The sequence below is a fragment of the Caretta caretta genome, chromosome 27 (assembly GCF_965140235.1).
Source record: "Caretta caretta isolate rCarCar2 chromosome 27, rCarCar1.hap1, whole genome shotgun sequence".
NCBI lineage: Eukaryota > Metazoa > Chordata > Testudines > Cheloniidae > Caretta > Caretta caretta.
In genome coordinates, this window is record NC_134232.1 from 11,262,500 (window position 1) to 11,404,445 (window position 141,946).

At 50.1% G+C, this 141,946-nt stretch overlaps 2 protein-coding genes across 4 annotated transcripts; both read right to left on the reverse strand.

Annotated features, from left to right (window-relative positions):
* Positions 1–15,535: 15,535 nt before the first annotated feature.
* Positions 15,536–76,260, reverse strand: TBKBP1 (TBK1 binding protein 1). 3 transcript variants are annotated; one of them, XM_048830359.2, is made up of 10 exons: positions 76,128–76,260; positions 63,989–64,265; positions 63,255–63,377; positions 62,366–62,470; positions 58,845–58,998; positions 56,240–56,436; positions 55,268–55,329; positions 21,687–21,805; positions 20,501–21,216; positions 15,536–19,555 (listed from the first exon to the last, which is right to left on the reverse strand). In XM_048830359.2, exons 2-10 carry the CDS (start codon positions 64,208–64,210, stop codon positions 19,427–19,429), a joined length of 1,827 nt encoding a protein of 608 aa, XP_048686316.1. In that variant the 5' UTR covers positions 64,211–64,265; positions 76,128–76,260; the 3' UTR covers positions 15,536–19,426. The 3 variants fall into 3 exon arrangements, with proteins under 3 accessions (XP_048686316.1, XP_074979692.1, XP_048686317.1); XM_075123591.1 differs by lacking the exon at positions 76,128–76,260 and adding an exon at positions 75,852–76,037 and having other exon boundaries at positions 63,989–64,261; XM_048830360.2 differs by lacking the exon at positions 76,128–76,260 and adding an exon at positions 75,852–76,036.
* Positions 76,261–90,770: 14,510 nt separating this feature from the next.
* Positions 90,771–126,635, reverse strand: KPNB1 (karyopherin subunit beta 1). Its single transcript, XM_048830123.2, has 22 exons — positions 126,429–126,635; positions 125,987–126,045; positions 122,742–122,924; positions 117,048–117,248; positions 114,593–114,745; positions 113,062–113,121; positions 112,634–112,723; positions 110,469–110,579; positions 108,581–108,682; positions 105,925–106,149; positions 105,121–105,312; positions 103,310–103,440; positions 101,979–102,126; positions 101,619–101,690; positions 99,082–99,226; positions 96,990–97,072; positions 96,226–96,333; positions 95,842–95,985; positions 95,627–95,732; positions 95,408–95,522; positions 94,498–94,659; positions 90,771–93,923 (listed from the first exon to the last, which is right to left on the reverse strand). Coding segments are annotated over exons 1-22 (2,631 nt in total). The 5' UTR covers positions 126,469–126,635; the 3' UTR covers positions 90,771–93,922.
* Between the last annotated feature and the right edge of the window lie 15,311 nt (positions 126,636–141,946).

Genomic DNA, 141,946 nt, shown 5'->3' on the forward strand with positions numbered 1-141,946 from the left:
TCGCTCCCAACTTGAGCCACCTGGAAAGAGGCCTGTTTTTTTTAGGACGCGCTGAGCATCCGCCCTCGGGAAAAAAACTCTAGCAACCTTAAAGGGGCCAAAGTCGGGCCTCCGGCATCACCTGTGACTTGAGAAAGTCCCACCTCTTGGGCTGTAGATGTATATTCAGTGCAGCCCTCGGGCAATTTTGCAGCGCACATGAGAACTGCCCGGGCGGGATGTGCCCGGATCCAGATCACAGGTGTCACACACCTCCAGCCCTCTCACCTTTGCCCACAGGGCACGCCGATTGCTTCCGCACAGCCTGGCATCACCCTTCCACTTGTACGTTTCCCTGCAGGCGAGGGACAAACCCTGATATCTTTCCCATTCCTTATCTCTGACAGACAAGCGCCGGGCTCCCCCCTACCCTCCCACGCATCCCATTCTCCTACCCCAGCAGACAGTCTGCTATTCTCCTAGCAGACAGTCGCAAGCCCTGCTCAGCCCTGTGGGTTCTGGGTTGGCTTTTTTTTTTGGTGGCTCTCTCAAGATAGAAAGATTAGTTTCTGGTAAATGGTGTTTCTTCAAAGATGGAGCCTTTATCCTTCACACCATCTCCCTGGCCCTTTTCTCCCACCCTGCTTGGCAGCCTCCCCAGAGAATCTCACATGCAGGCATTGCGCAATGGGTGGTGGGGGCAGGGAGGTCGATCGAGCAAATGAGCAAAGCAGGGACATTTCCTAGCATGGAAACCAGCTCAGTGTGTGGGGAGGAAGGAGCCCAGCGCTCCCCTGTACCGGCCCTTATTTCTTATGGGCCTGGGTCTCCACATCTGCTTTGGTCTCCTTGGCTGGGATTCGAGAGAGCCTCTACCAGAGCATGAGGCATGGGAGGGATTTCCTGGGGGTGACAGAGGTGGGTAGTCCAGCTGCATTAGGGACAGAGACACACCCAAGATGCAACTGGCCACACACAGGGTTTGATGCCCCTTCCTCTATAGTAGCTGGTACCACCCACTGTTGGAGATGGGATATGGAGCACAGGTGGCCCACCTGCCTTACCTGGGCCAGGTTGATCTGTCCCACTGGATCAGATATGCCTAAGATAGGAAGCCAGCAGCTTGTTTTGGGTGGGGAGGCATGGATCCTGGGATTCTGGGTTCTATCTAGCCTGCTGGATGACATAGCCAGAGTTGCTCCTAAGTCCCATCTGTTGAGTCATGTTGGTACCCATGCCAGCAGACACACACAACAAGCTTTGTACGAGATGCAGATGAGTTGATGGAAGCAGCAGAGATGTAGGAAGTCAACACCGTCCTGGTGCCCCCAAACTCCGCCGTGGGGCATGGGCTCGGGCCTGGGGGGAGCGGGCAAAGGGGACTGGCACAGTCCCCAGCTAGCTTGGAAGAAGTGATCTGGTCAAATCAGAACAAATGGGGACGTTTCAGTTTTGGAGGAATAAGTCGCTTAAACTTGTTTCCACTTGCTGGGGTTCCACTGATGGGGGGGGAGGGTGGGGGCTAGCATGGAAAGCAACACCAGCAAAGCTGAGCGTGGGGATCCCGATGCAGATACACAAAGCCACGCAGCTTAGTTCGACCAGGGACCAGATTGGGTAGGTTACTTCCGACCATCTCAGTACTGATCTGTATTATAGTACTGCCTAGAGCCTCAGTCAAGGATCAGGGCTCTGTTGTGCAAGGCGCTGTATGCTTCCAAAGACGGTCCCCGCCCAGAAGAGCTTCCGAACGCTCAAAATGATAGTATCCGAGTGCCTCACCATCACTGGTGGATTTCATCCTGGCAGAACACTCCTTGAGGTAGGGAGGCGTTATCTCCTTTTTACAGATGAGGGGCAACAACAGAGCTAGAGACAGACAGAGAACCAGCTTCCTGCTCTGTGAAAACTTGAGATTTTTGGAATTCGGGTGCATCCTGAATGGGGACAAAGTCAACCACGGCAAACGTTTTTGATGCCAGTCAAAACGTCGCGTGGCAATGCATGCCCATGTTGTTGTTGTTTTTAAATGTTGTACTAGAATGGGCTCCAGTTTCACCCTGAAACGTCATCTCAAACCAGAACATGGAAACGTCTGCTTCAAAAATGGGATATTTCAACAATTTTGCCACTTCAGCCCCCTCCCCGCCCCCTTCCAGCTCCCACCCGCCCTCCTCCAAAAAAAAGTTTTCTCCAGTCAACAAACTCAGCTAAACTGACCCTTTCTGAGAAAAAGAGTTTTGGTTTCAACTAATCAGTGGTTTTTGATGGAAAAAAAGACGTGTTTCATCAAAAAAAAAAAAAAAATCCCGGTCATCTTTACAGAGAGCTCGGCTCCTGTCTGATTTAGGCCAACAAAGGAAGGAGTCAGTATCTTCATTTTCACATGGGGTGGATGACCAGTCCCTCGACCAGCGAGTGTACGTGATGTGGCTAGCATCACACAGCAATTGAAGCCACACACAACCCACAGCTCCATCCTCCAATTGCTAGAGCATGCTCTACCCCACAGGACATGCTGTACTTTGATTAAGCAGGCAGCAGACAATGGGCCTGATCCTGAGACCTAATGCCCCCCTGTCCCATCCGTACTTGGCAGAGTCATTGCTCCAGGAGCCAACCTAGCCGGAGTCACTGTTCCTAAAGCAAAGGCGCCTACCACGGGTCTGTCACCCTCTTTCCTGTCCTGTTCCTCTAGTGTTAGCCTCTATCTGGACTGCATTTGCTCAGTCTTGCTCTACACAAATAGCATCAGGTCCCAACAGAATCAAAGCACCACAAAGCCGTCTCCTCTGGGAGAACCCTCATGTGCTAAAGAGACTGGATTGAGCCTAGAGAGAACCAGGTGCAAAAAGAAAAAGAAGAACAAGGAAGAGCTGAAGAGGCCCTTTTATTGAACATCTGTCTCCTGCACCTCAGCCTCCCCGCAGCTGAAGGAAGTGAGAATTCTTTATGAAGTGGAGATGGTCTATTTAAAAGTCACTTTCATTTTGTTCTTAGTTCCATTCAGAAACCGCAGTGGCTCGTTTGCTGGAAGGGCCATCATTGGTTTGTTTGTTTTTTGCTCCCTTGATGACAGTGCATAACTGACGTGCTCGTGACATGCCGCCGTGCCCCGGACTGCTGCATCCGTTCAGGCAGTGGATTGATCAACCGCTGTCCATGGTCCCGCTACCACTAGAGGGAGCATAGCACTGAGCGGGTCACAGGTCTACTGGCGTTTCATTGGCCGCTAGAGGTCGGGGTGGGCGGGGCACACAAGGGGAGGAGCCAGAGCTTTCCTCTGCGGCTCATACGGGTCAGCTGAGCTCTTCGTTAAACTCCGTTGTTATCGTTCCCCCCCACCCAGTCTGCAAACGGCCACCTGAGATCCAAAGGCCGCCAGCGCCAAGCACAACTTCCCTTCGTTTCCCTATGGCCCCTCTAACGACATAGCCGGTCTTACCTTTCTGGCCCCAGCCGCTGCTCCTCATTGCCCGCCCGGTCTGCCATTTCTCGGGGTGGGGGAATCCTGCCGCCCTTCCCGTCCGGGGCAAACGAAAAGAGCCCAAGACATAAAACAAACCTTCTGCCTTCCCAGTGCGCTATAGTCTTTCAGCCCCTTCAGTGCAGGGCGCAGGAACAGTCCTGCAGCACCACAGCCAGCTACAGCTTCCCCCCGCTGGGGATGCGATCATTCCCCCGCCCCGGGCTGATCAGCTGCATAGACCTCTACCCCAGGGTCTGCCCTGCCTGCTCACGCAGGGATTCCTCTCTGCCAGGGCCAGCCAGGAGCCCTCGCCAAGAAGCCCACACTCACTTCCCTCCCAAGCCCCGTCTAGGGTCCCTTTGCCCACAACCTCTTCCTTTGGTCACCTCACCCCTATACAAGGTCTGCTAGACCAGTGGCTCTCAACCAGAGGCCTGGGGCCACAAGCTGGATTCAGGGGGGTCCGCCAAGCAGGGCCAGCATTAGACTTGCTGGGGCCCAGGGAAGAAAACCAAAGGTCCACTGCATGGGGCTGAAGTCCGGGGCCCTGAGCATGGGGCTCCAGGTAAATGCCCGGCTTGCTACCCCCTCACGCCGGCCCTGCCTTTTATAGGCAGGGCAAGTTGTTGTGGCACACAAGGGTGTGGAGTTTTATTAGCATGTTGGGTGGAGGTTGAGAAGCCCTGTTCCAGATCCTGCCTGCTTTTAGGAAAAGTCCAATCCAGAATTCCAGCTCTGAGGCCATTCTCTTACCCCCGCAAACCGTCCAGCCCAAGGCAGAGTTCGCATTAAATAGTCCTGCAATCACCTGATCGCAGTCACATGTTCGCTGGACTACACCTCCCATCAGCCCCTCCAGACTACGGCCCCCAGAATGCCCTTGCTCTGGGCTGCACAGGGGACCAGAGCCCGGTCTTGCCTTAAAGGGCTAGCGTGCAGCTTGTTCCAAGTGAGAGGCATCAGCTATATACCAGGGTGGTGGGTTGCCCGGCTCTTGCATTTGTTCCGCAGGCCATTGCTGGGGTCCCGCCCGGGAAGGGGGAAAACTGGAGCCACGTTAAGGGGGATGGATAGAGTTGGCCAAGGCCACCCTGCTCTCACAGAACCTCCTCTCTCCAAAGGGTTCAGAGTAACAGCCGTGTCAGTCTGTATTCGCAAAAAGAAAAGGAGGACTTGTGGCACCTTAGAGACTAACCAATTTATTTGAGCATAAGCTACAAAAGCTTATGCTCAAATAAATTGGTGAGTCTCTAAGGTGCCACAAGTACTCCTTTTCTTTTCTTCAAAGGGTGCGGTCCCAGCCATCCATGGGGGCCAATAGTTCATTTCTAATGGCCAGTCACACCCAAGGGCAATATGACACCAGCGACCCTCTTCTCCAGGGGCTGGAGACAAGTCAATGCCTTCCCCCTGGGCAGAGCAAAACACCCCATGTTCCTCCAAAGGTGCAGCTCAGCAGATGGCACCTCCCCGCCCCACCTTTATAGCAGGTCAATCACAACCCCACCCTGGGCTTGCTTTGGAGGGAGCTCATAGTTAGCTGCATTGCTCAGTGGGTAACACACTGAGCAGCTCAGGAACCCTGGGTGCTCTCCCCAGCTCTGCTGGGTGACCCACAGCAAGTCACGTCCCTGCTCCGTGCCTCAGTTTCCCTGCCCATCTTTTGTCTGTCACAAGCTCTTCATGGCAGGGGGCTCTAGGCCCTACTGTCTTAGAAATAATAGCAGGGTCTGAACCCCACTGGGACTCACCAACCAGTCCTAGCTTTCAGCTGCTACCCCTCTTAGGCTGGGTTTGAACTGGCGCACTAGCTATAAGAAAGTTACTTAGTCCTGACAGCTCTGAGCCAGCCAACCCCCTCCTCAAGGGCTTAGAAAAGGTTCATTTCTGGTGTCAGGCCTTAGTCTAGCCAAACTGAGTCCCAGATCCCCCTTGGCTAACCAGGAACTCAATCAGAGAGAGCGATCAGGGAGGCGGGGAGGGGGGGGAGCAGCACCCTCTTCCTCCAAAGAAGGAATAAACTGATTAACACCTCCCCTCTCCCTCCCAATGCAATCAGCCTCGTGATCTGTGGGGCTGGGCTCTTTTTTTTCTCTCCTCGGAGCATGTACCAGCCACTAATGAAGTTCTAATTATCCCGGCGAAGTGATTTCCATTAGCACCTCTGATTCACAAGGCCTGGGCCCTAAAGAAAAACTTCATTAACGCAGCTCTCACCTGCCTCCGGAGGCTGCAAGGTGTTGGCTGGTGGGAGGAAAAAATCCTGCCGTCAATCTGCCTTGATGCCACATGAGGCTCAGCTGATGGTTCAGCCGGGACCGACTATAGCATACTATGAACAGTAACGTGGGGGGGGGGGGTCTTTGAGTTCAGTGGGAGGCAAGAGGTCAGCCAAGCTGATCAGGACGGGGCCTTCTGGCGTTAAAATCTCTGAGTCAGGCCCCTACAATCTCTTGAGGCTCTGTGTTGCAAGGGTATTTGGAGGCCAGATGTGTTAAAGAGAGGGCGGTGCTCAGACAATGGGTGTATGGAGAGTGTTCACAGCCAAGGGGGTGCTAGTGGGGAAAGGGAGGGGGATCCCCTGGACTGGAGGATAGACCGACGTCCGATCGACCACAGGAGCGAGCTGCTTTGTAAATTCCCCCCACGCGCGCACACACAGTTCATAGAATCATAGACTATCAGGGTTGGAAGGGACCTCAGGAGGTCATCTAGTCCAACCCCCTGCTCAAAGCAGGACCGATCCCCAATTTTTGCCCCAGATCCCTAAATGGCCTCCTCAAGGATTGAACTCGCAACCCTGGGTTTAGCAGGCCAATGCTCCAACCACTGAGCTCTCCCTCCCCCCCAATTCACACAGTTGCTGATAGCAGGGATCTGATGCCTTTCTCCCTCTGGGGGGGGGGACTATTACAAGCTCTGTGTGGCAGTAAACTGTGCTATGGACTCCCCTAGGGCAGGGGTCGGGGCACGGGCGGCCAGCCATAGCCCTGGTGCTCAACCCTGACCACACCGCGAGCCCATGGTACAACAGAGAGCAGCCCCTCCCTCCACCAACCACAGAAAGGATGTGGAGCGGGGGCGGGGGGTCAGGCCCCCCACCAAAACCTGTTTGTGACCCGCAGGCTGAGAAGCCGTTACTGTGGCGAGCTGGGATCGCAGGCGCCAGGCTCCCCCCGCCTGGCCGGCCACACTGATCAGCTAAGGACAAGGGCACCACGAACAGCCTGCTTAGGGGTGGGGCGATTCTAGGCTCAGAGCCGCTCCCAGGGGCCGCTTGGGGCACACGGGTGCCGCAGGATTGAGAGAGGGCGTGCCCACGGTGAGATTCTCCTGCTGGGGGGCGCTGCCAGCCATGCAGCCCGTGATAACCACCCCCCCCACCGCCCACCGCTGCCACACGCTCTGGCCTCCGCAAAACTCTTTCTCATCTTGCCTGGCCTGGAGCTGGGGCTCTGTAAAACCCTCCAGGCTGCAACTGCTTGAGCTGAAGAGTCTCTCTGCGATGCTCGGCAGGGAGCAGACCCCTTAGGTAGCGGGCCAGCCACCAGAATCAGAGAATCTCAGGGTTGGAAGGGACCTCAGGAGGCCATCTAGTCCACCCCCCTGCTCAATGCAGGACCGATCCCCAATATTTGCCCCAGATCCCTAAATGGCCCCCTCAAGGATTGAACTCACAACCCTGGGTTTAGCAGGCCAATGCTCCAGCCACTGAGCTCTCCCTCCCCCAAAGGAGACAGCGTCCCACGCAAGGGCAGGCAGGTTGTGCTCGCACCGTGCTTAGACCAGCACTGAGAACGAGTCCAGCCTGGGATCCTGCGCGGCCTGGCAGAGGCCTCTACATCCTTTCTCGCAGCACCTTTTCCCTCTCACAGCAGGAGGCGCTAGCGGAGAACCAGCTGGGCTTCCCTCTTAAAGGGACAGTACACCCCATCCCTGGTCCTCCTGGGGTGGAGGGTGGGGGGGTCTCCTTGTTGCAGAGTCACACAGAGAGATGGGCGATGGAGCGATCGGCTTTTTGTGGTCGTTCAGGGGAGAGGTGCAGGCGGCAAGAGGCCGAGGACTCGCCAAGCCTCCAGCTGGCGGCAGGGCAAGGGCAGGCCAGCCACACCAGTGGGAGAGTAAAGAAGCTGTCATGGCTGCCCCGAGCAGGCTGCAGACCCGTGCACCAGGGAGCAGCATCCGAGGAGCCAAGCAGCCTTACGTTTGGAGAAGGCCACGTGGCCACACGTGTAGCCGGGGGTGAGCGCAGACAGGCCCGCAAGCTGCAGGTTTCCCGGCAGAGGGGCCAGGTCCGAAGGGGCCTCTCCCGGCTGCGGGAGGAACGATGCTGGCTGGCCGGCCTCGAGAATCGGCAGCGTTAAGTGGAGCTATCCCATGGAGCTGTCCTGCAGGACTTGTCCGGTGGGGCACCAGGACTCTCCCCAGTTAACCAACCCAAACAGACGGGGAGCTTGTCTGTTTCGGCCCTGCCTGGGGCAGCCCGATGGGGTGCATGCTGCCAGCCGCACCCTGCACTTTAATAGTGCACCGCCGGTCCGTAGCACCGGCCAGATGGGGATCTCAAAGCTCTTCCTCAACTTTAAGGAGCTCACCCAACACCCCTCAGAGGCAGCTCCACTACTAAACCATTGGACAGAGGGAGGCACGGGGCAGTGGAGTGATCTGACTGAGGTCATAAGCGAGCGAGTGACAGAGCCAGGAATCATAGAATCATAGAATATAAGGGTTGGAAGGGACCCCAGAAGGTCATCTAGTCCAACCCCCTGCTCGAAGCAGGACCAAATCCCAGTTAAATCATCACCAACAGAACCCAGGCGTCCTGACTCCCCGGGGGGTGGGGGGGGAGGTCCAGCCCTGCTGTGGTGCATGCATTTGTGCCTCCCCTATTCAGAAACTGCCGGGGGCCAGTTCAACCCCGACATGCAACTAATTTTGCTTCCGAGCCTCGGAGGAGGCGTTGCAGAGATACAGGATGCTAGGGTGCAGACCGGTCCCGGCCACGCCCCTCCCTCCTCTAGCCCACCCATGCCCCCGAACCGCTCCGCCCCCTGCACTCTGGGGCCGCTGTGCATCCTGACCAGGCTGTCACAGGGCGGGTCACCAGACAGCTGGGCGGGGGAATCCAGCCTGTGGATCCCCTGGTGATTTTCAGCAGGGGCCCCCTTTGCACCGACTCTGCCTCCCCCTCTGTAAAGGGACCTTAGCGGGATGAAAAAATGGCTCCCCAATACCCCCACCCCCCTGCCCACCACCTAACCACCAGACCACGCAGGCTACGGTGATCTCTGCGGCACACATCAGCGCCCCCACCTGGGGAGCTTGCTGATTGATCCTGCGAGCGCAGGCAGGGCGCCGGAAGTACCGACCCTCCTCGGGAGCTGGCTGAGGAGGCAGGTGCCTGGGTGGCTCGCTGCACGCTCCCCGCTTTCAGCTAGCTCCCCAGCCACGGAGGCGCATTACTTCCAGTGGTTACACCACAAGCCCCGAGGCCAGCTGGCTTCATGAGCTCGCAGGTGCGGGGGACCCAGCGGCTTTGGGTTTTTTTTTTCCAAGAGGCGAGCGATCCGAGGCCCGGCTGACCTGCCCCTCCGCTGAGGTAGCTGGTTGCGGCTGTGCAGAGAAGGTTAATGGTGGCACCTTTCGCTCTGGCTGTGATCAAAGCAGGCATGCTGCAGAGCACAGGGGAAGGAACTGCAGACTGTAATTAGCACAGTGTGATTAGCACATCTGTTGGCTGCCCTCTTGGCCGAGGCATCGGGGCTGACCCAGGGATCACCAGACCTAGGAGCATGAGCTGCTGTGGCTTGAGCTAGAAGGCAGGATGATGGGGGAAGCTATAACAGATTCCTATCCTCAGTGGGTCGGCACCGAGCGGGGAAATAAAGCAACGCAGCCAGAGGAAACATCTGCCTTTTCAATCCCACCTCCTAACCATAGCCTCTGTGGTCTTCCCATTGTGCGGCCAACCTCTAGGGGACGAGCTTCCTTACCAGAGGCCGGGCTTTTCAACAGAGCCCTAGCAAGCCGGGATACCTCCTTCTCCCAGCCACGGCGGCTGCGGCCATGCTCAGGCCTGACCTGCTGTGCTCGCCGTCACCACGGGGCGCTGGGGCATCACCATGGCTGTGTGTTGTATAGCTAATGAGAGGGGGGTTTGGTAGAATACGTTGGTGCTTTTTTTTTATAAGTGTCCTTTCAAGCGGGGGGAAATACGTCATGTATAGAATTGGGTAGTGTCCCTTTAAATGGTGTGGGAGCCCTCCCTCGCTCTAGCTAGCTATTTGGGCCCCTTTCCCACAGTGTCTGAGCACCTCGCAATCTTTCCCGTACTGACCTCATAGCCCACTATGAGGCAGGGAAGTGCTATTATCCCCATTGTACAGGGAGGGGAACTGAGGCACAGAGAGGCTAAATGATGTCCCCAAGGTCACACAGGACCTTGCGGTTGGGCCTCCCTGTGTTCTACTGCAGAAGCCACCAGCCCCAAACAGAGAAGCAGGGTGGATATGCAGCCAGGCCCTGCATGTCCGTGAATAGTTTTAGTAGAGTTATTTTGAACCCAGATGCGTCCATGTGGTTTCCTTGTAGCCTCAGGGCTGTGTTGAGAGCAATGGCCCAGCTCTGAGAAAATGCTTGGAAGTGATTTCAGGGTGCCCCCGCCTAACGTTTTCTCAAGGCGTCTGGAGGGTGCCTTGTTACCCTTCTCCCTCAGCAAGAGATTTGCTGATGCTAAACAGGGAAAGCGTTGCAGGGGCGTAGTCGGCAGGGCTGACACCCAGCTTGCTGGATGGCTCAGGTTCACGCTACAGGCACTGGAAAATTGGATTGTGGCGAGATTCTCCAGTGAGAAGGTGGGAAACAAACCAACAAAGCAAAGGTTCCAAGGTTTTTTCTTGTTTATTTTGGGTGAAGGGAATAGAACAAAGGAAAGCACAGGGTAAACAGAACATCATGAAGGACAGAATTTTGAGAAGTTGATTGGGGGTGGCTAACAGATCAGGGTGACAGGGAGTTGTCACCCCCACTTTGGCACTGGCAAATCTCTCTCTCACTGAGGCAGGGTGACTACACAACAAGCTAAGGTTTGGGTGCCACCAAGAAAGTGTCACAGCCTATTTCGGATGTCGCCATTAGGGAGTGTTAACCTAGATTGCTTCAGGTTTAGTTGCCTGTTTGCAAAGTTTCTCTCACCAAAGAATAACTAAGCACAGCAGAAGCCTTCTCATGTGGGGTTTGAAAAAAAGACAGAACAAACTGCTGGGGGGAAAGAGTGGAAAGTAGGAGAGTGAGTTTGGGGGGGGGGGCGGAGGGTGAGAAAACCTGGATTTGTGCTGGAAATGGCCCAACTTGATGATCACTTTAGATAAGCTATTACCAGCAGGACAGTGGGGTGGGAGGAGGTATTGTTTCATGATCTCTGTGTGTATATAAAGTCTGCTGCAGTTTCCACGGTATGCATCCAATGAAGTGAGCTGTAGCTCACGAAAGCTCATGCTCAACTAAATTGGTTAGTCTCTAAGGTGCCACAAGTACTCCTTTTCTTTTATCCACATGATGCTCTGTTTTGCAAAGGGCTCAAGGCCGGACTTACAACTGCTCAGCATCCAGAATCGGGGCCAGTGTTTCAGAAGAACTCAGCTCCCCTTCAAGCACTGAGGGGGCAGTTTTCTAATGCACCAAAGGCTCTGTTAACGCTACACTGAGGGGTGCGATTGCAGCTTTTGTAGTCAGACCCGGGCTAGCTGCCCGAGCACTGCCTACCCAGGAGCCTGGGCAGGAACTTGGGTGGCTAGCCCAGGCTGCCATGACTTCACTGCTCTTGGTATTTGAGCTAGCTGGAGTAAAGCTAGCTCCTGTATCTACCTTTCCACTGCCATGTAGACAGACCCTACGCCAGTTAGGAGCATAAGTCCCATTGACTTTCCATCTGACCAAACCGGAGTAAGAGCCAGATTTTCAATTTTCAAGTCACGACTCGAGCTGGTCAAAATGCAGAACTCACATTCTGTGGGAAATTCTAACTTTTCCTTTCGTCCCGAATCAGAATGAAAAGTGGAAATTTCCAAATGCCCTGCAACCCAAAATTCACCATTTTGTTCAGACCGCATCCAGGAGTTCGCTTCTGTTTGTAATTACTGCTCAGGCATTGTTCCTACAGAAGAAACATTTATTAACCCATTAGGTATTTCCATCTTCCTGTGGTTCCTTCGGACTTACTTGGATGCTACCAACCTGCTCACTCCAAAGCCCACTGAAGTCAATGGAGTCTCTAAATTGGCTGCAGTAGACTTTGGCTAAGCTTGATATTATTATGGACCAGGGTTGAAAGCCTCAAGAGTTTTCCCATTGAATTCAACAGCACAAGGCTTCCGCCCAGATCCCCAGCTGGTGTAAATCAGTGTCTTTCCATTGATGTCAAGGCAGCAACACCGATTTATACTAGCTGGGGATGTAGTCCATTGACTTAAATAGGGCTACGTTGGTTCACACCAGCTGTGGATCTGGCTTTCTCTCTCCATGCTCTTTCGTCAGGCATATTCTCTCCTCCATTGCCTCTATTTCACTTGGTATTTTGCTTACCAAACATCTTGTTTGCTACACGCTTCCTCTGTGGTTTCAACCACTATGTGCTTTGTAGCCTCATATCTCTCCTGGTCTTGGGGCTTGTGTTTTATGCTTATCTCCTCTTCAGTTGCAGACCAGAGTGCTTTCTTCTCCCCAGAAGAGTTCAGGAATTCATTTGCACCAGACATAGCCCTGTGGGTTCAGATTCTGAAGGCTGGAACCCTTCCTGCCCCCCCCCCCCGGTCTAGGTTTTCAACACTCTTTCCAAAAAATATGCCCGCCCAATTGGCAATCCATTTTGAACTGCTGCATCCCTGCAGGTACCACAGCTATTTGTTTCCTGAAACCAGGTAGCTGGGGCCGGACTTACCTGATTAGTGGTCAGCCTCTCCTCTTTGCACCTTAAAAGGCCAAAGCATGGGGCTGTCAATAGGGCACTGGCGAAGAGTCAAGGCACCTGGGTGCTATCTACTGTGGGATTTTAGGCAAGTCCTTCTCCAGCCTGGGCCTCTGTCCACCTCCCACCCTTTGTCAGTCTTGTCTATTTAGACTGTAAGCATTTGGGGGCCAGAGACTCGCTCTTACTGTGTGTTGTACCCACACCTGGTATCCTGAGGCCCTGATCTCCACCCCCGCCTTTAGCTGCTACTGTGATACAAATAATAATAATATCCCTGCTTGGAAGTGGATAAACTCATAGGTAACTACCCCGATGACCACGCTTCAGTCTTGAAAAGCAGCAGCGATTTACGATGGATCTAGCTGCATTTCTTAAAGCATCCTGAATTTCCAGCATCCTGAATTAACCCCGAGCACCAAAAACGTGACATGTTGCAGTTCTCCCAATAAACTCCAGGGGGCAATGCCGTGCCCTGATTCAGCCCCATTCTCCCCCGCACCGCCATGGGGAGTGGGGTTCCATTGAAGGGGCTGGAAAAGCCGGGCTGTGTAACGTGGGAGGGGGAACTCTACCGCCCGGCAGCTTTTCCCGTCATTGACTTCAGTGGGCTTTGGATCAATGCCTCACACTCGTATAGAAGTGAGATCAGGAGGAGCGGGGGGGAGCGTGGGGAGTAGTCAGCATGTTTCCCATGGATTTTATTTACCGTGTCACTTCCCCCCTCCCCCCCCGGCCAGGGATGCGAAAGGTATCAATCCAGCGGTGGGGGCGCATGGCAGGGTCGGGGCTGGAGGAGGTAACGCAGGGAACATTCTCACACAGGCTTCCCACCTAACTGCCTGGGGACTTGCATAGCTTTTGCTTTTGATTGTCCTATTTCCCTCCCACCCCCTGTGGTTCTAATCTTACTGTTGTGAAAACACCACAGTAAATCTGAAACAATCCAGCTATGATATGAATCAGGCTCTGTAGAGCCCGGTTACGAGGTCACTTCAACTCATTCACCTTCCCTGGCCAGCGATACTAACATCAGGTCTTTGTAGTGGTGAAAGCACAAGCTGGTCCATTCCCCAGCACTGGGTGAAAGGAAAGTGGTGCGGATTCAATCCCCACCTCTGCCACTCACCTGCTGTGTGAGCTTGAGCCTCATTTCTGTGCCTCTGGTTCCCACACCCACACCAAGACTGGTCTGCCAGGTTCTTTCATAGATACTAAGGTCAGACGGGACCATTATGATCATCTAGTCTGACCTCCTGCACAACGCAGGCCACAGAATTTCACCCACCCACTCCTGCGAAAAGCCTCTCACCTATGTCTGAGCTATTGAAGTCCTCAAATCGTGGTTTAAAGACTTCAAGGTGCAGAGAATCCTCCAGCAAGTGACCCGTGCCCCATGCTACAGAGGAAGGCAAAAATTCCTTCCCGACCCCAAATATGGCAATCAGCTAAACCCTGAGCATATGGGCAAGGTTCACCAGCCAGATACTACAGAAAATTCTTTCCTGGGTAACTCAGATCCCTCCCCATCTAACATCCCATCACAGGCCATTAGGCTTATTTACCATGAATATTTAATTACCAAAATCATGTTATCCCATCATACCATCTCCTCCATAAACTTATCAAGTTTAATCTTAAAGCCAGATAGATCTTTTACCCCCACTGCTTCCCTTGGAAGGCTATTCCAAAACTTCACTCCTCTGATGGTTAGAAACCTTCGTCTAATTTCAAGTCTAAACTTCCTGGTGGCCAGTTTATATCCATTTGTTCTTGTGTCCACATTGGTACTGCGCTTAAATAATTCCTCTCCCGCTCCGGTATTTATCCCTCTGATATGTTTATAGAGAGCAATCCTATCTTTCCCATGATCCACGACACTTCCAAGCAGGGAGGTTATTAGGCTACATCTACATTTAAACTGCCACATCGGCGCCGCTGTTGCGTGTCAATGTAGACGCCATTACAGCACTGGGAGAAGCTAGCGCTGTCTGCATCGGGGTTTAGGTCACATCCCGCAGCGACATAGCTGCGTCTAGCTCCGTGTAGACCCGGCCTTATTGTCTGCATGAGGGTGGTACCCGAGATCAGGGTTCTGGTGTTGTGCTAAGGCGGAAAATTTCAATGTTGCTGAACATTTTTTGATTTTCTCTGGTGGAAAACTGCAAAGAGGGAGCCCCTGGAAGACTCTTGTCAGTTTCACTTTCCCCCAGCAGGCAGCCTGTGAAATCGACAACAGCCTTCCCAGCAAGCCTCTGGGATGCCAAAAGATTCCATTGTGGTTCTCCCCATACAGATTTTAATCTGGAAATCCCTCCCTTCCTGCAAAAAAAATTTCACATTTTTGACTTTTCATTAGGGACAGAAAATTAAAAAAAAAAAAAAAGTCAACTTTTTCTCAGGAAGGGATTTCCATTTTCTAGCCCGCTCTTGCTCAGTCCCGGAGACCATCAGAGTCACCCCACTCTAACATAGCCGAGACAGCCCCTCACGGACCAGCTGTTCTCACACGGTGAATCAGGTTCCAGCCCACCCAGCTGAAGCCTGATCCAGCGCTCACAGACATCTGTGGAGTTAGTAGTTTGACACCAGTGTAAGCCGGGAGCGAATCAGACCCATTCCCTACCCCTCTCCCTGGGAGACGTGCTGTCGGGGATCTAATTTCACTGCCAGCTAGAGATGAGCTTAAGCTGTGATCGTGAAAAGGAGAGGCGGGGAGGGAGGGGGATGGAACAAACAATTTATCTGTTAAGGGGTGGTTCACTCTTATCAGAAGTTTGGGAAGCACTTCACTCCTTGCCAGAGCTGAAAGTAGTACCCAGGAGTCCTGTGCCCAGCTCTGTCCATTAGACCACATGCCCTCGCCCCCACAAGTTAGAAATAGAACCCAGGAGTCCTGGCACCCATTCTTCTGTTCTAACCACTAGACCACACTCCCTCCAAAAGCCAGGAATAGAACCCAGGAGTCCTGACTCCCAATCCTCTACTCCAAGTACTAGACCAACGTTTTGTCCCTGGCCAAGCAGATTATGTTATCCTGGGGAATTTAACTGCAAAAGCGAACGAGCCAGCCCTGACCCACAGAGCCCAAAAGAGAAGAGATTTTGGCTGCCACTTGACGCTTCAGTCTATAGGTAACTTTTATTTGACTTATTCTGTTTCACAGAGCACAGGATCTCTTCAAAGAGAACATACACAAAAGGAAGATACGTACAGACCAATGTCTCTCCACGTTCTCCTGAGCTGGGGATCTCAGGGGCCCGTGTTCGTTGGCGGGCCGTATCGAGAGGGGTCAGTCAAGAGCATGCAGCACAGAACGATGACTGACAGGCCGCTTGGATCTCCCGATTGGGTGCTCGGTTGGGAGAGGGGCGGAGATTATACCACATCACGTATTTCTGCTTTGGATCGTGGGACTAGAACGGGGGGATTGAAGTAACAGGCCCGGAGCAGCCTACAAAAAACGACACACTGAGAGCTCTCTGCAGGCCACGCATGGGGAAGGGGTAGCTCTGGGCTCTTCAGACAGAGCCGTGCATTGTCGCATCAGGCTTTGCGCCACAATGCAGAATGCATCAGACCCCTACAGACGGACCTGGGCAGCTCAGCCCCATCTTGCCTCTCCATCCTTTCCGCTTCTCGTTGGCTCTGAGGTAGATTTCATGTGGATGTGGGACAAGTGGTGTCAGTAGTGGGGAAATTAAATTGCTCACGGGCACTTCTCTAGCCCTTGACTCCTCCCCCCTGTGCTGGCCCCTCCCCCAACCTTAAAGTGACATGACTTCAATATGGCTGGAATCCTCCGCCTGCTGAAAATGCTTGTCTTGTCTGTTTCAGAGTAACAGCCGTGTTAGTCTGTATTCGCAAAAAGAAAAGGAGGACTTGTGGCACCTTAGAGACTAACCAATTTATTTGAGCATAAGCGTTCGTGAGCTACAGCTCACTTCATCGGATGCACTTTCCACAGTATGCATCCGATGAAGTGAGCTGTAGCTCACGAAAGCTCATGCTCAAATAAATTGGTTAGTCTCTAAGGTGCCACAAGTACTCCTTTTCTTTTTGTCTTGTCTGTGACATCCACAGCTTGTGGGCGAGCGTGTGTTACCAGAGTATGGAAAGGAGTGATGCATCAGCCAAGGAGGATGGGGCCAGCTCCTCTGTCAGTGTAAATCGGTGCAGAGGGGCTACATCGATTTATGCCAGCTGGCCTTCCAAGGAGACTCAAGCCCTTTCAGCCCCCGCCGACTTCAGTGGGACTTGAGGGTGCTCAGAGCCTGCTTGGAATTTTTCTGCAATCTCGCAGGATTGGGCCCTTTTTTGCCCAATGCCACGACTTCCAGCCCCAGATGCAGCGTGACATGAGATATGGGGGGGAGAGCCATGAGTGGCGGGGTGTCATCCCCACCTCCCCAGAATGCACAAAACTGGTTTGAATGCATTTTCCCAAAGGCCCGCGTCCCTGCTAGACTCAGGCACCTTACCCAGGGGCACCGGCGTCAGCCCTGCTTGGAAGCGTCTGGAATTGCTCTCTGATTCATAGGCTTTGGGTACGTCTACGCTGTGATTAAACACCCGGGGCTCAGGTGACTCGGGCTCGCGGGGATCAGGCTGCAGGGCTATGAGACTGCACTGTAAATGTCTGGGGTTAGGCTGGAGCCTGGGACCCCACAAGGGTCCCTACAGTTTTATAGCCCAAGCCTGAGTCAGATGACACGGGCCAGCCACTGGAGTTTAACTGCAGTGGAGACATGCCCATTAAGGCCAGAAGGGACCAATATGATCCAAGCTCCTGCATGGATCCACCCCTGGGTGGCTTGTGCGTCAGGTACACATAACGCAGGCCAGAGCGCCGCACCCCGTGATGTCCACATCAAGCCCATCAGTCAATTCATGGTCCTATAATTTTGGCATCCATCCACCCTGGATGGCCAGCACCATCAGTCGGTAACGCACCACTCGGCCACCCAGCATGTGGGGCCAGAGGCTAGTCATCACTTTGGCCAGCCCCTAGGGTCACCCGAGCTGCAGGTTGGCCCTGCTCTGATCCCTGTTAAACCACAAGCCCTTCTTATGGCAGTTTGGAACCCTCTAACTTCTTGGGGTCTCGCAGTTCCATGGATGAACCCCACAATCCAGGGCTCAACTACCCGTGGAGTTGTTCCATTTGTGGATCCTCGTATTCCAGCCTTGTCCCCGGTCAATGGTGAAACTAAACAGGAACGGGGCACGCTTGTTGTGGAATAAAAGGGTCCATACATGGGGGTTAATCAGGAACAGCTAATGCACTTTCCATTTACACTGTGCTTTAGTCCGCATTAACTTTCAAGTGTGGACAAGCCCTCCCCATCTGAGAGTTTCCTCAGACAAGGAGCTCAGGATTCCCCTTGGGCCCAGAGAATCCAATTTCACACCACAGCCACTCCCCAGAACAATTTGAGAGTGGGGCCCAAACCCTGCATCTGAATACCCCTTGAAATGCCAGCGATCTAGTTGCTCCAGATTAACTGTTAATGGTTTGGGCCCATCTCTAGGCAGAGCATTGGGGTGGAAAGGGCCGGAGGGCAAACGCCACCTCCCAGCCCACAGTGCTGCCAACAGCGAGCAAGAGTCTCTTCCTTCCCTTCCCCGCCCCAGAGTTTGGACGAATGACACCAGCCGAGGATCTGGCCCAGAGGAACAGCCGATGCCTACCCAGAGACGCACTGCTACGGCTGCTAGTTTCATCAGCGCCCTGGTGAATGATGAAGGAGTGGGGGTTTGCCCAGCACAAAAAATATCTCTGGGTCCCGCTAGGAAATGTGGGATACTCCCAAAGGATCTTCGCTGTACGGGTACTTCTGATGAATGAATGACTCCATGAAGTTCCACTGAGACAGTCCCCGGGGTACGGGCAGGGGGAAATGAGGGCAGCTGGCCAGTCTGAATGGGCTTGTCGCAGATCAGTACAATGCAAAGATGCTTGGTAAGGCCGGAGAGAGACAGTGGGTCTTGGACCCACGCAGGTGACCGCTGTGGAATTAACATGATGCCATCACGACAGTGTCACATGCCATCACGAGACTGCGGGCAAGGTGAGGGCGTGACCACTATGTGGGACACAGAGGGTATTCTTGATACATGGTAACTAGCTACTCAAAGCAACGTGTCAGGATGAAGGAGGAGTAAACGGTACATCAAAGAGAATATAAATACACCAGGGACATAGCTGGGCTCCACCAGAGTCAAAGTCAAAAGCAGCCTTTGACTTTGCAGAGACCAGGATACCGCCCCTAGCCGACATTAAGTTCAGTGCAATATTATAGGATGTCCATGCTACACCTCTAGAAAGTGGGTTTTGTTTCTCAACAGTGTCACTGAGAGAAAGGGGGGGGGGATGGATTTTAATGGAAAGATGCTTGAACTAGCAGCCAAAGGCCAAGGCAGGTTGGTTTGAAAGCTCTCAGGGGCCAACAGTGACCAAAGCTGAAGAGAACCAACCGCCCTGTAACAATTAAACCCCTGGGGAGAGGGGAGAGACTCAAACTGCACTGAGATTCCTGCAGACAGGTGCATGGAAACTCTGTGCCTCTCACCGCAGCAGCTTTCAGAGTGTGGGGGTGGAATCCATCCTCCATCAATCCTCCCTGAGATCATCCAGAGAAACCAAATGGCACAGCAAGAGCTGTAAAGGAAGAAGCAGTAAAAGGCAAGCGACACCCTCTGTAAGAAGCCACTACTAACTGTTCTGCCCCTCCCCAGTACCTGGACCGGAGCATTCCCCCGGCTGACACAAGGAGTACTGCAGATCCTGCCATTCCCGGGGGCAGGGAGGGGAGGGGAGGGAAAAAGAAACCCACTTAAAACCAAGGTGAGGGGAAGAGGGAGAGGTGAGTCTCTTACAGTTCAGTCTTTCCTGCAGGTACTGAAGACTTGGAGGTATTTAGGGAGGCGTGTTGCTCCCCGTGTTTTCATGCAGCATCCAAAGGGGGCCAGGGCTGTAAGGAAGTCGTGATGAGGAGGAAGGAGGAGGAGCCTCAGATCTTACTGTTCTCCAGGTGCGAATCAATGTGCTTTATCAAAGCATCGTCCGGGTAGCCGATAGGGAACGCCAGCTGGCAGAGGGGGCAGCTTCGGATGTCAGAATCCACCGTCTCCATCAGCAGCTGCGGGGTGAGAGGGGGCAAAAAATGACTTTTCTGCTTAAAGGAGAGTCCCAGGTACCTCCCCAGAGAGCTGAGGGGCCAGAAGCCCAGCTGATGTCAATGGAGCAGCCCCAATTCACACCAGCTGGGGATCCACCCTGCTGGGTCTAAGTGCGCTGCCCAGGTCTTCCCTTTGAACTGCCTTCTGCCCCCAGGAGACTGTTCTGCAGCCCCCAGGTCTCCCCCTCAGCAGGCTTTGCTGGGATCTTCAGCCTGAATTCCCCCCTCATTAATTTCAGGCCACTCCTTGGGGGGTTACACCCCACCCTTCCCCTCCTGGCAGCCTTCAAGGACGCAGAGACATAGGTGTCAGCTCCCCTCAGCCACCACTCAGCCAAACTAGTTATGCTGGGCTGGCGGAGGAAAATCCCCCTTGTAACAGGAGCTACCTAGTGGGATTCACTAGAGGGTGCCTCTCCCAGCACTTGCTGTCCACAGCTGGGGTCCACCAGGCAGAGCTCAGATTAAGGTTGGGAGCCAAAGTTCCCCACATTTCTTATCTGGTTACAGGCTTTCGTGGGGCCTCCAGCACCACAGTAACCAACTGCCTCAGCCACGGACTGGATTGATCCTCACAGCCCCCCCCGCCCCGGTTTACTGATGGGGAAACTGAGGCACACAGTGGTTAAGTGACTTTCCCAAGTTCACGCAGCTCGGCGGCAGCAGAGCCAGGAATGGAACGCAGCTCTCCCCGTCCTTAGCCACAGGACCACCACTCCTCTTCCTCCCTGCGTCCTACATTCTGGTTCAGACCCATTGCTGAGAAACGGGGACACACGTCCCCGAGTCCAGGGGTGAGGGCCGGGGGTTCGGCAAGGCCGGCCCAGACCAGGCTGGAGATGGCGCTGCTGCGAAGAAGCTCGCAGCGGGACAACGGGTTAGGCAGTAACCAGGGCTAGCGCTTACGTTGATCGACGGCCAGGACTGCGCGTGCTCGGCCCTGGAGTAGGAGGCAGCTGTCCGGTGCGCGGCGGGGTCGGGGATGGGGAAGCCGGCGCAAAAAGAGGCACAGCGGGTGGCTCCCGCCTCGGGACTGGGGGGGCTGGGGACGGTCCACTCGTCTTCGTCGGAGGACTGCTTCTCGAAGCGCAGGTGCTCCTCGAAGGCGTCTCTGGCGCCCCCGGCCCCGCCGATGTAAACCTCGCCGTAGGGACGGTGCTTTGGCAGCGTGGAGGCTTCGGGCTGCAGCCACAGGGAGTGGCCCTGCCGGTACACGGCAGCGTCGCTCACCTCCGAGTAGCTGCGGCGCCCCTGGAAGCTGGCTTTGATGTGGTGGCTTGGGGGCTTCGAGTACCCCAGATCCATCACGTTCCTCTCGCTGGCGGGGGGCGCCCGGTGCTGGGAGGCGGGGGACGGGCAGGAGGGGGCCGGGGAGCGGCGCTGCTGGGCGGGGGACTGGCTCGGGGGGGGCGCCGGGGAGCGGCGCTGCTGGGCAGGGGACTGGCTCGGGGGGGGCGCCGGGGAGCGGCGCTGCTGGGCAGGGGACTGGCTCGGGGGGACGGGAGACCGCCGCTGCAGCGCGGGAGACTGGCACGGGGGGACCGGGGGCCGGCCTTGCTGAGCCGGGGACGGGCAGGGCGGCGCCGGGGAGCGGCGCTGCGAGAGCGGGGAGTGCCTCTGGCCTGCAAAGCAATGGGACAAAAGACAAGCAAGTCAGCAAGGGGACGCACCCCCCCCCCCACCCGCCAGTGTGCAGCACAGACAGCAGTGCCCTGGGGGCGGTATGCCGGGCAGGGACCAGCTCAGCCTACGTGGGGCACAGGGACCATCTCAATCAGGGAAAGAGGCCAAGGGTGGAATCCAGGCCCCTGAGAGCCATCTCCCCTTCTGCCCCTAGAGGGCGACCCTCTGGGCCTGAGGCGCACAGGAGGGGTAGCAGGGACGTCCCAGGGAGGGGCTCGTCCCCCCAGGGGTGACAGCCTGACCTCGGGGCTCTCCATCCTTCCCCAGCCCCTCTCCCCTTTCGGATCCCAAACTCTGGGCCCCTCTGGTCAAGGGGGATGGTGCCGATCTCCCTTTGGAGACCTCCCCCGCCGGGAACCGAACCCGCTGCCCCGGCGTGCAAACCCCTCGCCCCCGGGAACGTGCTCACCGCCGTTGATGGGCTGCTCCTGCAGCAGCGTTCGGAGGATCTGGCTCTGCAGGGAGCTGAGGGTCCTCAGCTGGTACAGCTCCTCGGTCAGCTCGGTGTAGGCCAGTGCCAGGTTGACTCTAACACAGGGCAGACAGCAGGGCAAGGCGTAAAGCAACCCCGTAGGAGACGGCCCGGCTCGGGAACAGGGAGAGGCCCCCCACCCCCGGCTCTGCTGAGCCGCTGCACCCCCACGACTGCGAGGGGCAACTGCAGGGGCAGATCATAGCCAACTGCCCTGGGAAAAGGGGACAGCTGCTGGACCCTGCTAGCAGAGGGGCTCCTGGGAGTCTAGGGAAGGCCCCGTGAGAGCTCTGGGGGTCTGTCTGATCTCCCCCCAGGACCTGCGACCCTATAGGCTGAGTGAAGCACGTTAACACAGATCATCAGAACAAGGTGAGAACAAAACGAGCGGAGGCCGCGGCTCATCACACCAACCAGCCGTCGCTAACCTGTCTGTACCCAGCTGATCTCTCTTGCCCTATACGTGGATTGTATGCTTTTTGGGGCGGAGATTGACTTTTTGTTCTGTGTTTGACCAGCCCCTAGCTCAGCGGGGTCCTGGTCCACTCCCAGGCAGTACCATAACCCACATTATATATCATAGTACAGGATAGGGCCGGACAAAAGGAGACAGCAGTTTTTTCAGCCCCGGAACTCAGCTCCCTTTACAAACTGAGACCGGGGCTCTAAGGAAGTCGAGCGACTTGCCCAAGGTCACATAGCGAGCCAAGGATGGAACCCAGGCATCCTGGCTTTCCAAACAAAACAAACAAACAAACAAGGCAACAGATAAATGACGACTTTTTCCTCCCGCCGGGCTGCCGGCTCCATCAATGCCTTTCCCGCGGCCCTGCCAAAGTCGTCAACACGTGGAAGTCTCCCCAACAACTTCCGCGTCGCCTTTAAAAAAAAAAAAAACAGATTTGCTATGTTGATGTGAAGGGAGAACCTGTCTCATGAGGTTACCGAGGGGCTGTCACGCCGAGCATGAGAGAGCAGCCGCGTTGAGCTGAGTGACTGTGACACCGAGGGGACCTGGGAGATGCCTCACGTAACAGCAGCGGACAGGTCCCCCCCTCTCGCCGTTCCCTTTCCCCCGCCCACCACCCCTAAAGAATCGGGGGTTGTATTCACTCCGTTGTTCACAGGACACATCCCCCTGGAAGCGGGCCATTGCTTGTTCTGACGTGCGGCCGGCGGGAGTGACGGGTGACAAAACGAAGGGCCCCGAAGGATCCGACTCGAAGGATTTTGTGAACAATGGGCACGACGCTCACCCAGAGGAGCCCCTTGTGAGCCCGAGAAGGCAGCAGAGCAGAGCCCTGGCCAGCAGCGCCGGGGTTCCTCCGTCTATAGCTCTCCTCCGTCAGCCACCGCAGCAGCTACACCTCCTGGAGCTCCCCGGTGTCCGGAAACTCACATGCTCCCCTGTTCTTCTAGGAACTCGCCATCGATCCCAGCTGGTGCCCAGTCCCTAGCCAGTCTCGCGGAGAGAGCCCTGAGCACGGGCCTTGCCGTGGGCACGGATCGCTCGGGACAAAAAGCCAGCCCTGATGTTTCCTAAAGGAGGCCGGTCACACACGCTCCTGCCCAGAGGTGGACGCCTTTGGGATCCATAAAAAGCCTGCGGCCCCTCAGTCTGGGGGAGGGATCGCTTTGTGGCTGTGCTGTCAGAGCTATGGCTGGTGCGCTAGGTGTTACGAGGCCCCTCCCAGCAGCGGAGCCCGCTCCTCTGGCCCCACCAGGGTCAGCTCACGAGAGCAGCAGCAGCCCCCTCCTCCCCCAGCCAAGCCTCCCATTGATTTCAACAGGCGCTGGAGTCAGGCCCTTAATAACCTCATTAAGGGACCACTGATCCCACCGCTGGCAGCAGCAGTCTCTGGGGCCTTGGTCATGTCACTTAACCTTTCCACCTTCCCTTCCCTTCTGCAAAATGAGGAAACTAACCCCCTGCCTGCAGCAGGACAAGGCAACATCATTGTCCCCATTCGGCAGAGGGGGGCTCCGAGATTCGCTGCTGTGGAGACGTACCCCTTGTCAACTTGCCCCATGTCACAGAGCGAACCAGTGGCAGAGCTGGGAATCCATCCCCCTAAAGCCATCCCTACTCTCTAAGCAAGGGGGTGACCACGGTGCGTCGGAGCCTGTGACATACAGCAGGACAGAGACGGGCTCAATAACTCTTTTGCAGGCTCACTCTGAAGAGGCAGCGGGCTGGATGTGAATGAAAGAGACCCGCGAATAATAAATAATCGTCACCCCTAGCTCTTCTCATCCCTACATCTCCAAGCACTTCACAGAGGAGGTCAGGTTCATTCTCCCCATTGTACAGCCTGGGAAACTGAGTCTCGGAGTGCCCAAAGGCACCCAACAGCCAAGCCAAGAAGAGAACCCGGGTCTCCAGGATCCCCACTCCACAGCTTCACAACTTCTAAAGTCAGCAGGGACCACCGTGATCATCTGGCTTGACGTCCTCTCCAACATCAGCCACAGGACTTCTCCGAAGTCCCAGTCACTCCAACCACTAGGCCACGCTGCAGTGGAAGGCAAGGTGAGGTGGAGAGGGGATTTCTAGGCTGGCTGATCTCACACAGGCAAGGCAGTCGCCAGCACCTTGTTCTCACTCCCTGAGGCCCGAACAGCCGCCAGGATGCCCGACTTTCGCCCGCCGCCCCATGAATATTTCAGACCTGAAATACTGTGGCCGTTTGGAGCCCGTGTTTTAGCACAGGGGAACCTGCCATTCCCTCAGTCTTCTGCTGCCTTCCAAAACAAAACCCCCCAACCCAGCCCACCAGGCCCTGCTGGGGGGGTCCCACATTGGCAAGGGCAGGGGAGCTGGTTAGAAAAAGCACTGCCCTGAGTATAACCTCCCTTCCTCCAAAATAACCTTCTGCCCCTCAGAGATCAAAAAGAGTGGAAACTTCCTTCTCCAGTTCAATCACTAGCAATGCAAATCAACCAAAAGGCAGGCCAGGCATGGCAAAGCAGGACTCTCCCCTGCCGTCCCCCACCGCTGCCTGGCACGCTGTGGCAGACATAACAGACTGGCGCCGTTCCAAGCCGTGGCACCGGGATTTTGGCCTCGCAAACGTGAACCGTTTCCTGTAAGGGGAGGCGAAGGCCGGGGCTGAGCGTGGGGACACATGTCGGTGGCGGCCGAGGAGAGTTGTGTGAGGTTTGTGCTTCTGAAGACAGGAAAAGTGAGTGTTTCAAATAAAGGCTGGTTAAGAAGAAAAGCCCCCCCCCAGGGTGTGTGGCTGCAAGCGGGTTAGGCAACATGCTCACAAAGCGGAGGTTTATTTTAGAAGCAAGAGCGAAAAGAAAAAAAAAATCCCCCACCGCCTAACCAGGGTGACCAACCTTTCGGGGGGCCCATTCGGTGCAGGCGGCTCAGGAAAGGCGTGTGGTTCTTGAGCCTGCGAGATGGGTGCCACACCTCCAGCGACTCGCAGGGCGATGCCCAGAAGTTGTGCAGGGAGGGAGTTGCCGCACCTCCTTCCCGTCTTCCCCCCTCGCCGGCTTTCTGCAGGAGCGTTCAGCTGCCGATTGAGGGCGGGGATAGGTGAGCCCCGCCTGGGCGAGGGGTCCCCAGAGCCCCTGGGCCTGGATCTGGGGGACACAGCCCCCAGTATTCAGCTTATTGCAGTGGCCCAAGAAACATCACCCCCGCTTCCTTCCAGCGCCCCAGGCTCCCCGCTGGGCCTCTCTCCAAGTGGACTCTTCCTGCCGGTTCCCACCCCGAGGCACGCACTTCCTCCCCGAACACCCCATCCTACATGGACGCTGTTCTTCCTCCACCCAGTCCCCGGATAGACCTCGGGAGCCAATCTGGCTTTCAGCGACCCCCATACAAACTCAGCGCTTTCTCTGGATTTGCACTGGGGTAGTTCAGCCCTGGACGTCTCGCTGACTGGCCGCTACAATGGGCCTGCGTCATCACTGGGCCCTGATCCATCCCCAATTCTCCTCTGCATCCTTGCCCCTGTGACTGATCCTCCCGCTCTCAGCTGGGTGCCTACATTTGCCCTCTTTTGAAACAGCCCCCCTCCCCCCCGCCGGCAACACCCAGCCCTATGGCCGACCCCAAGCCCGCCCTGCAGTGACCTTCATGCCCTGTCTCCCCTTGTGCTTGAACCATCTTCCCATCCTACCTTGGTGCCCTACAGGTCCACCTGGGCCCCGTGCAGCCCACTCCCGAAAGCCGCGGTGCACTGCTGGGCTGGTTGAAGACACAGGGGCTCAGACCTCCTGCCAAATCAAATCCTGTGCGGTTCTGAGCACCTACTGCAAGCTGCAGAACGCACTCAGCACCTCGCAAGGTCAGCGTCGGGTGCCCTTAACAACGCTCCGTAAATCATCCTCCTCAAGGACAGCACGGCCTGCAAAGACCCCCCAACCGCCCAGACGAGCGCTAGGGGCAAGTTTCTGAGCCCGAGCTCCCAGCACAGACAAACTCGCATGGAAGGGGGGAGATGGGGATTCAGTTTTCTGGATGACACCTTCCGAGCATCTGCAACCTCTGGATGCGACTGGGAAGGGGGAAAGGTTTCTCCTTTTGAAGGCAGCTAAAGTGGAGCAATCATGCATGAGGTTTCTGCAAGCCATCCAGTGAAGGATTAGTTCTAGCACCGATCAGCGTCAGGCATCTGGATCAAGCTTGGAATGGTTTTAAACCACTGGAAACAAGCGAAAGCCTGGTGCGCCTTAAAAAGATAGCGGGTTAGTGCTGAAACCCTGGCCGGGGGTGTCTAGGTGCTGTGTAGACACACCCTAAATTGGGACTCGGGAGGCTTTGGTTCAAATTCTGGCCGTGCCACTGGCTCCTTGATCAAGTTACATGCCACTGGCTCCTTGATCAAGGAAGGGCCCGATTCTCAAGAGACGAGTGCCCTTAATCCATGTCAGCTCCCCCTCTGGATAATGATACCTTGCTCTGTCTTGTCCATTTAGCTCTTACTAGGAGTATGTACAGCACCTGGCACTGTGCGGCCTCTCTGCACCACTGTAACACATATAATAATGATGAGGCCCTGCAGGATTTATGCCTATTGCATGTTGATTCCTTGTATATTCCATACCAAGGGTCAGGCAGTGGGGGTGAATTACTGGCCTGTGTTGGGATAGAGAGAACCTGGATTTCTGCCTCAGGAGACAATGGGTTTTGAGCCACTTGTAGAAGGCCAGACTCTGTCCTGAAGATGCTCAGATTCAAAGGTACTGCAGCTCCCACCAGGACACCTGTGGCTGGATTTTCCACAGCTCAGCTCCCCGAGCTCCTTCCGGAGCGGTCCCCACCTTGCACTCCTGTTCCTTTCCCCCAGCAAACCAGACGTGGAGCTGAAATTAACAAAGGAACTGCCCAAACCACAGAGCCTGCGAGTGCTCTGGCAGGGAGGAGATCTGTGCACCGAAGGCAACTGGTGGACAGGCTGCTGCATTTTCAGCACCCGCTCGCCAAACTGCCCCACTGGGCTCTGCCCGCCACAGTGGAAGGGAACTTTTCTGTGCACAAGGCGCCATGATTTCTCCACCTCGCCCCAATTTCACAAGGCGCCGTCTATTGATGGCATCACCCCCGGCCACAGCTAATTGCGGCGATGGGGCAGGAGGGGGAATAACATGTTCGCTCACTCCCAGAACAGATGTTAATGGCAGAAAGAAACAGCCCCAAGATCTACTTTTCCACCCCAGACACTTCACAGCCTTTCAGGAAGCCTGACGCAGCAGAAAAGCTGTTTGCAATTAATCTCCTCCCCAACAGGAGTCTTGCATGGAAAACGGAAAATTTCGACAGTTTCTGAACGTGAGCCCCTGCTTCCAAAAATATATTCATTTAAAAATAAAACGGGTGGGTTTTGGTAAGTCACTGAAGACAAGAGATCTCAGACCAAACCCGCCCCGAAAGACCAGCCACCTCCAATCTCTGGATTCATGTCCGGTGACCCGTAGAGGGCGAGGACCATTTGTACTGAGGTAGCGCCTAACTGGAGCCCCACTGCGCCAGGTGCTGTACAGACACATAGTAAGAGAAGTCCCTGCCTCAAAGAGCTGACATTCTAAATAGGCAATCATCCCATTTTAAAGATGGAGGAACCGAGAGAGATCCAGGGACAGATTTGCCAAAGAGGGCAGCCTATTGTGACCCGTCTGTGTCACAACGGCAGCTCTCAGGCGTTGTTAATTCTCTAGCCCCAAAGGGAAGAGCGGAGGACTTGAAAATCCAGCCCTAAATAACTTAGGTCACAGAGGCAGTCAGGAGCAGAGTTCAGCATTGAACCTCAGTCTTCTGAGTATGAGACTGCTGCCTTAACCACAAGACCATCCCCTTCCAATTGTTTGCTGCTTACAAAAGTACTTGGTGCTTCGCAACAGAATGAAATAGGACATCTTGTTTCCTAGGGCGAGCAGCCAGCAGCACTGTACAACTATAGGAACAGCAGAATGGGGACTAGCAGTTCGCTGAGAAGTGGGAGCCAGGGGTCCTGGTTTCTAGTCCCAGCTCCGCTGCTCATTTGTCATGTCAACTTTGGGTGCGTTGTTTAACATCTCTCAACTTCAGCTTCTCCCGGGGTCAAATAGGGATGATAATAAATAAGTGATTGGTTTCAGAGGAGCAGCCGGGTTAGTCTGCATTCGCAAAAAGAACAGGAGGACTTGTGGCACCTTAGAGACGAACCATTTTATTTGAGCATAAGCTTTCGTGAGCTGTATGCATTTCGTGAATGCATCCGATGACGTGAGATGTAGCTCCCGAAAGCTTATGTTCAAATAAATTGGGTTAGTCTCTAAGGTGCCACAAGTCCCCATTTTCTTTTTGCAAATAAGTAATTGTTACTCATCTCACCGGGGGGTGGGGGGTGGGTGAATGAATCCTCATGCAAATTCCCACTGATTGCAGCAAAAGTTCTCAGCCCATTCTGAGTCAGAGCAATGGGCCACTATCTCCTGCCCCTCAGCACTAGCTGCCTATAAACCCCCATACTGAAAAATCACGCAGTAATTTCCCATAAGAGAGATGGTCTTCCTGACCCCAGACAGTTTATGATTCACTCATGCCCTGAAGCATGCGGATTTATTACCCCTATGAAGCATTTACCCTGTGTAACGGAACTGCGGCTATGCTCATTCTCCACGTAAATGGCCAAACTTTTTTTGAATCCTTCTAAGCTCTTGGCTATGATAAATATCCAGAAACAGGAAGTTCCCTGGGTATAAAAACCAAAAAGTTGCATTTCACTGTCCCTGGACATCCCTTGTCCACATATTATAGGAAAGGATAAATAGGAGCGCCTGATCTACCTTCCCTCTTCCATTCTTCATTTTCTCTCTCTCCCTCATGCCTCTTGTTTGTCCTCTCTCTAAATCAAAAAGTCCAAAGCTTTTCATTCTCTTTCCCAGCCTCCGAACCACTGCCATGGACCTTTATACCACTTGTACGTCTGTCCCATTATGGCAGCACCTCAAGGGCTAGCCAAGTTCAGGGACCCATTGTGGTAGGCACCATCTGTATATCTAGCAAGAAAAAGTCCCTGCCCCCAAAGAATTTACCGTGTAAACAGACAAATGGTGAGAGGGCAAACTGAGGCATTGAGCAGGAAAGTGATTTGCCTAAAGTCACACAACTCATTAGTTGCAGAGGTGGGAACAGAACAGAGGTCTCCTAAATCCTAGCCCTATGCACTAGACCACATTGTCTTACTTGAAAAGTGATTTATCCTGGTGTCAAAGTATCATAGAATATAAGGGTTGGAAGGGACCCCAGAAGGTCATCTAGTCCAACCCCCTGCTCGAAGCAGGACCAAATCCCAGTTAAATCATCCCAGCCAGGGCTTTGTCAAGCCTGACCTTAAAAACCTCTAAGGAAGGAGATTCTACCACCTCCCTAGGTAACGCATTCCAGTGTTTCACCACCCTCTTAGTGAAAAAGTTTTTCCTAATATCCAATCTAAACCTCCCCCACTGCAACTTGAGACCATTACTCCTCGTTCTGTCATCTGCTACCATTGAGAACAGTCTAGAGCCATCCTCTTTGGAACCCCCTTTCAGGTAGTTGAAAGCAGCTATCAAATCCCCCCTCATTCTTCTCTTCTGCAGGCTAAACAATCCCAGCTCCCTCAGCCTCTCCTCATAACTCACAGGGTGAAGTACCTTCACAGGGTGAAAATGCTAGGTGCTAAAGGACTCTAATCTAGGGGAGAAAGACATAAATGGGAACCCTGGCTGGAAGCTGATGCTGGACAAATTCAAATTAGAAATATGGCACCAATGCTTAACAACGAAGGTGATTAACCCTTAGAACAAATTCCCAAGGAGAGTGGTGGATGCTCCATTTCTTGATGTTGTTAGATCAAGACCACATGCTTTCCCAGCAGGTATTTTCCATTGGTGTTTGCAGTGTTGTTGTAGCCGTGTGTGTCCCAGGGTATTAGAGAGACAAGGTGGGGGAGGTGATCCCTACTTTTCAAGATCTAGGGGTCCCAAACATGCCTCTCACAATGTATGGTGTACCTCATCTACTGCACTAAACGCCCGAATAACTATGTGGGTGAAACCAGACAATCACTACACTCTCAAATGAACTCACCCAGAAAAAGGACCAAAGACAAAAAACACCCCCATCCCCTGTGGGTGAACCCAAAGTGATCACTCCATAGCTGACCTCTCAGTGCTCATCCTCAAAGGAAACCTGCACAAACACTCTCAAAAGATGAGCCTGGGAACATAAATTCATAATTTTGCTAGACACTCAATACCATGGCCTGAATAAAGACACTGGATATATGGTTTATTACAATAAACAATCTGTAACTAACTCACTCCTCCCCTTTTTTTGTCCTACGTCTGCAGAGGTGTTAACTTAGCCACTTCCCCTTGAATGGTCCCTTAGAATATGTGCTAACTACTTGTGCTAAACAATCTGTTCTGTCTTGTATTTAGCTGTGACACTGAGTACCTTTCCCTTTCTGAAGAAGAGCTCTGTGTAAGCTGGAAAGCTGGTCTCTTGGTCCAATAAACGATATCACCTCACCCGCCTTGTCCTCCTGAAAGGTTTGCTTCAGGCTACGTCAACACTATGCACCTTTTAGCGACACAGCTACAGATGAAAGGTGCGCAGTGTAGCCGCTGTATGTTGGCAGGAGAGAGCTCTCCCGCCAACAAGAAACTTCCACCTCCAAGGAGCAGCGGTAGCTTGGTCGGCAGGAGAGAACGCTGCTCACACAGCCGTTTTTCGTCGGCAAAATTTTTGTCGTTCGGGGGAGTGGTTTTTTTCACACCTCTGAACAACCGAAAATTTGTCGTTCCAGTTCCAGTGTAGACAAAGCCTTAGAGTCCAGCGATACTCAGACCTCAGGGTTTCAGGAGACAAATTAGTGGTCAACATTACCCAAAAGAGTCACAGTCGTGTGAATTCATTGTTTCATTTGCTATATATATATATATATATATACACACACACACACACACTCTCTCTCTCTCGGCAAAATGACTGCCCAAGTATTAGTATTTTATCAACTACAATTGGTTAATAACAGAGGAAAAGCCTCCTGACTGGTTAATAACTTAGATCAGTTAATCATTAAATCACAGGGTGTTTTAATATTATGTACTGCAGAGAGCCGCAGGAGATGCATTAAAGAGCTATTTGCAGCTCTGGAAACTCTGTCTGAGTATCTCTGCGTTAGTCAAAAGCCTGGTCGACGCTAGGAAATTTGGCTGGTGTAACATGTCGCTCACACCTCTGAGTGGTGCAGTTAAACTGACCCAAGCCCTGGTGTAGACAGCACTAGGTGGACGAGAGAATTCTCCCGTCGACCGCCTCTTGGGGAGGCGGATCACTTCCACCGACGGGGGCATCTCCTTTCAGCGTAGGCAGCGTCTTCACTGACGCGTTCTGGCCGCATCGCTGCAGTGTTTTAAGTGTAGACAAGCCCAAAGAAGTTACTGGACTCAACAAAGGGGAATCTGGGTGAAACATGAGGGCCCGACCCGCCTAGATGACCTCACCATCCCCTCTGCCCCTGAAATCTACGAACTCAGAGGCCACGTCCTCTCAGAAACAATCCCCCACAATCTAGGACACCCGGGCCTCCTGAATACCACAATTCAAGTCACCGGGAGTTCAAGTCAAATTATTTTTTCTCGGATCGCAAGATACAAAGCAGCGCACTGCCGCTAAGCTGTGGCAAGTTTCTCAATACAATGATTTCCCCCCCACCACCACCACCGTTCTCTCTTTTGCGCACACGGGCAGCATCTCACGGGGTTTGCACGCGGCCGGGCTGAGATGGGAAATCAGGTAGAGGCTGCAGCTGGGCTGGCTCCTACGCGCTTCTTTTTACTCTTTTGTTCTTTTGCTTCTGCTTCCTCCCCCAGTCCCACAAGCCTCAACTCTTTTAATAAAATGCTGTGGTCAGCCCTTCCCCGGCCCCCACTCCCACACATCCCCCGGCCCCACGCCTCACGCTCTCCGTCAGCAGAGAGCGCAGCGGGGGCCCGTGGGTGTGGGTGGCGGAGGCGGGGGAGGAGGGGACAAGATGTTTCGCAAGGAGGTGTGGTCTCATGGGAGCATCTGGGATCCTGGGGGGGGGGGGGGGGGGGCAGAACGGGTCTGCCCGTGCCATTTACACCCTCCTCCAGCTGCGAAATAAAGAGGCGAGATGAAGGGGATCCGGCCCGCCCGCTCCGTGCTTAGGCTGGGCTTGCCAGCAGGGGGTGCCGCAGAGCCTGGCTACTGATCAGCCGCCAACTGGCTACCACAGTGCTAGGGCCCATGGTTATAGCAGATTGAAAAAGAGGAGGGGGGCGCTCTCAGGGTGTCGGAGAAGGAGGAGCTCTGCTCACCCAACCCAGGGAGTCATGAAGCTTAAGGCCAGAAGTGATTCCCCAGACCACCTAGTCTGATCTGTGCATCGCAGGCCACCAACACCGGCCAGCCCCCACCCACCAATTCCAACAACCGCCAGGAGACCAAAGCATTACTCAGGAGACAAGACTGTTTTGTGCCACAATTTAGTTGGGGATTGGCAGGGGGTTGGACTAGATGACCTCCTGAGGTTCCTTCCAACCCTGATATTCTATGATTCTATGGGCAGAGACTAGGAGGGGCCGAAGCCCCCGCGCTGGTAGAGAAATGATTACGTGAGACATGCCACAGAGCTTTTTAGTTTTAAGTCAAGTGACCCACACGCTGGAGAGGAAGGTGAAAAAAAACCCCAAGGTCGCTGCCAATCTGATCTGGGGGAAAACTCCTTCCCGACCCCACATGTGGCGAACAGGGAGACCCTCAGCATGGGAGCAAGACCCAGCCAGGCAAGCCCCCGAGAGAGAAAATGCTCTGTGCTATCTCAGAGCCCTGGCCCACTCCGCCCCGTGTCCCATCTCCAGCCGTGGCCATCGCTGATGCTTCAGAGGAAGGAGCTTAAAAAAACCCCGCCCAGAATACACTGGGAGGAGAGAGGGATCCCTTCCTGACCTCTGCCGCTGGAACCCTGAAGCATGAGCTTTAGATAAGCAAGACATCAACTAGAAGTGAGCCCTGGCCCCCAGCATCACAAGCAACTTCATCAGACAATCTGTCCAGCTTTCTCTTAAAACGAATGAAGTGGTTTGTCCCCACAACTCCCAGTGGGAGGCTGTTCCGGACCCTCCCTCTGATGGTTAAAAAGGGGGGCGTCCCTCGGCTGCTGGCAGAGGTGGGGGGGCTGTGCGCCTTACTTTTAGTGCCATCCTCGGACAGGAGTAGTTCAAGAAGACCCTACTGTTTTAACAGGGAATGGGGAAGGAAGATCCGTGAGTTTGGTCGGCAGGTTTGCAAAGTTTAGTCCAGGGTTTGGGTTTTAACCCCTTCCCTCCCACATACAGAGCCAAGGATTCGCCAGGCCTGTCTCCAACCCAAACCACCTTGGGAAGCGCCCGTTTAAAAAGAAAGGTCCGTCAGGGCAAGAGCAACTGACGCGTGAACGAGCAACCGATGCTCCCAGCTGCCTTTGCCACTCTGCTGCGTACGCTTTTAAGATGCACAGTTACAATCGCCAACCCCCAAGCGCTGTGGGGAGGGAAACAGGAGCCGAGAGGCAAACGCATGAGGTCATTTGAATGGGCTTCCCTATTTACACCCCGAGCGAGCGCACAGAGTGGGATGGAAGGACTTCATGAGAGAAGAAAAATGCCGAGCGATCATTTAAGAGACACTTTTTGGAGCAGGTGGTGGAGTTGCATGAGTGTCCTGGATAAAAAAAATGACCTCAAAGCCCCAGCTTCTGGAGTCATGTTAATATGCAAGAATCTCAGCCTTCGTTTATTTTGCTTGGAGTTGGCACTCTGGCTGTCTTCTACCCCAGAGGTGGCTGCATTTCAGTGGTGCAAGTCTACACAACAGAGACACTGTCTAACGTGTAGCGCACTGAACAGGGATTCAAGAAGCCTGGGTTCTAGCCCCATCTCTGCCACCGACTTGCTGTTGGGCAAGAGACTTCACTTACGCTTCCCCTCCCAGTCTCCACCTGCCTCGTCTATTTAGACTGCCAGTGCTTTGGGGCAGGGACGGTCTCTCACACTCTGTTATGTACAGAGCCTAGCATAACATGGCCCTAATATCAGTCGAGTGAAACTGCAATTGGTGTACAGTCTGTGAAGTGCTTTGGGTTGGAAGGTGCTGGGTGTATAGAAAACATGTGCAATGAAGTTACTTATTTTGGGGGGTTTTTAACTGCTGTGATTGTGATGAATATCTGCAGTGCAATATTGCAGTGTCAGAGGTTCCTGAAGCTCTGCCTATGAGACTGAAATGAGGAAACCACCGAATTAAATGCTGGTTGCCTCTAAGGCTTGCAAAAGAAAAAACCCCGAATTTAAAAAAAGACTCTCTCTTATTAAAAACAAAACTGCTGGCTATTTCGAGGGCTAATGCTTCCTTCTGCAAAACACGGATCACCTTCCGAGGAAATTAGAGGAGGTTGCTAACCAAGACCAGCAAGAGGTTTATGTGCTAATTTTGAAACTCATCTCTCATCAATAAACATGCCCCTTTTAGGGGCCAAATTAACAGCTGGGGTCAATGGAGTTCCACTGATTTATATCAGTGGAAGACCTGGCCCAGTCCTCTGAATGCATATGTCAAAAGAAACAGCCACTGAAACAGAAATGCCAGCTCCAAAGATCCTTCATGCTTTGAGCCCCAGATCTGCCTCCAGGGCTAGTAGATAGGCCAAGGATTTAGGTGACCTAGATTCTAGTCCTGGCTCTGCCACTGGTTTTCTAGGCGAATCTGGGCAAGTCACTTCGCCTCTCTATGCCTCAGTTTCCCCTTCTGTAAAATGGAGCTCATGCTACTGACCTCCTTTGTAAAGACCTGTGAGATCTGTTGATTAAAAGAGGGTAGTTAGGGATTATCATTTGATGGATGTTGTTGGCCAAACCCATGGCATCTCTAATGAGAGATGGGCCCAAACACACAATTCCTGAGCTTGGTTCTCCCTTTTTACATCAGTGCAACCCCATTGGCTTCTGCGGAGTTACTCCCAATTTACTGGTGCAAGTGAGGGGGGAAATCAGGCCCCACATCTGGATCCTAATCGGGAAGGGTCAGATCCTAGATATGACAACGATTGATGCTACACATCCTATTAGAGAGAAGTCAACAGAGCGCTCGATTGATCAGTCCGGGATTATGGTCGGAGCTCAGTCCTGCTGCAGCATCACCAACCCCAAACATTCAAAACCCATGACCCCCCGACCCCCCAAAATCAAGAGACTGGCTTAAAAATCATGAGATCTAAAAAAAAAAAAAGTGGAGTTCTTTTTCTTTGCCTGCTGGTTTGAGCTTTCAGCTTGTCTCCTTGGATCAGGTACTTCAGATTCTTTCACAACCATAAGTGCTAGAAACTTGCTGGGGCGGGAGGGGGCGATTGCTGGCGTGTATTAGGATTCACACTCCACTGATGCACACTGCTGCACCGTGTGGACAAGCCCCTGGGTTCTATTTGTGACTCTGCCACTGGCCTGCGGGGTGAGTCACTTCCCCTCCCCGTGCCTCAGTTTCCCCATCTGTAAAACGATGTTAACCTCTTTTGTAAAGTGCTTTGAGAGCCACCGATGAAAAGCGTTATAATACGAGGGAGGTGTTATTATTTTATTGGCATAGCAACACCGGCAAAATGGTCACACCTTTTACCAAAGTAGTTACGCGGGTCAAACTTCTTCAGTGCAGATCAGGCCCAATAAACTGAAGCAGAGGAGGGGCAACAACTTGCCCCACACACCGCAAACCAGCGGGGGAGCCGCAGGTAGAACTCAGGAGTCCTGGAGCGAAGCCCTGGCTCCCACTAAATCAGTGGGAGTTTTGCCGTTTTCTGCTGGGACCAGGATTTCACCCGCTCCACTGAGCAACGCAGCCTCTGCTATTGTACCCTGCTCCCTCTCTCGCAATCGAAACAAGGGGGAGGGGGGGGAACGGGAAGGGATCAAAAGGACGTGCAGGGATTGGAGAGGAGTTTCTGCCTCCCTGGAGAGGGTGACTGGAATTAGATCAAAAGTATTACAAGCCCTGACCAGACGGAACTATTGTCAGTTTGGCAGTGCATGCCGGGGGGATTCTCTATCCCTAGCTTCCGGAAGGACAGTGGAGCCCGCGTGTTGCCTGGGGCTGGGAGAGCCAGGCAGCTGGCCCCTGTGGACACGGACCCAGGTTCGTCACACTAAGGGCAGGTGACAACGTGGCTTCTCACAGCCCCGGGTATGCCGGCAGCGGCCCAGTGACACCAGCAATGGCTAGTCTTCTAAGCGCTGTAACACTTTAGTCTCATTCCAGTTGTTCATCTTGGGGCGGGGGGCAGCTGGGTGGGATTTAGGGGCCTGTCCTATACACAGGCGAGATCCCATCTGACCTTAAGCTCTCCGACCTTGACCGCTTGACCTCAGGGCAGCATGCAACACTAAAACCCACCCTGCTTTTGCTGGGCGAGGTGATGCCTCGGCCAGACCAGGGCAGGTCGGGGAGACATTTCCACTCTCTCCTGCATGCCGGCCTGTAGCAAGGCCTGTCCCCAGGTCCCCATCCCAAGCAGCATTATCGTGGGGGGTGGGCAGAGAGGAAGACGACCTACTCAAGAACGGCCAAAAAGCCGAGATGGCGTGAGTGAATAGCACTCCTGCTAAACAGCACAAACCCGAGCAAAAATAAAAGCACAAACCACAGGCTTATCTACCATCTCCACATGGGGGGTGGGAAAAGCAGCAGCGTTAAGCCAGAGACACTGGGGTAGGGGGGGGGGGGGGAAATGGCCAAGAACAGTTAACCCCACCCCGATGGGATCGGGAAGCAGAAGGTGCCATGGGGCTCTGTGTGCCTGCCAGATGGAATAATGATGAGGATTTTTCATTATGCCAGGTGCTGTACAAGCACAGGGTAGCCATAACAGCAGCTCTGCTGCAACCCACGCTCGGGTTTCAAAGTGCTCAAGAGACGTTTGTGAAAGCAGGCTTGGCGGGTTCAGAGATTTTAAAGCCTGAAGGGACTGTCTGATCATCGCTTCTGACCTCCCGTACAACGCAGGCCGGACAATCTCACCCAGCGATTCCTGCGTCCAGCCTATTGCACTTGGAGAGTCAGTATCAATTCTCCCCATTTCACCAAGGACCAGAGCAGTTTAAGTGATTTGCCCATGATCACACAGTCAGGACTCCTGGGTTCTCCTCCCAGCTTTGAACTCATTTAGTGACTCCAGGAGAGTTGCCTCTCCCGGCCCCAGACTTCCCCACCTGTAAAAAGGGGATGATGCTAATGAGCTACCCTTGTGGGTGCTGGGAGGGTTAATTCGCTAATTAGGGACTTGTGAAATGCACAGAGATCCCTGCAGTGTGAAATATAGCGTTCTGCCCGTCATCGGCATCCATGGGAGTTTCCCGTGAACAGCGGCAGGAGAACGGAACCATCTGCAGAGAGAGCTTCCGGTTCTGTGGAGGACACTAACTGGCGTCTATACTGCAGCTTTCATCTAAAGCACTTTGCAATCAGTTCCTAGCCCACCGCTGAATGGCAGCTAGCCCTGGAGCGAAACACAGTGACCCTGCCCAAGAGTTTAGGACAGGAAGTGCAGAATACTGTATCCAACATAGGAATTCAGGGAGGCAGGTCGCTATTCCGCAAGGCAGGACATCCATGTTTAACATCCCACCACCCGTCCAAGGTCCTTGGGGATTTGGAAGAACCACAAGCAGTTGGGATGTTGGTGTAACCTCACGTCTGAAAGACAGGCACCCTCCTTAACCCCAGACCGGGGCCCTGCCTCGATGCCCATTCACAGTGAAGAGTTCCCCATGATGAACTGCAATGATCCAGAGGTCTCCTATCTCAGTTCTGTCTCCATCTCTACCTGCTTAACTTGGGAGATATAACAGACTCCCAACACATGATGGTTCAGATGCAGCATGTACTCTGGGTCTCTCTTCCATTGGGGGGGGGGAATTGTATTATTCAAATCCTCTTCTATCTCCCCAATCCAGCCCAGTTCCCCTTCCCATGCAAATGAACCTGGTTACATTAATTTACCTAATGATTATTTTATGCCCCCTCATGTTTGTTTTTGAAAATGGATTTCCTTTGCAGCACGTACAGCAACAAAACCATCGACAAAATGCAAACGTACAAGAAATTAAAAAGGCAGCAAGCACATAGCATTTCCCAGCAAGAGAGTCTGAAATCAAACTGACGTCTGCAGACTGCCAGTCAGGCAGAACCAAAGAGTGCGGTTCAGGGGAGCTGGGGCAGGTCTTATTTTAAACATAATCATACTAAGGTACAGGGTCTGATTTAGCTCCCATTGAAGTCAATGAGATAAAACCAAACCATCATGGACTTCAATGGAGCAATGTCGATTTATACCAGCTGAGGATCAGGCCCATTGATGCTGCAGTTAAACTCCGGTGCACATGAGTAGCTTTACTCACATGAGAAGCCCCATTGACGTCAGCGTTTTTCACCAGTGTGATGTCTGCAGGAGCCTGTAATTGTAAAATTTACTTCTGAAGGCTCATTTTTTCCCCGTCAGTAACTTTTCTATAACCTGTAAAAAGCCTGTTTTGATATTCACAACATGCCTTACCTTTTGAGGGGCCATGTTCTGCACTCAGTGAAATTCACCTCTGTGCACCAGGGTAACTGACAACAGATCTAGAACTGAGCCCACACAAGCAAATCCATTTAAGCACATACTTAGCCATAACACGACTCGTCCTATGGAAATAAATGGGGATACTTAAGCATGTGCTTAAAGGCTTTTTTGGATCAGAGCCTTACGTCTTTCCCCCATGAAGGAAAAGTTACAATTTAAGCACTGCTACCATTTTCCATCTCTGCTACTTTTTAACCATGTGGTTCAGAGCCCCTCAACCTGGGTTCTACATTTGGAACAAGTTACCAAACAAAACCGCCATTACGTTTTCGAATAAACCCGACTGCCTGTCCAAACTCTGAACCACCCTTTGGCCAAACTAGAAAAGAAATGACAAACCCAAACAAAACACGGCGGCTTTCGGGAGCGTTAAAATTTTAGGCGGAAATAGAACATTCTGTTTGTAGTTTAAGTGACATTAGAAAATCTGTTTATATTTACATCAGATGTAGCTCGTAACACTGGGGGTCTGATTCTCCATTTCTTGTGCCTTTACGTGAGTGCAAAGGAAGGGTAAGCTTTACACTGATAAAATGACAACACAAGGTACAGAGGAATAGACAGGAATAAAGATTTTCTCAGAGTAGATCTGCAATCTTGTCAATTTCTTTGATTAGCATGTATTGCTGCCGGGTTATATTTGTTGTGGTTTTACTAAGATCCTTAGACTCTCAGCAAACAAATTAATAAAGAAAAGACTGGATTTTTAGCTGGAATAAACTGATGAAGCTCTGTTGACTTCAACATCCGTTGAGGATCTGGCCCATTCATTTCAATGCAGCTATGTCAATTTACAGGATTTGAAGATTGGACTCAAAAGATCATGTTTTTACACAGGTATTCTGTTTGGGGCAGACTTCAGAAAGTCAATGGAAGTTGTGTTCCTATATCCTGTAAGGGTTTTGGAAATCTTCTCAATCTTCCATTCAAAAGAAAAATGTTGAAACAAGAGAATCTGATGCAAATCTAAAACTCTCTCTTCCCCTACACTAGAGAGGCAGAATGACTAAGTCGGCTAAAAGAAAGAAAGAAAGAAAAGGCAGCCAAAGATTAAAAATACAGATACTGTACAGTTCACACCCAAAAGAGGTGGAAAAGAACAGGTTACAAAAACGAGCCTTATTTACAAGAAAAGAGAACTCTGAGGAGGTAAATTTTGTTCCAAAATTAAAACCGAATCTGATTTTTCTTTACGGGGGAGGGCGAGTGGGCGTGTGTGGCTTCTAAAAATAATGTTGATTTCTTTCTCTTAAAGAAAAAAAATAGTTGAATTTTGGTTGCTTGCCCTCAACAGGCGGGGGGGGGGGGGGGCTCACTACATTTCCAGAATTTTTGACTGTGCAGTAAGTGACCTGACACAAAGGGGCGGGGGAGAGGGAAGAAATACTGCATTGCAAAATGTAGGGCATCTTTCTCAAGCACATTGCCAGGGAGGAAGGAAGGCGCAGGGGGTTAAAACCCCGCTCTGGGAGTCCCAAAATGTGGATTCTATTTTCGGCTCGCTGATTGGCCTTGTGGCACCTATCCCTGCCTCAGTTTTCCCATCTGCTAAGCAGAGAGGATACACTGATCTACCTCCCAAGGGAGTCGGGGGTGGGGGTTGTGAGGGTTAATCAGTATTGACAACCCCGGCCGTTCCAACAAACAGGAGTCAGGCCTCAAAATTCATGACCGGCCTAAAAATCATGAGGTTTAAAAAATATTAATAAACAGGGGGCTCATTTTTAATTTGCCTTCTGGCTTTTGAGCCTTTAAGATACACCGCGGCCACAGTTTCAAGCTTTGCCCTGCAACCCACAAGGGCTCGAAGCTTACTTTTATTTAAATGAATGTCAAGAGTCTCACCAAATCACAGGACTCGGGGAGCTGGGACTTTAAGAAAAACACCAAGTGGGGCTGGCTACTCTGCTTAATGTATTAATATTTATTACATAATTTACATCCTTGCATGGAAAGGAATGGGGAAGCTTAGACGTACTTTTCTCTCTTAGGCCTTGAAGAGCCATCAGTCGGAACTGACCGGGCTGCTGCTAACCACGGAAGATCTGAATTGATGACTTAAAACTAAAAAGCTCTGTGGCTTGTGCTCCATCCTCTGAGCCATCTGTACACAATCACACGTGGACAAATGCACTCCATGGATCTAAACCCCCTTACAACTGGGGTTCCAGGTTAGCGGCAGAAGTGGATGATGCCCAGTTACTACTCATTTGGATGCAACTGAAATCTCCCAAACCCAGCCAGTCTCACGAGATTTGGGCCCAGAATGGCACGAATTGCACCAGAGCAGGTGATCCAGCAAAATGTATGCGCCAAACAGGAGAAAGAGCTGACATCACAAGAACAGACTGCACAATCTCAAGCATTGTCAAATTGAATCCAACCCTCAGCCATTGTTTCGGCCTCCCACACTAAACCACAGACCTAAAGTTTAATCCATGTCCAGAGGACACCAACTATGCAGCCTCATCCTATTGCTATATATACCAGAGGGCCAAAATCTGCCGTGAAGAGAGAGACGCTGGTGGAGGAGGAAGGATGGCTCAAGCACTGCCCTGGCCATCAGAAGACCGGCCTCTGCCACAGACTTCCTGGGTGACCTTGGGCAACTCCCTTCACCTCCCTGTGCCTCAGCTCCCCATCTGTAAAACGCGGATAATACATTTAGATGTGGACGTACAGCAGCGGGCACAACAGGGCCCTGATCTCAGTTGTGGCCTCTAGGGGCTACCACCACCAACGGGCCTTATCCTCAGCTGGTGTACGTGAGCATACTTCACTGAAGCCCGCGGTGGAGCTGGATAATGGGATTGCCTGCGATACCAGGTGGGGGGGCAGGACAGGAAGAGGACTTGACCACCCAGGAGGTCCCTTCCAGTCCTGTGTCCCTAGCAGCTAATCTGATTTATACCAGATGAAGATCTCATCCAATAATAAGCGAGGAAGGAATCAGGCCCTTTTCTTTCATGTTTTATTGGGCCAGATTCTCAGCTGGCGTAAACTTGCCTAGCTCTACTGAAGACAGCGGAGTGACGCAGCTTTACAGCAGCTGAGGATCCGAGCGAAGGGAGAAGCGGGCCCTTCGCTCCAGAAGAAGAATGTTCGCTCGGACGCCCGTGACCTACATTGACTTTAGTTTGGCTGCCGCGTGGAACTCCGTCGCTTACTCTTCTGCCTCTGCTCACAACCTCGCTTTTCGATCGCATTCTTTTATTGGCCGTGAAACCAAACCGAACCAAACAGACCCTGGAGCCCAGCTAGCACCTTTCCCATCTACACTCCGCCACATTAGAATTAGCCCCTGTGCTCCATGTCATCCTTTATCTGTCCACAAAGCAGAGCCGGCTTGCTTGCTAATCTTAGCAGCGCAGAGTTAATCTGGTCTGTGAAAACTCACTCTGTTCTGTTTAATAATACATCACTGTCAGGCCCCCTCGCCGGCACTGTCCTGTCCCTCTGGACGAGGTTCGATTTGACATGCCAGGAATAGACAACTTGACTTTCCTTGTGCTTTTCTGTGTAGGATTCCATTCTTTTTCTGATTAATGTTACCTAGGGGGTGGGGGAAGATTGCTGGCTACCTTCTCCTAGCTATGCAAGGCTCCCTCAAACCCATGTGGGGCTAACCCCCTCCAGATGCAGATCCAGCAGTGGGAAATCAACATGAATGTAGAAACCACAGGATGGATGATATGAGCCATCGGTGTCACTGCAAAGCTTAAAGGATGACTGATGAGTGATCATGGAGAAAGAAACCAATAGCCTCAAACACATGAAGAGATTCTTTTTCTCAACCTCACGAGAAAGCACTCAGCTGCATCTGGGGCAGAAATTTGCTCTCGGTTAGACCAGCATCAATACGGAGTCACTCCATTTGCACTGGTGTGTGGAATGACTTTGGCTTGATCCTGGTGGAACCAAGATCATAATTTGACTCTAAATCCTTCAAGCAAAGTCCAGGATCTGATCTGCAATCAGAGGGGAAAAGAGGAAGGGCTCATATCTTCAGAGATGCTGAGTAGCAAGAGCTCCTATTGACCATGGTGGGAATCCACAGCACGTATTTGTCTTTAGGCAGAACTCTTCGTTGGTTTCAATGGGAATTATGGCGTAAAATCGAGCATGGCAAAGGATCTGACCCGCTGAAACTGTCCAAAGCAGCATTGTCAACTCTTGCAATTTTACCATGAGTCTTGTGATATTTTGAGATATTAAAGACCCAGTTCCTGGAGACATGTGACTATGGGGAAAAACTCAGCTTTCATTCAAAACAAACAAAACGTGTCTAGCCCTTATGGCTGCAGATAAAAGCCAGAAAATGTGGCCTGAGCATAGAGGAAAGGCTCAGAAATCAGAAAGCAAAAAAAACAAATCCAAATTTGTTATATTGTTTTTCAAAATCTTACAATTTTAAAGCCAATCTCACAATTTTCTGGGGCCAGGACTCACAAGTCTGGGACGGTTCGGGTAGGCAACACTGAAGAAATTCTAGTAAATCAACAATCTTCCTGATATTTGGGGGTTACTTAATAAGCAAGAAAAAGTGAAAGAGAGGGGTTCCCGGCTAAAATGCTTTCACCCGTCCATCCCCTCCCACAGTGACCTCACATTACACTTCACTGCCTTCAGGGGTGCTTCTCTGGCCGAGGATCAGAATGAGGCCCATAGTTTTTTTAGAAAACAAAGCATTACTTGGAAAAGCGGGTCAGCCTCTGAGATTTTTACCCTGTAAACTCCTCAGCTGAGTCAGTTTCTGTATCAGAGACTTACCCTCTCAAACCGAGAGAGGAGCAGGGGCAGGACAGGAAGTCTTACAAACCCGCTCAGAGGGCATGCTCCCCTGCCCCATTTGCAAGAATCCCCAAGGACATGCAGCCACTAGCTATTCATTCCTTCTCCAGGCATCAGTTTCAGGGCTTGATGTTCAGAGGCAGTGCCCACCCGCAGCTCCCACTGACTTCAACATGGCGTGGCGGATTACACAGCGTCTCTGAACATGAGGCTCTGAGTCAGCTCTCACTTGTGCCAGAGCAAATCGGCATAAAGGTGGCATGAGACCAGAATCGGGCCCCACCGGGGGCTCAGAATCAGACCATCCAGGAGTGACAGAGGGCTCAAAATGCCTTGCCCCCCTTGGGAGACAATTCCACACCAGCAGAGCTCCCTGTCTACCAGCCTTTCCTGCTATTCAGGTCCTCCTTAGAATCAGTTCCTGAATCCTAATCCTAGTTCTATGGACTATCCCAAATCATCTCTGCTCCATCCCCTCCCTGAACAGAGCCAGGATTCCTCCCTTTGGTAGAGCAGCGTAACTCCACACAACTGTTTCCCAGCAGCACGCCGGAGCAGAGACTTGGCCCTTGGGGAAATCAGTGAGCGTCTTGCAGCGTTACACAGAAGAACTGACCTTAACTACACGGCTGTTACTCTGAAACCTGCTCTTTGTTTGTTTGTCTAAACTACGGCCATTTTTCTCAGCACCGTTATTTCTTTCAAAACTCTGGAGGGCTTTTGTGGATTCCTTTTTAATTTTCCAAGGCGATTTTTGAAGCCAGGGCAAGTAGCAAGGAATGTGTAGCGGAATTACACATAAGAGTTTCACAAACTAAAGGCCTGGTTATCTTCAGCGGCATTTTTGTCCCCTTTACCATCGGGCTTTTTTCAAGATCCCCTGAGCTAGATCTCCCCCAGCAATCCTGACTTCCATGGAGCTACTCCAAATGATACCAGCCGAGGATCTGATCCTGCCATAGGACCTGGAGATCCTGCCATTTAACCTCAGCAGGAGTACGACCAGGACTAAAGGCTCACGTGTTTCATCTCTGCTCTGTCGTCATTTCATCGATTTTGCAACTAAAGGTCCGTTCCCTGAGCAGCCAGTGCAATGAACTGGTGTGAGGCTGAGTCACCGCTGCTCTCTGCTGGAGACCATCGGAACTGCATAACTACCTGCCATAGGCCTTGTACTGCAGCTAGTACTAGTTCAGAATTTTTCAGCTCAACTTTTTTTTGGGGGGGGGGGGGGTCAGAAAGGGCCGATTTGCAGAAACCAAAAACTTTGTCGGAAAAGGTCAGTCAGTTTCGACAAAAGCTGTGGCAAGAAGGCGTTTCAGGTGCAGGATGGACTTTCTCGTCAAAGCAAGAGTGACATGTCCCAATCTCAAATGGCTTGGATGCTCCCCTGCGACGTAGGAGGGACAGGTTCAGGTCCCCGTTCGGCCTGGTTTGGAGCAGGGCTTGAAGGCAGCTCCTGCACATGTCATGTGAGTGCCTAACCACCAGGCTATTCACTGCTCTGGGGCGGGAGGGTCGGTCAGTCTCTCATTTTTCAAAAAGTGAGCAAAGGTCTTGGTTTTGTCCCCAGTGTGGAATGGGGCATTTATTTTACTCTAAAAAGCTTTTTGCAGGATGGGACAATCGTTTCCTACCCAGCTGTAACTGCAGGTAGCCGAAGGAGGGTCTCCTTCAGTTCTGAAGCAGGAGGATCCAGATTGTCAATGTCTAAGAGGCCACAGACGTGTTCGGACATTAGATATAGGAGAGGAATCCTGCGATTAGCACGGATACATGCTGGGACAGGTGGTGTTCCATATCTGTTATTTCAGTCACATATGGGGGAGGGTTAAAAAAAAACAAACAAACTTGTGATTATATTTTTCACAAAGGTTCCTTAATGCTCCAGAACTGAAATAAAGCAAGATGCTATCTTCTTGTGAAAAGAAAAGGAGGACTTGTGGCACCTTAGAGACTAAGCAATTTATTTGAGCATAAGCTTTCGTGAGCTACAGCTCACTTCATCGGATGTAGCTCACGAAAGCTTATGCTCAAATAAATTGGTTAGTCTCTAAGGTGCCACAAGTCCTCCTTTTCTTTTCACAAGAAGATAGCATCTTGCTTTATTTCAGGTCTCTAAGGTGCCACAAGTCCTCCTTTTCTTTTGCGAATACAGACTAACACGGCTGCTACTCTGAAACCTATCTTCTTGTGGCATTTCAAACCATCGCGTGGTAGAAACGCCCCATGGACAGCAGATCCGGCTTTATTTTCGGCACCGTAAACTGGCAAAATTTAAAAAAAATAAACAGCTAGTGAGAAACCAAGATGAATGCCACCACTGAACTAGCCAGAGTAAATCCAGCTCCCACCCTCTGGAAAGATCAAATCACGCAAGTCCTGATTAAAGCAAAACTCTCCCTCCCTCCCCCCGCCCCCAAGTCAGTTTAGGATACCGGCGTTTACACACAATGGCGGTATCTGCTTATGCTAATGTAAATCTGGATGCATCCAATGAAGTGAGCTGTAGCTCACGAAAGCTTATGCTCAAATAAATTGATTAGTCTCTAAGGTGCCACAAGTACTCCTTTTCTTTTTGTAAATCTGGAGTTAACTCTAGTGACATCAATGAAATCCACTCCATTGACACCCGGAAAGAATCAAGCCCAGACAAGATTAAGTGGCTTGCTCAATTTTAAACCTTTCAAGGCTTTGGTGGCAACTACACCTGGTGCTGGCTCTTGGGTGCACAGGGGGTAAGTTTCACCCCAAACAAGTCAGAAATAGAACCCAGGCATCCTGGGCTGGAACCTCTGGGTGCTACCGCAAAGGCCAGGCAGCATAGCTGGGAGCAGAACCCACATGCTTTGCCGCTAGCCTCACAGTGCGCCTCTTACACACATGGACTCGTGCTCTCTGAAGCAAACTCGTGCCATGCTTAGGGCCAAGGGGAGCAGTCAGCAAAGCTGAAGAGTTCCCAGCAGCCGAGCCATGCAGACACTGCAGTTGGGTCTCCGCACACAATGAGAGACCAAATATGTCCCACTGGATGCAGAGGGGCCACATAAACTCACTCTTCAAAACCTTAGGAGGAAGGGGAGGGAAGTTCATTTAGCCACGAGAGGCCCTCACAGCTAGGTTCCAGCACCAAGCACCATCTGTCTTTTGCAGAGGAGTCGATCAATGGGAGCATGTACTTACAGTTCATTCAAAATCTTTATTCTCCTCTCCCTGCGTCTAGCTGCAGAGGTGTCCTGGCTCTCTGCTAAGGGCTTTCATTGCTCAGCACAAACAGCTAGAGAATGCCAGTGGTGTTTTGCTTTTCACACATTTTATTCGCGCTCCCCACCCTGAAACAATCACTTTTAGAATGAGATCATGCAAATGCAGCTGGCCTCCCGGAGATCAAAAGCTCGCATCACACCTCTCTGAGCTAGGGTGTGTTGCAAAGAAAGAAAGAAAAGAAAAAAAAAACACCCCTGCAAGCGTCCTCACAGCAGTGCCCGGCCAATGCCACTTACAGTGAAACAAAGGAACAAACAAAAGAAATACCCCTGAGTTAAATGAACGGGGAGCAAGGCCCAGACAAGACTTTAATGAAGTCGTTATTAAGCACACGGGTGAGATAAAGAAATGGTTATTGCCCCCCAGTAAAGTTGCAGCAATCAGACACATGACTGGATGGTCCAAACACATCGAGTCTAGCAGGGTGTAAAATACAGTTCTCTTAGCTGGCAACTTTCCATGCCACCGTGTCTTCTAAATTAAGGACCCAGGAGAGCTGAATTTCATTAGCTGGATGACACATTCAAGGTGCAAAGATCTTTCCTTCCTTCCTGGAGGGGATGGGCGGGGGGTTATCGCTGGCGTTCTCAGAGTATAGATTTTGATGTGACAGATTTAGATTATATGCATTCTTCACCAATCATTTAATAGGATTGTGCGTCAGTGCTGGGGGGCAGCAGGGAGGGCCTGCGTCTGTGTGAGCCGCATACGATGAGGCCCAGAAAAACCCAAGAGGTTTACACAGGCACGTGGGGGAAGCGTCGGCTAGTAGACCACAGGACTAAGTTTGAGCCAGGAGGTGCGATTTGCAGCTCACGTCCACGTACCCGCAGTCATCGGTGCTGGAACTAGGGGTGCGGGGGGTGCTGTGGCCACCCAAGTACGGCCTACCCAGACCCCCAGGGTACATACTCCGGGAGCTAGCCCAAACTGCTGCCCGGGCTATGCTGCTGTTTTCAGCAGGCTAGCTCTGTTCAAGCTAACACGGGACCATGGACACGAGCCGGGAATAGCACCTCACCTCCCGGCTCAAACGCAGACAGAGACCCGGGACTCCTGAGTTACGGTCCCTGCTCCGTCACTAACTCACTGCTCACCAGTTTCCTTGTCAGCAAAACAGGCTAAGGAAAGAAGAGTCACTGGGACTCTTACAACAAAGCTCCTGGCAAGCGTTAATGAAGTCAGTGTCAGGATGCTTTATACCACCATCCCCCCACCCCCTTTTACAAACAGGGAAACCGAGGCACAGAGCTAGGAAGCCACTTGCACCAGGGTTGCACAAGAGAAGGCAGGAACAGAATCCAGATGGCCCAGCTCCTCGTCCTGGCCCATCCCCCAACTCAGAGCGGTGCAGAGGCTTCATTAATTAGCGCTCGCTAAAGCACTTTTGCAGCCTGGCGTGAAAAGCGCCCCGGAAGTGCAAAGCATCACAAGATACAAATCCATCCCAGAACAAGAAGAAGCTGGAATAATGGCGGTGCATGCCCCGTCGGGGCTGGTACCCTCTGATCTCTTACACACACCTGCCGCGTGGGAACACAGGATGGGCTCACTAGCTACCGACTTCCAGGCTAGCTAGAAGGTCGGAGGGGACAGGGAGAAGGAATCCAAGCAGTTAGCACTGACCCAGAACCACCACCGGCTGCTGAAGAATCACTCTCTTCTCCCCATCAGGCCTCACTTACACCAGCCCCAAAGGAGAAGCTCCTTAATAGGACGCTAGAGGGGAGGGGTGCTCCGTGAGGGACCCCCCCACACACACACTTCGGAAGGTGCATCTCCACCCCCTTTAGATCCTGCCTCGGATTCGGCCTGATTAGCTGCTACAGCGGCACTGGCATGGGCCTTGCGTGCAGGAAATGAGCCAGGGGATCCCCTGGGGAGGGATTCCCAGCAGAGCAGAGCTAACGAAAGAGGGAATCCAGTAATCAGCTTCCTGAGCGGAGGAGCCGACTTGGAAGCACACCAAATGTTTACCCAGATGATACTCAGGGACGGGCAGTGGGCGGGGGAATCCCAGACGCTGGAGCAGGCAGGCAGGCGGGGGCTGTTTTCCAGGGGGCTGACTCTGCGATAGTTTAATTATGGAGGTGTCCTCCCAGGGAGGACGGCTGCGCCTTGCATGGTTCAGAGAAGCCAGTTCCCGTCTCGGCCGGACTTGCAGCCAGCTGCCAACGGCGAGGCGCTCCATCGAAGCCTAGGGAGCTGTGCCAGCATGCGCCCAGGATTGGATGGGAGCCCTGGAACTTTCTCTCGGGCGCCCGAGGTGGAGAGCGCTGAAATCGGGAGTCCCCTGCTCTGCAGTTCAGGGCCGGGCCAAGCATCACGCTCGCGGCCCCAGCCTGGAGACACCACTGCCGAGGGCAAGAATGGAGATCCAACCGCCCCTCCTTTCGATCCACAGCCTCCCCGGCGAGACCGCTAATGAGGGTGCCAGCTAAGGGCCCCTTTTTGCGTTGTGGACCGGACTGAGACCCCTGCAACTCATTTCGCGGAGGCCTCCAAAGAGCCCCCGGCCATCCCAGCTGTTCCCCACGTTTGGCGGGCACCCAGTTGCCTCACAGGAGCTGTTTTCCCAGGCCCTGTTACAGCCTGGAGCAGCCAGTCCCTGGGCAACACTGACTCGATGGAAGGATTTGCATGGCGCCCTGATGGGGCAGGCGTTACATGATTCCTTCACTGCCGGGCCCGTCTCTGCTGTGGCCTCCAGCGGGAACCACGGGCCCGATTCTCCATTCTGGGGCCTGCTTCTCAGTGACTCCTTTCTTTCACTTCGGACAGAGAGGGTGAAGGTGGCTAGGTCTGCTCTAACTGACCTCCATCCAGTCGCTACTTGGGATGGGGAGGGGTGGAGCAGGAAGGGGGATTTTGAGGGGCTGTTTACAGCCAATTCCAGTCCTCTTTAAGCTGAAGGAGCAGCCTGACCAAGCCTCCACAGAACAGAATCAGTGCCTCTGTGTGATCAGTTACCCCAGCGCCACAGTTCAGGACAACTGCACCTGTATCGCCCTTCCAGGGCACCCGCTGTCAGGCTGCCAACTCCCCAGCTATTGCCTCTCTTGGACGGAGCCCCGCATCTCTCTCCCCTCGGGCCAGAGTGTTTCCAGGCTGCCCAGTTCCCTGCCTTTCACTGTGTATTTCCCAGCACAGACAGGCTGTCCGAGACTGACCATCGAGCGATTGTCAACAGTTAGAAGTCACCACACGGCACTTCCCAGGCAAGCCTACTTTGCTCTGAAGGTTAAAAGTATCTCAGAGAAAACATTATGAATAACGCAAGAACCCACGTGCATGCTAATGAGCTCACCAGAACTCATCCTGCCCGAATCCCTGCTAGGGTCGGGGTAAGTTCTTCAACCCTCCCCCACCCACCCCAGGGAAGTCCTTGAGGTTACCAGTTCATCACTGCTTCAGCATCGAACAAGCCCCAGTCCTTCCAACCCTCCCTAAGGTTCGGGGCCCTCCCTGGACCTGTCCGTTTGCTGGATCAGGAAGAAGGCCTGTTTAAAACCAGGCTCCTTATCCAAATCCTAGTGCATGTTGGGGCCGTTTCTCCGGAGGTGTTACAACCTGAGTGAATCTGCCCCGTCAGTCACCCCCTGCTGTTCTATTCACCCTTCCTGTGGAAACAGACAATTCCACAAGGGGGACACACACAGGGATTTTTAAGACAATGGACCCCAAAGGCATTAACCGAATTCAATGAAGTCCGTTCAGGATATTGCAGGAAATTGTCAGTCTATGTCACCACCAACACACATGGCTGGTCTGCTACGCCTTCCCCTTGTGAGAGACACATCAGGGACTGAACTGGGGAACCCCAGAGCTAAAAGCAGGAGCTGCCATCGCTTGAATGACACAGTCAAGCGTCCCCAGCTGGCTCATATCCTCTGCAGATCAGGCACAGCGGGGGGGGGGGGGGGAGAAGGGGGGGCCCTCACCAGCACCGGTATGAACCTCACCATAAGAGGCAAGGCAACGGGCAGCCGGGAGACAGACACCCAAAAGACCCTGTAAGCATGCAGCCCCCACGCGTTCTGCCCTCGACTTCCCAGTGATTGTCACAAAACCCACCACTGGTTCAACAGCAGGAGGGAGGGGAGAAATATGTCAGCCGCAGATCTCCATCTTCCCAGCCATGGCAGGTATTTTTCAACGCCCATTAGAGTTCAGACAGTCGATTGGCTTCCAGGGCCTCAGGAAAAGGAGGCGAGGCCAAGCGGCTTTGAATCGTTTATTTTCAACTCTTCAGCAGCTGATGTGCGCTCGGGAGTCACAGGCGCTCCCAAGATGGGGGTGGCCGAGCTGGGGACAGCCCGTTCAATAACCACGCCGGGGCATTAGCAGGGCTCTGTGCAATATTCCCACCTTTCTGTTGTCACACTGAACAGGAGATAATCCTTTGCGAGAAATAGAAAAGCCATCAGGTAGGCTTGAGTCTCTCCAGTGCCCCGAGAACAAGAGAGATCAGGCATCTAGAACTCGCTAGGACACGCGTTACGAGCGGCAGGACACGACAGTAGCACCTAGAATCCTCCCCCGAGATCGGGACCCCCTTGGTGCTCAGCGCTGTACAAATACAGAAGGAGACACAGTCCCTACCCCAAGGAAACCACAGGGTGGGGAAGGGAGAGAGAAGCACAGACAGGGGAAGGGATTTACCTAAGGTTGCACACACTAGGTTAGTGGCCGAGGCGGAAACAGCCCCCAGGGTCTCCAAAAATCCATCCAGTGTCCTACCCACCAAACCAATGAACCACACTGTGGACTAGTGGTTAGAAGAGAGGCCTGCTGGGTTCTTTTCCTGTCCAAGTATCCGGGGGGAGGGTGGGGCCAGGCGGGAGGGATAGCTCAGTGGTTTGAGCATTGGCCTGATAAACCCAGGGTTGTGAGTTCAATCCTTGAGGGGGCCATTTAGGGATCTGTGGCAAAAATTGTGGATTGAGGGGGTTGGACTAGATGACCTCCTGAGGTCCCTGATATTCTATGATTCTGTGAAGTACTGAGCTCCTGCAGCAGCCAATGGGATCTTTGGTAAGTTACCTTCCTACTCTGTGCCTCAGTTTACCCCTCTGTGCACTGATAGAAGCGTAGCTACCGCCCTCACCGGGTATTGCAAGGTTTAACCTTTTAGGGCCAGGCTGCGGACCGCACATGGCTGCGCCACCCTTGGGGACGCTGCCCAGGGGGCGACCAAGGCTTCCCAGAACTTCGCTACCTTCTTTGGAGACTGCAGCAAGGACCCCAGACTCCTACTGCCAGCCTGCTCTGAGTGCGGAGGGACACGGGCCATGCCCTCGCGGGGGACGAGCACCTCTCCTGCGCCCTGCCCTTGTGCATGGGGCACAAGGTGGGGAGGGGAGGGTCAAACCCGTCGCCCATCTGACACTCGTCATGCCAGGCACCAGGACAAGCTCGCTGCTGCCCCCCCGGAACGCAGCCACCCAGCCGCTTCACCTGGGCTGCCCCCCTCAGTGCAGGGAGCTCTGCCGTGCAGGGGCCGCTCACGCGCCTCGCCTGTCGGCCTGCGACAGCTCTCCCGGGAGACGCTTCCCGATGGGTTGACAGGAAGTGTCAGCCGGGTGCTATGTGATACCAGCGCTGGGCGAGGGCACTCGGGGAGAAACCGTGCGGGAGAAGGACCCTAGGAGCAGAACCCGCCGGGCTTTTCTCACAGGGTTTGCTACACCAGCCACGGGGCACGCATGCCACGGGGAGCGTGTGCATGTATCACTGGGGGCACATGGACAAGACTGTGCACAAGCAGATCAGGATCCCTGAACGGGTCATACCCCCTACACCGGCCAGGCAGTGCCGGGCTGCACCCACTCGGCGAGGGACTGGTATCCCTACGCCAAAGTCCACCCATCAGACATCCCTACGCCACACGCTGTCCCCCCCCCCCCCCCGCATCAGACATCCCTACGCCACACGCTGTCCCCCCCTCCCCCCGCATCAGACATCCCTACGCCACACGCTGTCCCCCCCTCCCCCCGCATCAGACATCCCTACGCCACACGCTGTCGTCCCCCCTCCCCCCGCATCAGACATCCCTACGCCACACGCTGTCGTCCCCCCCCGCATCAGACATCCCTACGCCACACGCTATCTCCCCCCCCATCAGACATCCCTACGCCACACGCTGTCCCCCCCCCCGCATCAGACATCCCTACGCCACACGCTGTCGTCCCCCCCCGCATCAGACATCCCTACGCCACACGCTGTCGTCCCCCCCCGCATCAGACATCCCTACGCCACACGCTGTCCCCCCCCCGCATCAGACATCCCTACGCCACACGCTGTCCCCCCCCCGCATCAGACATCCCTACGCCACACGCTGTCCCCCCACCATCAGACATCCCTACGCCACACGCTGTCCCCCCACCATCAGACATCCCTACGCCACACGCTGTCCCCCCCCCGCATCAGACATCCCTACGCCACACGCTGTCCCCCCCCCCGCATCAGACATCCCTACGCCACACGCTGTCTCCCCCCCCCGCATCAGACATCCCTACGCCACACGCTGTCCGTCCCCCCCGCATCAGACATCCCTACGCCACACGCTGTCCCCACCCCCGCATCAGACATCCCTACGCCACACGCTGTCCCCCCACCATCAGACATCCCTACGCCACACGCTGTCGTCCCCCCCCCCGCATCAGACATCCCTACGCCACACGCTGTCTCCCCCCCATCAGACATCCCTACGCCACACGCTGTCCCCCCCCCGCATCAGACATCCCTACGCCACATGCTGTCCCCCCCCCCATCAGACATCCCTACGCCACACGCTGTCTCCCCCCCCCATCAGACATCCCTACACCACACGCTGCCCCCCCCCCATCAGACATCCCTACACCACACGCTGCCCACCCCGCTCCCCAAGGTATCCCTAAGCCAAACGCTAGAGTCCCCCCATCAGACATCCCTACGCCACACGCTGCCCCCCCCCACCCAAGTATCCCTATGCCACATGTGTACGCCCTCACCCGAGAGAGATCCCTATGCCACGTACCCCCCCACCACACAGTATCCCTACGCCATTTGCCACTAGCCCTGCCTCCCCCCGGTATCCATACGCCACATGCTGTTACCCCCACTCCCTTCCCCACGGTATCCCTACGCCACACCACCCTCTTCCCCTGATAGCCCTGCACCACAGACCACACACCCCCCATGCCCTCCCCTAGGTACCCCTATCCACATGCTGTACTCACCCCCCCACACACACACACAAAGTATCCCTCCGCCACACACTGCAGCCCCCTAGCCCCCCCACGGCCAAACCCATCCCCAGCTACACACAGCTCCCGCGGTGACCCTCACCCCGGGAATCTCACCGCCAGGCCAGGGGGGCCAGCAGGAGCCCATGGGGGGAGGAGACAGGCGCTAAGGGGCTCTGAGAGTCAGCTGGGCAGCAGAGGAGGTACCGGGTTGTATCATCTCCAGAGGCACGGTCCAGCCATTGCTCCGCGGCAGGGGAACCTTGCAGTCTCTCTTTACCAACCGGGCTTTCCCTGGAGGCCCCAGGAGGGGCTGAGCATTTCCCCATCCTGGCGGGGTAGCAGCAGAGGGAAGGGGAGATTTTCCTGGCCGATTAAGACCCGGGAGGGAGAGCGGCCTAGCAGGAGGAAGTGCTGGCCAGCGGTTAGAGCAGGGAACGAAGAGCCAGGACTCCTGGGTTCTCTCCCCTGCTCTGCACAGATTCCCTGGGCAAGTCATACCCAGCTGCGTTTTCAGCCAGGGGTTTCAAGTGCCTCCATCATCCAGGGAGCCTGACCTGAGGCCGCGAAAAGGGGACCCTGTTTTCACTGCGCCAAGAACCTGCCAACTTCAATCGGCGGCTCCGGGCATTCCACCCCTTTGGAATATCAGGCTGCCCCAGCCCAGTACAGAAAAGTTGGAAAGTCAGGGCCCCCTGCTGAGCTGAAGCCAGGGATGGTTCAGCGCTGGATCCGGTGGAAACACAGACAGGGCCTGATCCCGCAGCCCCCGCCGCTCACCGACACCAACGGGAGGGAGGGCTGGTGGCTCAGGCCCACGGGCACTATTGATCCAGAGACTCAGAGCAGGCAAACAGCTGAGGGACGGGGCCCTTTCACCGTGCCGCTCACCGTCTCTCTCCCACTAAGAGCCATTTCAGACCAAGGTCCCTGGGCCGTCTCAGGGACAAGAGAAGCATCCAGCTGCCAAGTCATTCGCCCTGCAGCTCTGGCCACCCACATCCTGCATCGGGCGGAGCAGGATTCTCCCCCTTCCCCGGGTTGCGCAGAAGCACGTCCGTCCATACTGACGGGCACTTACTGGTCATCACCGACTTTCTTCACCCAGGCCATGTCCCGCTCCGACTGACTGGTCGCCAGGTCCTAGGGAACATCAGACAAACCGCCCATTACCATCAGCAGGGCACCCTAACCCTTCATGCACACGTTCCAGGGTGGCTCCCATCCCGGTCCCGATAGATTTCTCAGTCTCCGCAGCTGGTAACCCAGCCATCCCCTCTCTCCCCGGGTGTTGCTCTCTCAGGATAGACCGAGAGCCACACACCCCTATCAAGCCGCCACATGGAATCCCTTCCCCAGGGGAGGCACAGCTGGGGTCAGCTGCAGGGGTTGGACCAAGGGCCTCTAGCCCCAGAGAACTGGCATCTGGCATTTGAGCTGCAGGACTTGGCCCGCTAGCAGAGGGCGGTGGCAGGCTATCATCTGTGGATCAGCCACAGAAGGGGCACAGCCATCTCCCCCAGTGTCCCACTGCCTCTAGCCTAAGTAAGGGCCAGCAGAGCAAACCTTGCACCAGTCCTACCGGCCCCACGTCTCTGCACCAGAGACGGGACCCCGGGGGACACAAAGCAGAGAGCTCCAAACTCCCGCAGCCAAGCGCGAGCCCCCTGCCAGAGGGATCAGGCAGAGCCAATAATCCCTGTGCGCTTGGAGATCTCCGTTCCGGTTGACAAGCAGCTGCCCCCTCTGCCAGGGAAAGATACCAGGACCGGGCTCGGCTCTCTGTCGGTCATGACTCCACCCAGGCTCCGGAGTTACAGCAGGGAGGCCGAGAGCGGGACCCGGCCCTGCCTGAGCTCTCAGCTTGTGGGGGGAGACACAGGTTTACAACCAGCCCTGGGAGCTCCCGGCAAACAGAAGTCCCGATTCCAAATGCCAACAAGGCGCCAGCCAGGACTGGGCCTCCGGTCTTTCACAAGGCCTGATCCTGCAAGGAGTCCAGGGCACAATCGGGCCCAGACAAACACCCGCAGCGGCCCGACTGCCCCCTCACCTGCGCCCGGGTCTCCTGGAGCTGCTTCAACTCAGACTGCAGCCTCTCGCACTCTGCCTTCAGCTGCTCCTCCCGGCGCTGCGAGCTCTGGGCTTCGTGCCGGGCCTCCTCCAGCTCAGCCTCCAGCCTGTGCACCTCCAGCTCGCTGGGCTGCTCCAGGCTGCGGGAGCTCTGCCAGCTCATGGACCGATCCAGCACTGGAGAGAGGGATAGGACAATGACGGTGAAGGGAGGTGATGGGGGGAGGCAGACCCACCCCAACTGGCACAGGCTGGCTCCCTCCCGCCAGCATCCCTCTCCTGGGGGGAGGTCAGAACACAAAAGCCCTATTGGGATCAGCCCCACAGAAAGAGGCGAATGACCAGCCCTGTGTGTGTAACAGAGCAAAGCAAGAAGCGCCCAGGGAACAGAAGCCACGGACAAACGGGCACCCCAGTCTGCAGCTAGGAGCAAACCAGGGCCCTGCACCTCAAAGGCACTGCCTGCTGCCCCTAGAGCCGGCAGAGTGAAGGCATTAGCCAGGCCCCTCTCCTAGCCAGGGCTGGTCACTAGGAGGAGACGTGACCAGATACACCAAGCAGCCCCATGTCCGTGTTAGGCGCGCTCCCAGTAAGAGCAGCAAGAACCTGCCTGAGAGCTCCGGCTTAAAAGCCCCAGGGCCTGATCCCTCGCTGGGGCAAACCAGCGTCACTCCACTGGGGCCAAGGGGCCAGATCCCCAGCGGGCATCCATCGATCCAGCTGAGCTGGCCAGCAGCCCACGTCTGGTTCCCGGACACCCAAGGTGACAGCTTCCTCTTGGGTTTTCAACGACTCCTCCTTTTAATGATATTGAGCGGCAGGTTTCACGCTCGCCCCAGTGACTCGCCCCTGGATAGCTGCCGTGATTAGAGCATCTTTATTCCGCTGCAGCTCATCCCCTAAGTGCCTGCGCTGGACGTATCAGGCTGGCGGCTGTGGCTCTCAGGGGTGAAGTCGTCACAGGGGGTGGCTGGGGGTCCCTTTTCTATGGCAGGGGGATCATTCGAATCTTGGGAACCTTTAACACGAGTCAAGCCACAAGCAGCCGGGGGCGGCTGGGGGGGAAAAATCAGCCATTCATTCTCCCACCACCAGCAAAGCCCCCGCGGCACTCATTGGTGAAACCACCACTAGGAGAAGCAGCTGGTGATCAAAGAGCCGGTGGGTTTGCTTTGTGGTCCACTCTGACAGCAGCTCACAGAGGGGTGGGGTCCAGGCACGGAACCGGGAGCTTGCTTCCCCCCCCACCCAGGTCTCTGCGCCTCTCTCCTTCCCCCCCGCGACTCTAGAGGAGAACGGTGCCTGGCTCCCAGAGGGCGGCATAACTTGGCCAGCATCCTCAAAGCCACCCTCCCGCTCGGAGAGCCGGGTGCCATCAGAGTGCCGATGGCTGTCACTTCATCGGGAGCTGCCACCCAGTTGTGAACAGGTGGCCGGCGCAATCTCCCTCACGAAAGCCGTGGAAACAGACTTGGTGTTTCCGGGTGGCAGGGAGTCTGAAACGGGCCATTAACCGGGCTTGGGGCAGGCTTTAGAAACAGAAGCGACAAACGGAGGGGCGGCAGTGCCCTCTGCTGGCCAGAAAGCACCGTGCCTCCGCACGGGTTTTGATCCCCGCGCCCTTCGAGCGGCCTAGCAAACCGGGCGTGGGGCCATAGAGACGTGTGGCCAAGAGCCGTTCTTTTCAGCAGGGGGACATAAATATACCGAGAGCATCAACAGCCCATAGTACTCCGTAAGCTAACAGGCCGGACTCAGAACCACCCCTGGATAGGTCCATCAATGGCTATTCGCCAGGATGGGCAGGGATGGTGTCCCTAGCCACTGTTTGCCAGGAGCTGGGAATGGGCGACGGGATGGATCACTTGATGATTCCCTCTCCTGTTCATTCCCTCTGGGGCACCTGCATTGGCCACTGTCGGAAGACAGGACACTGGGCTAGATGGACCTATGGTCTGACCGTTCTTATGTATGGTATAATTCCACGGCCTGCGTTGTGCGGGAGGTTAGATTAGCCCAGTGGTTCTCAACCTATTTACCATTGTGGGTCACACATGCAGCTCTTGATGTGTTCGGTGGGCTGCATCCACACAATATATATACTACCAATATGGCCCTGAGGATGTCACATGGGCCGCAGCTGCGTGCTGATTGGGCCACAAGCAGCCCATGGGCCTTGGGTTGAGAACCACTGGATTAGACAGTCATAATGATGCCTTTTGGTGCTAAAATCTAGAAACCCTATAAAATATTCACTGAGCTCACAGCGGGACTGGGGGCTGGGATAGGGAGGGAGAGGGCAGCGCACTCCAACTATTCTCTGCTTCCCAGGGCCCATACAACGCCATGCAAAGCAGACCAAGTTAGAGCAACCCTGAGGCTGCTCTAAACACCAATGACTGAGCAGGCCCATGACTGCCCCAGAATGCAGTGAGCAGAAAAGTGGCCTTAAGGAGCTGGGAATCATGGCCAGCGAGGGCATAAGCCCCCCATGTATTACAAGTCCCTCTACAATGGACAACATTATGAAGGGTCCACGCTGGGGAAAGCCAAACATCTTCCCGGGCCAGAAATGAAAGACTCACCATGTGTCAGGCCAGGGCTGCCATGGAGAGACAGGTATTGGACCTCCTGGTTCTGCAGCTGGGAGTTGAGGTTCTGGAAGGAGTTGCCATCTCTCTGTCTCAACTGCTGCTCCAGGCTCCGGATCCGATTCAGATGAGTCTCCACCAAAGCTCTCTGGCGAGGAGGGAAAAAAAGGGGTGCAGAAAGAGAGGGTGAAGGTAAGAGATCTGTGCTACAAGTATAGACCCCCCCCCTCCCCTGCACACACAACCCTTTGCACACCACGTGGTTTGTGGGCCCTTCCTGCAGGAGGCCTGGCCCCATGTAGCGTACGGGGCTGTACAATCTGAACATACATGTCAGAGCCCGAGAGCGAATCTGACGGCCGCCACTGTGACTGACACACCAGGGATTGAACTGAGGACCTCGTGACCGAAAACCAGGAGTCGTTACCGCTTGAGCGAAAGCTCTGCGGCTGGCCTGTGTAACAGGCTCTGATCCCCCACAGATCGGTACCTGTAACACACACTCACCAGGCGGGTACACAAACACCTATGAGATTCAGTAGCTGAAATACACCCAGCGTGGAGGGGCAGATTTTCAAATTACAATAGGAGTCGGGTGCCTAACTCCCTTAGACACTTTGGAAAAATCCCACCTTAGGAACCTCTCAGCAATGGACAGTCGACCGCATCAAAAGCCACCAGCTCAATTGTCACAACCTGAGCGCTGCATAAACACAGTCCCTGTGTCTCTCTCCTGTGCTGTTTGTCCCATCCACACAGACATGTCCGTATCCCAAAAACAACACTCAGCTGGATCCTCTTTGCCTGATCTTTTGAATTTCTGGGTGGCCTTGGGTGCGCCTTTGTCTTGGAGACCACTTTTGTTTCTTACATTCCACCAAAACGAAGGGTGGTTGTTAAACTAATGAACATAAGAGGTTTTTACCTAGCCCACATAACAACAACTAGGTTAACAGCACTCGGGAGGACAGGACAAGACCTTGACAAGCTGGAGAATTGGTCTGAAATGAACCAGATGAAATTCAATAAACACAAGCGCAAAATACATTGGGGGAGGGGGGGAGAAATCAAATCCCTTTTGATCAAATAACTGCTAGGTGTTCGTACTGCTGAGAAGGATCTGGGGGTTACGGTGAATCACAAAGGGCGTATGAGTCAGCAGTGCGATGCAGTTGTCAAAAAGGCGAATATCATTCTGGGGGGTGTTAACAAGGGTGTTGGACATCTACACTCGGAACTTAGGCTGGTATAACTACATCACTGGTACAGACAGAGGTAGATTGATGGGAGGATGCTGGCTACTGCCACTCACGGAGGCCAACGGGAGAAGAAATCCCGGCAGCACGGACAGCGTCTTTGCTAAAGGGCTAACAGCGCCACTCCAGAATTGTAAGCCCTAAGACACGGGAGGGATTTATTCCACTCTACTCGGCACTGGAGGGGCCTCGGCTGGAGTACGGTGTCCGGTTCTGGGCACCGCGCTTTAGGAAAGACGTGGACAAACTGGAGAGAATCCAGAGGAGAGCCACAAAAACGATCAAAGGTTTAGAAAACCTGACGCATGGGGGAAAAAAAGTACAAAAACACCTGAGCGTGTTTAGTCTTGAGAAAAGAAGACTTGGGGGGACCTGAGAACAGTCTGCAATATGTTACAGGCTGTTACAAAGAGGACTGCAATCGACTACTCTGTGCGTCTGCAGAAAAGGACCTAGGGGTTACAGTGGACGAGAAGCTGGATATGAGTCAACAGTGTGCCCTTGTTGCCAAGAAGGCCAGTGGCATTTTGGGGTGTATAAGTAGGGGCATTGCCAGCAGATCGAGGGACGTGATTGTTCCCCTCTATTCGACTTTGGTGAGGCCTCATCTGGAGTACTGTGTCCAGTTTTGGGCCCCACACTACAAGAAGGATGTGGAAAAATTGGAAAGAGTCCAGTGGAAGGTAACAAAAATGATTAGGGGACTGGAACACATGATTTATGAGGAGAGGCTGAGGGAACTGGGATTGTTTAGTCTGCGGAAGAGAAGAATGAGGGGGGATTTGATAGCTGCTTTCAACTACCTGAAAGGGGGTTCCAAAGAGGATGGATCTAGACTGTTCTCAGTGGTAGCAGATGACAGAACAAGGAGTAATGGTCTCAAGTTGCAGTGGGGGAGGTTTAGGTTGGATATTAGAAAAAACTTTCACTAGGAGGGTGCTGAAACACTGGAATGCGTTACCTAGGGAGGTGGTGGAATCTCCTTCCTTAGAAGTTTTTAAGGTCAGGCTTGACAAAGCCCTGGCTGGGATGATTTAGTTGGGGATTGGTTCTGCTTTGAGCAGGGGGTTGGCCTAGATGACCTCCTGAGGTCCCTTCCAACCCTGATATTCTATGATTCTAAGGTAGGATAAGCAGTAATGGGCTTAACCTGCAGCAAGGGAGATGTAGGTTAGATATTAGAAAAACTTTCTAACTCTCAGAGAAATTAAGCTCTAGGTTTCCAACGGAGGTTTGGATTCTAAATACCCCTGTGGATCTGGGCCCAAATGACTAGCCGTGGAAGCATTTTCGCAGTCTTCATGCAGCTCTGAGAGCAACACAAGGCCGGGGTACAGCTGGAAGCAAAGAGGAAGCCCGAGGGAGCCGAGAGCACTGCCAAAGCGAAGGGGAAGTGATAAGACGCATTAGGAAAAGTCACGTTCAAAGCCGCACTGCAGCGGACTCTGATTCAGGCATTAACCGAGGTAAGTAATCGAGTTATACTGCCCGATGCACGAATTCAGCCATTACAGTAATTGTGTCTTGGAGCGCTCTGCATTCCCCTAGCACAGAGCTCAAACGAGCGAAGCCCCGCGAGGTAGAGTACAGCAGGTCAGTGTCATCAGCCCTGCTTGACAGATGCACAGAGAGGTGAAGCGTTTTGCCCAGCAACAGCGAGTCAGCGGCAGAACTGGAAATAGGACCCAGGAGTCCTGGGAATAGAATCCTGGAGTCCTGACACCGGTTCCCTACAAACAGGCCCAGAGCAGCAAAGACAGGCCCCTAAACTTCCAGGAAGTTAGGGGCCTAAATACCTTTGGGGACCTGGGCCATACTCCCTGTGAGAGCCAGGGATGGAACCAAAGAGTCCTGTCTCTCAGTCCCCTGTTCTTGCCACCAGAGAGACTCCAAGATCAAAGGACAGAACAAACAGACTATCTGGTACCTTATGCCACCTCCTATTACCACAGCATCTAAGTGCCTCAGTCTTTAATGCATTTGTCCTCACAACAGCGCTGTTACTCCACTGCACAGATGGGGAAGACACAGAGACTAAGGGTCTTGCCCAAGGCACACAGGATGTCTGTGGCGACAGCAGGGAATCAAACCTGGATCTCCTAAGTCCCAGGCCAGGCCAGTCCAGGCCAGGCCCTTAGCCCCCTGACTACCCTCTTCCTAGCTACCTATGGATTATTCAATCTGGATTCCTCTGGCCTATTTTTGAGTGGTTGAAGACCGTGAGGTCGCGGCTCACGCAGGGCACTCGCTGGTACCTACCATCTCCCCCAGCTCCGACTCCAGGTCGGCCTTCTCCACACACAGCTTCTCATACGCCTGGATCATCTCGTCCAGCTGCTCCTCTCTCTCTTTGCTCTTCTGGAGCTGGAAAGAAGCAAAGGGAGCTGTTCGCAGGGAGCAGAGAGACGCGCCACCGAGTGGAGCATTGGCCGGACCTCTCCAGGCCTGTTAAAGGAGGGCAGGGGGTGCGTTGTAACAATGGACACATGCTAAAGGTACTAAAGGCCGAGATCCGAGCCGCTCTGCCGTGGGGTCCTCTGATTCGTTAGCAGTGGGGGAGACGCTGATCCTGCTCCAGCCAGAGAAAGAAGTGGATACAGGAACAATGATAGAAGATAATAAATAGCTTCCATTTTCCCAGCCCCTTTGAGCCACAGTGCTTGACAAGTGTTATATAGGCCGACACCACCTCTGAAATGCAGCCACCTCTGGGGTGCAACACAGCAGCTGTTTAACAGCACCCAGCAATGTTTCAGACAGGAAGAGAAGAAAAACAGCATGCCCGGCTTAAATGGCTCGGGAAGGGGCTTTTTGGTTGGCAAAGTATAATTACAGGAACTGGAATTTGGCCAGGATGCCAGGCTTAACCCCCTTGCATCTGAGAATTCTCCTCCATAGGGGCCTGCAGATCCTTCTATCCCAAAGGCTGAGAATTCGTCTCTATGGGGCTCTGCAAACCACCCCCAACACAATCAGCGGGGCTGTGAATCCCCCTCTATCGGGCCCTCCAGACACACAGACACCTCTGCAGCACAGGGCCTGGCTAGCTCCATCTCCCAGACCTCGCCACAACCCTGATCTTTTCAGCTAGGAACCAACGGGCCTGGGCAAGCCAGCTGCGAGGTGCCAAGCCCCTAGAGCCACCCACCTCATGCTGGAACTGGTTCAGCTGCTGCTGGAGGCTGGCCTTCTCGCTCTTCAGCAGGGAGCACTCCTGGGTGTCGTAGACGGAGAAGAGGCGCTCCTCTCCGAACTCGCCGATCACCGGGTACTGCAGCCACGGGGCGAAAGCAGACATGGGCATCAAGGAACCCGCTGACAGCAGCACGGGGCGCCCTAACTCAGCAGCCCCGGCAACTCCCCAGGAGCCCGGGGGCTGCCCCCAGCTGGCATCCAATGGAGCAAGTCGCAGGCCGGCCCCGGAGAACAGCGCTCGGCTCAGATCGGAGGGACTCCCAGAGCTCAGTCCAGCGCCGAGCGCAACAGAGACGCACTCTGGTTAAGCATCATTGTGCTAGAGACACCGGAAACTGCACGCCCAGCGGTGTACAATCACGGGGACAAGCCCAGAGCTGCACACTGCGCATACAACCCACAGAAACACGTGAGCCCAGAAAACACCCCCCCCCCAATCAAATCTAAAACCCCAGAGATGCTGCCCACGAAGCTGTGAACAGGCGTACAAACCCAGAGCTGCACGCCCAGCTGTGTATTACTACGTGCGTGACCCCAGAGCCGCACACGCCGTGCCTCACTGGTACAGCTGCTCTTACAGTTATCCCCGGACTCCTGGCGCCTGTCCCAGTGGTGCCATTCGCCTGGCCGGGGTCAGGTCCGCCCTGGATCTGGCGGGGGGAGAACGCGCGCCCTCTCACGCCTCACCTTGATCTCATACATCTTCAGCCTCCTCTTGAGGGTGGAGTTCTCCCTCTCCAGGCTGGTCAGGCGGTTTTTGATGTCGTCGTAGGCCGTGATGAGGGCAAAGTGAGAAGCCGAGCACATCTCGCTGGAGAGGTCCGTATTGGGGCTGTCCAGCCACACCTCATCCTGGCACAGGGCCTCCTGGGTGAGGATGCTGATGTCATCCTCGAACATGGAGTCCATCGCACGGCTCAGGACGGGCCTTCAGCGGGAATCGCCAGGGCACAGCGACTCCTGACTGCAAAAGAACAACAGGGGCCAGGGTGAAGAGAGGAAGCAGGGCCTAGTGGTTAATCATCGGTGCTCCGGCCCAAGAGCGCTTGCAACCCCCAGAAGCTGACCAAGGAAGCATTATCCCCATTTTATGGGGGGGGGGGGGAGGGAACTGAGGCGCAGAGAGACTTGCCTGAAGTCACCCCAAACCTCTCAAGTCCCAGCCCAGCCACAAGAACAAAGCACTTGGACAAACCACTTAACCACAGCATTAGCTCTGGGGGAGACACACTGGTGGCTGCTGGTGGATGGTGTCGGAGATTTCTTTTAAAGCAGACCAGGAAATGGGCAGTGAGGGGTGCCCATCTCATACTGGCAGGGAAAAGGGCTTGTGTTTATTAATGAACTGCCATAAAAAAAATTTTAAAAAAGCCCCCCGTCCTGGAACACAAGAGAAATGCGGGACAGCTAGGCCTCCATGCTTCTGAGCGCGGGAGGCAGATAAATCACAAAGCCAGGTAATGGTGGGGAATTAAAAGATCTCAGCACTGTGACGCCTCTGCCAACAGATCGGCTGAAAAGGGGAGCGAGCCTGGAAGAGGGACCAGAACTATCTAAGTACTCCCCCGCCCCAAACACACGAAAAGATGGGAGTTGGGGACATGACACAGCGATGCCAACTGCACAGTGAGTCAGTGCAAAGGGGGCGGATGAGGACAGAACCCGACGAGCAAACTTGGTGCTGGCTTTAGCATCTTCCAGCGGAGAGGATGAAAGCCATTTAAGTCACCGCTAAGATCTGCTCAGAATTAATACATAGGCCTTCTCCTCTGTAGATCTCAAAGCGCTACCCAGCACATCTGGCTAATAGGCTATTGAATTGTGGCTAACGCAGGTGGCTTTTTAATAATGTGGCTAATAAGAAAAATTAAAAACCACCAAGCGTGGCTAGCATCGAATTTCTAGTGGACACCACTGCACGACACAGAGATTTTTGTCCCGGTATCACTATGTCAGTTAGGGGCAAGGTTTTTCTTTATGGCTACAGTTATCCCAGTACAATTTCTAGCGTGGGTGCAGTTATCCTGGTAAAAAGATGCCTTATACTGGTGGAGCATATTCCCCTCCTCATACATGTCTAAGCTAGACCAGTATAAGCAGCTTGATACTAGTAAACCTGCGGCCACTCCGGGAGGGGGATGCAGGATTTTAGCTACACTGCTCGTGGGTAGACAAGATCTGAGCACCAGGATCCGCATGGGATAGATGGGGCTACTACAGCAGTGAATTCAGACAGGAGGCTGCCATGCCCAGTGTCGCACGAGGCTCTCACAGCACGGGGGGGAAGGCACCCGTGACGTGTCAGCCAGCGGGGGCGAGCTGAAGGAAGTCTGCCTTGGTGTTCTTTATGCGCTGAGTGGGCCAAAGGAAGGCGTACATTACAGCAGCATAAGACTCCTCTCTGATTTGTGGCCGAGTGGGGTTAAGTGACTTTCTCAAGGTCCCAGAGGAAGTCTGTGGCTGAACCCAAAATAGATCCCTGTCCCGATGTCTCCCGGGCCAGCGCCTTAGCCACAAGGCTCCCCTTCCTCCCTACAAATAAGAGGCAGAAATACAGCGTTCCCTATAGAAAGACACACTCATCACCAAGAGCACAGCCCGCGCCTCCTGATTCCTGGCACAGACACCCCCCACCCCCAATGCTTGCCTGCCCAGGCACCGCAGACCTGCGTTAAACCCACAGAGGATGCTGGGGCACCCTCTTCTCGTCAGGTCACCAGTTCAAATACGGCTCGGATCAATAGGGCCTGACGTTCCGCCCAGCTGTTTATGGAACTAGGTGAATGAGACGGGGGCTGCAATCCAGAGCTTTAGCGGACAGGTGCCTCTGACATAGCTAGCACCAGCTGACCCCCTTGTTGGCAGCCTCAGGAAAGGAACGGGCCATTAAGACTTATCTCTCACCGCCATGCGGGTCCCTCCAGGGAAAGGGCCAGGGCATGTGGGAATGTCTCTCTTCCATGCTTAACTAACAGTGACACAAGGGGTTAAGGCACTGACCTAGCATGCAGGAGACCTGGGATCAATTCCCAGCTCTGCCACAGACTCTCTGCATGACCTTGTGCAAGTCACTTAGCCCCTCCGTGCCTCAGTTTCCCCCTCGGTAAAATGGGGGAGAATAACTCTGAGTAGATGTCTCTGCAGCCTGACCGGCAGGGTTATCAGAGCAGGGTGGGCTAGGAGTCAGGAAAGCCCCAGCTCCACAGTGTGACCTCAGGGGAGTCACACGTCCTCTCCCACCCTTTGTCTGCTTAGCTTGTCACTATGCGCCCAGCACCCAACCTGCCCTTGACGGGCTTTTAGGCGCCCTTCAAACAGCTGTTTCCCAAAGATCTTTCTGTGGCTTGTGCCAGAGGATGGCTACAGTGCCACTCTCTTTGCTGAGGGAATTAGTATTTAAATGCATTCAATTAAATAAAGCCTACAAAGAGCATCATCACAACGTCAACCCCAACTCAGAGGGCAAACGAACAAACCAACCAACCAACCACAAAACACGCACTATGAACCAACGTAGGAAAAAAACCACAAACCTCCAGATGCCACCCCCGCAATCCCCCAAAACTCAGGGGAAAGGCAGAGGACTTGCCTTCACTGCTAAATTAACACAGAAGTTACAACTCAAGCCCCACTCACACACAAACCCTTCACTCAAATGCACGGTGCTTGTAACTGGAGTTGGGCCAGCCCCAAGGGAGAGACCCCTCAGCTGCTGCCCCAGACTCTCTGCAGTGTGAACGCCGGCTAGCGCAGGGCTTCTCTCCGCACATTTTCCAGTGACCTCAGAGTGCGGCCATCAACTCTTGCTGGTGGCCACTCTGACCATTTTTCCTAAAATACTTAAGTAACTTTAGGAAAAACAGATAAATATGCACATATACCCGTCCAAACCATTGAAATTTATTTATGCAGAGGTTGGGTTTTTTTGCAGACTCAATGATAAAAATAACATACAGTTGTTTCTATTCCTTACCGGACCTAAACAGAATAGAAACGCAAATAAGGTGCTTTGCACGTTCTTGTCTTTTGTTGTTGTCATCGTCGCGTTTCTTTTGCTTTCTGGTGTCTTTAAAAAAATAAATAAATACTTACGAGCTAGTAAGTCTGCTGTTGCGAAAAGTAATATTTGTTAATATCACTTTTCACATTAAGCCAGAATTAAGCCCTGGATGGGGAGGCGGGTAGGGAGGCAGAGCGAGTCGGGGGGACGGATGGGGTGGCAGGGAGGCAGTGGGGGCCAGGGATGATACGGGGTGCAGGGGTGAGCCGAGGACCAGCATCCACAGCCGGGGTCCAGGACGGGAGCCTGCTGCCTGCCACTCCAGGGCTGAAGCCCGAAGCCAGAGCCTCACGGCACCCAGGGAGGTGGGGAACTCACTGGCTGCCTGCTCCTCTGATGTTTTTGGTTCCAGAGGGGGCAGGGGAGGGGCCACTGGAGGCTGTGGCTGCAAGAAAAGCCCCGGTGACCACAGGCAACCACGGTGGCCGCATTCGAGAAACACTGGGCTAGCACCATCCGAATACTGCCCGGTCTCCAATTTTCCCCCATGTGCCCAGAAAGGTCAGGCAAGTTGTCCCATATGTTCCTGGGAAAGAATCCCTCCTGCAGCACGAAGAGCTGTGGGATGTGCCCCAGAAGTCTATAGGATACGGATGGCATTATGGGATGGAGAAAATTGCATGATGGGAACTTGACTCCTTGCTTCCAGTCGTCCCTGCACGACTCATTTCTACCCCACAATGCATCGCGAAAATGGCCCAAAAGGCACTGCCTGGGACGGCGGCGTGTGGCACACCGGGGTAGCTACCCGCAGTGCACCGCACTCTGCATCGACGCAAGCGCCCCGGGCGAGCGGACGCACGCGCCCAAGCAATGTACCAACAGCGGTGGCTGGGTGCCGAGGTAACTGGCGTCGACCCAAGCCTGGAGTTAGGGCGACCAGATGTCCCAATTTTATAGAGGCGGTCCTGATATTTTTTCTTATAAAGGCACCTATTACCCTCCACCCCCCGTCCCGATTTTTCACATGTGCCATCTGGTCACCCTACCTGGAGTGCAGGCATGGCCTTCGCGAGCGCAGCCCAAGCACGGGGAGTTAACTCCGTGGTGAAGACAGACCTTGAGAGTCAGGGGACCTGGGTTCTAATCCCAGCTTTGCTGCTGACCTGCCATGTGAATTCAGACACTCAGTTCTTTTCGTTAAACCTCTTTGATCCCTCCCCCTTTGCCTATTTAGATTGCGAGCTCTCTGGGGCAGGGACTGTCTCTCACACCGTGTTTTTAATGAGAGAGGTCACAAGCAAGCCCCATTGTGCCAGGAGCTGTACATGTCCAGAGGAGAACACGGGGCTTGCCAGCAATCTGAACAGAGCACGTGGGAGATACGGTCACACAAAGCATTAATGCCACCAGCACGAGAGGGGAAGTGGTTTGCTCGAGGTGAGCGGCAGAAGTGGGAACAGGACCCAAGGCTATCGAGTCCCAGTTCTGTGTTCTAACCACTGCACCACACTGCCTCTGTAAGACCTACCCCTTGCTGTCAAGGCCCTTATGCATTGCTGTAGTACGAACAGCATAGAATCAGAGCCAACCGCCTTGCAACGGGCTGAATGACATTAAAGAGATGAGGTTTGAAACAAGCCCGTTAGATTGATTCCAAGCCCTTTTGACTCAAAATCCCTCCATCCACAATTGACGTTAATTGAGCTTTTCATAACCCTGGGTTCCATTTCAAGCTGCACAGCTATTAAACTATTATGCCTGCTTCACCACCGTCGCCAACACCACAGCCCCCCCGCACCCGGCTGGCACTGGTCCAGCGAAGGGCATCGCTGGGAACTCCAGGCCATTGCAGGAAAGGACAGCACAAGCCGAGCCGGGTTGGACTAGCCCGTCGCAGAGCAGGCGATGGGGTTACAGGAAAAGCCATGATAGTACATCCAGCGGGATAAGGAAGGCTAAAAGAGAAGGCAACCTCGGGCACTAAATGACCTTTACGCTCTCCCGTAACACTTGTCTGTTCAGATGCTGTATTTACAGAGAGGACATAAAGCCAGCACAACACAGAGCCTGTTAGGGGAGCAGGCTATTACAGGAGCTAGTAATAAATCCTGGCATTTATCCTGGACCCTGGAAAGAGTAATTAATCCTGAGACCACTGCCATGAGGTACTGGGAGATGGAGGGGTTGTCGAGCTGTTTTCCAGATGGGGAAACTGAGGCACAGGAGGGTTAAAGTCTAGCTCGTCCAAGAGTGGCCACAGATCCCCAGCACCTCCATCCTTGAGGCACTGTAGGGGCCTGGCTTTTGGAGGGTGCCGAGTGACGGTTGCTCTAGTCAATGGGATCTGTAGGGGTTTGGCTCCTTTGAAAGCCAAGCCCCCTTAAGGCATCTCAAGTTGGGCTCCCTAAAAATTGGAAGCGCCCAGAAATCAGCAGCCACCTGAAAACATGGCGGTTAGCCACAAAGAGAACGTGTCAAAGCCAGAAATAGACCCCAGAGCCCAGACTCCCAATCCCCTGCTTGATTAGACCTCCCTCCCTCCCTCAGCTAGCATGAGAAACCAGGAGCCCCAAGTCCCAGTCCCCTCCTCTGACCACTATCCCACACTTCCTCCAACATCAGAATCTTCCCTCTCCCTCCTTCCACATTTCTAGATCTAAATCTCCTCTCTTGCCACCCGGGCCTCGTGCTGGCCTGACTCTTGGCCGGCACAGGGCTATGAATCAACCGTCTGCAAGAAATCGCTCCGAGACACCGGGTGCCCTTCGGAACAGTTCACTCACCATTCTGGAGTCCTTCATGTCTCAGTTATTTGTTCTGGTTTGTGCCCACCCTGAGGGGACGCATTTATTTCCGTTTCCCATGTCACAGGTTATTCCTTAAGAGGCCTGAGCTTACCCCAGAGGACTGGGCACAACAGACCTAGGAGAGGCTGGCATTAGAACATGCAGTTGTCCTAACCCAAGTTATCAGGAAACCCTTATATGTGAGATTTGCTTGAGACAAGCAAAGGCAGCACCGCCCAGCGAACAGGACTCCTGGGTTCTATTCCTGCTTCGAAGCGGGGAGTTGGTTCGAGTGGTTACAACAAAATGGACTGGGAAGCAGGACTCCTGGGTTCCATTCCTGGATCTGGAAAGGGAGTTGGGTTTAGTTAGAGCAGGACTGCTGGGTCCTAGTCCCCACTCTGCCATGAACTCACTGTGTGACCACTTTGCCTCTCTGTGCCTCGGTTTCCCCATCTGTACAATGTGGGATAATGAAACATACTCAAGAATGCACCGCGTGTATGCTGAGCGTCCTCGGGGCTTGTGCAGTCTCCGGCAACCCCTTGCCTTCTCCAGCAGCCCTGTACAACAGCCTGGAGAGTCTGCAGCAGTGTCGGACAAATCAAAACATTGAGACATTCACTGAATCCAATAGGAAAGCAAACCATGCAATTGCTACAGCTTCCCCACTTATTGCATGCCATTTATTTTACAAGGCCTCTACATTTTTAATCGTTCTTCTGCTGCAGAACTTTGCAGTTAAATGCATCACTGCCTTGCAGGAGTTCTTGGCATAGGTGAAGCTGTGGGTTTTAGTAGCTGGGGAGAGGACAGGTGAGGTGTTTGGCACCTGGGAAGGTGTGGTGGCAAACGGCAATAAACATAATAGTAAGTATACCAATAGGTAACTAACTAGTTAACAATAGTTTAATAGCTGACACTGATTGTGTCATCATTAGTTTTCAGAGTTAACCGCCCCCTGATATGAACAAGGCAGTTCACCTCTCCTGTGTTTTGGTTTCAGGCTGTCTGCAGGCTCTGTGGGGGGAGGGATAGGAACTTGAATCCCCGCCCCCCCGAAATACCTGAACTGGTGCTACTGGCAAGCATGATTGCGTCAGTTACGTCTGAGTGATGAACTTTGCAACCATAAGGCCTAGAAACATTTTATTTACATGAAGGAACAAGAAGCCAAACATTCCCCAGCTGCAGAATCACGGTGCACCTGAGCCTCAAAAGCAGGTAGGCAAGTAACCGGTAGGATCAATTTCCAGCACGAACGCACAATCCCAAACACCAGGCAGGTGCTAGACTCCTTGGCCAAAATTCCCCAAGGGCGGCTTGATTCTCAATAGTTTATCATACCCTGGCCATCCCCATCGTCTTCGGTTCTCTCCCACAGGAGCCAGTCAATCCCACAGGAATCAGTGGGAGTTCCTCCTGTCCCAAGGGGAGACACTGGGCCCCGGCTGTGCAGCGTGACGGCTGGCTGGTGCATTTCAACAGCACCAAACCCAGCTCTGGTTTGCAGATCGCCCAGGGGGACAACAAGAGCTAGAGGGACCAACGACCCTCCTCAGTGCCTGCTTCACTGCCTACTCCCAGCTCTCTCCCACTAAGAGCTGGCAATGTGAACAAAGAATTCAGTTTTTCCACTGAATGCATCCGATGAAGTGAGCTGTAGCTCACGAAAGCTTATGCGCAAATAAATTGGTTAGTCTCTAAGGTGCCACAAGTCCTCCTTTTCTTTTGCGAATATGGACTAACACGGCTGCTACTCTGAAAAGAATTCACTGAAACTCAGACCGACATTGACATTTGACAGGCACCACTTCACCATGGGACCATCCCAGATAACAACAGCTTCCCAGGCCCGGTAGTTTAAAAAGCAGGGGAAGATGATTTGAGAGCTACCCCCTTTCATAGCGTACCTTCCCCAGCCCCTACAAAAAACCAGCTATGGCTGTGTCCTCCCCACCCCCAGCAGATCTGAATCTCTTTCCTGCCCCTGAGCTTCTTGGTTACTCAGCGGTGATGGGAAAGATTCCTCCCTTAATTACTTTTCATTTCCCTTGCCTGCTTTCTCTTTCACTTGTGACCAAAGCAGCAGTAACTCGCTGCCCAACAGAGATCGCTCCAGGTATCGGGGAAGGCGGCAAAGATGGCGCGCATGGGTAAGGGGGGGCTGGAACACTTTGCACTGTGGGGTTGCTGAGAGCCATTGAACCAAACAGCAAGCCCTGCATCCAATGGGAACCACTTCCAGCCCAGGGGTGCGGCAGCCTCTCTCCTTCCAGCACCTCTGCGCATGGGTGTGCAGCCGTGAGCCTCAAGCGTGCGAGCGAAATCCCGCCAGCGTGCGCGACGTGGGAGGGAAGCTTGCCAGCTGGTGTAGAGGAGCGTGAGAGAGCGCGTGTGTGTCTGGGTGCAAAGAGTGCGACAGTGTGTGTGACCAGCTGTACGAATGTGCGTGCGTGAGCCTGAGTGTGCACACCGGCACATGCTGCAGGGTAGCAGTGAGCATGCCGGCGTGTAAGGCTGGGAGCGGGTGCGTGTGAAAGGAGCGTGCATCAGGGTGCATAACACTGAGTGTGAACGTGCAACACTGTGCTCCTGAGCGTGCACACGGGCCTGTGACCCGCATCCCGTGTGAAGTGCGAGTCTGACTGTGCGATGTTGTGAGAACAAGTGGCGAAACTGTTAACCCCTTCCTCTCTGCTCTGCGAACCGCAATGCAAACACTCAACTTCCCAAATGGAGGGCACCAGAGCAGGCCTGGGAGGCAGCCGAACCTCCCTGCGTCCGCTCCAGCCAGCCAGGAAGATGTTTGCAAACAATAAACTACCGTTACCTGGCTGGCAAAGCCCCAGCTCCCTGCTGTGAGCCTTCACAGAGATCAGCCTGCAAGCCCAGACTCCCTGCCCCTCCCTCTCACCCCACACAGAGTCATCCCAAGCAGCCAGATGTTGCATTTGCTTCCCTGAGCCCGAAGTAGAGCTGATGGGGGTGGGAGGGGAAGGGTCGGTCCAGCTGATCCCTCTAGTGTGTAGAGAGTGGGGTGAACACACACAATGGGAGCAGGATGGGGGAGGGGCATGCTTGCCATACTTGGGGGGAAGGGTCACGTGAATGGGCCAGGGTGTGGCGGGGGCTGCATGTGCAGCTGTATTAGCTTTACAAGTCACATATGCAGAGTGGTCAGAACGCAGGGGGGGGGGGGCAGCCACAGAGGCGGGGATTGCAATGGGATGGGGGGGACAATGATGCAATGGGAATGGGGGGTGGGGGATCAGGGTTGGAGTGTCTCACAGACACAACAGAGTCCCGGGAGTTAGGCTGCGAGGGTCACAGATGCAATGGGGTCACAGGTCTTAGGATGCAGGAGGTCAGAATATGGAGGACCCAGAGGTGCCCTGGGATCAGGATGGGGGAAGATCACAATTAGAGGGGTCACAGATTCAGAGTGTCAGTAAGCAATGGGGGGACAGACACAATGGGATCAGGGAGTTAGGGGTGTGGGGGTCATGTAGGCAGGGGTCAGCACACAGAGGTTGGAGGATCACAGATACAATTGGTTGCGGTGGGGTGTCATGGATGCAGGGTGTTAGGATGGGGGAGTCATGGATACAATGGATAGGATGGGGGGATGTTATAGATGCAGGGTGTTAGGATGCTATGAAGCAGTTGGCCCGAGATCAGAATGTGGGGCGGGGGGGGTCACAGATGCAGGGAGCTGGGGGTCAGGGTGGGGACCAGAGATGCAATAGAACGAGGGGATTAGGATTGGGCAGATGGTACAGATGCAGGGAACCAGGCAGGTCACAGATACATTGGGACCAGGGGCTGGGGGTGGAAGGGTTGGTATACAATGTGGTCTGGGGAAATTAGGGTGCACATGTGGGGTCATAGATACAGGGGGCCAGGGTTTGGGGGGGTCAGTATACAATGGGGTCCAGGGAGATGGGGGGGGTCAGAGATGCAGAAGCTGGGGGGTGAGGGCAGGGATCAAACATGCAATGGGATCAAGTGGCTAGTGGTGGGGGTCACATATGCAGGGATCAGTATGAAATGGGGCATCACAGATGCAATGGAACCAAGCATTGAAGTGTGTGGGGGGGGGTCAGTACGCAATAGAGTCTGGGGACTCGGGGAGGTTGGGGTGTGGAGGACTCACGGATATAGGGGGCTGGGGGTGGGGATCAGGGCAGGAAGGGAGCAGGGGTGCAATGGGGCCAGGGGAGGGTCAGGATGGGGGGTCCGGGCACAGAGGAACTAGGGATGCAGTGGGGCCTCGGGGAGGGTTGGGATGGGGGGGTTCCAGATGCAGGGGCAAGGGAGGGGAGGGACCAGGGGTGCAATGGGGCCGAGGGAGGGTCAGGATGGGGGTCTGGGCAGGGAGGGAGTGGGGGTGCAATGGGTCCGGGGGGGTCGGGGCTGAGGGGGTCCGGGCAGGGAGGGACCCGGGGTGCAATGGGGTTGGGGGGACCAGGGAGGGAGGGACCCGGGGTGCAATGGGGTTGGGGGGACCAGGGAGGGAGGGACCCGGGGTGCAATGGGGTTGGGGGGGTCAGGCAGGGAGGGAGCGGGGGTGCAATGGGACTGGGGGGGTCGGGCTGGGGGGCTGGGCGGGGAGGGACCCAGGGTGCAATGGGGCTGGGAGGGTTGGGATGGGGGGGTCCAGGCAGCGAGCAAAGGACCAGGGGTGCAATGGGGCTGGGGGGGGTCGGGCTGGGGGGTCCGGGCAGGGAGGTAGCAGGGGTGCAGTGGGGCCGGGGGGGTTCAGGATCGGGAGGTCCAGGCAGCGAGCGAGGGACCAGGGGAGCAATGGGGCAGGGGGAAGGACCTGGGGTGCAATGGGGCCGGGGCAGGGGGCGTCCTGGGGGGTCCGGGCGGGGAGGTAGCGGGGGTGCAATGGGGCTGGGGGGAGGGAGTCCAGGCAGCGAGCCAGGGACCCGGGGTGCAATGGGGTGGGGGGGAGGGCGGGCTGGGGGGTCCGGGCGGGGAGGTAGCAAAGGTGCAATGGGGCTGGGGGGGAGGCAGCGAAGGTGCAATGGGGCTGGGGGGGTGTCGGGATGCGGGGGTCCAGGCAGCGAGCGAGGGACCCGGGGTGCAATGGGGCCGGGGGGGGGAGGCAGCGAAGGTGCAATGGGGCCGGGGGGGGTGTCGGGATGCGGGGGTCTAGGCAGGGGTGCAATGGGGCGGGGGGGGGGGGCGATCGGGAGTCCAGGCAGCGAGCGAGGGACCCGGGGTGCAATGGGGCCGGGGGGGTGTCGGGATGCGGGGGTCCAGGCAGCGAGCGAGGGACCCGGGGTGCAATGGGGCCGGGGGGGGAGGCAGCGAAGGTGCAATGGGGCTGGGGGGGGTGTCGGGATGCGGGGGTCCAGGCAGCGAGCGAGGGACCCGGGGTGCAATGGGGCCGGGGGGGTGTCGGGATGCGGGGGTCCAGGCAGCGAGCGAGGGACCCGGGGTGCAATGGGGCCGGGGGGGGAGGCAGCGAAGGTGCAATGGGGCTGGGGGGGGTGTCGGGATGCGGGGGTCCAGGCAGCGAGCGAGGGACCCGGGGTGCAATGGGGCCGGGGGGGTGTCGGGATGCGGGGGTCTAGGCAGGGGTGCAATGGGGCGGGGGCCGGGCTGGGGGGCGCGGGGGCCGGTACAGCCCGTGTTGCTCGGACCCGCCCGGAGGAGACAGCCCCGCCCCTCCCCCCGTGGGACCCCCCCAGCGCGGGGGCGGGGGCCCGACCCCCGGCCGCAGGCGCCCAGCGCGGCGGAGCCGACTCACCGCAGCCCGGCGGGCTCCATGCTCGGCGCGGCCGGATCCCCCCGAGCAGCGCCGGGGTGGGGGTGGGGCGGCTCCTTCGCCCCCCACCGGGAATGGCTCCGCCGCTTCCCTTTTCCTGCCGCCCCTTTCTTCCGCTCGCACTAGCCCCCGCCGGCCGCACCACGTGGCCCCCCGCCGGGCCGGGCCGAGCCGAGCCGAGCCGGGCCGGGCCGGGCCGGCTGGATCCCAGCCCGGCGCATCCCCACCCAGCCCGGCACCGCTCGCCCGCGGGCTCACCCCTTCGCCCGGCTCCCCGCCTGGCCGGGGCTCGCCTGGGCCATGCCGGCTCCTGCCCGGCGAGCAAATAAACAAACCAGACACAGGGCGAGAGGGCCAGAGCCGCCCTGGTCCTTTCCAAGAGGGTCGGATCCTGTCCCCTTATCCCCCCCCCTCAATCTCTGCCCCCCCCTTTAAATGCAGCGATGTGTTTTTAAGGGAAGAGGAGGAGCTGGGGAAATAAACCTCCCCACGCCTCTCCTCTCCTCTCCCCCCAGCTGGCCGCCGCCTCTGCTGCTCATCCCACAACTTCCCAGAGAGGAGCGGCAGGTTCAATCTCCTCCGTGGTTATTTGTCTGGTGTCTGCCTCCCCCCCCCAGTCTAAAAGTCAAGAGGCGACTGACCTCGGCCGGCCAGAGCCCACTGAGTTAGCCACAGTTTCCCTCCCTCCCCTCCCCTCCCAAAGCTTAGGCTCAAACAAATTTGTGAGTCTGGAAGGTGCCACAAGTCCTCCTGTTCTTTCTGCTTCGTTTTTGGGGGGCCCAGATCTGAGACCCTCCCTTCGGGCGCCCAATGTTCAGAGGCCTGGAGCCCTCGCCTGTCCCTGCTGAAAACCAGGCCTCTTTAAGAAGGCTCAGGCCAGCCCCAAGACGACAGTCACTTTTGAAAACCCTAGGCCTGTGAGTTCCCCCCCCCCCACCCCCGTCTGTGAAATTTTTCCTCCTTCACAAAGCTGCAGGGAGCCCTCAGGAGGGGATGTTTGCAAGTCGCTTGGCTAGGGGAAGTCCTGTGTAAACACTACCTCTGCCTGTGGTTATAATTGATTCGTTTAAGGTGATCAGCAGTTTCAGGACCTTGGTGTCGTTTCCTCCCCCTGCCAGTGCTGGAAATTTTACACACGAATCAAATTTAGTTCATTCCTTTTGGAGCTTGGCCTCTGCCCTTAGGTTTATGCTGATGTCCTAGATGCGTAACGGTGGGATTGTGAAAAGTGTCTAAGTAATTCAGGGGCATTTAAAGTGCCCACTGGAGAGGTTTTCCACACTGATCATTTCCAGGCCTAAGGTTTGACTGAGATTTTTTTGGTTTAGGGGTGTTTGCTTGAAATGGGATTCTGTATACCCAAGGGGAAAAACTGAGTCTGCCAGTCTCTCCCCCCCTTGATAAAACACACACTCTGTGCATGGAGCGAAGCAGAGATGGAGAACTGAATCCCCCCCACATCCCACCAACCTACACCCAGAGCCACACTGTAACTGCTATGCCAGCCTTCCAGCGGGAGTCTGTAACTCCTGGGCATGCCTGGTGCAGAGTTTATGGCCACTGAGTCTAAGCATTGATGCAACAACCGACTCTCAACACCCCCCTCCAGCCAACCTCACTGGAGCTTAGGATGGCATGATCACTTTACCTGTGTGCCCATCGTGGGCAAGAGGTCTCCATGAGGGGGACCGTGGGTGGTACTTCCTCCAAAGGATGTATTTCATGCTAGCATCTACAACCCCCAGCATGCTCCCCAGTTCACTAGTCACGCAGCCCTGACTGACACGATGGGAAGTGTTTTGTTTTGTTGGAGAGCTCCTGCAAACTGATTTATTCCTTCTCAAGTCTTCTCAAGAAAGCCGTAGGAGTAGATTACTTCCATATTATGTATGAAAGATCAAAATAAAATTGAGACATTTTAAATAGAACAGTGGGAGAGAAAAAAAAAACAAAAAACCAAACCCCATTAAATACATGCAATGGGGCGTGGGATTTTTTTTTCCCCAGTGAGAACATATTATTCTTTAAATATCTCTCTATTTTGAGGCTTCCATTATGGAATTACATTATTTTTTCAGTTAGCTGCCCAGGGGCTTTATTAATAACTGTTAGCCTTTCTCTGGTGAAGCTGTCACTGCGGGTTTTCATATAGCCGTGTATGTTAACGGGGGTTGATGCAGGGCCTGAATGTGTCCTTTTAACAAACGCATCGTTGTCGGTGTCAAGAGGTCTGTAGAGTTGATGGTTGTTGGTTTTCTGAGGTCACACCCAGAGGCCCCAGTTGAGGTGTCCAGTTGTGGGGACGCACACACAGCCAGTAAGAGACATTGTCCTCCAATGATCAGAGGGGTAGCTGTGTTAGTCTGTATCCACAAAAACAACAAGGAGTCCGGTGGCAAATAAATCTGTTAGTCTGTCACCGGACTCCTCATCGGTTTTGTCCTTCCATGGAAAGTCGGAGCCGAAGAACCTTTCAAGGTCTGGGCCTTACAGTCTAAAATGGACAAAACAGACCAAAGAGTGGGAGAAAGGAAGCCTCATGAACCCCATTTCGCAGATGGAGCACTGAAACCCAGAGAGATTTGAAACTGACCTGGGGATTTGGGGTGCCCCAAACCTGGGTGTCCAGAGAGCAGATGCTCAGTGCTTTGAAAACCAGGCTGCTTTAAGGAGGCTCCAGTTGCCCTTCCAAAATCAAAAGACTTTTCGAAATCTTGACCACGATCACACAGGATGTTTGTGACCGAGGCAGGAATTGAACCTACATCTCAGAGGTCACTGCCTTCACCGGAAAGCCTTTCTTCCTAGAGTAGGGAGAATGGAAAAAGAAGTAAACATGTGTGGTTGATTGGAAAACCAAACTGTGTTTCTATGTAAATACCCGAGATGAATGCTGCAAATAATACATGAATCTTCACCATATTTCATCTCTGTGGGCTCTTATCTCCCTTTTACAGATAGGGAAACTGAGTCAGAGTGACGTGACTTCACCCTCAGTGGCACAGCTGGGCCACGTACTCAGGAGATCCTGGGTAGTCCTTTAGTGTCTGATTTTGTGCTAGTGTAACCAACAGGAATAGGGATATTAAAGTCAGCTACTCAGTGACTTTTCTCTCAGTCATATTTTTCACTTGTTGAATGAGTTGTCTCTGCATGCCCACAAAGGGGAAATTCACTGATAGCTGAAAGAGATCTTGTCTCCGTGGCAGATCGCTGTGTGCTCTCACCCTTCCAGCTCCCACAGGCTGTGCTACGTCGTTACTTAGGTGGGCCCCTAAGAAGCAGTGCTGGTCATTCAGTAGGCGACAGTCTTCCCTCTAGGTAAGAGTTTAACCAATGTCCCAGCCCAGGGTTAAGAGGGATGGTGGGTCTTGTATGGTGCAATAAAAGAAATCCTACTATGACACTTTTCACTAATAATAGGAATACCTAGCTCTTATTTTTATCCCTAGATCTCAAAGCTCTTTCCAAAGCAGGTCAGTATTATTACCCTATTTTACAGATGGGGAAACTGAGGCACAAGGGGAGACACGACTTACCCATGGTCATGCAGCAAGCCACTGACAGAGCTAGGAAAGGAATCCAGGTCTCCTGAGTCCCCATCTAATGCCCTATCCACTAGGCAATACTGCCATCCCCTGCTGTTCGGGCCAAACCCCTCCTTGGGTAATTCCATTCGCATCCACCCCTTCTGCAGTTTCACTTGGTTATGCTCCTCTTCATTTCCTGCTCTAAGCAGTTGCGTAACATTGCTGGAAGCAGTTACACAGCTTCCACGTTCTGCCCCAGAGGTGGCTGCTTTTCAGGCGTGGGGGATGTGATCCCTGTGTATAGTGCACAAAGTGCTATGGCGATGAAAGATGCTAAAGTATTTCTGCTGGTCAATAGACTTCATAATGTCTAGCTCTTGGGAAAGTGCTTTGACATTGTCATAGTAACTCACTCCAGTCAATTATATATTTTTTCAAAGAGTGTCCCCTACTTCACCATTGCAAGCAGCATAATTTGCCCTGCCACTGCATATCGTGAACTGTGTTTTCATGTTTCATCACCCAACAGCGAAGATGAAACTAGCCTGACAGTTTTTCATTTATTAGCCACTGAACACTGACAATGTGACAAAGTAACTGCCCCAGCAAGCTTACGCTCTGAGGGCCTGAGTCTGTAAATCTTTGCTTGCCCAGTCCTTACCTCTAAAAGCAGACAAGAGGGACGATTACTCAGGTGAGTAAAGGTTAGTAGGGTGTGTGTGTGTTTGTTCAGGTTAGGGTAGATATGAGTGTGTGTTCATGTTAATAAACTTTAGCAGCAAATGCATTCATTTCCCTTTTTGTTTGTGCTTAACTCTTAAGCACCCTGTCAAGTGGGCTCAATTATTACAGGTTTCAGAGTAACAGCCGTGTTAGTCTGTATTCTCAAAAAGAAAAGGAGTACTTAAGAGACTAACCAATCTATTTGAGCAATAAATTGGTTCGTCTCTAAGGTGCCACACGTACTCCTTTTCAATTATTACAGTGATTGTGCACTGCAGAGAGATAGATATTGGGTGATATTCCATAGATAGATCGATAGCCCTGATTCTAGGGAAGCAGAGTTTCACTAAAGCAGAATTAAAATGCACAAGCCAGGCTTGTAAATATGCCTTGGCGTTTGGGACTTAACAAGAAAACCCAACCTCGCTCCTCTACCGCAAATAGGGCTATGGAAAAAAACAAAAAACCAAGAGGCAGAATTTCAGGATTTGTTCACGCTCGCAGACTGCCACAGAATACTTTGAAGTGCAAATTGAGGCCTTCTATCAGGTCTGAAGTTAATTTCGATGCAAAGAAAAAACTCAGCACGGCCTCTGTCTGTGCATGTTGGGGGGGGGGGGGGGGAGAAGCAGGTGTCACGGCATCTGAATTCAGCGTCTGGAGTCAGCTGGGAACTGACGTCCTTGCAAGAATTAGCACAGGAGGGGAAAAGAGCGAGACACTTGGAAACCTGAGTCCAGCCCCAGAACGAGCATTAAGGGATAGCACATTTGGACGCTCCCGGACTGAAATATGAAACTTAACCTTGCTTTTGTAAGTGGGTTAAAATCTTATAACGTTCCACTGAGAAGATTCCATGCTGTAGACTAGTCTGATGGGCTCAGTAGAAATGCACAGACACAGAGATATTAGAAGGCCAGTTTTGACAGGTGTCGGGCCTGAGTCACAGCGGGCTTTGACCCACCCCCTCGCAGGGTCCGAGGACCCAGGTCCTGAGTGTTGCTGACTCGTGTGTGGATGGAAGTGGGGATTGGGCTCAAACCTGAGCCAGACCCCGAGCTTGTGTGTGCAGTGTAAACATACCCTAATAGAGATTGGCTAAAACCCTGAAACGTAAGGTTGACTGTCCCTCACAGAACCCGTTTTACTATTAACTATAACAGCTCGGGCCATCCTTGTTATCCACAGGAACACACCACCAGGAGGGACGCCCTGGGTCGTGGAGTCCCCTACTAACACAGACAACTCCTAATACTCCCATTCATAAACTTATCAAGCTCCATTTGAAAATGAGGTAGATCCTTTATTCCCACTACATCCAACCCCTCTTTTCATCTGGCTAAATTCTGGGGCCCAACAATAGCATGAGGCAGGAAGTTCTGCAATCAAATCACACGCTTTGTGGAAAAGTATTTCCTTTGATCAATTTTGAAGTTGTGCCCTACCTCTTGGTTTCATTTCTCATCAGGCATTCTCTCCTCATTGGTGAAGCTTAATGCTAATGAGACTTAGAGCCAGATTCTTAAAGGTATTGGGTACCCAACTCTCACTGAAATCAAAGGACCCTAAACTATCTTTAAGAATCTGGCCTCTTAGTGCTTTCTTTATTGAAACGGTTGAATTGAGGGGAGGCAGCAGATTGGCCAAAGAAGTTCCTTTCACATTACTATAACTGAAACATCATTCCACCATTCCCATTGACTGTCAATAGGAGTGGGGTCCCTAACTCCCTCAGGCGCCTTGAAAATCCCAGCTACAATCAAGATCTGCAAAGGCAACAATGCTTTTGAGGAAAAGATGCTCACGTGGTTCCGGATAACAAACAGATTGGCAATGGGGGCTTTCACCAGTCTCTCGCCAGCTCTAATCCAGTCCAGGTTGGGCAGTAACAAAAAAACCCACCTCTTATTTACCCTACTGTCATCCACTTGGATTCCGCGTCTGAAATCAATGGGAGTTCGGCGCTTCACATTCTAGGCCTTTGTCCTCAGCTTTCTGCCTCAAAGTTGGATCTGGCATATTATTTGTATTACAGGTACTGTCTAGCATCCCCAGTCATTGGCGTAGGTATCCAAGCCTTACTGCTCACTTTGCATTACGCATGCACCCAGATCCTGCTCTTGCAAAGGGACGCCCTTGGGGGAGATTACCCACGTGAATAAGGGGTTAGCCTGATCTGGCCCCGATATTCCACGCAAAGGAATGGTCTCACATTTCTACAACCAACCCCCAGAGAACCCCAACCCCGATAACCCAGCAGGGAAAAGCAGGAGAAACATCTCTGGTGTCGAAGGAGCTGTGCCAGTGGGACAGGGCAATCGCTCACCTGAGGAAGGAGCCAGGGTATCTTACCTTGTAGTTTTACTCCCTCTGATTGTTCTAATACACTGGCTTCTTGTATAAATCCACAAAGGGCTGGAGGTAAAATGTCCCCCTGTGGCCCGTATTCCGGAATCAAAGAGATTTTATCTAGAATAATTACTCTGCTTTGTAAGTAACAGAGTGGGTAGCTACTCTGCAATAAGTGTGCCGATCAATTTCCACATGCACGAGCCCTTAGAGCATTAATGTCATGGACCCGTGTTAAAAAAACCATCAGCTTGGGTGAAATCCTGGCTCCACTGAGGTCAATGGCAAAACACCCATAGACTTCCACGGAGTCAGGATTTCACCCCTTCTCTCTGTCGATGTAAGAACACAACCACCTATCTCCCTCTCAAACAGCAACTCTGGCTCCCCCAGCGATTGCAGAATCCAGTTCAAAACTGCCATCTTTGTTCTTAAATCCCTCCATGGACAATATTCTGACTCTCCTCCTTCTGCCTGCTTAGATCTGACCTCCCCTTCACCTCTTAGTTTCTCCACTGTTTGTGCAAGACCTCCTATCACAGTCTCCCCTACATCTCTCCGCCTCACCTGCTCTGCATGGATTTTCAAGCATCTCTCATGTTTGTTTCAGAGGAACAGCCGTGTTAGTCTGTATTCGCAAAAGGAAAAGGAGTACTTGTGGCACCTTAGAGACTAACCAATTTATTTGAGCATGAGCTTTCGTGAGCTACAGCTCACTTCATCAGATGCATACCGTGGAAACTGCAGCAGACTTTATATATACACAGAGAATATGAAACAATACCTCCTCCCACCCCACTGTCCTGCTGGTAATAGCTTATCTAAAGTGATCAACAGGTGGGCCATTTCCAGCTCAAATCCAGGTTTTCTCACCCTCCACCCCCCCACACAAATTCACTCTCCTGCTGGTGCTAGCCCATCCAAAGTGACAACTCTTTACATAATCAAGTCGGGCTATTTCCTGCATTTCCTCATGTTTGTGTTTCTCTCTCTCATATTTATGTTAACTTGGTAACTAGGTTACTTAAACAGAGCGAGGTGCTGCACAACCTCCTAGGGGAGAGATACGCTCTATCTTGACGACGTTATAATCTAAGGCGAGAGCGGGGGACAATAAGGAACTGCAGGACATCTGCAGAAAACCAAGGCCAGTAAATGTAGAGAAATCCCAATGACTTCAGCGGGCACGGGCCATAGCTAGGATGTTGGGAGACAAACCGGCTAAGAATCTCTTGGAAGGACATCTTTACAGCGTCTGACCAAGGAGAAGATGAAGTGATAGTATTCTGTTTGCCGAAAGCCGGGAATGGGTGATTGGGGATGGATCACTTGACGATTCCCTGTTCTGTTCATTCCCGCTGAAGCGCTGGGCATTGGCCACTGTCGGAAGACAGGGTACTGGGCTAGATGGACCTTTGATCTGACCCAGTGTGGCCGTTCTTATGCACTGAGCAAGATGTAAGAGCTCTTAATGTGAATTACGAACAGTGGGGAAAATATGCCCTTGACAGAAAGAGGTAGGGGAAGATGTGAGAGCTGCCTAGGTCTTCTGTGGTCTATAAAGCCAGGGAGTAAATCAGTCAAAGGGTGCGGGGGGGGGGGGGAAATGGTCCATTTTGCACATGGGGAACTAAGGCCCAGAGAGAGGTTGAGTGACTTGACTAAAAGCACACAGGAAACCTGTGGCAGAGCCAGGAATTTAACCAAGATCTCCTGAGTCCCAAGCCAGTGGCTTAAGCTCAAGACCAAGCTTCCTAACTCAACTTAAGGTCCTTTTTGGAATGAAATCAAGCCCCGGGAAGTAGGTGAGTTTGGACCTACTGCAAGCCATGAGTTGGTGCAGGGCGTAGAATCGTTTTTCAAGGCTATGAAATAGCATCTCAAAACAGAAGCAACCCGCCTTCCACAGGCCATGTCAGGCAGTTCCCACAATAGGGCGCGCTTACAACAGGGTGGTGGCAATGCTTATGGACAGAGTGCCAGGAATAAACGATTTATTCCCAAGAGATTAGTCTGGTAGTAGCTGTGGTACGTTTTCACCATGACCTGGGTCTTTCACAAGCCCAGAGGAAGAGTTTTAAGTTTAAAAACAAAAAATAAAACAGTATTTTTTGGAGGCTCCATAGACTACGTGAAAAACACCACATTTAGCCACTTCCTCTTGCTGGGCCTCCATTTCCTCTCCCACCCCTTTGCCTTGTCTATTTAGGCTGTAGTTCTTCAGGGCAGGGACCGTTTCAGACTGTAGACGTACAGCACCAAGCACAATGGACCAACCACCGTAATACCACCACCTTTATTTAAATTGTGCGTTCATTTACCATTAACACAGCAGTGCTGGCCCGAAGTGGTTATGATTTTCCAGTGGCTCTGGGGAGAGCCATGAAAGCTCACCAGTGACCGCTGCGCAGCTGGTGCTGGGGGGGATCCAGAGCCCTACCTGTCAGGCTCGGTCTATGGTAAGGAAATTTGCACGGCCCAAATGTAATGTAGGCAAGCTGCGTGGGTGCAAACTGGTTCCCTTGAGTAGGGCACCAGATTAAGCTGCAGCTGGTTGCAGGTGCCACTTTGCGTTGCTGCAGCGTGTCTGCATAGGATTTGCACAAGGGTAACTACACAATGCGCGTGTTTTCACTAATTTCCCAATGTAGGCTGGCCCAAAAGACGGGCTTTTGTTTCAGTCGCAGCCCAGTAGTCCGAAGGCAAACCACAAACCAGCAGCTTGTTGTCTGACACTGCTTAACGAACATGCACTTGAGAGGCTGAATCCTTACTTCTGATCTGAATTACCGTAGTGCCTGGAGTTCCCAAGGAAGCTCAGGGTTGTGCTAGAATCTGTACAAACAAATAATCAGAAAGACAGTCCCAGCCACAAAGAATGTACAATCTAAGCAGACAAGCCCAAAGATGGGAGAGGAAACAGCAGTACTGAGAGGGTAAGTGACTTGCCCAAAATCACACAGCAGGTGAGGGGCAGGAATAGAATCTAGATGGCTTGGCTGCCAGCCCAGTGTCTTACCCACTAGACAATGCTGCTACCCAAGAAAGTCCTACATTCGTTCCACCCTGCAAACTCTCAGGCTTCATGGGAGGTTCCAGACATACCAGGAATGCCATCTGAGCCCAAAGATCCATTTTTCCACCATCTCTTTCATGAATTCCATTTAGCAAACAGGTCTGTTTTCTCCTTCGGTATTATTGAATATATTGCTTTAATAATAGCCAGCAGGAGCTGGGGAGCTGTGCAGCCCTTTCACATCAGTAGAACTGCTCACCTAGGTTACTCACATGCTAGAAGGTTTGCAGAATTGGACTCCTCCATTCCATCTTGCAAAAATAACCTAATTGTCCTTTTACCAGGGAAACTTAAAAAAAACAAAACCAACAAGAGCAAAAAATGAAGGCATAATAAAATATCATTAGTTTTCTTCACTTTCCCCCTATAGGCTTGGCTTTTAAATGTTGATATTCAAGAACCTCCTTCAGCATTGTCTGGTACCACGGCTGCAGTAAGGATGCGTGGGAAGATTTTATGCCTGGGCTGGTAAATTCTGATGTCAATTTAACATAGTTGTTGTAGATCAGACTTGTGTTCTACCTCCTCTTTGTTAAGATCGCAATGCTTTAAAGAATCAACCTCATTTGCAGCCACATTTGTGTGCTGCGGCTAACGTCATTCATTTGAAATTAGAAACTAAAGGCTGGGGTTTTCAAAAGCATGACAGGGAATGTCAGGAGCCAAACTCCACTGAAATTCAAGGGGAGTCAAGCCCCTAAATCCAGATTCTCAGCTGGTGTAATTCAGCATAGCTCCAGCCTTGGAACACTACATAAGTTGCAGAAAACTGGATAGCTAACGTTATGCCAAAATTGAAAAAGGGTAAATAGGATGATCCGGGTAATTATAAGCCTGTTGGTCTAACATCCGTCTCAAGCAAGCCAATGGAGCAGGTAATAAAGGACTCAATTAATAAAAATTAAAGGATAGCAATATAATTAGTATCAAATCAACACGGGTTTATGGAAAATAGATCCTGGCCAACTGTTCGTTTGTTCTTTAAAAGAGATCACAAGTTTGCTCGATAAAAGTAACCAGGCTGATATAATATACTTAGACTTCCGTAAGGCATTCAACTTGGTACTGAAAGGCATTTTGATTAGAAAAACTAGAATGATATAAAATTAACCCGGCACATATTTCATTGATTAAAAACTGACTGATAGGTCTCCAAACGTAATGGTAAATGGGGAGTTATCACTGAGCGAGTGTGTCCCACAGGGATCTGTTCTTGGCCCTACACTATTTAACATTTTGATCGATGACCTAGAAGAAAACATGAAATCATCACTGATAGAGTTTGCAGATGACAAAAATGGGGGGAAATGGTCAATAATGAAGAGGACAGGTTGCTAATACAGAGTGATCTGGATTGCTTGGTAAACTGGATAACAAGCAAACAATAAGTGTTTTAATATGGGTAAATGTAAATGTATATATCTAGGAACAAAGAATGGAGGCTGTACTTACAGGATGAAGATTTGGGGGTGGATAATCAGCTGAATGTGAGCTCCCAGTGCGACGTTGTGGCCAAAAGGGGTAATGAGATCCTTGGATGCATAAATAGTGGACTCTCGAGTCCATTAGAGAGGTTATTTCACTTCTGCATTTAGCCTTTGTGCAACTGCTGCTGGAATACTGTGTCCAGTTCTGGTGTCTACATTTCAAGAAGGATGTGGATAAATTGGGAGAGGATTCAGAGAAGAGCCAGAAAACTTACCTTATAGTGATCAGCTCAATCTATGTAGTTTAAAAAAGAGAAGATTAAGGGGGTGACTTGACAACAGTCTATATGAACCCACATAGGGAACAAATATTTACTAACGGACTCTTCTGTCTAGCAGAGAAACGTCTAATACAATCCAATGGCTGGAAGTTGAAGCTAGATAAATGCCGATTGGAAAGAAGACATACATTTGTAACAGTGAAAATAATTAACCATTGGAACAATTTACCAAGGGCCACAGTGGATTCTCCATCACCAGCAATTTTTAAATCAAGATTAGGTATTTTTATAAAGGATCTGTTCTGGGAATTATTTTGCGGGAAGTTCGCTGGCCTGTGTTATACAAGAGCTGAGACTAGATGATCACAATGGTTCCTTTTGGCCTGGGGATCTAGGAATTTACATCAGCTGAGGACCCACCCTATTTTTCTTTTTCCCCTCCCACATTCAGGACAAAACTAATGGCGCAAGTACAAGTAATTGGTTCTTAAAGTGCAATCAAATCCCATGCTCAGCTACGTTATTTATAACCCCTCTTAAGTACGGACAATTTTTATTTGATGATCAAAGAGGATTCACCCTTGTTCCATTCAGCAGCCAGTTTACAGGCACTGCAGGTTCTGCGACATTACCACGACGTTCACAGTTTTGGTCTTGACAAAGTCACCAACACCAAAAGATGCTCTGGATGTTGGGCGCTACTTTGGGCCGGCAAGCTTGGTGTGGCTTTCTTAAATAAGTTTTGTGGCATCAGGATGTCACCAGAAGCAACGTAAAGTATCTGTGGCTTTAACAACTGTAGCTGCAGGATGGCATTAGTGTAACTGGGTAGGGGGAAAATCAAATGATTTAATGAGGTTGTGGCATAATACAGGCCTCTTTTTCAGAGCCCACCTTTGGAATCTAGAGACCTCTTTTCTGGTACTTTCAACCCCTTATTTGGGTAAGTGGACCACTGTCTGTGAGCTAGCAATATCATTGGAGATGATCTTAAATCTCACTTGCCTTTGCAAGAAGCCACAGGGACTTCTGTGGGATTGCTCTCCAGGGTAGGAGGACATGGGCCAGTATGGATATGCAAATCAGTGAGCAAATATTCCTAGCTCTAGGCATGGGTAGAGTCTGCCTATCAGGTTCATAAGCCTAGACAGTGAAAAACATCTGAAGTTTACACGGGCCTATCTCGTGCCTTATTTTACGCTGGCACGTTGTTACAGAACCAACCCTCCCTTCCTTCCCCACCCGACTACAAGAGAACACCAGGCTGTTAGGTGTTGAAATAAGAGGTCCTGACCAGATAGTAATTTAAGGCTCCAGGAACCTTTGAAAAGAGAAATGTGTTAACACTAGGGGCCTGGTTGAACTCCAGTGAGAGAAACTCCATTCCATCTCACTGGTTTGCCCCTGCATTTCAACAGGGTACAGTAGTGGGCAGGGATGGGGACCCTAGCCTCTGGTTTGCCAGAAGTTGGGAAAGGGTGACACAGAATCACTTGATTACCTGTTTTGTTCATTTCCTCTGAAGCACCTGGCATTGGCCACTGTCGTAAGACAGGATACTGGACTAGATGGACCATTGGTCTGACCCCGTATAGCTATTCTTATGTAGTGTTGTTCATTTCACATCAGGCAGAAGGAGGTTGCGAAGCTTAGTGAATGGACAGTGCTTTCAGATCACGGGGTGGCAGGTGCTGCAGATGGTCTCCAGCCCTCACTCTTGTACAGCACCGCAATGCCCCTCTGCTGTTTTACATTCAGATGCAGTGTTCTCAGTAAGGCAGTCAGAACTCAGCAGTTAGATGAAGGAAGCAGGAAGGGTCCTAAGTGGAGGCTACTGTTAACACCATCATAGACGAGGTTGTGTCCTAATGGGGCAGCGTGCAGTTGCAGAGAGGTGATTTTAATGCCATTGAACCCATCAGCTACACAGGGCCCTGAGGCTGAAGGAGCCTATTTGGCGCACAATTTTAACCTGCTGAACTGCAGGATGGCTCTTGAGAAGTAATACTGGCAGAACAGAGCCTGGGGGCTGAACCCACAGTATTCCTGCTGTTGCTACCTCTGTCAGGAGCTGAAGATGCAGCAAGTACAAGGGGTAGGGAGAGTGTCGTGGCAACGGGGAACCAGCTGCACCGTGATCCAGGGAGAATGAGACATACACCATGAATCACCTCCCTGGAGGCCTTACCTGATCAGCACAAGTGCGCCTTTCAGAATGGTACTCATCCTGGTTCGGATTCGTACTAGCTGAACATCAGCAGCACTGGTGGTAAAAGCTGGCTCTAGCAACCTGACTTGTATGAGCAGGAAGGTACTATAATTTCTCTGATCAGCTAGGTGAGACTTCACAGTACAGATTGTAGGAACTGCATGGACTCTGTGTACCATCTTCCCCCTCCCCCACCCTGACAAAGCCTACCATCTCTCCTGAGGTGGGGGGGGGGGGTGAGGGAGGTAGGATATAGGTGAGCACATTAGGAAGTCCCTAACTAGGCTTGGCTAAGACATTGTTCTCAAGTTTCTCAGTATTGACATCTTCCCTCCCATTCACATATCACCCAACAGCCCAGCTGCAAATGCCTCCATGGAAAAGAGATTTTCACTTCTTTTAATGCTGCAGAGCAGCTGGAAACAGGGAGCTATTCCACACATCATAAGGCCACAATCTTGGGAGGCACTGGTTCAAGAGATGAGACATAAAACTAAAGCCCTGCCCACTCAGTGGATGCCTGGGGACTTCACCTAAGAGGGTAATCAGAGGGTAATGGCAAGACCCTGTTGACTCATTGCATTCTACCTCCCTGCACCACCTCCTTTGCTACAGCTAGACATCAATACTTGCCTAAGATGTCATAGGCTTGCCATGCCGTCAGAAATGGCCACATGCCAAACAGGGAAATGAGGTTCTCAGGGACTGCCAAAGCCACCTCGTTCATCCCGCTATCTAAACACAAGATCATATGTATGTGCAGAGACTAGTTTTGTCGAAGTGAGCAGTGGGTGTTACACTCATAAGCCCAGGTTTTAATTGGCAGTAAGTAGGATCCCAGCAAGCTCAGTCCTCCTTTACAAACAGGTTGATAAGCCTCTCACCTGTGCTTTGTGGTTCTACCCCCACTGCTCAAGTTATGCATTATGGCCGGGGGAGGAAGGAGGCAAATAACTAACCATCACTTAGGAGGCTACACAGCAAATGCACATACAGAAGAGAGGCAGCGCTGGAGATCAAAGAACCAAAACAGACAGCCAACCCTGATCGAAGAGGCCAGACTTCTTCCATGAAAAGTTTTGTACAGTGCTGCTATTCCTGCTCAGTGATGATGCATGTCAGAATAGCACATATGGGCGGATGAGACATCAGTCACCTCCAGCTCCCCCAAACAGGAAACTAGACGAGAGAGAGTGTCATTCATGCAATCAGAGAGTACACCCACACAGTCTCACTGAGCAAAGTAGAGGAGGAGGGTTTCTGGCAAGAGATGCGGTAGCTATATAAAATGAAGCAGCAAAAATAATGAAAACCAAAATAAAGCAGCTTTTATTTAGAAGGTAAATAAAATCAGTGGTACCAATTTGTTAGTAAAAGGGACCCTTTCCGATCAGTCATCGTCAACAGGTCACACTGCCAATTCATAGGTGACACAGTAACAGTATGTAAGTGTCAATACAGATTAAAGATATATAAAAAAACGTACTCTCAGAAGCCAAATAAGCACCAACCTCATTAGGTCTGGCTGACAGTTTGACAGAATTGAGACAGTTAAGGTTGCTTGGTTCTGAACTGGACCGCATTAGGACTAGGACTGCATTAAGTGGGCACTTTGAAAGGTTACATTAACTTTTTCCCCTCCATTCAACTGCAAGGGCAGTGCCATTAGCTGCCTTTGGCAAGACATTTGACCAGGAAAAGAAAAGCGTAAGAAACATACAGAAATGCTACAGCACAATATGAACTGAACTGCTACTTGAGACCAAAAGCTTCTTAAGCCACTTCCAGCACAGCAATATTTCCGGCCCTCTGTATCCCTTCCCCAATCACACATTAGCCTTTACCTCATGTGGCAGGGCAAAGCTGGTGGTGCAAAGCCCAGGCTGTGAGCTACCAAAATGCTTTGCTGAAACAAGCACATTTTGATCCGGGTGCTGAAATCGCACATTTAAAAATCAAGGATTTAACCCATTAATTAAGTCTGCCAGGCAGTGAAACTGGCTTTTAAGATTTTATTTTTTTTAAATATTTATATATTTGTCCCTCTCTCCAAACCACAGCGGTTACAGGATTAAAGGATAACAGTTGCAGGCCTGGCACCAACACTGGAGGTGACAGACAGTTTTTCCTCACTACCACACTGTGGGATGGTGTTGCTTGTGTGAAAGTTGTTAAGGATTAGCTTGAACCGTTTCAAGAACTGCTTTCCCTGGAACAAAAACATGACAGACACAAGATTTGTTTCTACTACTGTCTCAGCGTACTTTATTCTCCTGCTGTCTACAGCTGAACAGCCACACAGGACAGAAACAGGTAGCACTGAGGAATGACCAGATTTCTCCCCTCCACGTCCCCCTCCCCAACTTCAGGAATGGCTTTTTTAGGAAACCCCAACCCACGTCAAGAAACAAAACGAAAAGAAAAGGCATTAATAGAAATGTGACCCAGGTCTCTCCCTAACCAATGTTTAGGAGGTGGTCAACTCTCCCAATTCACAAACAGAGCTGTCCTCTCCTCTAAACACCTGGGATTTTTTTTTTTTTTGTACACTGGTTCAAAGGTCGGCACTTTGACTGCATTCTGAACCCGGCACTGAAAGGCACATATCCGATACCCTGTACAAGAGCTATTGTGGATGCTGCAGTGCAGATGGGCAACAGAAGTGGATTCCATCATCATGGATTCCAGGATCAGTTGCGGAAAGAAGGAAGGGGATAAAACAGATTTGTACCTGCTTCTTGCAAAATACTAGATGAAGGTTTTCCCTTCTCCCTCCCACAGGCAAACAGCTTTAAAAATGCCCAAGTTAAGCTGCAAATTCAGAAATGCTGGTAATATCAATAACTGCATAATAAAGATGAAATTAAAAACTGTTTCAAACCCTACACCTTCTCGATTTTTCATGTCTTATTGCTGATAAAATCCAGAATAATTGAGGGACTATGCCTCAAAGAACAAAAAAACTGATTTAAAAAGAGACAAGAGATTTTGATCCTTCACATCCTTCATGTTAGGGAATAAAACAAAGCTGTATGCTTAAGGGAGTGGCAAACAGCCAGTCTGTCCCAAGGTTGCCCATCAGACTTTTGGTACACTGTTAAAAACAAGCTAATGGGTTCCCCTTTTAATTGGAAAGACCAAGAATACAAAAAGAAAAGTACTGGGGAATGTTTGACACCATTTTATTAATCTTCAACTGCAGTGGAAAAATAGAACCTTTTACAAGTGCCGTCTTGTGTAAGCTCAAGCCAGTATATATATATTTATATAAATTTCTCTTTTTTTTCCTTTTTTGTTTTGAAGTGCAGCAAGAGACCAATACCACATTAAATTCGATCAAATAAAAGAGCACAAAAGGCCAAGCAGTTTCCAAATGGCATTTTATCAGATTTTGTTTGAACATTGAATTTATCCTCATTTTGCAATCCAAAATATTACCTGAAGTTTACTTTATTGTTTTTAAACTCTTTGGCACAATTTAGTGGGTGTTCGGGCTGCTACAGTACAAGTCAGGAGAGATCTTTCCCTTTGCGTTCTCATTGCCAATTCAGAGCACTTACATTTATGGGTTTTGTTTTGTTTAAGTCTGAAATCTTGTTTGACAGTTTGTTTCTATTCCCTCTAACGCAAGAGTTTTTTCCCCCCTCCCCCATTTCTACATTCACAGTTGAACAATATTAAGGAAGGAAAGGCGCTTTGATGAAACAAGATCATGAAAAGCGTCACTCAGAACGGGAGCTCTGAACATTCGTCAGTGTTTCCCTAAAATAAAAAGCCCTAAAGAGCGACTTTCCTTTTTTTCCTCTTTTCTTTTTACACCTCTTATGCTGCATCAGTAGACTGAACTTCGGTTAGTTTATGAAATGCAACTGCTAACCCTTTTTTGGGAAAAGATAAACTGCAATGACTTGAAGTTGAGAATGTGGATACCGCCTCATTCACACACACTCACTCTTAGACTGAAAATCCTTCACCCCTCCTTTTATCCCATGCACTGACAGCATTGTGTGGCAAAGGTTACAGAAGGCGGGCCAGAGACCCAGACTCCATCTCTCTTCAGCAGCAAAAGCCAGACCTCAAACAAAGAGCACCACAGTTGAACCTAGTTTCCTCTCTCCCAAACTAGTCATTCCGCTTCGCACTGGCCAAAAGACAGAAAAGCTAGTTCTAGTCTCTGTCGGAAGAAGAGACTGCTTATTTTTGATAGAAACCAGTCATTCCCTCTTCCTGAAGACGGCCGATGTCAGGTTTTCTACGCAAGTCAGTGCTCAGCTCACTAACAGCGCTGCTGCTGTTGTTGCTGTGGCGGGATTTTCAATGTGGTGTGTTTCAAGCCTCACTCACTCATCCTCTCATTCCCAAACATTCAGCATCCGTGCACACTCCTCACTTCCGGGTTTTTTCAAAAGATTGGAGATTTCCAGTGGGGGTCTCGGGTGTCATCCCAATGGTAACAGATCTGCAATCAGAGAGGGACAGTTGTAGAAATTAAAAAAAAAAAAAAAAGGCCCTCTTTGGAGCCAACGTGAGGCCACTTACAGGAGGCAGAGGAAAAAGCAACTTTGCAAAACCAGAAGTGGCCGTCTTTCCGTGAATTCCATGTCCCCCAGTGCACAGGAAACCTGTTCCCCGCTCTTCTGTTCCTTTTAAAAGCCCTTACTCATACTGGGGGTCAAAATTTTACTAGCTACAACTAATAAACCACGAAAACCCCAGAAAAATCCATGCCCCTGTGACCCAGAGAAATCTACTAAAACTCCTTATTAGCTATAGCAGCACAGTTCTGACTCCAGTGTGGAGAGGACCTTATTCTAGACTTGTTACTGTCAAGCATCTGTTCTTTTCTCCAGAAGCAAGCAGTGGCTATCTGAGCTTTATAGCTTTAAATGGATAGTTTATGGAGGGCTAAACAAGGAAAAGCCTTTTTATCAGCAAGAGGCTTCTGTGAAGTGTCTCCTCCAATGGGCCTGAGCTTAGAAGTTTAACCTGTGTGGTCATTTTGCAATATGAAGGAAAGGGAGAAGGCTCCTTACCAAGCTTGATTCTTCAGTTTTCTCAGTTCTTTAGTTGCCCAGGTAGCAAGGGTTTTTGTTTTGTTTGTCTTGGATCTTCTTCCTTCAGTTAGAAGTTCATGTATCATGGGCCTAGCTTCTACTAATTTCAGTACATCCTTTCCAAATGCTGTACACAAATCCCTGTGGGAAACAAAGAGGAGAGAATGGGCTTTAATGCTTGCTGAATGCCACAACCAGAAACATGCCAGTGAGATCAGCTTTTGCTCGCAACAAGAAAAGACGGACTCACGGCTAATGTCCCCTTTTAAATGTTGCAGATGGTCAGCAACATGAGAGCCAAACAGCCTCCTAAACGGCTATTTGCTGGAAACATCCATGTCTCCTGTCCAAAGGATGTCCTCCCTGAAAGTTTCATCCAACTCCCACTGAAGTCAAGAGAAAAGACTCCCATTGACTTCAATGACAGTTGAACTGGGCCCTTCACTGTCAATTCACAAGCTGAAAATTTCATTGTAGGGAGCCTTCCTTTAAGATCATTGTCCCTGACTCCTTTTAAAGCATATGCAATTTGCCCCTTCATGGCAATGACTGACAGGGAGCAAATGGGCCACCCACCAGGGCTGGTACTCAGCTTGTGATGAGGAACCACCATGCTGCACAGTCCTCCAATTTCACTCCAATTTAGAACCCAACAATGAGTTACAAAACTCCTAAACTGAAGATTCTGTGGTTAGCACTTCAGATACATGAAGGAAGACTCAAATAAGTCCCTTTACAGGCTCTGGTCTCAAGAACCATTTCCAATTCAGGCAGATAATCTTAAAAAAAGCACTTCTTGTAATGTATTTTGTTTACTGTACTAACAATAATCTACCTGGAGAGTGCACGGTCACTTATCCTCTATCCAAAGAGAGTCTGGAATGCTTACCCTATCAGCCCAGCAGCACAAGCTACTACTCCATCTGTGTGATCCTCATCTCCAGCAATGTGGTCGATGAAAGACAGAATAAATTCTACTCTGGGCTGCACAAGCATCACATCCGCTGAAAGGAAATGACTGGTTTAGTGTAGCAGGCTTAAGTTACAGCATATCTTTAAAAACGGTCTCCCCTTCCCTAAAGACGCTGCCACAGGACAAAATACTCACGATGCACATTTTCTTGGTCTCCTTTCAGTCCCTGAATGATGCCAGTGTAAGCTTCCAGACAGCCCTCCCTCAGCTCATTCAGGTAGTCCACCATGTCATAGTCAGACTAGATAGAAAACAAAGAACATGTCTGTACAATGACCTTTGGCAAGCAACTAAGACAGACTTATTTCACGTTGGATGAGAAGGAACTGCCAAGTTAGCTGCTAGTTTACCTTATCGACCTGGGCTTGTGAAGCCTGCTGGAGAGTATTCAATACAACCTCTAGATATTTTTTAAACTCTCCTCCGATGGCCAGGGCAATATCGCCAAACACAGAGAGAATCTGAGGCTTCACGGACCTATGGACATTCTCATTCTGAGAGAGAGAGATTGGAAATGAAGATGAATGACCGGCAACTTACATCCCCTCCTCCCACAGAGGACACCTGAGTTCTCTACAAATTACCACATTAGCTAGCTATATATTGCTTATGTCTCCCAATATAATTTTTTCAAATATCTCTAACTTCTCCCAATACCGTCTCTGCCTCTCACTTCCCTTTATCACCACTAATAGCTCGTTTGCTTAACTGGCTGAAAGTAGGTAAGCACTTACCCCCAAGTTCTCCAAGAGCAGCTGCATAACCTCGTCACAGAAAGGCAAGATGTTGGACTGCAGGGCTCTACATAAATCTCCAACTAGGCCTACTGCAGCCAGACAAACCTACAAAGGGAACAGTAAGTTATGCACCAACCCAATATAAGTTGGTATTCCCCATACTGCCTGTCCTTACAGCGGTAGCCTATTAAACACTAAATTACGGCACTGCGACAGGCAGGAAATAAAATCATCACTGAATAGTGACCCTCATCTGCAATTGCCCATAGAAGTCAGAGCTTTGTTAACCGTTGAAATGGTAAGTCAAAGAAGAGAGCTGAATAAGTTTACCCGATCGGGAGTGAGAGTTCCAGATACCAACGAGTGACAGATACTTGTTTTAGAGATGTGCTGAAAATGTTCAGCAGCCAGGCGTTCTAAGGATCAGCACCAGAGTAAATACCATGGCATGCATGGTCTATTAGAAATTCATTCCTAGTAGCAACTTCTCTCCTGATCAATGCCACTGAATATGCAGTCAATGCAGAACCTCAGGTGTCAAGCTGACGACGGCCTGCTGTGGACCATTTTAAATAGAGGAGAGTCTATAAATTCATTTACAAGTGCAGCCAGTAATGACTGAGTTCCTACAGTGCTCACCTGCTGGCTTCCTCACCAGAAGCCGATAGGCCTCAGGGGATGCAATCCCAAAGAACTCTAAATCCCTAACTACCAACAGATGCAAACGTTCTGAACTTGGGGCTTCCAGGTTCAGGTCCTACCTGGTACTCTGCATAGTTCTTCAGTCCAATGCCCAGGAAGGGTTTGAAGGCATCCATATACTTCAGAAATTCTCCACCCAAGACTGCACAGAAAACACTCTGATTAGGTCTAATCCCCACAGGATAGTCTACATGTTTGCCTGATGTCTAAAACAAGGAAACCCAGCCCGTTCCAGCTCTCAGGAAGAGCATGCACATTCAACAAAAGCATGACAAATTGATTCTCCACTAAATTTTACACGAAGAATTGAGCACCAGCGGAAAACAGCCTTCTGTAATAAAATGGACTTCAAGAGACTTGTAGGAGATGCAGGCCACTGAAGATAAGGAACAGATCCTTCCTGTGCTCAGAAGTGGCTGCAGAGTTTCCCCCAATATATACACAGCACCCTTTAGAGCAGTGGTTTTCAGCCTTGAATTACCCAGACCTCACATACCTGGTTTTTTTGTGGCTGCAAAAGGACAGTGAAAGTGGGATCATGGCAAAAAATACGGCTGCGCCTGTGTGGGGTTCTCCACGCAGCATTCAGTAGCGTGGGGGTGCACGGGGTAGCGCCAGGCCACACTACACCCGTTGGAGAAGTCCTACTTTGTAGGGTTAAAGTTGATTGGGGGTGGGGGACAGCACGAATGAGACAATAGTAAAATCCTCCTGTTGGAACAGTTGTCCAGCTTCTATTTTAGCTGTGGAAGAACTGTGGGGCCCAAGCGTAGATGAATATTTGGGACGCTTGTATTTGAAGAACATTTAACTATTTGGTGAAAGAAAAGGCTTCCTTTTATATTACATATCTGCTTTCCCCCAACGCCTTATTACAAATTAACCCACAAGTTACTATTAACTTCTGGCAACAAGAATGGCTTTGCCCAAAAAGGGTGTCATAACATTTATTCACAAGTCAGCCCGTTAGCCAGGGTCACAACCAACTCCCAGCAATCAGCCATTCTGCTTCCTCACTTGCAGACCTGGCCAATCAATTTAATTGATTCCACTCAAAGGATACTGATCACTTCAAGTGTAGTCACAAATAACACCCCCCCCCCCCCCCCCCAGAAGGAGGTGCCGGGCAAAGTCACAAACCTGTTCTAAGAAAGCAGGTACTCCAGGAAGCCAGAATTAACTTCTCTGCTTTTTCAGACTCTCATATATTCTGAGAGCAATTAGACATGTGTCCTCTGCACTAAAACCAGGCCCAGTCCCCAGGAGAGCAGCCCCTCAATGAGCTAGCCACACTAATGGCCTCAGAAACATGAAGGAAGATTCAAATAAGTCCCTTTACAGGCTCCTGTTTCTCTAGAACCATTTCCCAATCAAGCACGGTCTTTAAAGGAGATTAACAGTTTTTCCAACAGTGAAATCATTTATGGATTTCTAACAGCACCCAACTTTCACATCCAAACATACAGTGTTTGAAAACACAATGCATTCCTAGAGCGCAATATCATGCCATAGCAACAGCATTCTAAAGAGGAATCACAATGAAGCTCTAAACTGTCTGGTATGCCACAACCTCAACTTTAGTAAGAATCAGAATTTGCAACGAAAAATAAATTTCAGTCTCTGCACTGTGTGGTTTTTAAAGACACAAAAAACACATCAACCACTGACATAACTACACAAATCAATGGTAACAGATAACAGCAAACGTAAATCAGAATATTAATTTTCATTGCAATAGCATCTAGAGACCAGCAGCCCATTGTGCTAAGCACTGTACAAAAATAAAGAGAAAGTCCTATATACTGCCTATTCAACACACACAGTACCCACGTTATCTACAGAAAAAAACACCACACATACAAGAAATACAGTCGAGGAGAATCAAGCTGTCATCTGATTTGTTGGACCGGCTAGCCTCAAATCTTCACAGATCTGAAGGCATTATTCTGGAATAGCTATGCAGTCAAATTTGCATCTGCGTAAACGCAACTATTTAGCAAAGGATGTTATACGTTAAGCCTTCATCAACAGAAGCAGCTGGCAGGGACAGACATAGTGCCAATCGCAAACCTGCAAGTCTGATTTACTCACTCAGAGTGGTTTGCGCATTGCATGAAGCAAGAGACTTTTTTTCCAGTCTCCACTACTGACCTTCCACCAGGGTGCTGACTGCCATGAGGGCATCCTCTTGCACTCCCCCTGATCCAGCCGTGCTCTGGAACATTCTCAACAGAGATGCCATAACCACATCAGAGATCTGCAAAGCATCCTGGTGCTGCACTTTCCGGAGAACATTCTAGGTATGGGGGAAGGGGGGGGAGAAAAGGAAGAGACTGTAATACACTACTCCCATATACACTAGGGTAAATTCTTCCTTTGAATTTTCCACACTAGCTCAGAACACTACAGTTTTATCAAAGCCATACTATGCTTTTAAAAAAATCTTCCATTGCTCTGAACACCATTGCTGCAAAAAATGCTTTGTCAGTACAAGAACAGAACGCTGTTCTCATTTTATCTTTCCTTGATTTTTCCAGCTACAGAACAAGCAGAGTTTATCTTTCCTGCTAGAGAGGCTGTTCTCTGGGCATTTAATTTATGACTTGAATTATGTTTGGCTAGACTTAAGCAATCCCTTTTTAACACTGCCTATTTCCCACTGTAACAATCTCTCAGCAATTTTATTTCCGATTGTGGAATGTAATTGAACTTTGCTGGTAGCCCCATGAAGAGATAGGGAATTCCAGTTGCTCTGCGTGCTTCATGTACACCATAGTATTAACAGGCTGGACACATTTTACCATCAGTGCTATAGAACAGGGTTTCCTACAACATTCCTAAATATTGTTCCTACCAGGTTCCTCAAAGACACCCCCCCCCCCACTATTATATATGCTCTCTTTTCACTGCAAAATTCTCCCCATCACCATCTTTAACTTGACCTCAGAAATGTAGTTTTGGCAGTTCGCTATTTAACAAACAAGAAGCCCCAATATTCACCAAGTGAAGGATACAAAGATCCTTTAACCACTTGCCTCCACATGCTTGGCAAAAAATTTAAACTAGTATATTTCACATATGACACTTCAAGGAATGTTTTGAACTTGAATTTTTAAATTGACCCACTTCAGAAAGTTTGAGTTTCACCATTAAAATAGTAGGTCTTGCTCTTTTTCTTAAAATTCTTTGTACAAATATTTTTAAAGTAATTTCTTATGTTGCACGCTTATCTTTTCAGCAGGAGACAAATGACTGCCTACACACCAGAAACAGTGAAACTGATTACATACAAAGTTCAGTCAAATAAAGCTGAAAGAAGTGCTCTCCATTAATTTTTCACTTAGTCATGTTAAGTATTGTAACTACAGTAAGTATGAAATTCAGAGAAATGTGATTCAGGTTGACAGTATACCTTAGAAGAGTAAAACCGAACTGAAAATTTTAATCAGTGCTATTAAGTGTTTTGCAAATGACTGGAGGCAACTCAAAAGGGATAATTAATCTCATACTACTGAGACGAGAGAGATTCCAGACATCAGACATCTATGATTCTGCTGGGTTTGATGGGGTCAAGGATCTTACTATTAGCTTCCGTGATTTGAAACTTTCTTTCATTCTCTCCAAATTTCACAGAGCCCCAGCTGATGCTACTTGCTTTTGAACATGAGGGTGTTAAAATAATTTCAGACTCTTACATTAATGGAAATGGGAGAAGTCATGAACCCATAATGAGCACACAGCAAAAACGAGGGAAAAAAGTGAGTTTCAAATAAAGATGGGTGTTCAGTAACTGCTTTTATTTCAGTGTACTTGATGTTCAAACACACCTCTAGGAATGTTACCATACAAAAGAGAGCAGGGTCTGCTTCTGAATCCTGCACGGAGCATGCTGAATCCATGTCTACTGTAAAGTATTTTGGAGAATTGTATTAAAGCTTATAATATGCTAATACGTTCCAGTAATAAACAGAGGTATTAACTGCAATACTGCATATTAGAAAAAAGTTACAGCAATGCTGGAAAACATACAGTAGGCACAATCCCACAGTAGCTCCAGCCCTTTTGCAATACAGACAGCAGGAAACGATCATGTGATAGCAGAAAAACTGTCTGATGGATTTCCCGAGAGGCTTAGAATAAGGATGGCAGTTTTCAGTAGCCTTTAAGACTAGGTAAGCAAGTGGAATGAGCTAATGCTCCCGAAACAGGTGAGGTGTTCTTTACCAAGTTGTTTAATTTCAAGGACACTCAGTGCATTTTAATTAGTGCATATTTGAATGAGTCTGAACTCCAACCACAAGCAGCAGTGAACAAGGTAAAGCTGTTAATTTCTTTGATGAGTGTTGACAAAAGTGAGTGACTGTTCAATCTTACACTAACATGACAGCCAGTGTGAAACTGCAAAAGGTATTTTACTTTAAACATGGCTGGTAAGATGTGTTCTGTTCCACAAAAACAAGAGTATTTTGTTGCTGTTTTTAAACCAGGCACTTAGTTGTGAGAATGGCTCCATCCTTTCATATGTTTAAACTTCTCTGCCCCTTTCACACTAACTTGGGTGTAAGGAGTGGGATTTCATTTTAAAAATTTCATCTGCAAGCGTGCACACTTTGGGATGCATGAGCTTGTCACAAGATTCTACCTATTTCCTCTCCATGGATGTCAGAACTGGTAGGAAAGTGGTTTACCTGTAGAGTAGCACATAGTAGAGACTGAAGATCATTGAACTGGATTCTGTCTGATGTGCTCTGGATATGAGACTGCAGGAGAACAAAAACAGATTCTTTTAATACTTAGAAGAAAGGTCTCTGCTGTTGTATCATAGACATTAAGATGTCACAGCAATGGCAGTGCTATGACCAGAAGGAATTCAGCTTTAAATTTGCTTGTTCCACTTCAAGCTTCTCAAAAGACACTTGCTATATATATAGACAATCAACAGCAGAACTCATTGGCTAGAGACTAAAGCCAGAATACAGCCAAGTGATTATGCCGCTGAGTATTACATTTGCCCTATGCCCCTGGTAGCGAATTTGGCCTCTGTCTACCTCCATCTGCAGCACTTGCTGCAGCCGCTCCATAATGACCAAAGTTGTCTTCTGGACAGCAGGGTAACAGTCCTTGGCACTGTTTTTCACTATTTCCATCAGAGCTTCATATGCAGCACTCCGCAGGTTATTCTGGTGTCCATCCGGCCTAAACAGGAAGCAAAGAGTTTAAGAGTTTATTTTTTTGCTCTAAGTGGCCATGCTGGCTTCAATATAGACCTTGTTTGACCAATTAGTAAAAGTTAAACCTCAATGCTACAGCAGAAGCTGAACATATCTGTACTATTAATTACTGCATACCAAGGCTTGAATCTAGGCTAAATTTTTGATAGTTTGGTTTTATTAATCTGTGTTAATGAAAGATGCTGAAACTCCTTTATTTAGCCACAGACAGCAGGGGCTGCACTTTCAGAAAAAGCTTCCCAACACTCTCTCCTGATGTGCCTTCGTCCTCGAGGTACCACCTCAAAGACTGATCTTGTAGTTAAAGCACTAGAGCAAGGACTCAAAAGATCAACGTTCAATTACTGGATCAGCCAGACTCCCTATTTGTCCTCTGGCAAGTCACTTACTCTGTGCCTTACTCCCCATCTGCAAAATGGCGGTCTTGTCTATTTTTGCGAGCTGTTTGGGGCCAGGGACAATGCTACTGTGTGGTTTCAGAGTAACAGCCGTGTTAGTCTGTATTCGCAAAAAGAAAAGGAGGACTTGTGGCACCTTAGAGACTAACCAATTTATCTGAGCATAAGCTTTCGTGAGCTACAGCTCACTTCATCAGATGCTACTGTGTGTATATCATGTCTAGCATAACATGGTTGTGATCTGCTGTGGGGCCTCTAGGTACTACTGTAGTATCAAAATAAAAACTACACCACGATACGCTGCATACATGCAAACTACAGAGATGAAAGGCACACCACACACACAGTTCTAGTCTGTCTTGCTACAGTCTTGACTACTTAGTGACTCTCAGGACAGACAGGATATCTGAAATGGCTTGCTGAATATTGTGCAGACCTCTGTATGTTTCTGTGTACAGTTTTACATGATATTCCACAACTTGAAGGACAGCATTGGAGGAGAAAATTACATTTACAGTATGTTCCAGAGATATCAATAAGGATGAATGAGACCAAAAACTGGAAAAATCCCTGTATGTGTAAATATGACTTTTCTCTTGGGATACTCCAAGTCACACAAACTTTAGGCCATGATGAATTGACACCCTTAACACATCACTTCACATAAGAGCTTTAGGAGGCAACAGGAGTGGGACAGGGGAATAAAAAAAGGCATTTCTGCAGCAATTAGGCCGGCTGGTTTGAGAGTACCTGTCTGTGGTCTCCAGAAGTTTCTGAACTATTAGCTCAAACGAGGAGGATAAACAGTAGGTTGCTGGCTCTTCTTGATCATCTGCCACATCTGCAGCTTCATAGGCAGCTTCAGCCAGACTAGAGAAGGCCTGAAATACAGAACAGGTTACAGTCTCTACAATGGAGTGAGTTTATCATAAACTAGCCCAGCCACATACATGGCCTTGCCAGTTTAAGGGATGGCAAGTGACACATTTAAAGTAATAATCTGTCAGCCTGCCCAGTCATTCCCATGGCAGCATCAATGGTCTAGGAGAGACTGTGATGTGTGGCCAAATTAATTCGCCGAACACAATAGGAAACGGTCAGCGGAATGAAAATTCAGCTCACAATATGAAACAAGCTGACTAGCAGGAAGAAAACTTGTCGTTGTTTATAGTCCAGTAGCAAGCGAGGGGCAGGAAAGTCCAGGCACCAACACTAGGAGTCATCAAAGTCACCCACAGAGAAGGCCAAGTGCAGGACTAATGACTTCCTCCCCATGGCCAGCTACCCAAGCGTAGTGATGTTTCAAACCAATAATGAAGCCTGAGGCCTTGTCAAGACTAGGATATAAGATGTGTTAATAGCCTATTCTTTAAAGGCGCACAGTCCTGACTCTATGAGGCTTTTAACACGTGACTTGACACCTGTTAGCTAACTTGTACTATCATCTCACTTTAAAACCTTAGTCTAGACAAGGCCTGAGAGAATGCTAACATTGCCAGCTGCAGGGCCAGGTAGTGACTGCAACTGCCTTAAAGGACGAAAGAACTGAACAGATGAAAAGGTGAAAGCCTTATGATTTTCATTTTGATCTGCAAAATTTACATTCGTTCACGTCTTCAGAAGAAAAAAGCCCCAGTAACATGAGTCCTTGCCAGGGTCAATGGGATCAGGAAGAGCCCTTGGCTGAGCAGAGGCCCCACAGGTTCCTGGGACCAGTTGAGAAAATATACTAAGGAAAATTAAAATGTTAATTACACAGCTCCTAACGCTTGATTTAACATCATAATCCTCACACATCTCTGCTGGAACATAACAAAAGGACTCAAAAATGTTGCAGATGTAGTTGATTGGTTAAAAGGTATGCCTCCTCCTTGCAAGGACACTACAAGTTTGTTCAGATAGGCTGCCTAATATTAAATGCATTAGGAAGAAGGTAAAGTTGAACTTGCCAAGCCAGCCCAGTGGTTTGGCCATAGCACAACTTGACCATAGGCAAGGGAATGAGATGTATCTCGTGTTCCTTGAGTTAGTGTTGCAGAGACAGTACACTCAGCTAATATGGAGAGAAAACATCCTGTCTCCCCCGTCAGATGAATGAGCAGCCTTCGCTGCCCGAGGAGGGAAGCTAGACAATACAAAAGAGAGTGCATTAAAACAGAGTCATCTGAAGACCTCTCTTTTATACAGTTACCATAACCACTTAGGTCTTTGTAGGGAAGAGTAGTCGCCCCAGCATTTTCAAACTGAAGACTTCACACACTGGATTCCTTCCTGAGCATCTTTCCAGTTAGCTTTCTCCCCATCAGCTTCCTTCCTTTTTTCCTGTCCCACCAGAGGGTGGCACTACAGACTTGAGGCTCGTTCACACAAGGTTTCTTGTGGTGGATGAACAAGTCAGTCATCTCTTCACATCATTTAAGTGAGTACCCCATAGGCTGCTGAACGCCTCTATTTTACATAGGAGGTGTGCTCACAAGAATTGGTCAGTAAATCCTTCAACCCCACACCTGTTGGTAGAAGCCCCGCCCATACTGTCACATAACAGTGGAGTCCTGCCTTACCCAGCACACATTGGAAGCCACTCTGGGCTCGGCACTCAGGCCCTCAATGAGACACTGCAACAGCGGAGCGAGGTAAATGTCATTGATGGCAGCTTCAGGGAGCAGCTCGCAGATCCTGCCCACAGTCCAGGCAGTTGTATCTCGAACCACCACACTAGGATCTTTCATTAGTTCTATTAGAGTGGGCATGGCCTGGAACAGAACCACACAGTTAGTAGTAAGTCAGAATCATACCTAATTCACTTGCATGATGCCAATGAGCCTGCACCTGTTTGGGCATATGGTCTTTTAAGAGTAGTTACTCCACGGTCTACCGATAAATGGGACCCCCCAAGCTAAGAAGCCACCTTTTGATGTAAAGAAGGCCCATGAAGTAAAGTATTCCGTAGTGACAAGGCCAGGAGCACTGAACCCTACAAGTTTCAATTCTCAAATCCTACGTACTGCCTCACAGGGAGAGTTAACACACACAGGGTTAAAAGCCTGCACTAACCAAAAGCTGTGTGGGCTGAGTGTGCCTTCCATGTGCCTCACAAACAAAGGTGTTCCTGCTCTAAAGATAGCTACTCCAACTGATCACAGGAGTTGGCCGAACACATGCAAACACCCGCATGTTACAATACTGCTAAAATTTAGTCGTCTTAAAAATCTCCTTTGCAGATTGTTCAGCAACTGAGCAAAACTAACGGGTTACACTCCACCATGATCTCGGACCTCCCTTCCTGGGTAGTGCTCAAAGTAGTTACATTAAGTCAAATATTTTTGTCCAAGCAAGCCAACCTCCCAAGAAAAACTTGGTCTGACCTGAATAACTAGTGGTTTGAGCTGGTTGGGCTCTGGCCCTTCCAAAATACACCCAAAAGCCATGACAGCTGCATCTCTGTATCGCCAATCTGGGTTTTTAATGTGTTCTTTAATGAAGGGCAGCACATGAGGAACAATGTCATCTTCACAGCAGGTTGCCAGAAGCATGAGGCAAACCCCAGCTGCTTTACAGGGATTCCAGTCGTCGTCGTCGTCGTTTTCATCCTGGGAAGAGAACACCACTTGGGTCACTCTTAGCAAAAATATCTGTTACCAGCCAGACTTTGCTTCTACCACTTACAGATAAAATGATCTTGCTGGATCCAAGGGCAAGGAATATGAACAGGTACTGACTGTTTTGACATGAATTCAGTCCACATTACAAACGTAAAAAAGTAAATGTCAGTTACTGGGCAAACTGCGCCCTAGAGCCCCTTTATTCTCTCAGGAGTACACCTCTTTAGGTGACGGGCACCTTACTCTGGGTGGAACCACATGGTCCAACCACTCAGAATGGATCTCTGGGTGGAGCCCTGTGGTTCCCAACTGTGTTAACTCTGTTTTGGCTCCTGTATGAGTTTCTCTTCAGGAGCCCAACGAGAGCATAATTTTGCAGTCACATAAACAAACATCTTCAAATCAAAGTGTTATTCTTTCATCAGAAGATAAAACAATTTACATCAAAGTGTAAACACAATACAAGGTCTACAGGCATGGGTATTATCTATACCATAGATTCTCAAACTGTGGTCCGCGGACCGCCAGTAGTCCGAGAGCTCCATTCAGGTGGTCCACGAATAGTTCCCTCTAAGGTGCACACCTGGGTGGCCGCACATGAGAGAATGAAGGGCCACCCACCTAATTAGTGGAACTGTGCAGGTGTGGCTCCACTAATTAGGTGCCTAGACCCTGGAGAAGATGCACATGTAAGGGGAGGTGGTGGCGTTGGGGGGGAGAATAGGAGGTAGGTGGGAGGGGGCAGTAGGGTGAGAAGAGGGGGTGGAGAGAATTTGGGACATGGAAGGCTGCAGCAGCCAAAGACGCAACTTTCCCCAGCTCCAGGGCGGCAGCTGCCAGGGAGAGACAGCCCTCCTTCCCAGCCCCAGCTCGGGGGGCTACCGCAGTGGGGGAGAGAGGGAGAGATGGCCCTCCTTCCCAGCCCCAGCTCGGGGGATGCTGCGGGGGGGGGGGGGGGGGAGAGGACACATCCATTGCATTAGAAAGGTAAGACTACTGATATTAAAATAAGAGTGGTGTGCTTTTATTTGTAGAGCAAAAAAAGTGTTAATTATTAAGTTTTTTTTTATATAATGCTTTTATCCAAAGCGCTTTACAATAGCTAGCTAGCTGTACAAACAACATTTGGAAAGATCATTAAGGAGGTCTGCCAAGACCTTAAGCAATTTTCAAGTGGCCCGTGAAACAAATAGTTTGAGAACCACTGACGTACACCTTTGTAAGTTCTCTTTTTCCAGCTAGCTCCATCTCTGTCAGGAAGAAGCAGTGACTCTCTATGCAGTTAATTGACACCCTCAGTAGCCTCTTCTAGACCACACAACACCACACCCTTTTCGGGGTCTGAGATTTTAGGTCTCCTTTAACCCCAGGCTTAGTCTTTGGAAGAGTAACCCATTCTAGCTTGGATGGAACCAGTTAGGTAGCTTCTCCTTCCAGCTGATGGCTCTGCCATTGTTAACCTAACTCCTTTGAAGGTGCACATCTGAGGATGACTTATGCTTCCTGATTAGTTCAATCACAGGAGGCTGTAAGGTTGTTAAAGAACCATTTATTCAGGCAAGTAGCAATAAAACATGGAACAGGGAAGCAATCTCAAACAGCCATTAAAAATTGCAGCTATTTCCTGTGAAGTTTGAGACACACTAGAGCAAACAAAGGAACTTGGTACTACATGAATTTTGTAACTGTTATTTAATATGTTAACTAGATTTGGTACAGCAAGTGATTTCATTAGGTTTTGTTTGGATTCGGTTTGTTCCACAGTCTAAATTAGCTCCTGAGAAGTCCTCATAAAAACAAACAAGTGTGGTAAAATGTGGTACTCAGAGCTTAGAATTTAAGGTTTAAAAAACCAAAAATGGGGTTCTAAATGAGGCAAACAAAACCTTGATGTCCTGTTTTTAATTCCACAAACAAACACCAAACACTTCATGCTAAACGATACTGCAGACTCATGATAACCTATCAAAAGCCTTCAGTAATCAGAAAGGGAAACCTGCCTTAATGAAATGTTGTACAATAATAAAACCACCTCAAGTGGCTGGAACCAGCTTCACTGCAGCCTCAAGTCTCAGCTTTCACAAAGAATGCATCATTCAGTCAGAGTGGTGCATGATGTCTCATCATAGACCAAGGACTGCTACATGAGGTGTTCAGAACAAGCATGCCTTTACCAACAACTCTATAAAGAGCCTAAAGGATCTTCCAGTCCCAGTTCATTAGTGAATCATCTATGAAAACAGAATAGTGATTCAATGACCAGGGGCCACATTATTTAATGGCATTCTATCCTACATAATTGGACTGACAGCATTCCAGCAGTGGCTTGTGTAACGTAAGGCTGGTACCATAAGCGTAAGGTTCTTGGTGCACAGACACAACTCCAGACAATGCACATAGTAAGGAACCTCCAACTCACCTGTTTAGTTAGTGTCTGCGTGAGAATTGGGACCAGATACTGTAGTGCTCCCTTAGCATAAAATTTGCTAGTGTGCTCTGGAGGCCTTCCTTGCTCTGCTGCCTAGAAAGAAAGGTTACAAAACAATCCTCAATAGCTATACAGAAACACTTTTCCTTCTGGGGGAAAAAAAATAAAATAAAAATAAAAGTCACAAAATGAATTACATCTAAGTTATCTACTTTATGCTGTAAGATCACCAGAAAAAGCTGGAACTCTTTCCCAGGAGGACTTCTTGAATTCTATTCTAGTTAAATGTTTGACACATGTGGTCAGTTTGCTATTCCGCAAACGCATGCTGCCACTCCCCACGTTACACAAATATGCTGAAGACAAACTGCAAATATTTACAAATTAAACAATTACTAAATGCCTCCAAACAGGAAGGGTAAGAGGCACTTAGCATACAGATTAGACCTCTGTGCCAACTGTCCCTTTACCCTTGCTATTTTGAGCATTCAGCAGAAAAATACATTTAGCTCCCTTTAAAGAAGGAAGTTTACACTACCAGTTCTTGGAAAGAAAGAGCATCTGCATGGAGAACAAGACACCATTTTCTTTTTCAATCCATCCACTCTAAAGAATACGAACTTATTTTAGCCAATTGCTTTTTATAACCAAAACCATAAATCTCATGTATTATACACAATGTAATCCTTTAAACGTTCCTAGAGGTAAACTACTGGTGCCAGTATCACTGAACTCCTAAATCATGTCATTGGCTCATGGTACAGAAATCATTATTATTCACAGAGCTAAGGAAACTTCAGCCTAAGAAAATACTCATGTGGCCCTGTTCAGTACAAGGACCGAGGAAGGGCTCTAATAAGCCTTAATGAGGCAAGAGATCTAAAGTTTTCCAAGGTGCTGAGAACTTTATGCACAAAGCTCAATGTAATGTGCAAACCAATGCGCGTGTTCACTATGCGGCCGTATCAGCCACTCATATGGGACCTCACTTGTCTTTAAAAGAATGCTAAAAAATCATGCCCAAAATATGCACTTTACAAACGCTCTTTTCAAATAGCCAAAACTCCCAAATCACAACCTAATTTCATCAGAATATTCAAAGACATCTCTTTAGCCCTGCTGAGTTTCAATTCCCAGCCACTCTGGCACTCAAACTAAGTCCTGTTCTAGTCCCATCTCAGAACAGCAGAAATATTTTGCTCCAGCTTTCCCAAAAAATTTACCTCAAGAGAGCCACTCAGCCTGAAGAATTTCAGCCTGATGGATAGAAATTTGGAGAACTTACAAAAGCAACTTATAGGGACTCAAGAATGGAAACACTCCTGCAACTTGTGCTTCAACTGTAGTAAGTATTTCCAAGGCACTCAAACCCAGAAATATTTGGGCAGCCTGTCAAGGACAGAGCAAGTTATTGGCCAAAAACAATGAGCTGGGAAAAAGCTTTTGCAGCTGCTAAACAAACTTGAGATACTTGCAAATACAAAACTTTACTTGTAAACCCCTGACAGACATCCAGCCGTCTAAGCCAGTGAATGAGAAATTTTGCTACTGAATTGCTCTTCATAAAGACAGCACCCGGAAATGGGTGAAGCCAGCATACTGCCTTGTATACCATGCAGCCTCAAGTCTCAGCTTCCATAATAGATATGCATCACTTAATACTCAGAGTGGTGCATGATCTCTCATCATGGACCTAGGACTGCTACACAAGGGTTCAGAGTCAGCTCTCTCATTTAAAAAAAAAAAAAAAATCGCACTTTGGAAGAACAAAGGAGCTTCCAGACCTGGTTCAGTCCCTCCTTTTCAATGTTTCGAAACAACAGTTGCCTGTTTTACTCACCTAACACTGATCTCCACAAAACACCAATTCCAAGCTCACCTCAGATGCTTCAATAGCCAGATCCATTTCCTCATCACAGACGTTGGACCAGAATTCTATTCCCTGCAGAGCCACCTCGTCAATGTCACTTTTCATTGCTTCAATTGTGATCTTCAGAAACAGGAGAGGTAGAGAAAAAGGGGACATTTTAGAGAAAGTAATTCAGATGCCACATATTGGCAGCATGGTACAGGAACCTAGATGTCCTGACACAAGAGACAGCTCGAGAGAGCGTGTCTTTCTTAGGGTTTGTCTACATGTGAAACGCTACAGCGTGGACCCTACCTATGCCAGCAGGAGAGGTTCACCCGTGGGCACAGATAACCCACCTCCCCAAGAGACGGTAGCTAGGTCAACAGAAAACTTCTTTTGTTGAACTAGCCCCGTCTATACCGAAGGTTAGGTATATATAGCTACGACTTACAGGGGTGTGAAAAATCTACACTCCAGAGAGATGTAGCTATGCCAATACAAGTGGAGACCACTGCTAAACAATACCTCCACATTTTAAGAGAGTACGACATGGCAATAGGGAGAATAGCCTTTAAGGACTGCAGAATAGCAACCAATTGCTCATGAACACTGCTTAGACACAAATGTTCACAGTACCAAGCACAAACAGAGATGCGACTCCAGTCATTGGTTACATGGATTTGATTGGAATAGGGGTGTTTGTAGAGAGACCTTACAAAAAAAGATAGGGTTATACCAAAAACTAGAGAAGATACTGTTAGAAATTCTTGCATAGGGACCTGCTGTTTTTTACATTCAGGATGTCTTGCTTATGAAGGTATTGCCCAGGTTTAGTGGTACATAAGAGGGTGGTGTGGAGGCAGAAGGCGACCTATGAGATGGAAAAATCTAGAGATATTGGCAAAGTTTGTGAATTTTGTGTATTCCATTATTTATCTGAAATTAATGTAGGCTTACTCTCCCTTCAAAATATAGTTCCAACTACAATATGTGGTTCTTTAACTGAGACCTAAGTCAGAAGTCCTGAGTCCTCTGCCAGGATATTGAAGATTCTATGGCTCTTTAGTAAAAACAGATGTTTCCCCCTTCACTACTATGTAATGCTACTGTATATGCTAGTTAGTTGCAGTGCTCTGTCCCAGAGGTGGGTGCATTATAGTTGTACTATAAGCATCCAGGTTGAAATATTCTGCAATTGTTCAGGAAGAGAAGGGCTTTAGAAATTAAAATGAAAAGCAGGCACGCCTGCAGCAAACGTAGAGACCACATTTATATTTAGACTCAGCCTTTAGTGCCCTAAGCCTGTAAAAGAACAGGCAACGAAAAGTGCCAGGTCCCGTCCCCTGTGACTACAGCACTGCCAGGTGTTTTGTGAATATGCAGTTTTTAAAAGCTAAGTGCCCACCCATCCTCTAGTAGCAACTGCCACACAGAAGAAATGGAAAAGAAAATTCCAATGAGGAAGGGGCAGAAAACCAATTTCCTCTTCACACAGGCGGAGTGGCAGGTAAGTCCTACTTTAAACAAACATGCAGAATTCCAGTCCTGTGTAAAGGGATGGGGAAAGCATAAGGAATGTCTAAGAGTATCTGAACGTTTCTTAGATTACCTATGTTTGGGATTAGTTATTTTACAATCCACTTAACACAGAGGGAGGGGCACTATGAACATAGCTGACAACCGTTGCTGTGAAGAGGTGAGATGCTTTTATGTTCAGATTAAAAAAAAAATCTATTTCCCATATATTTGGAGTTAAAGTAGGGGGACCAAGAATCAGGAGTTCAGGGCTCTATTCCTAGCTCTGCCAGTGACTACAAAACCTTGGGTGCATGTCATCTAATTCAATCTGTAAAATGTGACCACTACAACACTGATATAATTAAATAGATATAATTTCAGGAGAGGATGTCCGTACAAGGATTCATTCTTTGTGGAGGAAAGTCACTATAACTGCAAATTATGGTAATGTATAAATGGTTCTATCCCACCCTAGGAAGGAAAGATGCCCTCTTTCCAGATTGGGGAGTGTGGGAACATGAGCGGAAGGCTGCTCTTCCCTCTCCAGTTCTTGCACTGCAGGGGTTGGAGTGGGAGACACAGGGGAGCAATTTTCTTGGTTCCTGTCCCTCGGATTGTAAGCATGAGCACACTGGAGTTAAGCCACTATTCCATTTTTGATTTACAGTACTCACGGCAAAAAGAGCAGGACCCATATATGTCTCCATATACTGATAATAAAGGGACATTATCTTCACCAAGTTCTGTAAGGCAGCCACTCGTACCTGTCAGAGAAGGAAGCGGGTCAACAAATGTGTCATTTTTCTGAGCATGTCAAGAAAACGTTACTCTCGAAGCAGAATTCATGCAACCATCACAAACACTCTTTTCAGAGACTAATACTCAATATTAGCATGTTTGTAGCCAAACAGAACACGACTAAAACAAAGGGAAGCAAATATCAAGGCAAATTATTAGTGATTAAAATTATTCCACAGCCCAATTAAAACGAGTTTATATACTTATTCATATAGCACTATTTCTTTAAATATAAGATTTAAAATTCTAGAGGTCACTGGATGGTGCAGTGACAGACCGTTCAAGACGTTATATTATCACTTACCCTTGTATCTGGACATTGCGTTGCTTCACAAACTACTTGCATAATAAAGTGCCTTTCAGACTGCAAATGAAAAAGAATTAGAAGTGTAATTATGCAAAAGGGTTTAAAAATCTTCCGAACAGGATTATATTTTAATTCTTTGGCTCAGAGAGCACCTGATCGTCTCAGCAATTATTGCCACCAACATTACATTGCTACAAGAGCTAGGAAGGATATAGGCAGCCACTCGCCACACAGCGTTTTCATAATTACTTCCAAATGATAAGCGGCCACTGCAATTGTGAATCCCAAATTTGAATGTCACATGCAAGTAGGTACATTGCTCTAATCCCCCTCCCAAAAAAAGAAGGTCACAGCACTAGGGAAAGTAAGTTCTACAAAAAAAAAAAAGCTATGGTCATCCCCTAGATTTATTCCAGCAATTATTACAAGAGATGTCAAAAGCCGATTTAGCTGGGACACTAATTTTCTGGGAGGTGTTAAGAGGAGATCGGGAATACAATAATTTAACATTCTATTTACTACTCCCAGGCCCATTTAGAGGGCAGAAGTCCACTACAAATGCAAGCTGAATGGATTACTCAACCAGCTCAAACGTTAAGGCACCAACTGAAATCAACAACCGCTGAACGGTTGACTAGGGAAAAGCTTTTATTAAGAGAGCAGCCCAACTTTAATTACTAGTTCCATTTTCTATGAAATCTCTATGGTAGGAACACGAGGGGTGTACTGACCTCAGAATGCTAGCAGAGGTCTCTACTTTAATGCCACCTCCCCCATATAGGGCACACAATTTCAGAGGTAGAGTCAAAAAGCTAGATTGCTGCCACACCACTAGAAAGGAAATGCTGATCCATGCTTAGCCATGGTCTCCACTATAGAGTTAGGTCGATGTAAGACATCTTATGTTGACCTCTGTAAGCATCTACACTAAAAATGTAGCTCTCACCGATAAAACTCGCCCACTACACTGACTTAACTCCACCTCCGTGAGAGGGGTAGTGCATAGACACTGTTGTTTACACTGACCGTTGTTGCCCTTCAGACACTGTCCCACAACGCTCCACCCTGGCAGTTAAATTGGTGGACGGGCTCCTGGTGAGGACACGCACCGCTGATACAAGGAGCATAGCGTGGACATGCAAAGTGATTTAATTACTGATGTCCAAGTAACTTAGATTGAATGAATTATGTAGTGTAGACTTACCCTTGGGCGACAACAACAACATTGCAGAGTGTTTGATTAGGACACAGCGTGTGTAACAGGCTAAACTCTAAGTTCAGTCCATATTTAGCCAAAAAAGCTAGTGATGCTCCCTTTTCATTTTATAAGTCTTCTCCAAACACTTCCACAGTATTTCTGCATCACAGCAGCCTTTAAAACTTTAATTTTACAGACAAGAACCCAAGTCTCAGCTCCAGTGGAATTACGCATCAAGCAAAATTCAGCGTGGTGCACGATTTCTCATCACAGACCATGGATTCACTCCTTGCCTTTTGCACCCAGAATTCCGTTGCTTCCTTTACTCACCTCTTTGTCAAAGTTTGCTTTGGTGAATTCCAAAGAGTTTAAGAGTGCATTAGTAGCTGCTAGCTTCACATTGTTACTGGGCTCTTCCTTTCGCATCCCTTGGATAATGGCTGTGAGAATTTCATTGGATTTGTCCTGAAGCTGCTCTGGGTCCTGAAACAAGGAATAAATAGTGGCGAAGTTCTGATGGCTAGCAGATTGCTTCTCTGCTTTTCAGGTGCCTGCTCCCCTATGCATCAAGTCCCCCCCCCCACCCCCCAGTACGGTTTGGCAGTGAATTCTACAGCCAGAGGAAATTCAAGTCCTTTAAGGCCATAAGGCCTTTTGTTCACTAGAAACGCCAGGAGTCAAATATGAGCAACTTAACACCTCACTGTGACTCCGAGGCAGTGCACCCTTAAAGAGAGCACAGTCTGCTGCACCTGAACAGCATATGCATTCCAGAGTTTGAATCGCTAGTGCCAAATATTAAAAATAAATATTAAATATTACCACTGTGCTTCAAGTCAGCAAGCCTCAGACTACCTCATTCAGCTATGTTATAGTGAGGTCAAACAACTGCCAATTTCCACTCTATTACCGTTTGAGCAGAGAGGCATGTATCAGTGGTCACTAATAGGCCCACGTTTGGTATACTGCCAGTGGATCATGCAAGGATCAGTAGCAAGGATGGACAGCTATAACCAAAAGAGGTAGTAGAGGTTAATCATTCAGGGTTGGAGGGACTAAATGATGAATACAGAACACCATCACTTACACCACAGGAAAAAATGAGTACCTGGAATGCAAGATCCCAAGGGTCCCTAAACTATTGTGTTAGGATTTATCAATATCACATTGAGGCACAATACAAAACAGTGTAAAAGGGACTCCTGTTAGGAAAAATTCTGTTCAGCAATCCAGGACAATCAAAAAATCCACTATGGATTAGTGAAGCTTAATTACTTGCTGTCTTCCAGACAACGGCTGACATGCACTTAGAAATCCTGGGTGTATTTGTAACGGACAATGGTTGACCTGAAGCCCCGCTATTCTAGTAGTAGTGATTGCAACTTTGAATCACCTCCTCATTTTACGTATCTCAGTATCCGTATTTTCCCTCCCAAGCCTGTTTACTTGCCCCAGAACTTATTACTGAAAAAATTTTTAGTTTTCAATTCAAATCAGTCAGGCAGCAACTCAAACCCTTCAGACACTCAGTGCAGCAAGAGGCACACTTATCTTTTCAGGTCGCTTTCAAAATCTGTTTTTCCTCTGGTCTCTCCTCCTGCCTTATTTTTGCTGGTTTCTTCCACTCCCTGTCCTCACTGACACTTCTGATACTGTTTCTTCACTTTACCCTATGAGGCTTCCCTCACTGCCTGCTCCCTGTCTCTCTCCTCTTCAAGGAGGGGACCCGCCTTCTGCAGTCATTACACGTTCTTCAGACCTCTCCGTCTACCACGGAAGCTTCCCAAACTTTGATTCCAATATTCCATCCTTTCTCCTGTAAAAGGGACACCACCTAAAATATCCCACTTGCTGCATGAATAGCAGTAGAAGGGGAAAACATGTTTATCCTATTACACACTGACTGACAAGATGTTTGACCATAGACTGAAAAGTGAAAGCGGACCTCCTGCTTTCCTTGTGAAAACCATCACGCAGAAAATTTGCCTGACTAGAGCACTGCTTTTATAAACTTCTCTGGCTCTGATGAACTAGATGCACTGCACTTTACACTTCAGAAGGAGCACATCTGTACTCTTTCCGAAGTGTAATAAGGGGCAAAACAACCATTCAATGGCATTTTCACAGAAACAGGCAGGAAGCCAGTTTTTGTTTTCAGCCTTAGGTCAGAACACAGGGTTTTTAAGTGCAGTTCAGATCAGCCACTTGTCCTATATACACAACACAGTTTGATACTAAAAACAAGTTGTTCACAAAAATTGTGACCGCTGTTTTCTTAAGGTCCTTGGCAGGAAGGTGCTGTACAGAGCAAAATATTTTGGTCAATATATAGAAGATACCTAGCCCATGATATAATGAAATAATTTAGACTTTCGAGTCCCCAGAGACAACCTCAGTAAGCATTTACCACTTAGTTGTAATCATTTTACTCATCAGGACATTTATCTGGGTTCTGAAAATGGCACCCATCTCCACAGGCTGAACACCATGCACACTCCATGATTAAATCTGCACTTTAGTAAAGATGACCTGGATTTATGTCGTGAAACCAGGTCAATTCTTCCTTCAGATGCCACTCTGTACTTTGGTCTCATCCGTGGGTTTTGTGGGGAATCATTCTGCTGCCTAACTCTTAGTATAGACATCCTCAACCTGCAGGCAACAAAACAGCCTATACGGGTTTGTTGCAGTTGACTGCAAATAGCTGTCTAGAGAAAACAAGTTTAGAAGGGAGAAAGGGTGAGAAAAGACATTGCATACCATATATTCAAGAGAACGCACTTACAATATCCTGACAGATGTAACCAATCGCCTCCAACGTTGACTCTTTCATGTGTTCAGTGCTATGCTGATTTGTAACGTTAGCTACCAGCTGAGGAATGAGTTCAGGCCACTGGTTCATGGGAATCTCGGCACAAGCAATGCCAGCCACACACTGTGAGGCTGAGCTGGGCCTGTATGTTTCCGTACCCAATGTCTGCAACACCTGTGGAGAAAACATCAGCAATTTAGTCAGACATTTCCAAATCAATTTCATAGTCTACACTTTGATTATTTGATATCAGAGATCCAATATAAAAAGATTGGAATCAAAGATCTCTACTTTAAGGGAAGGGAAGGGAGGGAGAGAGTACAGCAAATTTAACTAGCATGAGTTAGCTGATCAATTTTATTTTTACATTATTTTTATTTTAAAACAGGTAGATTTTCTGTCTCTCTCTCTCTACAAACAAGCATATAACCCCAGCATCTGAAATGAGTTTGCCCTTATATTAACAAGGTAGTTGTTTATCCCCTCCAGGCAGCAGGATTTGTCTGCATGATTCCATACATTTCGCAAAGGCACCCTTCATTTTCTGTGAAGAGTGCCCATATGCAATGAAACAGGAAGGGAACAATTCCCCTTTTTCTTCTATAAGATTATAAATCAGAAAAATCATCAGCAAAAGAAAGCTTTTCAACTTAGAGAAGAATTACATGAATTTGAAGTAATTTGGACCCCATTTCTTGATACACTTGACAAAGAATGCTGAGATAGCTCAAACAATACTAAACTTCCATTCTACCTGACCTCTCGGCTTTTTCCGCTCCAACTTCCCACCCCTCCACCCTCTCCTTCCTTGTTTTGCCTGTGTATGTAAGTTTTTTTAAATTGTTACTCCCCCCACCCCCCGCCCTAACATGTTATGCCTGTGTAATATTGTCAGATTCTCTATTGCCTGGTCTTGCAGCTTTGATGAGTTGTAAAGCTGAATAACTGCATTGGATATCCTGGGAAATGGGCAGCATTTGGTAAACATATATATGCTGGGAGTCGTTTACCTCTTTGTATTATGAAAACGAATAAAAATTAATCACAAAAAAATTGGATAAATGGCATTCCAAATCAAAAATATAACTGGACAGCTTATGAGAAGATTATTTTTGAGTGGGGGTGAATAATATTTTAAATTTCTATTACAGTTGAATCTCTAAGTCAAACTGTCCCAATAGGAAGCACTGAACTGCTTCTGGCTGACTAGTATGGCACAAATTATTGTGACCTTTCTGCTTATTCTAACTTGTTGACTTGCTGAACAGTCCTTCTAGTCTTTGTTCAGCAGCGAAGACATTCTGTACTCTCCACTTCAACAAATAACTTCCATTTTTTAAAAAAAAATTCTACTAATTGCAGGCACTCAGCCTTGGATACTTAGATCTTCCATTTATCCATACAATAGGTACAGCAATGTTGGTGGTATTGCAAGGTTCTCCCAAGCAACCTACCACTATTGTCTTAGTTGACCTTTAGGAATAGTGGAAAAGCTTCCATGGCCATTCAATCTTTGGTATTCACAATACCAGCTGGAGCCAAATGCGACTGATACACCAACTCATTTCACATTAGGCTACTGATAATCAGAGAGTAGCAATTGGTCAACACATTCCTGTCACAGTTTAGGTCAACTGCACCCCCCCTGTGATCCGCAAATGCATCCACTATTAGGTTTTTGGCTCCCAGCCATCATCTCGCTTGGATGGAGAGGCATCTTTCTCCATCCTGATCAGTGTTCTTCCATGCTGCACAGTCCCCAGTCTAAACTGAGAATTTCCCAGCAAACCAATCTGCCTTAATTGGTCAGCATCTGCACGTTGCTTTCACTCCAAAGGCTTTGTAATTGCCCAGTTTTAAGTTACCACAGTGCTCTCTCTAAGCAAGTACATTTATTCTTAAAGTGAAAGCATTACAGAGAAAACATTAAAAACAGTAAAAACCCACACGTACGCTAATAAGCTTACCAGAAATGACCCCACCCCCGCCGCCCCAACTCCAACAAGGGTCTGGCAGGCAATCAGCCCTTTAAATCCTATTACGGGTTTACCAGCTTTTAGCCCAGAACAAGCATATTCATAACTCAATCTTTTTTTATATACAGCTTGGGTCTTTGATCTTTAGAGACCATGAACATGTTATCAGTCAGATAATGGTTCTTTTCAGGGTGTAGCTTCAAAAGGTTGGGTCTGGAGGTGGGAACTTGCATTCACCCCTTCCCCACCCAATCCAGGTGTCTCCTAGGAAACCTATTTAATTTTGTTTGTCCCCAAGTTCCTTCTTATCTGGCATATTGTTTAAAATAATACTTTGACACTTCTCCAGTTTTACATTGGCCAAGTCTCCTCCCCAGATAAGTTACATATAATCTCACAATAATATATACACTTTTCATTCATAATACAATGGACTCCAAAGCTATTTAAGTTTAGTTCAATAAGATGTCCCAAAGATATCACAGGAAATTGTCCTGTCACAACTCCCACTTAACTTCTAAACAGGAAAAAGGGTAGTGCAAATAAGAATATTCTCCAAGTTTTTAAGAAAGAGCTAGTCATCAGGAATCTTAACTCAAAAAGTTCTCTCAGTAGATCACTTGCACCAGATGATCCAATGACAATAAGTAAACGATTATTACTTTAATTCTTTGGAGGGACAGTATTAAAAGCAAATGAAACTGATGAGTTTCCTTCAATATACTACAACACTGCAGCTCCTAAACTAGGGATCTGTTATTTTGTAACTATACTATTACCAGAAACAAAAGCTACTAAATTTTCCTGACACACATTTGACAACTGAAGTCAAAAACATCAAAACAGCATTACCCCCTTCCCCTCCCATTGAAAGTAATAACTGAAAAAAGTTAGATTATCACACAATATCTAATCACCCAACCTTACTCTGGAGAACACTACGTAAGTGTTAAACATTCAAAGACACCAATTATCCGAGACAAATGATTATGCAGAATGGATAGTCCATTTGCATCCAGAATGTACCCACTATAAAGTTCTGCATAGATCCAAGTGCACATACATCTTCAAAAGTCAAAAAGATAACCAGCACAAAGGACACTCTGGCTGACAGCAAATGACCCATTGTCATTAAAGAATATAGCAGTTATTTGTTGGAAAGTCATTATTGCCAGGCCAGCATTATGTCTCTTCATGCTAACCACTTGCTAGCACAGCTAAAATCTCTTGCCATCTCCTCTGACAAAGGTCATAGCTTTTAGCTTGACAAATCACAAAGACACTCCACATCTTTACAAAACTTAGCGGTAGCTTTCAGCACCTGGAATTTAGGTAACTATTTTAACTGTATTCTGTAAACACCCACAGTGTGCTAGGCCCAGCGTACACACAGAAAGACTGTCCCTGTCTCAGAGACTTCACAATGGAAGCTACAATTAACACGGTCAAAAAAAAAATTGAAGAAATTGTTCAAGTATGAAGAATAAAAATCAAATCCCAATGCATCTGTAAATTACTAGTGATGAAAACTATATCCTCCAAAAAGTCTGGAATCACAGTTCACCATTCAGAAATCTTTTCATCTGGCTATTCATGTGCTTCTGAAGAATGCTTTAACAATACAAAAGCAGTCTCAGTTTTTGCCCCAAAACCTCACCTATAACTTTTCCTTCAAGCACCATGCTCCAACAGCAAATCCCACCTTTTTTCCATAGTAAGGAAAAGAAAAACTAGTAGCAGAACAGAGGTGGAAAAACCTACCCTCTAACGTTATCTTAATGGGTGCTGGACATATTATTCTTCCCTAAGCACTATCCTACATTGCTTATTTAAGCATCAGAAGTAGACATTTGCCACATATTTTACACATCCGGCAACGATGAGATTGGGAAGAGTACTTACCAGGCTGCAAGCACTGGAGAGGATTAACTAAAGCAGAGGTTCCCCAACTTTTCTTATGGAAATACCCTGTTCCAGATCTACCAGATGCCCACATACCCCCACCATTCTCATCACTGATGCGTTGTGTGTTCTTCCTAACACCACCTGTTCTTTAGCCATTTGCCCATATTTTACTGTTACATACAGAGATAGTTATAGTGGACATATACAACTGGGGAAAAACCCCAAAACAACCCTGACTAAATTCCGAGCTCAGTTAGACTGGACAGTTGCTGGGCAACTGAACCTGTGGTGTATGGTGCTTGGAGTTGAGTGCTCTGTACGTCAGTGTCTCTGTGTTCTCATTGGTCTATCTTGAAATAAATTAACTACCGTATTTTATAACGCAAATTCCCCCAGAGTTTTAAAGCTTCATCTATGCAGCCTATTATGAAAATGCAATAAATAAAATCCACCATTACACAGTCTCTCCCACGAACCCCCCAGAGAGGTCTCATGTACCCCCCCAGGGGTACACATATCACAGTTTGAGAACCCCTGAACTAAAGCAACACAGCCCTAGACCTCGGTTTACGAGAAGTTAAAAAACCCCACAGTGCTGTGTTCTACCCCAGAGAAAGCTGCATTACAGAGTTGGTGAACTTGTTCCCTCTCCTATCCTTTAGCTACCTCTCAGGTGTGTTCTGCAATTTAATGCTTGTGAAACAGCTCCTCAGATTAAAGGTGCTAAAGCAACATAAAGTATTAAGCACAAATGAGGTTCATTGTTCCATAATGGTAAGAAAAGTAACAATTTTTCTAACAAAAAGAACAGGAGGACTCCTGGCACCTTAGAGACGAACCAATTTATTTGAGCATGAGCTTTCGTGAGCTACAGCTCACTTCGTCAGATGCATACCGTGGAAACTGCAGCAGACTTTATATACACACAGAGAATATGAAACAATACCTCCTCCCACCCCACTGTCCTGCTGGTAATAGCTTATCTAAAGTGATCATCAGGTGGGCCATTTCCAGCACAAATCCAGGTTTTCTCACCCTCCACCCCCCCACACAAATTCACTCTCCTGCTGGTGCTAGCCCATCTAAAGTGACAACTCTTTACATAATCAAGTCGGGCTATTTCCTGCATAAATCCAGGTTTTCTCACATCCCCCCCACCCCCATACACACACAAACTCACTCTCCTGTTGGTAATAGCTCATCTAAACTGACCACTCTCCAAGTTTAAATCCAAGTTAAACCAGAACATCTGGTAGGAAAAAACCAGAGGAAACAGGCTACCTTGCATAATGACTTAGCCACTCCCAGTCTCTATTTAAGCCTAAATTAATAGTATCCAATTTGCAAATGAATTCCAATTCAGCAGTTTCTCGCTGGAGTCTGGATTTGAAGTTTTTTTGTTTTAAGATAGCGACCTTCATGTCTGTGATTGCGTGACCAGAGAGACTGAAGTGTTCTCCAACTGGTTTATGAATGTTATAATTCTTGACATCTTCTCTGTGTGTATATAAAGTCTGCTGCAGTTTCCACGGTATGTATCTGATGAAGTGAGCTGTAGCTCACGAAAGCTCATGCTCAAATAAATTGGTTAGTCTCTAAGGTGCCACAAGTACTCCTTTTCTTTTTGCGAATACAGACTAACACGGCTGTTACTCAGAAACCAATTTTTCTAACAGTGAGAAATAAGCCAAATGTTCGTTACTCAGCCATATTGTGTGAAAAGTGATAAGCTGTTTGGAAGTGAATAGACAAAAATGGAATTCACTGAAGTACAGAAGTTACTTACATAGTTCTTGACTTCCCTGCGAGCATTGGCATCGATTGCAAGCCATCTCTGTTGGTACTGGGCCTTGATATCTGGGTCCTTAGACGTCAAAGAGTTCTTGATCTGTAAACCAGCTGCAACTCTGGCAACCTGGCTGTTCCCTGGATTTGCCAGCACTCTGGACAGTTCCACAAGGAAAGTGGGCTGGGTCAGGAGAAGAAAACTTGCTTATCAATGGATACAAACACATAATCTGCTCTTAATCTGAATCCGATCCATTAGGTTTTTCTAACTAAAGAGAATTAAATTTTTACCCAACCAAACAAGAGCAAAACTCTTTGGACAATTTGGAAAGTATCTGACCAATAGCATACTGCTGCTACCATACAATGACTGTATTTTATACCAAGATTACGAACGTTAAGATTCTAATTAGAACTGCTGGAAAGCAACCTAACTAGATGTGACTTTGTTGGATTTTTTTTCAGACTACTTGAGACACTCAGATACCTTTCACAATCCTATTGTCTGTTTAAAGTAGGCCTTTAAATAAAGCACTCAGGTCCTATTCCAAGGCCTATATCACCCAGGACTGTCTGTGTTCTTAAAACTAACATGAATTTAAATGTCACATCGAATAAAAAAATATTTCTTTTTTCCAAGGGGAGCACCAAGCCAGTTTCCTTTTGGAATTTTTTTAATGCTTTTAAAAGCTCAAATCAGGTGCTTTATATACAGTAAAATATTTCTGTAAGAGTAAGTTTATTACACAATTTCTCTAATGTCAAAGATATCATTTTTGCAGGGCTATTTAACGTATGTTTATCAATACCTGCATTTGTACTGTTTGGTTTTGGTAACAAGTGAAAAAGTCTTTAGGATTTGGACTACTCGCAATTTGACAGCTTGACACGTGATACGTTTCTGCTTTGTGTGGTATGGAGAAAGAGCTCCATTAGTGCGACTCTTGTGCGAAGACTGACCAAAGCCTTGTCTCCACTAAAAATTGTGTATGTGTTTTTTGGTGCAGCTGCACTGGTTTCAATATCAATTCATACCAAAGTGATTCAGACATGGTGGAATCAAGCCTTTCTGAAATGGTTTTCTCTACTTTATACTAGCATTTAACCAATCTTTTAAATTGGTGCAACTGCACTCATAGTTAATACAAACAAAATTTCTAGTGGAAACCAGGGCCTAAGAAAGACTACCTAAAAGTAGCTATGCAGCCATTTTTAAGCAGGTAGTGAGGACAGAGGAACTTGTGTTCTTCATGGTCCAAAATATCACCTAAAAAAGTTAAATAAAGCTATCAAAGAATCTGTTTTAACACCCAAACTGCAGAGTTTGTAAACAAATATATAGTTTAAAACCACCATTTTAAGCTAAATCAGTCTTGCAAAAATATCCTGAAAAATGCAATGCCCAAGGCAAGAAATCTACTTGTTCACCTTTTACCATAATGAAAAAGCTACGTTTACTTATCCATCAAAAATGTATTAATATTTGAGACACAAAATTTTGCAAGCCTGGATTAAATTAAAAATCGGGGAAGCTTTCAGGAAAGGAATGTTTTTGGGATAGAAAGTGAAAGTGCTGCAAGGACACATCCCTTGAGGGGAAACAGTGGGCTCAACTCCCCAAATGCCATATATCTGATGAAGACTATGCCAGGAAAATCCACTAAAGATAAGAGTAGCCAGCAGTCACCAGTTCTTTATTTTCTCTCACCTGCCTCCCTCAAATGGTTAGGTGCTGTTTTTTTTTAAACTACTGACAATAGCTTTATTCATTCTAGGCCCAAAAATCACAATTCTAATTTAGAATTTCTTATTTAATTTTCTTAGACTGCAAACCCAAACCCAATTGGGGTGTACTCACAGCTTCCACACACAGAAGCATTGCAGGAAGACTCAGCAAGAGCCCTAAGGGCAGAAAAAACTCGAGTTTCACTGGAGGGCAATGATTCATTAAACAGTTAGCCAGAGAATTGGAGCCAATGTGAAACGGTAAGCAACTTTGATTACCAGATTTCACAAGCCTTTAACATTAAATTACATACAAATAACCTGCATAGGCTGTCAATTTATGCTGGTGGAGAGGAAAGAATGTATATGCTTGCCAAAAAATTGAACACCCAATTTTTTTTTACCTCCAATCCATCAGACAAGTCAGTGCCAACTAACCTTCACAGCAGCAAAGAGGAATGCAATAATTCACTCATATTTAATCACTCACACAAAGAACCAGAGATTGCCTCCAGGATGAAAGCAGAATAGCAATTCTAAGAATAAGATCCATGCACCCTTATTGTAGAGTAATGGTTGTAATGTTGTGCCTTGATTACACACACAACATACATTAATGGTAGGACATATTTTTAACTTAATCCTCCCTTGATTTTAGTATGCGCATGTGTAGACGATACTAAGAGTTCATAACACACTAATGGCAGAGTGTCATTTGCAGATTTTTGAGTACCCTTTCCCTCTGGAACAAAGTGACCCGGAGCCTTTCGTTTCCCTTAAATGCATTCTAAATCTGCTCTAGCTCCACCCAGGGCAGTGGACCCCAACAGTGTTAACACCTTCATCCCCTACCTCCACCTTATCTGGGCCACAGACAAGTGGGAGGGGACGGGGGGAGGGGAGAAGCGCCTAGTTCAGAAGAGAGTGAGGGTCCTCTTAAGAGTAAAGGGGGCTAGGATGAAAGGTAAACAGGATCCAAACACTGGAAGAGGAAAGAGGAAAACGAAGGGCCAAGAATGAGACAATCAGAAGGCCTGGCAAAGGGAAGAAGGAATGTACCGGCCCATGAGAGCAATGGGGGGGGAGGATTGAGAGCAGGCAGAGAAGGGTAAAGGCCCAGCATGGCAGGCACAAGATAAAGGGGGCAGGATGAAGGATCAGGTTCTGCCTGGGGCGGGGGGAACAGAGGGGAAGTGAAGGGCCTACAGGGAGGTGGGGGGGGGGGGGTGTCCCAGCTCCAGGGCCTCTTCCGGGCGCACCCTACGCAGCCCGGTCTCCCCACATGGACCGCAGGCCCCGTCGCGGCACACGCAGCGCCGCGCAGCCTACCGCCCTCCCCCCCGCCCCGGCTCCGCGCCCCCATTGGCCGGCGCGGCTCCCGGGCGCGTCACCATTGGCCGGCCGCCGCCCCGGCTGGCAGCCGGCAAGTTGGGCTGCGCCCTTGATGGCGGTTCGGCCTGCGCGGGGCAGGGCGGGGCGCTCCCCGCCCGCGGGACCCCGCCGCCCCGCGGCGCTCACCAGGTTCTCGATCGCCGCCTGCTCCAGGAACTTCTGCGCCGCCTCCAGCTCGGAGCGGTCTGCGGGGTGGGGGGGGGAGCCGGAGTCAGTCACTGCCCGAGCCCGCCCCTCCCCCCGCTCCTCTCCCCCCGGCCCGGCCCGGCCCGGCGCGGGGCAAACGGGCTCCCCGCGGCCTAGCGCCTCCGCCCGGCCTCCGCCCTCATCCAGCGCCCGGCCTCGGGCCCCCCCCGCTCCCCAAGCCCCGCTGCAGGGCCGGCTTCGCCCCCCGCCGCCAGCCGGGGCGGGCCCCACGCCCGGCCTCCGCCGGAGCCCGCCTCCCAGCCCGGCCTCCCGCCGCCAGGCCCGGCCACCCCCTCAGGCCCGGCCGCGCCCTCCCGGGGCTCGGCGGCGGCCGCCGCCGCCCGGCCGCTCCCCGGGCCCTCCCCCACGTGCTGGCCCCTACCCGGCGAGACCGTCTTCTCCAGGATCGTGATGAGCTCCATGGCGGCGGCGCGTCTCCGGCACGGGGCGGGGTCCCGCTCGCTCGCTCGCGCTCTCGGCTCCTGGTGCGTGGGGGACCCCGGGGCGGGCGGGCGGGCGGCGGAGGGAGAAAGGGCCGCGCGGGTGGGGGAGCGCGCGCACCGACTAGGCGGAGCGGGGGGGGAAGGGGCCGGGCAGCCGCGCGGGCGGAGGGATATGGCTGAGCCGGGCCCGCGCCGCGCCGCTGCACAGACTCATTGGCTGGCAGCGCCCCGCACGCCCGGCGCTCATTGGGCCGGCGCCGGCGCCGCCGCACGCGCGGCCATTGGCTGAGCGGGGCTCCGGCGCCGCGCGCCGATTGGCCCGTTTGGCCGGGCTGGGCAAGGGCGGCCCAGAGAAGCGGATGGAGAGGCCGGGGCCGTCAGCAGAAGTTCCCGAGGGGGAGGGGCCATCAGGGCCAGGGGCTAGCGGGGGGCGGAGCCATCCGGGGCTGCTGGGGAGCTGAGGGGGGGGCTAGAAGGGGGTGGGGCCTATCAGGGCCATGGGCTAGAGGGGGTGGGGCTTATCAGACCAGGGCCTAGAGGGGGGTGGGGCCATCAGGGGCTCCTGGGGGGGAGGTTAGAGGGGGTGGGGCTTATCAGGGCCAGGGGCTAGAAGGGGTGGGGCCATCAGGGGCCGCTGGGGACCTAAATCGGGGGGATAGGGCCCATCAGGGGCTGCTGGGGGCTAGAGGGGGTGGGGGGGAGGTTAGAGGGGGTAGGGCTTATCAGGGCCAGGGGCTGCTGGGGGGTTAGAGAGGGGTGGGGCCATCAGGGGCTGCTGGGGGCCTAGGTGGGGTTGGGCCATCAGGGCAAGGGGCTGCTGGGGCACTAGCGGGGGTGAGGCCATAAAGGAAGCTATATGTGGCTGGGATTACAAGGGACAGGAGCTGGGATGTGAAGCGAGCGGGTTCTAGGAGCTGGGGTTGTACGATAGGGGAATGACTGAGGAGGCCCTGTTTTAAATCAGAAGAAATAGCGCTGTGTCTGGAGAGGACTGTGGTTTTAGAAATGTAGGAATTGCTATGGGATCAGATCAATAATACATCTGGGCGAGTGCCAGAGGCTTCAGAGGAAGGGGTAAGAAACTCATAATGGACAATTCTGGAATCCTCTGCCCACGGGGGCAGTTTCTTCCTAAGCAGCTAGTGGTTGGTGCATGCTCTAAAGCAAGAGGATTTCTAGCCCATATGTAATTATTATGCTAATGTAGCTGTGGATACTCTCCTTTTCAATCGGGGCTGCAGCTCAAGGGCCTGGGTCAATAGGAACACTGTCTGTAATGGCTGATCTATAGCATTAGTCAGCCACTCACTGCTTGGGGTTAAGGAGACGCTGCCATGGGTCGGTTGCCCATCATTGTCCATCATAGTGTTTCTCATACATTCCTCTGCAACGTCTGGTAGGTACAGTCCACTCTTGGAGACCTGTTGCTGAACTAAATGGATCACTGGAGATAGTATAGGCTAGTGGGTGGAGCACTGCTGGGATACAGCAGACTGGGGTCTATTCCTGGCTCTGCTATATCTGCCAGGTCTTAGTTTCCCCATATGTAAAATGGGGAGAATAATACTGACCACCTTTGGAAAGTACTTTGAGATGGACTGATGAAAATAACTAGGTGTTAATAATTATTAATTTGTATTGTTGGTATGACCTTTTTCTAGGTTCCTGTAGGAGACTGTGGTTACAGGAGGATGGGTTAGCATTCTGGGAACTGGGCTTGCAGGGGAAGGTGCTGTGCCTATGAGGACTAGAGGGGAAGGACATATTGGGACTCCAGGGAGTATGGGAAATGGACTAAAAGGGTTTGTGGCTAACTTCGTAATAAAGTGCTTCCTAGGGATGATTAAACCCATCATGAAAGGAAGTGCTGGAGGTAATACACATCTCTTTGAAAGCTTTTTGGGGGAGCTGAGGGGTTTTTTAGGACATCTTCAGCCCTCCCCTGTTCAGAGGGCATTTGAAACATGGTAGGTATACAATGGAAGAGAGAAGAGAATGGTGTGAATGCAGCAGATTTCCCTCCAGCATTGTCTGTGGCTAGACCTAACGGCTCAGTATAGATAAAGAACACTGGGATAGTGGTGGGATTAGAGGTGTTTGCCAGTAGGACACACCACTGTCCCTTGGGGCTGATAGCGATGGCTGGCATGGTGGAAATACAAGTTTTCAAAGGAGCAAGGAATAACTACCTCAGGGGCCTGTACAACATCCTTCTTCCCAGCGGAACACGGTAGGGTAGCTGTGCTTCACATTTTCAACAGGTTTTATAAACATGAATTAATTCACCCTTCACACTCTCCTTATCCCCATATTTGGGGTTGGGGGGTGACTCCTGCAATGGGGACGTGAAGCAACTTTCCTGAGCCCGCATAGGGCGCAGTAGCCTCTCTTGCCCATGTCCACCTGAGCAGCATCCCCCCCCCCAGCAGTGTCACTTCCCGTGTCCTCTCGACACCTGTGACAGCATCAGAGCATCAGCGGTCACCCAATCTGAGGGGAAGCCCAGACTAACACCTGAGAAGAAACAGGAAAGCTTATAGCTTGCTACCTGGGAGGTAGCCCAGGATCTAACTGAAACGTAATGCTGTAGTCACAGAGCTGAAAGCGCCTTCATCGCTGGACCCTGGGAAGCTAAGGGCTGCCCCCCCCCCCACTACGTGCCACAACCCCAAAGAACCAGAAAATAAACTCCTTGGAGGATCCCATCTTCCAAAAAGGCTTTGGGCTTGACAGAATTTCCAGACTGGTTATCCTAAAAACTGCGATGAAGGCAAGGTTGAAATTAAGGCAGACGTTGACTGTGATCTCATTGGGGCTTCTTTTTGGTCTGTGTTTATACAGCACGTAGCTCACTGGGGTCCTGGTCCTGGACTGGGGCTCTGTGGTTCTACCACAATAGAAGTGGTAAATAATAATAGTGCAGCCTGGTCCACACCCTGGTTTCATACTGGTATCATACAGATATTTCAGTTAGAGTGGTGAGGATTGTTGGTATGGAAATAGTTGTACCAGTACAATCCCTAGCGTGGGTTATACTGGCAGAAAGGTGCTTTTGACCACTGGAGCTACATAGGAAGAGCTATACCAGTATAAAGCACCTTTGTACTAGTAAAGCTGCATTCACATTAAGGGGGTTGTATCACTTTAACGAGAGCGGTTTAGTAAAAGCAGTACAGCTTGTGTGTGTAGACAAGACCTAAGTGAAACTTGCAAGATGCTCTGATGGAAAATCAAGAGTGTCAGAAGAGGAAAATAGGGGAACAGAGGTGCAGCTGAATAATTAAACCAAGGTGAAGAGGGTCTCTTGCTGCAGGAGAAAGAGTAGTTAGTAACACAGTCAGGCTCTGTTGTGGTATTAAATACAAATGCCATGTGGAGAGGGGGAAGTTCGCCAAATACGTTCAATTCTCTCTTGCTACAGGTAGGAAGCAGCCCAAGGCTAATAACAGAGAGGGGATAAAACAGGCCCAATTGCTCGCACAAGAAGAAAGATGAGAAGGAAAGTCCAGTCTCTTTTGGCAGATGTATATTAGGTCCTTCCTGCTGCAGCCAGAATGAGACATAACTCTCCTGGTCTGACATGAAATTCACGCCCTGTAATTGACCATACGTCATACGCATATGTAAGGCACTCTGGGAATGGGAAGCATTTTAAGTTCTGTGTGCCACTGAAATGCAACCACCTCTGGAGAGGAGGCTAAGAGAGGGAGGGAAAAGTTTAGTTGATACCAGAGGAAAAAAATCTACTCTTCTGAAAAGAGCCCTGGGATCTTTAATGTCAATATGCAGCAGATCAGGTCTCAGCTTGCAAGGTCTCCTCTTAAGGTCCCATGCACAATAAACTCCATGGAATTCTCTGTTGACTCTTTCAAGATATGAACCTGGGGATCAAGGGAGTGTGTATGTTTAAAACCTGTTGCATAGATCTCCAAGTCACCTTTTCAAGCCATTAAGCCCTTCGCAACAGGGCTTGTTCTGCTAATTTTACAAATGGGGACACTGAGGCACAGTGAGTCCAAGATCACATAGGGCAGAGGTTCTCAGACTCTGGTGCATGAGCTCCATTCAGGTGGTCTGCAGATAGTTCCCTCTAAGGTGCACACCTGGGTGGCCGCACACAAGAGAATGAGGGGCCACCCACCTAATTAGTGGAGCCATGCAGGCGTGGCTCCGCTAATTATGTGCCTGGATCCTGGAGGAGACGCACATGTAAGGTGAGGTGGTGGCCTTGAGGGTCAGAAGAGGTGGTGGAGGGAATTTGGGATGCGCAGGGCTGCGGCGGCCAGAGAAAGAGGCAACTTTCCTCAGCTCCAGGGCTGAGGAAGAGACCGGGGAGAGACCCTCCTTCCCAGCCCCAGCTCGGGAGAGAGGGCACATCCATTGTATTAGAAAGGTAAGACTACTGATATTAAGTATGAGTTGTGGGCTTTTATTTGTAGAACAAAAAAAGTTTATTATTAAGGGTGTTTTTATATAGTGCTTTTACCCAAAGTGCGTTACAATAGCTAGCTAACGGTACAAACAACATTTGGAAAGATCATTAAGTGGCCTGCCGAGACCCTCAGCAATTTTCAAGTGGTCCTCGAAAAAGAAAGTTTGAGAACCAGTAACATAGGGCCAGAAATAGAATCCAGGAGTCCTGGGTTCCCAGTGCCTTGCTCTAACCACTGGCTAACTAGCCCCTTGCTAAATGATTGACCCTGGCAGAAGGGTGCACTGATAAAGGGTAAAAAAGAACAACATATAAACTGGAAAAAACAACTGGGCAGCCCTGATCAAGAGCAGAAGGGCTTGGGGGGTATTGTGGATGCAGCACACACTGTCCCTGGGGGCAGGGAGTTTCTTCTTCCTCAGTAGCTACTAGAGCTTGGCGAGGAGCAGTTTTGCCGTCCCACAGATATTTTCCAGAGTTTGAAATTTCCTGTCTTGAATTGAGATGAAATGTCAAAAATATTCACCCACTGAAGACCGAGTTTTTGTTTGTTTTGGGTCATTCAATAGGTTTTGTTTAAACTTTGACTTTTTTGTCCTATTTTTCAACCTTCTTCTCAGCCTCATTAGCTGCAATTTCAAAGCTGAAAAAGGGGTCTCAGAAGTGGGAAACTGGAATTTTTCATTTCAGACTGGGTCCAAATGAAACACGTTGACAATTTCAGACCTTTGTTTCTCCACATGGTTTCCAGTCGGGAATTCATCAAGCTGTTTGGCAAACGGTTTTGACGAATCGACATGTTTCAATGAAAAAACAATATGTAGAAAAATTCCCAACCAGCCCGTGTAGTGACCTCTGCTAGCGGACTCCTGGGGGGTTGCAAACTCTTAGCCTTCCCCACATTACTAAGTGGGCTACATTGAGAACCCCTTCCCTAGACTATCCTGTATCAACTCAACCCCCACCCCATTTACTATGGCAGCAGAAACCCAGCTGCCCACAGCCAGCTAGGAGACACCGTCTTTTGATCGTTCGCTGCAGGGATGGATTAGACAGACACGTGTGTCTACTGAATGCTAGCAACTTCCCGAGGTACCTTAGCCATTGGCTTTGTTCGCTCTGTGATGCTCCTGACGCAGGCTGCTACAAGGGGCCCTGTTTGCTTTCCTCCTCATGGGTTTCTCTGTTGCAGCTGGCACTGGGAGTTACAACTGGCCAGTGGAAAAGCGGCTCCCCAGTCCCGCGCTATCTGTGCCTCCTCTGAGGAACCCCAGCTCCTCCTCTTAGAATGTAAACATTTCCCCTAGTTCAGCCTAAGCAGCAAAGCAAGACTGGATGTTGTCCTAGAAGACCTGCTCTGGTTCAAACAGGAAGTCATTCAAGGGCGGCCTGTGGCCTGTATTTCAATATAGCAGGTCGGATAATGAACTAATGATCCCTTCTGGCCCTGTAACGTGTGAAGTTGTGAACTTGGGACACTGTCCCTGAAAGCTAACAATACTAGCACCCCAGAAGCAGGTTGTCTTTCCCATCTGAGTTGACTCTGAGCAACGTCTGACAGACAGGTTTCAGAGGAACAGCCGTGTTAGTCTGTATTCACAAAAAGAAAAGGAGTACTTGTGGCACCTTAGAGACTAACCAATTTATTTGAGCATGAGCTTTCGTGAGCTACAGCTCACTTCATCAGATGCATACCGTGGAAACTGCAGCAGACTTTATATACACACAGAGAATATGAAACAATACCTCCTCCCACCCCACTGTCCTGCTGGTAATAGCTTATCTAAAGTGATCAACAGGTGGGCCATTTCCAGCACAAATCCAGGTTTTCTCACCCTCCACCCCCCCACACAAATTCACTCTCCTGCTGGTGCTAGCCCATCCAAAGTGACAACTCTTTACAACTATTTCAATAGCCCGACTTGATTATGTAAAGAGTTGTCACTTTGGATGGGCTAGCACCAGCAGGAGAGTGAATTTGTGTGAGGGGGTGGAGGGTGAGAAAACCTGGATTTGTGCTGGAAATGGCCCACCTGTTGATCACTTTAGATAAGCTATTACCAGCAGGACAGTGGGGTGGGAGGAGGTATTGTTTCATATTCTCTGTGTGTATATAAAGTCTGCTGCAGTTTCCACGGTATGCATCTGATGAAGTGAGCTGTAGCTCACGAAAGCTCATGCTCAAATAAATTGGTTAGTCTCTAAGGTGCCACAAGTACTCCTTTTCTTTTTTCGTCTGACAGACAGACCTTAAAAGAACAGTGCCCTCCTCTCAACCACCAAATTCCACCTCCCAGACTCCTCTCGCACCTGCAGTTCTGAATTAAGAACGGCCATACTGGGTCAAGCCAATAGTCCATCTAGCCCATCATCCTGTCTTGCTCCAGTGGCCAGTGCCAGGTGCTTCACAGGGAATGAACAGAAACAGAGCAGTTTATCAAGCGATTCATCCCCTGGCATCAAGTCCCAGCTTTTGGCCGTCAGAGGCTTACAGACACCCAGAGCATGGGCTTGCATCCCTGACCATCTTGACTAATTGCCATCAATGGACCTATCCTCTATGAACTCATCTAATTATTTTTTGTACTGTTATACTTTTGGCCTTTACAACATCCCTTGGCAATGAGTTCCACAGGTTGACAGTGTGTTGTGTGAAGTAATTCCTCCTAACTGCCATGTCCAGCTGGCTCTACCCCCTCCCACCCCCTTGCCCTGCCAATCACCATTTCCAGCTATCCCTTTTAATGGCCTCATCCACTCCCAAAGCCCCCTTTCCATTCCCAGCTGCTATCTGTAACAGCCCCTCTCTCATTCTCTGGGCCCAAAGCCCAGAAGGCGTCATAGGGCAAGTTGCAACCAGACACATGCAGCAATCTCAGCTCTGGGGCCTTTGTGTGAGATGCTTCCGTGAGCTGCCCCTAAGTAAACGGGCCACTCATTTCTGCTCCAAGCTGAAGTTCCCAAGTAGGCTTCCAAGTGCTACCTTACAGGTTGTTCTTGAGGACTAACATTACCTGCCATTTCATCCTGAAGAATCCAAAAGTGCTTTTAAACTGTAACAAATTGATATAATATCACTTGCCCCACCAGTAAAGGGTAGCCACCTCCAAGGCAGAACGCAGGTGGTGATTAAGAGCAATGCTGTACCAGGATTGCTTACCGCGCCCTGATATGCAGCCACCTCTGAGGCAGAATGCAGGAGGTGTTTAACAGCTGAGTAATGCTGCAGAGGGATTGCTCAGCCAATGCTGAAATGACACCTCCCTTGGGGGTGGACCGTGGGAGCCATTTGACAGCCTCCCAGTAATGCTGCCCAATGGTTTAGCCCAGGAAGGGAAGAATCCCATGTCTGGTGAAACTGAGAGGAAGGGGAGCCTCTGGTCCTCCAAACAACGCCATGGATTTCTAGTCCGGCTGTACTTCAGGGTGAGTCACCGAAGCTGCTATTGCCCGACAGCCGGGGGACTAATGACCGAGCCAGCTCATGCATGGCAAGCACCCATAGCAACATCCTCAATCAGGGAGCTGAGTCTAGCAATAACGCAAAGGAGGCGGTCTTACACCAAGGCTACATGCATCACAGGGAATGCCCGTTGTCCCCTGGCCCATTCAGCCGATTTTATATACAGCTGGTGAGTAGAGCGAAGCTTAAGATAGTCAAAAGGGAGGAAATAAAAGAGTAGGGCCAGGAGTCTATCCTGGGTCTATCCTCAGCTTTGCCGCTGGCGTAATGGATGAGTCACTGTGCCTCTCTCTGTCTCAGGCTCTCCATCTGTAAAACAGGGTCTGGCTACTCTTTGCTGCAGTGTTAACGCAGGTTATAGCCCTAACCACCTTACCGTACACACACACACACACACACTCAGCTGAATATGGAGGTGCTCTGAACCCAGGCTGGCTTGCCCGCCTGGGAGTATAGGTCAGAGCTCAGGTTCTGTTTTAACTCAGGCTGTCACCCATCTCAGTGTGGACACGGGCTATAACCCCAGTTACTTATCTCGGGTGCTCGTAGCCTTCCGGAGCCTTCGCACAATTCCCTCAGGGCTGTATTCTGCACCAGAAAGCTCCCACCAGTTCCTAGACCCCACTTTGGTGATTCAGCCCCCATCTTCCACAAGGCCTGCTGCATACCCACAGCCCATGAGCAGCGGGGTCACCTGGGAGACCCTCATCCCAGCATGCTGACCCAAAGTGCTCACCCTAGAACAGAGCAGCACTAAGACCCATGGGATTTGCCTTGGCTAACCTAGTGCCTAGACCCAGGTTAACTCTGTAGTGACGATATATGCTCAGGGATGATCCTTGCTCAAGATGTGAGGGGGCAGAGTTCATTAATGCCTGTAAAGTGCTTTAAGATCATCAGATGGGGACGGGGCCCCAGGCATGGGCAGAAGGTTGTGCAGAATTCACAGCTACACTGGCTAAGACCACTTACTATTTGCTCCTCAACTCACGAAACGGCTGTGAGGGGTTATTCAGACACAAGGAGTGGATCCCCTCTCCTGGTAAACCCCCGTCACTGGGGTCCCTCCGCTAGCAAGGCAAAAGGCTCAAGGTGAAACTCACCTCAAACTGCACGGTTTGGGTTGAAATCACAACGCCAATAACTTGCACGTTGGTTCCACCCAAAATGGTAACCTGGCCCCAGCTCCTGGGTTTGGCCGAAGGGTGGCCTGGCTCTGTCTAAGCGTGGGCATTAGGGCATGTGTGAAAAACGCCAACCCTTCGGCATGCACGGCTGGAGTTTTATGAAACTCAGCGTTATGCACAGCTCGGCCTTCCCTAAGGGTGTGCTCCTTCAGGGCGGCCAAGGAGCACGGGGGTAAGGAGCCAGGTACAAATCTGTCCCCCTGGCAGAGATCAAAGCACTGAAGACTAGTGTAAAATCAGGCTTGAGCAGAGAACTGAGATCACAGCGTCCGCTCCGATTGGTCTGACGGCTGCTGGGGCTGTTCTCTGGAGGTGGATGCAGGCTCCCGCTCTTCATTGCCATACATGGTGTGCTCGGCCTCTGTGGTACAACGGGCTTGTATCATCTAGTTTTCATAAACGGACTAGCTGAACTAGGGAAGGAAATCCTGGAATCCCCCTCCAGATAAACAGCTGACCTTTAGAACAACGCTCAAGCCAGTTGCAGGTACTCTGGGGACGTGATACTTCCATCGGGGTGATTGGTCTACCAGGGGGAGGGGTTTGAGCGAGAACTGGGAGTGCCAGGCCTCCTTGGTTCTAGTCCTAGCTTTGGAAGCACAGTTCAGTGGTTAGAGCAGACGTCTGAAGGCTGGGAGTGCTGGGTTTTCCTGCCAACTCTAGCTCACCGCGTGACCATGAATGAGTCACTTAACCACTCTGTGCCTCGGTTGCCCTATCTGTAAAAGGGGCGCGCTTCATTGTGCAGCTGAACGTTGGCACAGCTTTGAAAGGCCCAGCTGAGAGGACGCAGAGCAGTGGAGTGGAGAAGGCAGCCGGCGTACATGGCAGGAAAGCAAGGTTCTGTTCTTGGCTCCGGCTCTGCTCTGACGTGTAACTGTGAGAAAGTCCCTTTCCCTGCCACCTTTTTGGCTATGCTCTTAAATTACATGGCCTGAAATTCAGTGGGATTTGGCTGCTGCTTTGACAGTCCAGCGCCATAGATTGCAAGCTCCAGAGAGCAGGGACTGTCTCTTCCTAGCTGGTTGTAGAGTGCCCAAGCACACCGGGGCCCTGATTGCAGGTGAGGCCCTTACATGCTCCTGAAGTTCAAATAAAGTTCCGACAGGAGTGAAAATGCTGGTAAGACACTTGGAGCTGTTTCTACACTCACACCCACCTTTGAAGAAGGTGCAACAGTGAGGAAGCAAATGTAGGCATAGCTGGAAATGCAGCCACCTCTGGGGTGGAATGTACCAATAGTTCAACAAGGCAAAGGGATATTGCCTGAGTTTAGGGCAGGAAGTGAAGGAGGATACCAGAGCTGATTGAGAATGTGCGGGGGATGTAATTACCCCAAACTGGACCAGAGCAGGACTCCAGCACTGAACCTCACACTGATGAAAAGATCCAGGGAATTTTTAAGAACCACATCTTGCGTCTCGTTGAAAGGATAGTGCCACCTGTAACTGTTAACCCTTGTGCAATGGCAGGGCGGAGGCAGAGGAAAATAGCACCACTGACTGACCTACCCACGCTACTTTCTGCAACACCTCGTGGGTCTTCAGGGCTTGGGTACCCCACCCTACCTAAAGCGGAATTAACACTCAAGCGTAGACAGGCCTTTGGAGTCAGCTCAGCCCTGTAACAAACAGGATCAGCAGTACACTGGGGTCAAGCTGTGCCCTTTGGGATTTTATACACACACTTCCCCGCACGCTGAAAGGAGAACCGAGCAGGTTTGTCCTTTCCCCTCTGAAGGAATTTAAACAGCAGCAGTTGGGTAGATGGTCACCTTTTTCCTTCCCTCTCACTTGCCCTTAATGTAGCGGCCCAAAGTCTTTTACCTCCAGTGCAGGGAGAGGAGGCATTTCCGTGGCAGTCCAGGTGAAACGCTGCATCAGCAGCTACCATAGTCTGCTCCAGACTCCCATTTCTACCGTGGATGGTCAATCGATTGCACGCTTCTCTTAAATGGACAGATCCTTTCCCACTCTGGCTTCAGCCGAACCCAGCACTAGGAACACAGCCCTGTTCCAGGTAAGGGAAAACATCCGTTCGGAGCCAAGCCGCTGCCAATTGCTCTGCCCTAAGGCTGCGTCTAGTGCCTAAGCAGCATTGCACTGCTTTATGGTCCTTTGCACACTCGGCACAGGACTAGGCTAGCTCCCGCATGCCTGTGGCTAGAGGAGCTGCAGCATGCTTTCCTCTTGACTAGCTCTGTAGCCTCGTGTCAAGGGAAATGTGCGAGAATCAAGCTAGCCACAACCCTGCCTTTACCCATCACTCGAATGGTTCTGAGTCTGGGGGGTGCAAGGAATAAATCGGGGTAGCTAACACATTCCCCACTTTCCACAGAGTTCGGTGGGGGTTTTTTCCGCAGGGGCTAAGGCAGATTTTGTTAACTCGTGAAGAGTCCCTCAGATTAATAGAGGAGCGGAAGGATGTTCACATGTAAGGATTACCTGGCTGACTACAAGCAAGAGAGAGCAGAGGGACCTCACAGCATCATCTTAGCAGGGGTGGTGGAACAATTTGTATAGTGGGGGTGGTGAGAGCTGTTGAACCAAACTGTAAGCCTGGTCTAGGACGGAACCCACTTCAAGCCAGGGGGTGCAGGAGCCCCCCCAGCACCTCTGCATCTTATGACCCAGTAAAGACGTAAGCCAAAACAGGGCCATGTAATTAAGTGATTTTGGGCAGTGACTGAAGAATGCTAAGAGGTTTGGCTCCTCATTGCTCAGCCTTAAAGCTTTTTGAACCCCCCTCAAACTCACAGGTTCACCAACTCCTCTTCACCCAGACGACAGAGGTTATTCACTGTTGTACCTTAATTAGCCCTGTGACAGTAAGAAATAACATGTTCTTAATGCAGTTCTGGTTTGGAAAAAGAAAGGGCCCTGGCCTTTAGGGATGGGAAGACTTCACCTCTTTCCAGATGCTGCAACCCAGACTCTGCCAGAGAGAACGTTCCTGTCTTTGGAAGCTGAGTTTTTTGGGAGAGTGGGACGGGGTGTGAAAATTTTATGTCCAGCTTAATTCCACACGAGCCTGGCAGGATCATACTTCCCCCTCCGCACCCAACTCTGAGACCAAATATTCTCTCTCGTCCCCAGGGAACGAGGTTTCAAGCATCAGCAGTGGCTGTATGCAGGAAGGCCCCCCCCCCTCCTCTCTCTCTCTCTATTTAAAAAAATAAAACATCTGAAGTTTTCTAAATTGCTTCCCAGAGTTGGCATTTGTGATTAGATAGAAAACGGATCTGACTCGCGTCAAGTCAGAACAGCCTGCGATGTGTTCGTGTCCAGAGGAAGCGCTGATCCAGGTAGGAACACCCAGTGGGTGTTACTTTTATCCTTTGCCCGAACCCGAAACGTTTGGGAAGGTAACATTCTGCGTAAGATGGAGAGCCTGGGACATTGCTCAAAAGTAGTAAAGCTCCTTGTCAAAAGGCTAGAACAAGCTTCCTGCTGCGTACCAGCCATGATGAGGACTCCCAGGAGCTCAGCCCCACAGCCTAGCCAGACTTCGGCTAACAAGCAGTTATTTTCTAGAATGCAGATACTTGCCCACTCCAAATTGGCTTGATCCACTTCACACAGACTAGCAAACTGTCAGGGGACCGTAATTCCCAATCACAACCAAGCCTGGCTGCATTTGAATCAGGGTCCTAGAGGCTAAAATGAAGGATATAGTTAGCATCCTTTCCCAGACAGGACCAACTAGAAATTAGCATTTAGAGTTTGAGCCCTGCTCATATCTGTCTGCTTCAGGTGAGCTAGCAGAATTGATAGGATAGGACGTACTGAGTAGAAAACCCTAAATGGATTAGTAAGTAAACAAAAATTCAAGTCAAATGTAACCTCTAAATTGTTGTAAAAAGTTCACATAAAACTTAAAACCAATATAAGTATTTCAATGACATTTTTAAAATGCCAGTGGAGAGTCTAAACCAGAATCTTCCTCTACAGCATTTGCAGTCCAGACATGGAAGTGCTGGTGGAGGAGAACTTGAACAGGAAATTGAGGAGGACTGTAGGTAAAGTGAAACTAGGCTACTTTCATGGTCCAAGCTGCGAAAATGGCAAAAGCAAACAAACTATAGGAAGTGAAGAGTTTGAGGTCTGTATTTTTTAAAAGCTGAGTTTTAATGATCTAAGTTGGGGTTTGTAGCATAAGCAAGGAAGTTGATTTGAAAATATGATTTAACTTTACTAGGTCCCGGTAGCCTTAGGTGTAGAGAGATCAGATAGTTAAACCTTCCACCCAAAGCAAAGCACGCAGCTCATTTCTGTTACTTTGAGGCTTTGTGCTTAGGGAAGGCCGGCCACCAGTTTGCACAGAGCAGGAAGTGAGGTCTGTGGTAGGAGCAGCATCTGTTCCAGACCTACACAGCACCTCGGTTCACTGGGATTCAAATGAGCTGCTTTAGCACAGCTGTCAGAAGACCAGATAGGGGATCAGGAGCACCATTTCCAAGCGGGGGTGTTTCGATCCCAGAGCTTAGCAAAGCCCACCTGCCATTCTAGCACATGCAAAGCTCCTGCTCCTTTAAAAGGACATTCCACACAGGATGTGTATGGTTGCAATCCCAGCACAACCAGTCGGGACAGAAATCAGCCAAGTCCCTGAGGCGCCATTACCCTAGCCCTCCACTCCAGTATGCAGAGTAACATGAGAAGGGGGTAAGGAACCTTTCACGACAGCATCTTAGTGTTTAAGATTCACTCAGACCTCAGCCTGCCTGGGAGGCAAGTGTGGTACCCAAGACGAGGCACAGATTACTCCTCCAAAGTGTCACAGCCACCAGGATTAGACCCCAGGAGTTCCACTCTTGCACTTCGCTCGCTGCTTCTCACACTTACACTTAGGGATACAGCATGACCAGGAGCTATAAGCCCTGGTAGGTATGTAGAATATACCCAGATTGTCAGATGAGACCCTCAGAAAGCCGATGTTTCAGTGAGGGAAGATAACAGATTCGATACAGATTTTTCCACAAACCACCTTGGGATGTGAGTCAGCCTCGTAGCAAGGTTCCTGCAGGGAGAATAGATTTGGTGGTATTGCGAGACCAGTGATGGGATGGGATGGAAGCAAACTTCTCCAAAGCAGGCTTGGAAAGCTTTTAGTACTGCTTTCCGTGCTGTCCGTCTCCTACTTCCTGCCTCATTTAGATCTCAGTGAGGAGCTAGTGGGATAAAGAGTGAAACAGACGAGAAGGGGGAAAAAGAACAAACAGAATTCTATGTAACATTTCATGGGCTTAACTTCCAAATGCAATACAGTGGAGCCCTTGTTTAATGAGCTGACATGGAAGTTACTTATAATCATCCCTGATGTTCCAACCATGGGCTGCCACACCATTGCAAAATACACCTTACTCCTAACCTGCAAAATTCCTGTTGTTCATCACCGAAGCCTCAGGCCAAGCTCCACCAAGGCAGCTCAGTCCTGATCGGCAGCAACTCCTGCTACTCCTGTCCTGGATCTCTTTAGACAGGGTACTAGTTTGTACCAAGTTGCAGGATGATTGTATTGACGTGGACAAAAGAAATGAGATTTATTTTCATCTGGGATCCAACCTAGATCAACTCTCCTGGATCCAGAAGACCCAAGCTTTCAATTTGTTAGTCAGCCAACTGAACAGTGACCACAAATTTCAGAGTCGCAGCCGTGTTAGTCTGTATTCACAAAAAGAAAAGGAGGACTTGTGGCACCTTAGAGACTAACCAATTTATTTGAGCATAAGCTTCTGTGAGCTACAGCTCATAGTTGTTATTTTTGTTGTTCTACCTCAATAACTTGCAAATCAAATATGCTTCGTTTACAAGTCAAAATGAGACGGTCTTAACTTAGCAGCTGCATCTGGTGTCAAAAAACCAGACAGCACTCTGTTCTCTTCATACATCACCAATCACACTGGAAGGAGAACTTTGCAGGTTATTTGGTCAGCGCACAAGAGGCAGACGAGAAACCAGCTTGCTCTTCTGCAGTTACATTGGCACTGCAGCCCTGACAGCAAGGAAAAAACGGTTTGGGTCAGTAAATGAAGTCGATATGACTCAGAACACGTAGGGAGCAGACCAACTGCCTATTTTAATCACATTTCAATCACATTTCTGACCATGTAGCCACACTCTCTAGGGATGCTGGTGTTTTTCAGACCAACCATTATCTGCCATAGCTATAAAGCTGCCTGTTACCCATGTACTTCACCGCTGTGACTCAGTATCTTTGCTCAAGTGATCCATGCCTTGAGCATCCTTCTGTAGCTTTGAGTCCCAGCTTGCCTGCCTATAGCTTATGCAAAATGTTCCTCCCCGCCCCTCTCACACACACATTAAGCATGGCCACATTAACCCAACTCAGTCTCCTTTACTGCTTCCCTTTCCA

What these genes read in the sequence shown, in the direction of transcription:
- TBKBP1 (XM_048830359.2), bottom strand. Translation starts at nt 64,210, where the DNA reads ATGGACTCCATGTTCGAGGATGACATCAGCATCCTCACCCAGGAGGCC. An exon ending in TGAAGATGTATGAGATCAAG is followed by an intron (nt 63,378 to 63,988) that starts GTGAGGCGTGAG and finishes CCGTGGCTGCAG; the next exon opens with TACCCGGTGATCGGCGAGTT. An exon ending in CAGCCCTGGCCTGACACATG is followed by an intron (nt 56,437 to 58,844) that starts GTGAGTCTTTCA and finishes CCCTCTCTCCAG; the next exon opens with TGCTGGATCGGTCCATGAGC.
- KPNB1 (XM_048830123.2), bottom strand. Translation starts at nt 126,468, where the DNA reads ATGGAGCTCATCACGATCCTGGAGAAGACGGTCTCGCCGG. An exon ending in TGGCTTCCAATGTGTGCTGG is followed by an intron (nt 103,441 to 105,120) that starts GTAAGGCAGGAC and finishes TCTGTATTTCAG; the next exon opens with GCCTTCTCTAGTCTGGCTGA. An exon ending in TACTATGTGCTACTCTACAG is followed by an intron (nt 99,227 to 101,618) that starts GTAAACCACTTT and finishes CCCCATACCTAG; the next exon opens with AATGTTCTCCGGAAAGTGCA.